The sequence below is a fragment of the Schistocerca nitens genome, chromosome 5, assembly GCF_023898315.1.
Source record: "Schistocerca nitens isolate TAMUIC-IGC-003100 chromosome 5, iqSchNite1.1, whole genome shotgun sequence".
NCBI classification, from domain to species: domain Eukaryota; kingdom Metazoa; phylum Arthropoda; class Insecta; order Orthoptera; family Acrididae; genus Schistocerca; species Schistocerca nitens.
In genome coordinates this window covers 630021733-630165911 of record NC_064618.1, presented here as the reverse complement: position 1 = coordinate 630165911, position 144179 = coordinate 630021733, and the positions used below count along the sequence as shown (strand labels likewise).

The following is a 144179-nucleotide window of genomic DNA, read 5'->3' as shown; positions in this document are numbered from 1 at the left end:
CTTATTTATTTTGAGCCACAATGAGCTATTCAGGATCTCATGATATTCTTATGTGGCTCTGGTTTGATGATAAACGTAGAAGAGAAGAAAGAAAAGGTGTTTTGGATCAAAAACTGAACCTATACAGGCTGTGTTTGAAATGTTTGTAGATGCACGCATTTTGTCTTACACTGGGATGAAAAAAGTCATAGGATACTTCCTAATATAATGTTGGATCTCCTTCTGCTTGGGTAGTGCAGCAACTCGACACAGTATGGACTAAACAAGTTGTAGGAAGTCCGCTGCAGAAATATTGAGTCATGTTACCTCTATAGCCATCAATAATTGCAAAAGTGTTTGTGGACAAGATTTTTGGGCATGAACTGACCTGCCAGTTATGTGCCATAAACGTTTGATGGGTGGCCAAATAATTTGCTTTTCACCAGAATGTTCTTCAAACAAATCATGAATAATTGTGGCCTGTGATATGCACATTGTCATCCATAAAAATTTCTGGAACTCACACCCAAATGCTGTCATCAGCTCTTACCAACTGAAATCAGGATTCATCTGACCAGACCACAGTTTTACAGTTGTCTAACATCCAAGAGATATGATCATGAGAGCAGGAGATCTGCTGCAGCCGATGTCATGTTGTTAGCAAAGACACTCGTATTGGTGTTTGCTGCCATAGCCCATTGACACCAAATTTTGTCACAATGTACTAGCAGATACGTTCATCATATGCCCCACTTTCATTTCTGCAGTTATTTGACACAGTATTGCTTGTCTGTTAGCACTGACAATTCTATGCCAACGCCATTGCTCTCGGTCATTAAGTAAAGGGGTCGGCAACTTTGTTGCCTATGGGGAGAGGCAATACCAGAAATGTGGTATTCTTGGTACTCCCTTGATACTGTGGATCTCAGAATATTAAATTCCCTATTGATTTCCAAAACTGAATTCCCATGTGTCAAACTCCACCTATTGTTCCACATCAAAGTCTTAATTCCTGTAGTGTGGCCATATTCATGGCAGAAATCTTTTCATGTGGATCACATGGGTACAGATGACAGCTCTGGCAATGCACTGCCTTTCATACCTAATTACATCATACTACCGCCATCTGCATATGTGCATATTTCTATCCCATGACTTCTGTCATCTCAGAGTATATCCCTGGGGCTTATATTACAGCTGATGAGCATCAGTGTACTTTCAGAGAATGGTGACCATTCAAGGTGTACATTCCTGAAAAACCTGAAAGTACAGTGTAGAAGTGTGGGCTGCTGTGGACTGTGAGACCAATTATCTCTAAATGCACAACTGTATACAGGGAATTAAATCAAGGGAGACATCTGATACACAATTTAGTTGATGACCTGAGGGGAAGTGGTAGGAACATTACCACTGATAATTTTTTGACAAGTCATGGTTTGCGACAGGAACTTCTTGCTAACAAATTAATCTTGTGGGAACTATTCAGAGTAACTGAAAAGACACACACAAAAAAGTTGCCATCAAAACAAAGGGGTTCCCTCATTGACCACTTTTGGGTACACAGAGAATACAGCTTAGCTTCTTATGTGACTACACAAAACATATCATTTATTTTGTTGTCTGCTCAACACCAAATATTTGACATAAGTGCGCATGAACAAAAAAATCCTGAAATAACTATCTTCTACAGCTCAAAAAATTCAGGAGTTGCTAAGGCTGATAAGATGGCTAGACATTTACCAATTACCAATGCTTATGTCCTGCACTGCAATTTTTTCATGACACGAGAGGTAAAAATGCAAGAAAAGAATTTGTCTCAGGACTGGGAAAAGAACTAGTCAAACCTCACATTGAAAGATGGTTTGACAGGTTTGTTTGACTCTGGGAGAGCATCATGGAAATGCTGAAAAATCTAGAGCGACACAAGTTAAATGACAACTGCCTCACAGAAGACTACTTACTTCATGTTTTTACCATGTACCTTTTCTTTCTTCCAAATATGCTTTGCAACAGATGACTCAGTGTATTCCTTGTTTATGTGGTTGTCATTTTCAAGAACCAGAAACAAAACTATCAGTTTCCAGGCAAAATGAACACAGTAATTAACAGGATAGCTGGCCAAAAGACACAATGATTTGTGTATTTCCTTGAGTTCTTCTCCACGCTCTAGCAGGACTTTGTGTTACTTGTAGTATTTTGAAAAGAAAATAATATTTCTTTGGCTACCTTTATGTTCAGTCACTACATTTCACTGAGTCACTAAAGAGTGCTGTTCTCTGTAGCTATTTCTACCTGAGAGACACTGGGCAGCAGGTAACCTAGTCCAAGGGCACCTAATGGTACACATACCCTACTACAGAACAGCAATGAATGCAGTGCCTGTCTGTCATCTGTCTTAAGCTAGTGGTATGTGGGCCACCAGACGGCTGAGGGTGTTCTATGTTACACAGGAACATGTGTAATTTGTTTAGTGAACATTCATCTAACCGTGAATAGTAAGTGTTTCACCAACACCTTTCATCATTCATTACAGTCTGAAGGGGTGCCAACCATTATGCAGTCCTTGTAAATTCTTGGTCCTCTGCACCACATGAAGTTTAACATTTCCATCTATGGATGCAAACATTACATCACTAATTTTTTTTAAAAAATGTAATTCTGCTCTTTGTCATTGACAGAGGATATATGGTCACTATGTAAATAGATCACAATAAAAGACACCATTGTTTCGGTACGTAGGTTGAGCAATTATGTTTACAGAGATGCTAAGTACTCTATGTAATGTGCCCTGGCAGACATAGCACTGGCATCAAATCATACCAGTGGTAAACTATAATTGTTTGCCATGATCGATCTCATATTTTGAACTCTTATCAGGAGAGTTAGTTTTGACTGGAATGTCTGGTTATGTTGAATGCTGACTCACATATTCGAGAAGTGTGATTACACTAGACATGGCTCCCATCTGAATAGAAAAAGGGAAGGGAAAAGTGGCTGGACTAAAAGCAAAAACTTAAGATGGAAAGGAACTGTTATGAGTGATAAAATACCAGTGGTTACATGTGTCTGAGCAACACCATTTTTATGATATGGAAGGAAGAAGAATTATAGTTCTTTGGCTGCTTAGGATTGAAACAAAGATTCAGTTTTAAAAAGTACTGCTTTTATGGGAAACACAGTACGCTGAAAATTTTCCTCACCCAGTTATTATTATGTCAACATAAAATGTCAGTTTTCAAAACTGCATCAGAATACCAGAGATCTGAAGAGGCAAATAAAGAAATACTTATTTGAACTGATGAGTAATTCATCAAACTCAGCAGACATAATTTGCCTCTCTGAACATCATTTGACCACTGGTACAGATATTTGTTAAGAGGATTTATGTTAGTCTTGGTGGTGTGGACAAGATCCGGGGAAAAGAGAAGTTGCCACATTCATCAGGTTTGGCATACATTTATGAAAATGACGTTAATAAATTTTGCTTTGAGCAGTATTTGGAAGTAGGTGCAATCCAAGTAGAGTTCTTAAGCAATCATTTTTAATGGTAACAGTATAATCAAGCACCTACAGAAAAATTTAATCCAGTCATAAATCTCCTTGAACACCTACTGGCCTACTTCAAAGAAATAAAAAGGGAAATAGTTTCATAACTTTTTGTAGTATGGGTATGCTGCATATAGGGTTGTTAAGGACGCAGTTTTCAGTTTATGGCTGTAGAAGATTCTAATCTACTTCCACAGCTGTTAAGTGGAAAAGAAATAGTTGTTGCTGGTGATTTTACTGTACATTTTCTCAAAAAATCTTCTAGAAAAAAGTCACTGTAGTCAGTAATACTAGCATTTAATTTAATCCCTACTTTATAGTTTCCGACTAGGGTAGCTACCTGCTTCAAAACAGCAACTGATAATATTTTCATATACAAGTCTAATGAACACCTTCTGATTACATAGCCTCCGGAGCAAAAGTATTTTCAAAATTGTTAAGGCTTTCGTGGCCACTTGTTGACAAACTGCCTATTGGCTTCTGTCTCGGGTTCTTCGGCCGACGTTCATCTAATGATTTTTCTGACGTTTCGCCAGCACGAGTGGCTGGCATTGTCAAAGCTTCACCCTCCATTGCCGGTGGTGAACTGGAGGCGAGCTCGCGGCCGCAGACTATATGTACCTGGCGCGCCAACGTCCGAGGGCTTCTCCGCGGTCATTTCCGGTGCGGTTCTCCTCTTGCTACCTGCGACGGTCGTTCGCTGCAGTACGGGAAGCCAGGATCCGTTGACCTTAAGGCTTTCCTCTTTCTTGTTCAAACTGTTCGCGTGTTTTTGTATTTCTACAGCTTCTCTGAACAAGCGCGTGTGATAGTGCTTCTCTACAGCCAGAACTTCCGTGTAGGCGAATTTTATTACATGGTCGGTCTCATTCAGTGCGTGCTCTGCCACGGCCGATTTCTCCACCTGCCCCAACCTGCAATGTCGCTTATGCTCTTTGATCCTGGTGTTAATGGATCGTCCAGTCATTCCGACATAAACTTTTCCGCATGTGCATGGAATGCGGTATATTCCCGACATTGCAAGTGGGTCTCTTTTCTCCTTCGCCGATCTAAGACACTCTTTGATCTTCCTTGTCGGTTTGAAAATCGTCTTTACGCCATGTTTGCGCAATATACGGCCGATTCTGTCCGTCACTCTGGGAATGTATGGCAGAAAGGCCGTACCCGACAATTCTTTTTCCGGTTCCTTACTTCGCCGAGGTTTGGGCTCTGTTACACTTCTAATATAATTGGCGCGCCAGGTACATATAGTCTGCGGCCGCGAGCTCGCCTCCAGTTCACCACCGGCAATGGAGGGTGAAGCTTTGACAATGCCAGCCACTCGTGCTGGCGAAACGTCAGAAAAATCATTAGATGAACGTCGGCCGAAGAACCCGAGACAGAAGCCAATAGGCAGTTTGTCAACAAGTGGCCACGAAAGCCTTAACAATTTTGTATTACGCCTCTACGGGGAGGAGATTTGCAGATTGTACCGACGCCTTGACCAACGACGGAAGAAGAAAGCGCGACTGATGTCCTCTCTCGCCTTTCTGTCACGTTGCCGAGATGAATGTGCTACACCAAAGTTCTTGAGATGTAAGCGCCTATTCACCACCGCCCAAGCACATCGTATCTACGACAGAATGGAACGAGCTTTTCTTCGTGAGCGAATACATACAACACGGAGAGACTTGACAAGAACGGATCAGGAACTTCTGGACATTTTCTATCAACTAAGTAGCAGAATGCATCGAGACGACTGGGACAAGATCGACAGCATCACTCACAGGAGCATGCAGAACGAACTCGAGCGCTGCACCGAGCGACAGAAGAAAAAGTTTGAAAGATGCCGGAAGCACACCGACAAGGCGACTCCCGACATGTCACACACAGTGGTCAACCTCACTGAACGACAGTTGACCGAAGAGGAAGTGTCTGTTCTTCAAAAAGGAGGGAATTTCGCTATCATCCCGAGAACTATACCTATGGAGGACATCATTGCCAACACCGAAGCAGCCATTCGTACCCTTCCTTGTGAAAGGGCAGAGGAAATACGCACGGAAACAGCCAGGATACTGCGCCGAGCAAAACCACCAGCTTGCAACCTGAAGAAAGAAGAGGTACAAGCCATTAAGAATCTCAACGCCGACAAGAGTATATTGGTACTGCCTGCCGATAAGGGGAATGCGACCGTCGTAATGAAGACCGAAGATTATGAGCAAAAGATCCGAGACCTATTAGATCCGACGACGTACCGAAAACTAAGCGCAGATCCGACGCAACGTATCACACGGAATACGAATCGATTAATCAAGGCGTCTTCTCTGCCGGCGGACATACAGAGAAACCTGCGCAACACAGAAGCCCTACCACCTCGGCTGTATGGATTACCCAAGATCCATAAGAACAACGTTCCACTGAGACCGATCGTTAGCGCTCCTGGATCACCGACATATAAACTGGCAAAACACTTGGCCTCTCTGCTCCAGCCACACGTGGGGAAGACCGACACATACATTAAGGACTCAGGACATTTCATTGAGAAGCTGAAGAAACTGAAACTTGCACCAAACGACATCCTGGTCAGCTTTGATGTTGTTTCGTTATTTACGAAAGTGCCACTCAGTGACGCTCTGGAGCACATCGGTTCCATTTTTCCGCTAGACATCAGAAAGCTCTTCCATGCATGTCTCACCACGAGCTATTTCACGTGGAATGGCGATTTCTACGAACAGCTGGAAGGCGTCGCCATGGGTAGTCCTCTCAGTCCAGTGGTGGCCAACTTCTTCATGGAACAATTCGAAGCACAGGCACTGGACTCGGCGACTTGCAAACCTAAGGTGTGGTACAGGTACGTCGATGATACTTTCGTGGTGTGGAGCCATGGTGAAGAACAACTCAGTGACTTCCTAAGACACTTGAACAGCCTCCATGCCAACATAACATTTACCATGGAAGTAGAAAAGGACAAGAAACTGCCATTTCTAGATGTTCTGGTCACAAGGGACGGCGAAGATCTGGGACACAGCGTGTATCGAAAACCGACTCACACGGACCGATACCTGCACAAACTGTCAAACCACCACCCGAGCCAGAAAAGAGGCATGATTAGTACGCTCGTAACGAGAGCAGGACGAAGATGTGAGCCGCAACACCTCAAACGAGAAATGCAACACCTGGAAACTGTCCTGAGGAGCAATGGTTACTCCACAAATTATATTAGAAGTGTAACAGAGCCCAAACCTCGGCGAAGTAAGGAACCGGAAAAAGAATTGTCGGGTACGGCCTTTCTGCCATACATTCCCAGAGTGACGGACAGAATCGGCCGTATATTGCGCAAACATGGCGTAAAGACGATTTTCAAACCGACAAGGAAGATCAAAGAGTGTCTTAGATCGGCGAAGGAGAAAAGAGACCCACTTGCAATGTCGGGAATATACCGCATTCCATGCACATGCGGAAAAGTTTATGTCGGAATGACTGGACGATCCATTAACACCAGGATCAAAGAGCATAAGCGACATTGCAGGTTGGGGCAGGTGGAGAAATCGGCCGTGGCAGAGCACGCACTGAATGAGACCGACCATGTAATAAAATTCGCCGACACGGAAGTTCTGGCTGTAGAGAAGCACTATCACACGCGCTTGTTCAGAGAAGCTGTAGAAATACAAAAACACGCGAACAGTTTGAACAAGAAAGAGGAAAGCCTTAAGGTCAACGGATCCTGGCTTCCCGTACTGCAGCGAACGACCGTCGCAGGTAGCAAGAGGAGAGCCGCACCGGAAATGACCGCGGAGAAGCCCTCGGACGTTGGCACGCCAGGTACATATAGTCTGCGGCCGCGAGCTCGCCTCCAGTTCACCACCGGCAATGGAGGGTGAAGCTTTGACAATGCCAGCCACTCGTGCTGGCGAAACGTCAGAAAAATCATTAGATGAACGTCGGCCGAAGAACCCGAGACAGAAGCCAATAGGCAGTTTGTCAAAAGTATTTTGTAGGACAAAGAAAGAAACTATATTTGCCAGTCAAGAGAAGGTCTGATGTTGATACTGTAATACATTACATGCAATACTGAGCAATACTAATGAAAGTAATCCAGAAACTAAAGCAAATACATTATGAAAAGAGGATAGTCCCATCAGGTAATGATTTTTATAAAATCTTTACACTATAATGGCTTTATGTGCCTCATACTATATGACTATGTGTTTGACTTTGCCAACAATGCACAATTACATATATATTCAACTCTACTAATAAGGGGACACCCAACAGGTTTTGATCATGGGCTCACTATTCTTCTTGGTTTATATTACTGATCTACCATTTTATTTGAATCAGGAGGCAAAATTAGTGCCACTGGCAAATGAACAAGCATTGTTGTGAAGCCAAGCAAAGAAACATCAACAGAGAAATTAGCATATGGTGTTTTTGTGAAAGATACTTGAGTAGGCTAGCTTAAAAAAAAGGAAAAAGTCACAGCTTGTCCAGTTCCATACTGCAAAGAAAATCCCACCTCCTGTTAACTTGGTATATGAAGAAAAAATAATAAACAGCATACAAAAGTCCGAAAACTTCAGATGTGCATACTGATGAAAATAAACTGAGAAACTATACAGTAGATGGCTAACTATTCCAATTACAGTTATGTGTTTATCAGCAGCACAAAGTCCTCTCCTGCAGTATGTTCCTGTGTATGGCATTTCCTCTTGCTTTGGTACTTATGCCTTTCTAAGATGATCCACAAAGTGTTTTGGCATAAACAGCACACATATTGTGTGCCACAGTGGTTTGTTTAGAATGTGTTTCTGTTTGCACTGCAACACTTTATGCATTGTCCTAAAAAGGCATCAGCACCAAAGGAAGACGAAATGCCGTTCACTGGAACACACCATAGCAGTGGACAACACGCTGCACATGAATATATTACTGTAAATGAAAATATTAGCCTTCTGAAGATGGGCATGGTAGCCCAAAATCACTAATAGCATTCAAATAACGCTTTTTAAAAATAATTGTGACTGGTTGCATTCTTTAGCAACAACCCTTAATGGCTGCGGATTTCAAAAAGACCCAGGATGGATAAAATAAAATTAGAATAATTGTAAACTTTGGGAATATACACAAACCAAAAAAAGTTTTGCACCTTGGTTCTGGGAGTTCTGGAACCTGTACAGAAAATTTTAATAGAGATCAACATAAACAACATTTCTGCCCTTTTTATTGCTCATGAAAACCACACATTGTATGTTGCACCACCATACAGCGAGATCTTCAGAGGTACACACCAGTACCTCTAATACCCAGTAGCATGTCCTCTTGCGCTGATGCATGCCTGTATTCGTCGTGGCATATTATCCACAAGTTCATCAAGGCTCTGTTGGTCCAGATTGTCCCACTGGTCAACAGTAATTCAGCATAAATCCCTCAGAGTGGTTGGTGGGTTACATCGCCCATAAACAGCCCTTATCAATCCATCCCAGGCATGTTCTATAGGCTTCATGTCTGTCATGGCAACAGTTTGGCAGTGGCCGTTCATCCTGGTGGACAGCTGTTTGGTAGTCATACCAATATAAAAAGCTGTGCAATGATTGCAACAGAGCAGGTAAATGACATGGCTGCTTTCACAGGTGGCCTCGCCCCTGATGTCGTCAGGTAAACCTGTGACAGGAATGCAATAGGAAGTGCTGGGTGGGTGGATGGGGCAGGTTTTGTACCTGCGTCTTCCACAGGGTTATGGTCATTGTGGCAAGGGGTTGCAATTGAGAGTGGCATAGGGACGGACTAGGATGTTGTGGAGGTTGAATGGGTTATGGAACACCACTTTAGGAGGGGTGGGAAGTATCTCGGGTAGGATGTAGTTCAGTTGTTCCAGTCAGGGGTGGTACTATGTGATGAAGGGGACACTCTTTTGTGGCTGGTTCTTGGGGGTGGTGGGAGGATTCGGGGTGTGAGGGGAAATGGCACAGAACATCTGTTTGCAGACTAGGCCTGGGGGACAGTGCCTGTCTGTGAAGGTCTTGGGACTCAAGGGAGTTGTTATCACTGCAGATATAGCACTCCGAGGTGGCTAGGCTATTTGGGAGGGATTTTTGGTGTGAAAGGGATGACAGCTGTCAAAATGAAGGCACTGTTGGTGGTTGGTGGCTTTAATATGGGCAGAGGTGCAAATAGAGCCATAAGAGGAGGAGGTCAACGTCTAGGAAGGTGGTATGCTGGGTTGAGAAGGATCATGTGTAGCGGATGTGAGAGGATGTGTTGAGATTGCGAAGAAACTATGATAGGGTGTCTTGGTCCTGAGTCCAGATCATGAAGTTATTATCAATGAATCTGACCCAGACCATGGCTCTGATGTTTTGGGAAGCTTGGAAGGTCACCTCTAGATGGCCCACAAAAAGGTTGGCATAGAAGGGTGCCATGTGGATGCCCAAGGCAGTGTTTATATACCTTCCCTTCAAATGAGAAGTAATTGTGGTTTGGGATAAAGTTAGTAAGGTGGATGAGGAATGAGGTAGTGGGTTTGGAGTTTGAAGGATGTTGGGAAAGGTAGTGTTCCATAGTGGTAAGTTCATGGGCGTGGCCATCCTTCCTCAGGTCCCTCAATCAGAACACCGACCTTTCAGTAGAAAAAAGAACAGCCACACACAATCTCAAAACAAATCCTAGCCTCGTCAAGTTCCACCACTGTTGTGAAATGCAGTGACTACATAGCACAAGGCCTCCACCAGTTATCTGACTCCTCCACCTGTAAACTCTGCCAGAGTGGTCCCATCCCAGAAGTCCAACACAAACTCCATTCCCTGCTTAAAGCAGGGTCCTTCCCACAGCATCTCCCCTGAATCCATTTCCCTCCTCACCCCTATGACGCCCTGCACACTTACCTTCTACATGCTCCCCAAAATCCACAAACCCAACAATCCTGGACACCCCATGGGACTGGTTATTGTATCCCCACTGAAAGAATTTCAGCCCTCATTGACCAAAACCTCCAAACAATTGCCCATAATCTAGCCTCCTACATCAAAGACACCAACCACTTCCTTCACCAACTCTCCACCATCCCCACCCCTTTATCTCCTGGCTCCTTACTTGTCACTGTTGATGCCACCTCCCTATACACCAACATCCGTCATGTCCATGCTATTACTGCTATTGAGCATTACCTTTCCCAACACCCTACAGACTTCAAACCTACCATCCCATTCCTCATACACCTTACTAACTTTATCCTAACCCACAATTACTTCTCATTTGAAGGGGAGGTATATAAACAAATCCACAGCACAGCCATGTGCTCCTGCACGGCATCCTCCCATGCCAATCTCTTTAAGGGCCATCTAGAGGAGACCTTCCTGGCCTCCCAAAACACCAAACCCGTGGTCTTCATGATCTGGACTCAGGGCCAAGGCACCTTATCTTCATTCCTTCACAACTTCAACACATTCTCTCTCATCTGTTTCATGTGGTACTCCTCCAACCCAGTGTGCCACCTTCCTAGATGTTGACCTCCTCCTCTTATGGCTCCATCTGCACCATTGTCCACATTAGACCCACCAACCACCAACAGTACCTGCAATTTGACAGCAGTCATCCCTTTCACATAAAAAAAAAAACATCCCAAATAGCCTGGCTACCTACAGGCAGTGTATCTGCAGTGATAAAAACTCCCTTGCTCAGTATGCTGTGGGTCTCACCAAGCCTTCACAGACAGGCCCTATTCCCCAGACCCAGTCTGCAAATGGATCTCCCGTGCCATTTCCCCTCACATCCCCAATTCTCCCACCACCCCCAAGAACCAGCCACAATGGATTCTCACTCTCATTACCCAGTAGCACCCCTGACAGGAACAACTGAACCACATCCATCGCCAGGGCTTTGATTACTTATCATCGTGCCCTGAAAAAGGGGGCATCCTACTCGAGATACTTCCCACCCCTCTTAAAGTGGTGTTCCATTGCTCACCCAACCTCCACAACATCCTAGTCCATCCTTATGCCACTCTAAATCCCAACCCTTGCCACAATGATCCATGTGGAAGACCTAGGCACCAAACCTGCTCAATCCACACACCCAGCACTTCCCATTCCAGTCCTGTCATATGTTTACCCTACTCCATCAGGGGCCAGGCCACCTGTGAAAGCAGCCATGTCATTTACCAGCTCTGTTGCAATCATTGCACAGCTTTTTATATTGGTATGACTACCAAACAGCTGTGCCTTCCTCACTCCCTCCCTCCAGACTGCTGCTTGCATCCCACATGATGCTGTATTCCAGCCCAAGATGATGGAGTTGGCAGTCCTCTGTGTGTGTCTATATATATATATATATATATATATATATATATATATATATATATATATATATATATATATATATATATACTCCTGGAAATTGAAATAAGAACACCGTGAATTCATTGTCCCAGGAAGGGGAAACTTTATTGACACATTCCTGGGGTCAGATACATCACATGATCACACTGACAGAACCACAGGCACATAGACACAGGCAACAGAGCATGCACAATGTCGGCACTAGTACAGTGTATATCCACCTTTCGCAGCAATGCAGGCTGCTATTCTCCCATGGAGACGATCGTAGAGATGCTGGATGTAGTCCTGTGGAACGGCTTGCCATGCCATTTCCACCTGGCGCCTCAGTTGGACCAGCGTTCGTGCTGGACGTGCAGACCGCGTGAGACGACGCTTCATCCAGTCCCAAACATGCTCAATGGGGGACAGATCCGGAGATCTTGCTGGCCAGGGTAGTTGACTTACACCTTCTAGAGCACGTTGGGTGGCACGGGATACATGCGGACGTGCATTGTCCTGTTGGAACAGCAAGTTCCCTAGCCGGTCTAGGAATGGTAGAACGATGGGTTCGATGACGGTTTGGATGTACCGTGCACTATTCAGTGTCCCCTCGACGATCACCAGTGGTGTACGGCCAGTGTAGGAGATCGCTCCCCACACCATGATGCCGGGTGTTGGCCCTGTGTGCCTCGGTCGTATGCAGTCCTGATTGTGGCGCTCACCTGCACGGCGCCAAACACGCATACGACCATCATTGGCACCAAGGCAGAAGCGACTCTCATCGCTGAAAACGACACGTCTCCATTCGTCCCTCCATTCACGCCTGTCGCGACACCACTGGAGGCGGGCTGCACGATGTTGGGGCGTGAGCGGAAGACGGCCTAACGGTGTGCGGGACAGTAGCCCAGCTTCATGGAGACAGTTGCGAATGGTCCTCGCCGATACCCCAGGAGCAACAGTGTCCCTAATTTGCTGGGAAGTGGCGGTGCGGTCCCCTACGGCACTGCGTAGGATCCTACGGTCTTGGCGTGCATCCGTGCGTCGCTGCGGTCCGGTCCCAGGTCGACGGGCACGTGCACCTTCCGCCGACCACTGGCGACAACATCGATGTACTGTGGAGACCTCACGCCCCACGTGTTGAGCAATTCGGCGGTACGTCCACCCGGCCTCCCGCATGCCCACTATACGCCCTCGCTCAAAGTCCGTCAACTGCACATACGGTTCACGTCCACGCTGTCGCGGCATGCTACCAGTGTTAAAGACTGCGATGGAGCTCCGTATGCCACGGCAAACTGGCTGACACTGACGGCGGCGGTGCACAAATGCTGCGCAGCTAGCGCCATTCGACGGCCAACACCGCGGTTCCTGGTGTGTCCGCTGTGCCGTGCGTGTGATCATTGCTTGTACAGCCCTCTCGCAGTGTCCAGAGCAAGTATGGTGGGTCTGACACACCGGTGTCAATGTGTTCTTTTTTCCATTTCCAGGAGTGTATATATATATATATATATATATATATATATATATGGAGGCTGTGGCTGAAACATATATGCGAGTGTCTACAACTTGAAGCATCTTAGATTAGATTAGATTCAGTTTTCATTCTGTAGACCCAAAACATGGGATGATTCTCGTGGGTGTGGAACATGTCAGAAAGTATAATATAAAAACATAAAACATTTGAATATAATACTTACTACCCTGATCATTTATCATTTGTCAGGAGATAGTCGAAATACTTTAATACAATGCAGTAAACTGGAACAACTAATATTTGCAGAATTAACACACCATCAGAATGAAACAGTAATAAATTTATCATACACAAAATACCTAATCTTGACTGTTGAGACCAAGTGTTGTCAAAACTGAAATCTAACAGATATTTTTACTTAAGCTGGCTTAACAGTCTCTGTTAAGATATTCATCTATGGAGTAGAGGGAGCTTTCTATCAAAAAGTCTTTCACACACTGTTCAAACTGTGCTTTGTCTGAAATGAAGTTTTTAATGGTTGCTGGCAATTTATTAAAAATTGTGTTCCTAAATATTGGACCGCTTTTTGGACCAAGGTAAGTGATTTTAGGTCTTTATGTTGATTCTTCTTATCCCTAGTATTGATACTATGTATTGAGCTATTGGTTGGAAATAGATATGTATTACTTGCAACAAATTTCATTAAGGAATAAATATACTGAGAAGCAGTGGTTAGAACACAAAGTTCCTTGAACAAGTTTCTACAAGATGTTCTTGAATTTACACCACAAATGATTTTTGTCACGTGCTTTTGCATCTCAAAAACTTTTTTTCGGTTTGATGAGTTGTCGAAGATTTATGATCCCATATGACATAAAAGAAAGAAAGCAAGCAAAGTATATAAGTTTTTTATACTTATATCTCCTATTTCTGAGATCATTCTCATGGCAAATACAGACTTGTTTAGGCACTTAAGCAATTCTGTGGTATGCCCTTCCCAACTGAATTTATTATTGAGTTGGAATCCCAGAAATTTAACACTGTCAACCTCTTTGATCTGCATGTCTTCATATGTTATACTCATGCTGGAAGGAAATCTCTTACAGGTTCTGAACAGCATATAGTGGGTCTTCTCAAAGTTTAATGACAGTGAATTAGCTTTAAACTACTTATAAATGTCAGTGCAAATTTGATTAGCAGCTATTTCTAAATTTGTACTTGACTTGTGATTCTTCAGTTTCTCCCAGCGTATTTGATGCTCAAACAGTCCACGGGTATACTGCCGGTTCGTAGGGTCCAACAGGCACAATATTTCAGCGATCAGACATGTCGCCATCGTCAGTTGCGCTGACGAACTGAGCTCCTGAGGGTGGGTGGCCGATTTAAATCCCCTCCCTCTGCGGGCCACTCTCTTCGTCATCCGCACTTGCGTGCCGGCGGTCGTGAAGACGTGGGTGTCGGAATCTGTCGTAACATCGATGTGCTTGCTAAATCCGCCCTGGTCGCCAGTTCGTACTTCTTGCTGAGAGTCTTCTTAATTATATTCAATGCCAGGTCCCAAGCCTTGCTGAGATTGTAGCCACAATCTCAGTTGATAAGACCTTCCCTGGTGCGAATTTCGATAGCCTCCCTTACAACGGTCCCAATATTTAGATGTCTGAGCCAGGATCTTGGTATGCTCATAATCCATCTCATGTTTCTCGGACAAACAGTACTCTGCTACCGCTGACTTATTTGGAAATTTCAGTCGAGTGTGCCTTTGATGTTCTCGGCAACGATCTTCGATGGTGCGTACTGTTTGTCTGATATAAGTCTTCCCACACTCACAAGGAATTTGGTCTACGCCGGCCTTCCTCAAACCGAAGTCATCTTTCGCAATTCCCAGTAATGCCCGTGTTTTATTGGTCAGGCAAAAGACGGTTTTAACTCGGTGTTTCTTTAATATATGGCTGATTTTCCCTGATAGTGCGTCATTGTACGGAATAAAGGCAGTGGCTACCTCTTCTTCCGTGACTTCATCCATCTCCACAGGTTGTGCTGTGGTGGTGGGACAGAGAGCACGTCTCATCTGCCTTTCCGAGTACCCGTTTTTTCGGAACACAGTCTTGAGGTGTTCCAATTCCTGGGGCAGATTCTCTGCGTCTGCGATGCTGTGTGCCCTGTGTACTAGTGTTTTTAGTACTCCATTCCTCTGAGAAAGGTGGTGGCAGCTGTCTGCATGCAGGTACAGGTCAGTGTGCATTTCTTCCTGTGCACACCGTGGCTCAGGGTAGCATCAGCTCTTCTCTTGACCATGACGTCCAGGAATGGTAATCTTCCTTCTGCTTCAGTCTCCATAATGAATTTGATGTTTGCATGTATGGCGTTTAGGTGTGTAAGGAAATCCAGGAGCTTGTCCCTACCATGGAGCCAGATGACGAACGTGTCATCGACATAACGGAAGAAACAAGTAGGTTTCCAATTGGATGATGCCAAGGCTTCCTCCTCGAAGTACTCCATGTACAAATTCACGACCACCGGCGAGAGTGGGCTGCCCATTGCGACTCCATCCGTTTGCTCATAGTATTCCCCATTAAACAGAAAATACGTTGAAGTCAAGACATGCCTAAAGAGTTCGGTGGGCTTCTCGTCAAATTTCTGCCCAATAAGCTCGACTGACTCTTGTAGAGGCACCCTGGTGAATAGTGAAACCACATCGAAGCTCATTAGGATATCAATGTCTTTCAGTCTGAAGTTGTCGAGATGTTTCACGAAATCCATGGAATTACGGATGTGGTTAAGGCATTTACCTACATAGGGGCTAAGTAATTCAGCCAGATATTTTGCCAGCAAGTAAGTAGGTGCCCTAATGTTGCTGACAATCGGACGCATAGGTACCCCCTCTTTCTGGACCTTAGGGAGTCCATAAAGTCTTGGTGGTACAGGTCCTTGAGGTGACAATATCGGGCAAACAGTACGCACCATCGAAGATCGTTGCCGAGAACATCAAAGGCACACTCGACTGAAATATCCAAATAAGTCGGCAGTAGCAGAGTACTGTTTGTCTGAGAAACATGAGATGGATTATGAGCGTACCAAGATCCTGGCTCCGACCTCTAAATATTGGGACAGCGTTATAAGGGAGGCTATCGAAATTCGCACCAGGGAAGATCTTATCAACCGAGATTGCGGCTACAATCTCAGCAAGGCTTGGGACCCGGCATTGAATGTAATTAAGAAGACTCTCAGCACGAAGTACGAACTGGCGACCAGGATGGACGTAGCAAGCACATCAACGCTACGACAGATTCCGACGCCCACGTCTTCGCGACCGCTGGCATGCGGGTGCGGATGGCGAAGAGAGCGGCCCGTGGGGGGAGGGGATTTAAATCGGCCGCCCACCCTCAGGAGCTCAGTTCGTCAGTGTACCTGACGATGGCGACATGTCTGATCGCCAAAATATTGTGCCCGTTGGACACTATGAACCAGCAGTATACCTGTGGACTGTTTGTGTACTTGACTTGCTACTTATTGCAATGTTTGTATCATCTGCAAATAAAACAAACTTAGCATCTGGAAATGTAACAGATGAGAGGTCATTAATGTACGCAAGAGAAAGCAATGGACCCAAGATGGAACCATGAGGAACACCATATGTAATTAACTTCCAGTCAGATGAATACTGACTGCTTAGTGCACAGGTATTTCGCAACAACACCCTTTGTTACCTTTTAGATAGGTAAGACTCAAACCATTTTGCAGCACTGCCAGTAACACCTAATATTCTAATTTACTTAAGACAATGCTGTGTTTCATACAGTCAAAGGCTTTTGACAGGTCACAGAAAATGCCAGTAGCCTCTAAATTATTGTCTAATGAATTAAGTACATTCTCACTGTAAGTGTAAATAGCTTTCTCTATATCAGAAGCCTTCAGAAATCCAAACTGTGACTTGGACATTATATTATTTGCAGTCACATGCTTACAGAGACACTTAACACAACCTTTTCGACACAACCTTCTTGTAAAGAGGCTTAACTTCAGCATATTTTAGCCAGTCTGGGAATGTTCCACTGATAACAGATTGATTACACAAATAACTTAAGATAGAACTCAACTTCCATGAGCACTCTTTGATTAACTTTGTTGATATAATACTTAGATTTTAAGGATTTTATGATGGATGCTTCTTCTGTGGGAGACATGTCATTTCCATTTTACTGAAATTATTTTTAAAGACTGGTCTCAGATATTCCATTGCACAGTTCACCGAACCTTATAACCTCAAGCTGTCAGTAACAGAAATGAAGTACTTGTTTAAGAGGTTTGCAACACTACATGTACTTGTTACCAAAGTCTCATTTATTTTTAGAGTTATTTGTTCCTCTTCCTTTTTAACCCACCTATCTCTGTCTTCACAATATACCACACACTTTTTATTTTGTTACCTGAGGTAATTATCTTTTTCCCCATAATAAAGCTGCTTTGATTTCTTGATTACTTGCTTCAATATTTTGCAGTATTCTTTGTAATACATTACAATTCTAACACCAGAGCTGTTTCCTATATTGTTGATATTCCTACCTGGAGTTTCCATTTATAAGTTCAAATTAAAAGTGGTTTAAAGTGAAATTTATGCAACAAAGCATGCTGTCTTTCATGCAGTCAAATTGCTTTTAGATTTTTATGTTTATTATTGTACATGATATGATATGAATGTATTTCTATGTAACATCAGTACCAAAAAATATTTGTTGCAATGAGTGTAAATTTTTACTGCATCTATCTGAAAAGCAATCAGTTGCAAAGTAATAAGTAAAGAATGATAAACAGTCTGTGTCTCATTTAGGCTTGTTGATGACATTATCAAGCATTACATGACACAGTACAGTTTCCATTAAGTGTTTCTAACCATTCCTTATTATTGGTGATCTTTAAGGTAACTAACATAATTGCATTCCAAATTAACATCTTTTATGACCATAGTACATGTCTTTTACATGTAAGCTAGTGTGCGTGTGCATTTTGTCAAGTTAGTGCTTTATTTTTGCTACACAATATTCACGTGATTACTAAGTCATTAAAGTTGTTTATTAAATTAACTTTCGCTCATTTCTGGAGCTGCCAACTGTCTTATTCTGCAGTCTAAATTCATTTAAACTAAGTTCTGACATTCAAAATTACAGCTATCTATGGTGAAATTTTCATTTACCATCATTTATTTACATTTTTGGTATCTTTGTACACAGTAACACTCACTAGTGATGGCGGTCAGGTCATAACTATCTATATTCCTTCAGTAAGCACTGGTCTTCGGATTCAATGCCTTGTTTCCACTAACAGTGGAACATTAGATACATGTGTCATGATAAACCTTACATGCACTGTAGAGTATAGGTATATCATAAGCTGACATATTCCACATAATAATAGTTATCATGAATATGGTATATGGAAAATATAACTAACTAATTAACTACCTATAAAAACAAAACAAAAACCTAGTGGTTATGATAAAAGTAGTGTTGTCTCAACATCAGCTCCTATGAAATACTTTATTATTTTCGATTCTTACTAACTGATATGCATGTTTTACAATTTACTATCTGCATGGAGATGTGATCTCACTGTATGCAACTCTTAAGTATTACTTATGTAAGGAATGAAAACAGCCCCAAACTTAGTGGATATTGTTTGGGCAGGATAAATAATTTATTTTTTCCTCTGTGTAAATAAATGTGTAATACGATATGAAACTCTATGTAAGCGAAAGGTTTAATTATCTTGGAAAAAACATTTTGTCTATGGAGTGCATGATTGATTCTCTTGTAAATTATTTTTATGTTTATTGTTTGACAACGCATGAACCTGTGTTCAGTGTATGCCACCTTTAGCATCTGAAGATGGTCACTGTATGGCCGAAACCGGTTATGACTGTGTCATAAACATGTGATTGCGTTTAACTATCTGGTAATGGTTCATCTTTGAAAAGCAATGATCTCTTCTTAGCTGTCATAGCAGATGTATTTTGTGTTGTCACTCATGTTTTTGTATTTTAATTGAATAACTATGGTGGATTTATGTTAAGCAGCCATGTCATTATTTTGATTCCTCTTCTTAGTACACCCTTGTCATAATGGATTTTTAATATGTGTTTTTTAAAGTAATGTTTCAGGCCTCATTGGAGAGAAATTGCAGGAGCATTGTTGAGTGGCCATGACCGAACTTTGATAGTGTTCATTCATTGCTTATTCCATCATTTCAAATTCACACATCCCCGAGATCATTTTTCTGATCTTTTCTGTTTGCGATCTTGGCTATGTGTACTCGCAAAGGGTGTATTGTTTCAGATCAGTCATTAGCTGTCTACCAATGTCACCGTGAAACAGTCTCGTTGATCTGATGCAGTGATACAGCTGGAGTGCAGGGATAGTTACAGTTATATAAGGGATTAAAGCAATTACAAAATTTATCTGTTTCATGTTTTGTTCTGCAGGAATAGAACCTCCAGTGAAGCATTACATTACATTATGGTGTTTCACATTCAACCAGTTCAAATTCATACTAATATTTTCAATATATTCAATATTTTTGTTGTTATAATATTTTCAAAAGATATAAATTATATTAAAACCATAGAAAAGAAACAATGTAACTCCTTCAACATGAACTTTACATAAAGGCATTATGTACATTGAGAAGTCTGGTAATTGATGTATACACAAAGATACTATAACTGAAAACCTTTTTCTGCATAACGATAATTAGTAAAAATGAAAACTGCTGACTTTGGTATGACACAACTTTTGACAAATGTCTGCAAGCTGTGGGGCATCAACTACTAAAAAATGTTATGACTAAACAAAATCAATTAAATAGTATTTCTACATATTCAGTAACATCTTTAGTTATTTACATATAAATTATTTTTATGAGCATTCCTGACTAACTTAATGTGAAGTTCAGCCACTGTATAAGAGAGGGAATTCAGAAATACTGTCAACCTTCAGATAAGTTTCACTTTTATTAATATTCTTAAAAATTTTAGAGAAAGTTATATACAAAGGACTTGTTGATCACGACTATAAATCACTTTTTGTAAAAGTAATAGCTTGGACTTCTGAAGTGTTCCGATATGTTCCTATATAGAGAGCACTGTTTACACACACAGTGTGAATGCACTTCATTCATTAGGTAATAAATTACAGTCTACCAATATGTTATGAAGTCTATCACAGGCAATTAATTGCACAGATCTTGATACACTTAGCTAAATTAATAAATGTCACAAGCAATTCTGTGCAGTAGTTCAAGTCATATTTCCCCAGCAGGAAACAAAGCATCAATTTGAATGTCAACTAATTAAACGTCAATTCCCACAAGATTCCTCACTTATATTAATGACAGTACAATAATAACATTATGAGATGTTAAGTTTATTTTATTTGCTGATACAAACATTGTGACAACTGACAAATCAAATGTAACTTTGAAGTGTGCTATTAATGAATTTTTTATGGACATTAATAAATGGATTTGAGTCAACTCACTGTCAGGAAAAAACCTGACTACATGAAGTTCAGAATCTGCAATGAGTTTTCACGCAACATATGTAAAAAGTAACAAAATTAAAGAAAAGTGTCAGCGTTAAATTTTGTGATCAAAACATGACAAATTCAGCTGGGTGGATCACAGAATAGAAACACTGAAATTCCTGAATAAATCTTTGTAATGTTCACCTTATCAGACATCAGTGACTGAAGAGAAAAAAAATGTGGCGCATTTAGTTTACTTGCATTCCATGATGTCATACTGAATCATGTTACAGGATAACTCACTGCGCCAAACTGAAGCTAATAGAATTCAAGAGTATGCAGTACAAATTATTGTGGCGTAAATCCAAGTACCTTAAGTTAGTCATGTAAAACATCAGCATGTTGCTACATTTTTCACTGTGGTAAAGTAAAGTTGTAAAAGTGATTCATTACACATAATACTTTGGAGTCACAATATTTTGATCCATGGAATGTGCAAGCAAACAAACAAAAAATTCTCGCAGACGCCCATATGTACAATTGAGTATTTCAATACCCAGGAGCATACTTATCCAAATCTTTGTCAGAAACCATAAAAAGGTTATCTACTGACAAAGAAGAGTATAAGAGAAACTGGAAAAATTTTTGTGGTCATCTCCTGCAACACTGCTGATGAATTTCTTAGTACAACTCACTGTTTTTGTTGATAATATAACGTAGATCAACACCTTCAACCCATTACATGCAGTCTCCCATCCTTCATCAAAGACACCAACCACTTTCTCGAACGCCTGGAATCCTTACCCAATCTGTTACCCCCAGAGACCATCCTTGTAACCATTGATGCCACTTTCTTATACACAAATATTCCGCACGTCCAGGGCCTCGCTGCGATGGAGCACTTCCTTTCACGCCGATCACCTGCCACCCTACCTAAAACCTCTTTCCTCATTACCTTAGCCAGCTTCATCCTGACCCACAACTTCTTCACTTTTGAAGGCCAGACATACCAACAATTAAAGGGAACAGCCACGGGTACCAGGATGGCCCCCTCGTACGCCAACCTATTCATGGGTCGCTTAGAGGAAGCCTTCTTGGTTACCCAGGCCTGCAAACCCAAAGTTTGGTACAGATTTATTGATGACATCTTCATGATCTGGACTCACAGTGAAGAAGAACTCCAGAATTTCCTCTCCAACCTCAACTCCTTTGGTTCCATCAGATTCACCTAGTCCTACTCCAAATCCCATGCCACTTTCCTTGACGTTGACCTCCATCTGACCAATGGCCAGCTTCACACGTCCGTCCACATCAAACCCACCAACAAGCAACAGTACCTCCATTATGACAGCTGCCACCCATTCCACATCAAACGGTCCCTTCCCTACAGCCTAGGTCTTCGTGGCAAACGAATCTGCTCCAGTCCTGAATCCCTGAACCATTACACCAACAACCTGAAAACAGCTTTCGCATCCCGCAACTACCCTCCCGACCTGGTACAGAAGCAAATAACCAGAGCCACTTCCTCATCCCCTCAAACCCAGAACCTCCCACAGAAGAACCACAAAAGTGCCCCACTTGTGACAGGATACTTTCCGGGACTAGACCCAGACTCTGAATGTGGCTCTCCAGCAGGGATACGACTTCCTCAAATCCTGCCCTGAAATGAGATCCATCCTTCATGAAATCCTCCCCACTCCACCAAGAGTGTCTTTCCTCCGTCCACCTAACCTTCGTAAGCTCTTAGTTCATCCTTACGAAATCCCCAAACCACCTTCCCTACCCTCTGGCTCCTACCCTTGTAACCGCCCCCGGTGTAAAACCTGTCCCATGCACCCTCCCACCACCACCTACTCCAGTCCTGTAACCCGGAAGGTGTACATGATCAAAGGCAGAGCCACGTGTGAAAGCACCCACGTGATTTACCAACTGACCTGCCTACACTGTGAAGCTTTCTATGTGGGAATGACCAGCAACAAACTGTCCATTCGCATGAATGGACACAGGCAGACAGTGTTTGTTGGTAATGAGGATCACCCTGTGGCTAAACATGCCTTGGTGCACGGCCAGCACATCTTGGCACAGTGTTACACCATACGGGTTATCTGGATACTTCCCACTAACACCAACCTGTCAGAACTCCGGAGATGGGAACTTGCCCTTCAGTATATCCTCTCCTCTCGTTATCCGCCAGGCCTCAACCTCCGCTAATTTCAAGTTGCCGCCGCTCATACCTCACCTGTCTTTCAACAACATCTTTGCCTCTGTACTTCTGCCTCGACTGACATCTCTGCCTGAACTCTTTGCCTTTACAAATGTCTGCTTGTGTCTGTGTATGTGCGGATGGATATGTGTGTGTGCGCGAGTGTATACCTGTCCCTTTTTCCCCCAAGGTAAGTCTTTCCGCTCCCGGGATTGGAATGACTCCTTACCCTCTCCCTTAAAACCCACATCCTTTCATCTTTCCCTCTCCTTCCCTCTTTCCTGATGAAGAACCGTTGGTTGCGAAAGCTAGAATTTCGTGTGTATGTTTGTGTTTGTTTGTGTGTGTATCGACCTGCCAGCACTTTCATTTGGTAAGTTACATCATCTTTGTTTTTAGATATATAATGTAAATGAATAGATTAAAAAAATCTACTCACCAAGCAGCAGCAGGGGGACACACATACAAAAGGATTTAACGTTTACAAGATTTCGGAGCCAGTGGCTCCTAAGTCACCTACAACCCTGGGTCAGGGGAGAGTTACTGGATGGGATGAGAAAGAAAGACTGATTGTTGGGGACTACACCGGATGAGATTTGAAAACCTGAGAGCTTACAGGTGGAAGCCAGGGTAATATGCCAGACAGAGATTACTACTAAAACATTGTTCACGAGTTAATAAGAGTGAAAATCTAAGTGCATTGATGTAAGAGAAGTGGGAGGGGGTCGGCAAAAAATAGACAAGTCAGAAAATGAAAGATGTAGAAAACTAAACTGGAATCTAAAATGGAGTAATGAAAAGAGTAGTTACTGTTTTTGTTATTAGCTGACCTACAATCACCTTAGCATAATCTCATAAAACTACAGAGAGAGACAATAACTTTCCAGTATTTCAGAGGCAAAATTCCAGTACTGCAGACAGACACATTACAAATGAGAAAACTGTTCCCAGATTTTGGAACCATTAGTTCCTTCCTCAAGGACAAAACAGGAATAGGTTGGGGAAGGGTATAAGAGAGAAAACAAATCACTTGGAGTCCACGATCAGAGAAACCCTCTCATTACGGTGACCCCTCCTTTCTAATCTTCTCCAGGCTAGTCCTCCTACCATCTCAATGAAGGAATTTACAGTCTTGAAAGGTACAGATAGGTTTTTCACTTTTAAATGTGTACCAGCAGTTCTGGGATATCATCTCCTTAAGGTGAATATTGGACAGCCACTCTGTCTCTTGTAATTTTATTGTGTTCTCAAGAGAATCTTCCTTTTCATGTGATTATAATTATATTACTTATTATATTGTCTTATATTATTTACAATATAATTGTCTTATATTCATGAAGTTGTAGGTGGTAGTAGTCCTTATTTAGTTCCTCTGCAAGCTTTGTTTATACATACTCGTAGTCGCAAGAAGGTAGATGATGATGAGGCTGTATATTTTTGGTGTAAAGGGCATGGTGGTTGTGAAGATCTGTCACTTGCTGGTGACTTAACTCTGTATTATCATAAATAATGCGTTGACCTTGAATAAAAAGACTACATGTTGATCTTGCCAAAAGCCGAGAAGCGGTTCTTCTTTGTGTTATAGCTCTCTAGGGTACTCTAGGATGCTCTCTGGGTCATCTACAATGCCCCTGCGTCTTTGTGAATGCATGTGTCTCTGTGAGCTGTTACTGGTCATCACAGTTAAAGACTTGTTTGGTTAAGTGGCACAACTGCTTAAAGAAGCTATTAAGGTAGACAGGGCTTGGCACAGGCCCTTGTACTACTAGACCCGTGATGGAGAAAAATTCATTTCCGGTTGCGCAACTGGTGGGAAATGCATTTAAATGATAGTGGTAAGCTTTTTAATTAATATGTATATGGAAAAAATGTATATTATTTTTACATGTTTTCATATCCAAGAGGACATGCTCACTCAGGTCTATGAAAGGAACATAAGCATATTAGTTTTTTTGTAAATATGTGCTGTGTATTTACCTTTCCTGGCATGTTTCACATCCTTGAATATCTCTTCACAAAGGAATGAATAGTGCATCCAATTTAAAACTATACCACCAATTTACAAATGTAAGAACAAACACTTATTGTGCAAGAAATGAAAAGTCAGCAGGTGGTCCAAATATCCTCTCCCATCAGGTCTGGTTCCTTATGGTTATCACTTTCTGGCTTCACGAATAATTAGGAAGAGTGAACATTATTGCAGCAAACATATGGAGGTACTTCAAATTTACTGTATGACCCACGCTGCTCCATCACAAAAATATTTTTAATATCTCAGAAGTATGCACTGAACATAACTTAAGTTCTGCTGAAGATTAATAAGCTATATACTTCCAGCGTGAGAAGCCTTGTACTTCTGTGATTTAACTTATCTTGCAAGCAATAAAATGCTCACTACAATATTCAATAAAAGCTTCTAAGATATAATTTTTGAATTTATCTTTGGAATATTAATGAAAACATTAGAAACAGAGTCACTTTAGATATCTCTTTCAGCCTTTCTCAGTCAGTTCCCTTTTCCTGATAAACTGAATGGCAGGTATTAAATCTTGTTTCCCAATGCAAGTACTACCCCTCATGAATGGCTGCAAAGGCTCTGGAACGATGACAGTCCCATCACGTTGTTGATGCGTTTCAATTATAGCTATAAGCATCCGAGGTACAGCACACGCAGTTCCATTCACAGTATGTGCATGGATGGTACAATCTGGCACACCTGTTGGCTTGTATCTGTAAAAACAATAATCACTGTAAGTCAAAGTAGAGATGGTGCTCTCATTATACAGTAAAATCATTTTTCAACAAATCTCGACATTCAAAATATGAACCAGAACCTATTAGGTCATCTGAATACTCTTTAATTGCAAACCAACCACATGTCAAGTCATTGAGTTTAATGTTAAGCTCATGTTTGAAATGATTAATCATCATCACACTAATTTTTATATTTTCCCTAACCACAATTACACAAACTATCATAGGTAAACAATTTGAAGGTTCAATAAATAACACAATACTTTACTGTATTTGCATATTTGGACTTTATGGAACCTATGATATTGCCATGAGGCATGCATGCTGCATGCTGTGTGGCATAGCAGATACAACTGATGGCTGGTGTACTGCAGGTTGCCAGTTCAAACCTGACCACTCGCAATTATTTGTTATTTATGTTTAATAGTTGTGTAGGATCTCAAAATTTGTATGTTTGTAATGTTTGTGTATTCTGGAAACTTAGATGCTTGTATAAACAGCTATGCTCTCCATCCAGGAGTTCACTACTGTTTTGGCTGTACGTTGGTGTTTGTAATAAACATACTTTCTGTGCTGAGTGTTGTACTTCATTGACGATCCTTGCTTTCAAATTTGGACTTCATTGTGGTTATGATGCACTATTGCTATGTAACATCTAAATCACTGTGTCTCCAATTAGGCGACATAAAAGACATTGCCTTCGTGGGCAGGAATCTGAATACAAGGAGTACATTGTTCCCGTGGTCTGTATGTTCAGGAAACCAATGGATTCCAAGACAGCAGTATGTCAGGTAGATTGGTTGGTTGGTTGGTTGGTTGGAGAAGGGACCAAACTATGCAGTCATCAGTCCCTCCGACCTCAGATTAACTAAAACCAATAAAATCTCACTTTAGGAGAGGGAACTACAATGTCCATGAAATGATAAACTAATGACAGGGAAGGAAGGAAAAGGGAGAAGAAGAGGTAAGGGGAAGAAAGTGACTAATGACAAGGGCAGGAAGGAAGAAGCACAGGAGACAAGAGAGACGCTCAAGACATAACAGACCCCATAAGGAAAGGAGTGGGAAGGCAGAGGTCCAGGGTGAACCACCAAGCCCAGTTGAAGCCAATCCAGTCGGGGCGAAGGGGAGAGCAAGAGGGCCTGCCATCCCCTCCACTCACCGATAAGGTGGAAGGCCCCTCCCTTTTAAAGTGATAAAACCCCCATCACGAATGAAACTTAAAACGAGATCTTCCGCTGAGGCACTGTCAGCCAACACCAGGGGCAGCGAGTCTGGAAAGCTAAGAGCCCATTGTAGGGTGGCTAAGTTGGGGCAGTCCAATAAGATGAGAGCCACAGTCAACATCGATCTACAATGACAGAGAGGGGGGTCCTCAAGTTGGAGGAGATAAATGTGAGTCAAAAAAGTATGGCCAATGTGGAGCCAGCATAGGACGACAGAGGCCTTACGAGAAGCCCATAAGGAGGACAGCCATGGAGTTGTAGAGCCCTTAATTGCCCTGAGCTTGTTTGACGAAGAAAGAGTGATCCATTCTGCATCACAAAGGCCCAAAACCCTGACGAAGTAATGCCGAGCGAAGGTCTATTTCCAGAATACCAATAGCAAGAGATGGCCTGGTAGTAGCTGATTTAGCCAGTTGATCAGCAAGTTCATTGCCAGGAATCCCAACATGGCCTGGGGTCCAAATGAAAACCACTGAGCATCCATGTTGAGCGAGGAGAGAAAGAGAGTCCTGGACAGCGATGGCCAATGGGTGGTGAGGGAAGCACTGGCCGATAGCATGCAAACCGCTCAATGAGTCACTACAGATAGTGAAGGATAGCCCTGAGCAGGGGCGTATATGGTCTAGTGCACGCAAGATGGCTACCAATTCTGCAGTAAAAACACTACAGCCATCTGGCAAGGAACAAAGTTCTGTGCATCGCACATAGGTGTAAGCAAAACCAGTGCGGCCAGCAACCATGGAGCCATCAGTATAGATCACTTCTGAACCCTGAAAAGAACTGAGGAGACAGGAGAACTGGTGGCAAAGAGCCATCGGAGGGACAGAATCCTTTGAATCGATTGAGAGATCAAGACAGAGCCGCAGCCAAGAGATGCACCACGGAGGGGTACGTGCGTGAGCAGAGAAGAGAGGTGGTAAAGGCAATTGCTGGAGCTCAGAAAAGAGTGACTGAATGCGGACAGCCATGGTAAGCCCACATTGTGGCCACCGCTGTGGCAGGGTGATCTCCATGTCTGGATAAAGGAGAGCATAATTAGGGTGCTTTGGAGTGCAGCGAATGTGGATATCAGCTGTTGCTGGTGCAAAACTCGCAGTGGTGGAATCCCTACCTCTGCGAGAAGGCTAAGTACGGGGCTAGTCCGGAAGGCACCAGTCGCAAGTCAGACCTCACAGTGGTGGATGGGGTCTAGCATCTGCAGTGTCGAAGGTGATGCAGAACCATAGACAGTACTTCCATAGTCTAAACGAGACTGGACCAACACTTGATACAATCACAGGAGAAGGAACGTGGGTGGATACTGAGCCAATGCCGAAGCTTGAGCAAAATGTTGAGCAAAATTTTCTGCTAAAAAGTCCAGGAGGTATTGCACAGACAAGTAAGAACATTGAGATGGGACCAGCATGTCCTCTTCAGGTGGAAAATATGAGGGAGCCATGTCAACTGGGCATCGAAGACCAGACCCAAGAAGCGATGGATGTCCACCACCTTGCCCTCCTGGCCATCAAGGAACAGTTCCAGATGGGGATGGACTGGATGGCAACAGCAGAAATGCACGACACACATCTTGGCCGCCGAAAACTGAAAGCCATGGGAGAGAGCCCATGAGTGTGCCCGACAGACTGCCCCCTGTAGACAGCATTCTGCAGCACCCATTACGGAGGAGGCGAGGTAGATACAAAAATTGTCAACAAACAAAGACGAGGTCAGGTCGCTGTTGGCCCAACAGCTGTCAGCAGACCATTAATGGCTATGAGAAAGAGAGGGACACTCAGCACGGAAACCTGTGGAACTCCATTTTCTTGCCGATGTGGAGAGCTGTAGGAGGAGCCAACTTGGACCCGAAAAGAGCAACAAGAAAGGAAATTACGGATAAAACGGGCAGGGTGCCACGAAGGCCCCATTCATGAAGAGTGGTGAGGATGTGGTGGTGCCAGGTGGTGTCATAGGCTTTATGCAGATCAAAGAAGACTGCAAGGAGGTGTTGCCGATTGGCAAAAGCCGACCGGATAGCAGACTCCAGGTTGTAAAGGTCCGCCTAGTCGTTGATATCTCTAGTTGCTGTAATCGCACTATTTCACTCCCATTTACGGAGCTTGTTAGCACTTGATGTTAGGTTGGCGCCATTACAATGCATTGTAGTAATCGCTGCTGCTTGCTGGATCGCTGCTGTGTCTCGATGCTGATGCTGGCTCTAAATCTGGTTGTCTAGGGTTAAAAACATGAGGTCCCGTGTTTTTCATGTGCTTTTGATGATAAAGAACAAACGAAACCAACACATATGTAAACATCAAATATTTATTACTTTGGTGGCCATCTTAATTCCACTGTCCACCAAAGACCATAACACAACACAAAGTAGTACTTCCTTTACATGTTCTTTGCATTGTTTTTCCATCCCAAACAATAACACAGAAACACACTTCACCAAAGTGACATTCCGACTGCCCCTGACTGCCTCCGACTGCCTGTATTTATAACATTGTCAAAGAACTACTAAAAAGAGATATAGTTTATAAGTCACATGTACATCTGTTATCATAATTTGTGCAGAAAAGTTATTAATTTGCATCGAGTGACATAATTTAACATGTTATTAAAATGACAGACAGATTTGTTGACTTGACAGAATAATTCTTTGTTACAAAAAGGTCATTTTTTAGAAGTTTGTCAATTGACTTCTCTAATTTGCATAAATAAGTAAGTAACATGAATTATTAAGAATTACATTGGTTTTCGTCTAAAATAGGATTGATTACGTGAATACTGAGTGAAAACGCTCCTAGTGAACAAATAGGTTTCACTGGGTGATTTTTATTTAAGGAGATCCAAAATACCTATGTTGGCCACTATTTTTCGTACTTCATATTAATTATTTAAGATGAACTTAGTGTTTTTACATGATGACATTTGCTGTATCAGTGATCAAGTGATATTAACTTTTGTGTGGGTCAGTTATTCAGTATAATTTAATGGGTTGACTGTTTATGGAGACATGTTATGCAATCATTGTTAACATACACAATAACTTTTCTATAATCATAAATACTCGTTAAACTGGTTGAATTTGGAAGGGATCGCATACTTCATTAAAGTAAAGCCTTTAATATGTTCCGTTACAAGGTGGACCAAGGTATCCACCGTAGAGCAGCCACAGCGAAAACCACTTTGAGTCGATGACAAAAGGTCACAGGATTCAAGGATCCAAAACAGCCGCCAACTCACCATGTGTTCAAGGAGCTTGCAGAGGGTTTTAGTAAGGCTAGCTGGACAGTAGCTATCCAACCGAAGAGGCAATTTCCCTGGCTTCAACACCGGAACAATGCTTTCCTGCCACTGGGTAAGAAAGACTCCCTCAATCCAAAGACGGTTGAAGAGGGTCAGTATACGACGGTGGCCAGCCACTGATAAGTGTTGGAGCATTTGGTTATGTATCTGATCCGGTCCAGGAGTCACGTCAGGACAAAGGGCGAGGACACTGGAAAATTCCCACTTGCTGAATGGGGCATTATATGGCTCCAAGCAGTGAGAAACAAAAGACAAAGGCAGTCATTCTGAACGCTCTTTCAGGAGAAGGAACGTGGGTGTGTGCTGCTTGAAGTGTTGAAGAATACGGCGGCGGTTTTTTATGACTGCAGCAATTTCTGGAGTCGACCAAGGGACCATCTTCCGGCGGGGGGAACCTGAAGAAGAAGGGATTGCTGAAACAGCTGCTGAAAGGATGGCGGCAGTCAAATTCTGAGTAGATTCATCGACAATGTTGTGTGGCAACACAGGGGGGATGGAAGCAGAGGAGAAGGCACCCCAATCAGCCTCAGATATGGCCCACCTAGGAGGGTGACGGAGCGAGAGACACTGAAGGTAGGTCAAAACAATCGGGTAATGGTCGCTGTCACATAAGCCATCATGGATGCCCCACTGAATGGAGGGAAGAAGGCCGGGACTGCAGATGGAGAGGTCAGTGGTTGAGAAAGTGCCATGAGCCACACTAAAGTGTGTGGAAGCGCATGTGTTTAGTAAACTGAGGTCAAGCCCTGCCAGAACAGCTTCAACTGCCCTGCCCAGGGCAGTAGTCGTATGACTACCCCAAAGAGGTTTGTGGGCTTTAAAGACCCCTAATAACAGGAAGGGAGAAGGGAGTTGTTGAAGAAGGGTGGCGAGGGCATGGGATGTGGGTAGGTGGGAGGTAGAGATTACATATTGTCATGGGTGGCCAGATGGACCCTAACAGCAATGGCTTCCAGAGTGGTATGGAGGGGAACACATTTACTAACAATGTCCTTGCGAACCAAGGTGCTGTAATATCTCTTTATATACGATGAATTATTCAGATACAATTCTACCCTTGAATGACGTTTACTAATTTTCTATCTTCATACTCGCAGAATCCATGCGAAACGTAGTTTCATACAATAGCTATGCCATGAGCGCATAAGTATTCTTTGTAGTACTCTCTCTGGTGGTTGTTAGGAAAAAAAAGAGAGGGAGCTTCCGAGATTGTCTTTGTGCCGACTAGCCTGAGCTTGGTTTGGAAGAACTGTAATCTGATTATTGAGATTTATGACAGAAGATAACTGATACGAAATTGTACGATTAAAAAGTGAAATATATATATATGGCTCCTTCATGAAAAAGGTCTGTATCTGACATTTGAGAATTAATGATATTCATCGATATATTGCGTAGTTGTTAATCAGAAGGGAACTTCCGAAAGACTGGATACGAACCTGCATTTAATAATCCAAGAGCTCCATTATTTCTTCGGAAGGTTAAACTTCATCAAAGCCAAATATCCGCTTGATTTGAGGTTTCCCGACTGATTATACAACGCTCCCAAAAATACGAGGCATTTTATTTGTACAGATTAGTGGACTGCCGCAAAGCACGAGCCTGCAGAGAAGAAGAATCATCGCCTGATTTCATTTTAACAAGTAAAATTTCAGAATCATTTTGAGTGACTGAGCTATGACTGTGTTTCCTATCATGAATGATTGATTGATCGAACGAATTGAGAGCTACATAATTACGTAGATAGGGGAAAAAATCACAATGGCGCCAGTGTGACAGGACTCTCTTGGATTGTTATATAATATATGTATTTTTTGTTTCATGAAAACCAACGAGAATGAGAAGTAATGAACATGAAGTGAGATACGGCGCCCATAGTAAAAGATTGCTGATACCAAGAAACGATTTCAACTATTGGACAACACCGAGACTACAGAAAAAGGCCAGAGAAATCTAATTTTTTTATCCTGTAGTTAAAATAGTTTGAAATCAATTTAGAAAGAACTTTTTTTCCAGATAGTAGTTAAGATTGTAGAACTGTATATTGTGTGATTTTCGTATCTGGACATTGAACTTTATACCATCTGTGAAGTAATTTGAAAGTTAAGTGTGTCTACGACAGTAAATTTGAAACTGTATTTTGTGATTAGAACCTGATATTGATAGTTATTTATTGTTATTGACTAGAGCGGCATTTAAAATGTCATTGAATCAGCAACGAGACGTGCAACAGCCTTCAGCTGTTTGCGCAGAAGCAGAGGCCACGGATAGCAATTCTGAGACTGTTGTGGCTAGCGGTAGCAATATAAATAATCCCGCTGGTTCAGAAAACATTCATACAACAGCTGATCAGACTGTTGTTGACACGTTAGTTGTTATTATGCAACAGTTGTCTCTATTAGCCGAAGGCCAAGCGGAGGTAAAACGAGACTTATCCGTTATACAAAATGAACTCCAAAATCAATTAGCCGAAAATCAAACAGAATTACAAAATCAGTTAAGAGCAACCTTTACCGAATTAGATCAGAGATTAAATACCCAGACACAGGAAATAAAAGAACAGGCAGAAAGGACCGAACAGAATCTTATTGCTCAGATTGAGCAGGTCCGCCAACAATGCCAAGAAAACAATAGTAAATTAAAAGCGGAACTAACCGAATATGTATCCGTCAAAATTGACACGATACAAAAACAAGTAGAACTGTTTCCTCAAGTAATACAAGCTCAAGAGGACATACAGTGTACCGTAGCTATGATACCAGAAATTATAGAATCCCAAGATAATGTAAAGAAGCAATTTGACGAAGTGAAGGAAAAACAGGAGACAGTGGAACATAGAATGAATGTACTTGCGAGAAAGTTTTCAGAAATGACATTGCAGCGGCAAAATTTTCCTTCGGAAACCATAGAAGAAACTGTGAAAGTAGCTTTACAGTCAATTTCAGAGAGTTCGGAAGAGAATTTTTTCAACAAAGGGTTAAAGAAAGTTCGAGAACAACTTGGCGAAGAATTCTCGCATTGGAAAGAAAATATCGAAAGATCACTAAATCTCTCGCAGGAGGATTTAGAAACAGCGAGAAGTAGGAAACAAAATTCTCAATCTGCGCGTGACATCCCGTCCACGTCAAGATCCGATGTAAACAGAACTGAAACGTCACAAGTTAGATTCGATATAACGGATAGCCACAGGGAAACGTACGAACAGGATGATTTTTGGAATCGTAGTACCGTTGAGGAGAAGATGATTAAACAAAGACAATTTCAAATCTTTAACCCTGACAAAAAGAATGTCCATCCTGTAGTCTTCATTCGAAGTTTCAGAGGTCTATTTCCACGATCTTGGACAGAATGGCAAAAGATTAGTTTTGTATCAGGATATATACAAGGATCAGGAGCATTGTGGGCATCCGAACAAACATCTTCTTGTAAATGTTACAAAGAATTTGAGCAGGCTTTTCTAGCAAAATATTGGTCTGCTGGAGTACAAGAAAGACTTAGGCAGGAAGTATTATATCCTGAGCCTTTCTCATTTTCTAGAGGATCTCTAAAGAGATATTTTGAGAAATACATTAATAAATCTTTGTATTGGGATGTACCGATTCCTTTGCCGGATATACTTAGAATACTCAAGTCCAGACTACCCACCAGTATAAGGAATCAGCTGTTATATATAAATGATAAGGATATAGACTCATTTATGAATACGCTTGATCGTATTGATATAATTGAGGAGGACAATAAAAGGGCAAGAGAAATGTCATATCAAAGAAGAGCAATAGAAGCGAATCTGAGCTGCAACTCGAGTGGGAATGGCAGTAATGGTAGCAGTAACAATAATCATAACCAACTTCACTCTCCGAGGAGACTTAGCAATGGACAAAATGCAAACAATAATTATTACCATAATGGAAACTTTAGTAATGGTGCAGCGAGGGGCTATTTTAGGAACAGTGGGAATTTTAATCGATATAATCCAATGTATGACAACACAAGACAGTTCTACCAACACCAGCAGAACAACAACAATAATTATACAAATCAAGCAAGACAATATAGACCGAATTCACCACAACAACCGATAATCACTGAAGTAGCTGAAGAGACAAATACCAATCGGACCAACAGTCAGTCAAACTAAACGTGACTGCATCGTGCCCCGGAGGAGCGGTCAGGGGATCTGTTAGGGGCGAAACAGTAAAATTACAATTGTTAAGATATAATGATGGTGAGCTGTTGACGGAAGAGTTAACAAAGGATTTAATAACGTGTCATAATGACAGATCGAGTGTTCCGGTATCAGAAGTATTTGTTGAAATAGAGGAAGTTCCAAATATTGGACACCGCCGCTTCCGCCAATGTCATCTCAGGCGCTCTTTTTCGGAGAATTATTAGGAAGAAGAAGGTACCAATTTTGCCAGTACAGAACTGCAAAATCATCGGAGCTGTTGGAGCACGCTCTCCCAATGTCAAAATACAAACACAATTAGAGATGAAAATGGGAAATGTAGCAATAAAATGCACGTTCCTTGTAGTGGAGAAGTTATTAGTGGACTGTATTCTGGGTATTGGGGGTATGCAGGAGTACGATTGTCAGATTGATTTTTTGGAAGGAATAGTTAAATTTAGATTAAATGGAGAAGAGATAGCACTGGATTAATAGATAGCACTGGATTAATAGAAAGGAAACGGTGCATGAGAAATATTGTCGCGGTGCCATAATTCAATTAATTGACACTACAAACGGTCGTTGGAAGGAGCTTTCAAAGGATTTGATACAACAGGAGGACTTTAACCAAACAACAATGATAAAAGCTAATGAATCAAATCAGCTTACCGGAGAACAAAGGCAGCAGCTTCATCATTTGTTAGAGGCATATGAAGAGATTTTTGATGAGAAACCAGGAATTATTAAAGGGTATATTTGTCACCTACAAGTGAAGCCACATCAGACTTACTGTTACACGCACTATCCGATCCCCTGGCGTTTAAAACAATCCGTTCAAAGGGAGATAAATAGAATGTTAGAATGGAACTTGATTGAGCCATCAACTAGTCCATATTGTTCTCCGCTCTTAGTCGTTCCAAAACCTGGAGGCAACGGAAGAAAAGTATGAAGACCAGAATTTAAAATTGTAGGAAAAGATTCGACTCGCACTTTTCAATTTAACTAAAAAGGCAATACAACGGAAATTGACATATGACAAACGGATTCACCGGATTCAGACGTTTCATCTTGGAGAAAAGGTTTTATTGAGACGACACATCCATTCCTCGAAACTGATGAAGAACATAAAGAAATGGAATCTTATTTATACCGGACCATATGTTATTGTAAATATACCAAATCCTGGATCATACTTGTTGGCATATCCCGAATCGAAAAGAATAAAGGGATTATTCCCACATAATGATATTAAGAAATTTTTTGAAGGATCGTAGATCTGTGATACCAAATATGGAGAAGAATTTAGAGTGGAATTTGACTATGAGTCGAATGTGTATATAAATATCAAGAAGTTTATGTTCTCTAGAGGTTAAGAGACAGTGAGATTACTCCTGTGATAGTTAAGCAGAAAATTTTTTAGATAGGTAGAAGAATTTGTTAATTACTAGTGTTTCTAAGTGTGGACTATGAGCAGAAGCCACAGTGATATACAATGAAAGTGCATCTACATTTCCTCAAGACACGGCACTTATGTGAGAATTGCGTGTGAAACTTGAACAGTGTGGGATATGTAGGTAAATACGCTGTGAGTATGATGTGCGCTGTTCGCGCAAGAAAACAAATGAACTGAGAAATGAAGCAACAGTCGATAATGTCACTGTTGCAAACAATTGAAGAAACTCTCTGGTTGCGCGAGAGAAAATTATTATAATTTTTAGATTTTTCATTATGCCTTCTTTACCAGGAGAATTAATTTAAGAATTTTAATTGACTTTTTAAGAATAGCAATTTGTGTGTTTCATCTTATGGACATAATTGTTGAAATATATTTCCATAAATGTTCATGAGAGGATGAAGAAGATTCTGCGATTGGATGATTTGTTAAATGAACATACGTCATCATTAATGATATTTATTTGCAAGTGGATCTATAAATCAATTAATTATAAGAATAACGAAAAATTTTCAAATTATTCCTTTTGTGGAGTCAGTGTCATATGCCTATGTTTAAAATTTTTCATCAGGTGTAAACTTAAATTTTATCCATAATTTCGTAATTGAAAGCAGACCTTGGACAGATTCAATGCTCTACTTCCACCTGCACTATAACAAAACAAAGATTAGATTAAAAAATTTTTTTGAGAGGAATACATTCAATATGAGCTACAACAAAATTTAAATGCCCACAGTCTATTTGGCAATGTTTTGGACAATCAGCAGTTGTAATGCAAAACAACTTTGGTATTGAGGACTACAAAAAAAAATTCGTGATTGTCAGGACTGATGGATATTCCAGTCTAGTACAGATGGAAGAATATAAGAATCCACTCCGATTTTGAGTTCAACGATGAAATAGGGACTTCGTTGCCTTAATCCACTCTCTTCCAGGGATTTATTCAGTCAGAACCTTTTCTTATTCCACTTTAAACCTGTTTCATGTTCACGTCCCTGACCATCTGTTCCTGAGATCATCTTCCTGTTTCTACGGCACGTTACCAGCTTCTATCCTGTACCATAAGCCATCGCCTGTCCTTCGTGCCGCGTCCACCAAACGCTGTACGTCACCTACCCGGTGTCCGTACCCAGTGTTCCTGTTTCATCGACTTCACAACGAGATCGCCGGCTACATCGTCGAAAGAAGAATTTTGAAAATATTTTTTTTGAGCAATATTGTAAAATTTTTTTTTTGGCTATGAGGCACTTTTCCTTCGATCTAATCTATGGAGCTTCTATATATTTCAAAATTACTGGATTTAGGCTTTCCTATCTTCTTTAATACCTGAGCTGGGGTCTATTCTTCCGGGTTTTCCAGGGTTTCCCTGTGAAGGCCAGTTCCCAAATGGGTAGACCTTTTCCGTAATTACACCAATCTACATCTTCCCTGGTTATGTACTCGGGATGCGGATATACCCCGGTACATGTAAAAGCTACAGCTTAGGTATTCTCGTAACTTATTGTCTTAACATGTTACCCATACTCTCTATAGTAAAATTCTACGAATTCAAAATATTTCTCTTTTGAATAAACAACCCAACAAATTTTTTTCTGTTGGCTCGCAAAGTGTATTATCATTAACTTGGCTCGCTGCGAGGGGCAATTGTAATATCTCTTTATATACGATGAATTATTCAGATACAATTCTACCCTTGAATGACGTTTACTAATTTTCTATCTTCATACTCGCAGAATCCATGCGAAAAGTAGTTTCATACAATAGCTATGCCATGAGCGCATAAGTATTCTTTGTAGTACTCTCTCTGGTGGTTGTTAGGAAAAAAAAGAGAGGGAGCTTCCGAGATTGTCTTTGTGCCGACTAGCCTGAGCTTGGTTTGGAAGAACTGTAATCTGATTATTGAGATTTATGACAGAAGATAACTGATACGAAATTGTACGATTAAAAAGTGAAATATATATATATGGCTCCTTCATGAAAAAGGTCTGTATCTGACATTTGAGAATTAATGATATTCATCGATATATTGCGTAGTTGTTAATCAGAAGGGAACTTCCGAAAGACTGGATACGAACCTGCATTTAATAATCCAAGAGCTCCATTATTTCTTCGGAAGGTTAAACTTCATCAAAGCCAAATATCCGCTTGATCTGAGGTTTCCCGACTGATTATACAACGCTCCCAAAAATACGAGGCATTTTATTTGTACAGATTAGTGGACTGCCGCAAAGCACGAGCCTGCAGAGAAGAAGAATCATCGCCTGATTTCATTTTAACAAGTAAAATTTCAGAATCATTTTGAGTGACTGAGCTATGACTGTGTTTCCTATCATGAATGATTGATTGATCGAACGAATTGAGAGCTACATAATTACGTAGATAGGGGAAAAAATCACAGTGCACACACCACCAGAAGCCCACAAGGGGCCAATTCGGTTCCGACAGAAAGCATGGAACCCACGAAGGGCAGGGGAGTAAGAACTGAGCGCAATACAAGTGACAGAGTAGAAGGAAAGAAGGGGCTGAAACTCTGGAAGGCGACACAAATATCAATTACAGTTCCTCTGGAGGCTTCTCAAGCTGGAGTCCAAAGTGTAAGCAAATGGATTGGAGTTGGTCACGCCACCAAGTAGCTATCCATCACTGATAAGGGTGGGGTAATATCCATATAGGTGGGTCAGACTCTGTGGGTTCATTGACTGTAGGAGGGGAAGGCTGCACCTCAGGGGGTACCAGAGGGGCCTTGCCTTTGTTCCTGCGTTTCTGCTGCTTCTCTTGGGAAGGAAGAGAAGGGTAGACTTCAACAAGGGCAATCTTGGCACCCACAGGTCGTGGATCACACTGCCGATGTGGATCAGTAGATCACCTTTCAGGAGGGTGCTGGGAAGAGGAGTCCCGGGAAGTACCAGCAGCCGCCGAAGGAGGGGAGCACTTCTCCGGCAGGGGAGAAGGAGCAGCACCCGAAGGGGTGGGTATGGGTACTGAGGGGGAGGGGGAGTGAGGGGGAGTGAGAGAGAGGGGGAGGAGGAGGAGGCTGAAGGCATGGGGTGAAGGGGACAGGGCTGGGAAGAGGCGGGGGTAGGAGAGGGAATGGATATAATTGAAGCAAAGTAGAAGTCATAGACACGGGATGGAGCTGTCTGGTCTTATGTTAAATCAGTAAGTGGCTCGAAACAGCATATCCAGACACTCCGGGATGTTGATGGCATTGAAACAGAGGATGACACGCGTAAAGCTGAAATACTAAACACCTTGTTCCAAAGCTGTTTCACAGAGGAAGACCACACTGCAGTTCCTTCTCTAAATCCTCACACAAATGAGGCTGACATCGAAATAAGTGTCCAAGGAATAGAAAAGCAACTGGAATCACTCAACAGAGGAAAGTCCACTGGACCTGACGGGATACCAATTCGATTCTACACAGAGTACGCGAAAGAACTTGCCCCCCTTCTAACAGACGTGTACCGCAAGTCTCTAGAGGAACGGAAGGTTCCAAATGATTGGAAAAGAGCACAGGTAGTCCCAGTCTTCAAGAAGGGTCATCGAGCAGATGCACAAAACTATAGACCTATATCTCTGACGTCGATCTGTTGTAGAATTTTAGAACACGTTTTTTGCTCGCATATCATGTCATTTCTGGAAACCCAGAATCTACTCTGTAGGAATCAACATGGATTCCAGAAACAGCGATCGTGTGAGACCCAACTCGTTTTATTTTTTCATGAGACCCAGAAAATATTAGATACAGGCTCCCAGGTAGATGCTATTTTCCTTGACTTCAGGAAGGTGTTCGATACAGTTCCACACTGTCGCCTGATAAACAAAGTAAGAGCCTACGGAATATCAGACCAGCTGTGCGGCTGGATTGAAGAGTTTTTAGTAAACAGAACACAGCATGTTGTTATCAATGGAGAGACGTCTACAGACGTTAAAGTAACCTCTGGCGTGTCACAGCGGAGTGTTATGGGACCATTGCTTTTCACAATATATATAAATGACCAAGTAGGTAGTGTCGGAAGTTCCATGCGGCTTTTCGCGGATGATGCTGTAGTATACAGAGAATTTGCAGCATTAGAAAATTGTAGCAAAATGCAGGAAGATCTTCAGCAGATAGGCACTTGGTGCAGGGGGTGGCAACTGACCCTTAACATAGACAAATGTAATGTATTGCGAATACATAGAAAGAAGGATCCTTTATTGTATGATTATATGATAGCGGAACAAACACTGGTAGCAGTTACTTCTGTAAAATATCTGGGAGTATGCGTACGGAACGATTTGATGTGGAATGATCATATAAAATTAATTGTTGGTAAGGCGGGTACCAGGTTGAGATTCATTGGGAGAGTCCTTAGAAAATGTAGTCCATCAACAAAGGAGGTGGCTTACAAAACACTCGTTCGACCTATACTTGAGTATTGCTCAACAGTGTGGGATCTGTACCAGATCAGGTTGACGGAAAAGATAGAGAAGATCCAAAGAAGAGCGTCGCGTTTCATCACAGGATTATTTGGTAACCGTGATAGCGTTATGGAGATGTTTAGCAAACTCAAGTGGCAGACTCTGCAAGAGAGGCGCTCTGCATCACAGTGTAGCTTGCTCGCCAGGTTTCGAGAGGGTGCGTTTCTGGATGAGGTATCGAGTATGTTGTGGATTGGCAGGAGAGCCAACCCACGGAGTTTGGAGGAAGCTGAAAGGCACGCGTTTTAGCTCACGCAGGCTGGCGTGAGGTCTGGAACAGGACAAGGAAGATAGACTAGAAAAAAAGGATGTAGCTGGTGGAATACTTAACTTTAATCCATTAATGTTGAACGTAGCTCTTGTCAGTACGTTCTTTACAATATCAATAGCAACTGATAATGGCGCCTTGCTAGGTCATAGCAAATGACATAGCTGAAGGCTATGCTAACTATCGTCTCGGCAAATGAGAGCGTATTTTGTCAGTGAACCATCGCTAGCAAAGTTGGTTGTACAACTGGGGCGAGTGCTAGGAAATCTCTCTAGACATGCCGTGTGGCGGCGCTCGGTCTGCAATCACTGATAGTGGCGACACACGGGTCCGACTTATACTAACGGATCGCGGCCGATTTAAAGGCTACCACCTAGCATGTGTGGTGTCTGGCGGTGACATCACAGAATATATTGCTTCCCCCTACTTATACCTCCCGAGGAGATCACGAATGTAAAAATAGAGAGATTCGAGCACGCACGGAGGCTTTCCGACAGTCATTCTTCCTGCGAACCATACGCGACTGGAACAGAAAAGGGAGGTAATGACAGTGGCACGTGAAGTGCCCTCCGCCACACACCGTTGGGTGGCTTGCGGAGTATATGTGTAGATGTAGATGTAGATTTAGGTGAGCTGATCTAAGGTTTTATACTCTCGAATCCTCCTTTCTTTCACAAACACCAGGCATGTAGGCAAGCATGGAGAATGCTGTTCATTCCAATTTACACACATTGGCGAGTGGGGGAGGGGGGGGGGAGGGGGGCGCATAGGCACTCCCCTCATGGACGGGGTGCCCACAGTCACCACAGAGGGGATCAGTGGTGCAGCGGGAAGACATGCGCCTAAACCGTAAGCATTTAAAAGCACCTCATCGGTGGTGGAATATAAGGTTTTACATCCCCCTCGAAGGCCAGGATAAAGGAGCCCATAGCGATGCGACTGTTTGGAGGGCCTCGCTGCACACGGCGGATAAAATGAACCCCTCACCACTCGTGGTTAGCACGGAGCTCCTCGTCAATTTGCAGAAGGTCTCAGTGGAAAATAATGCCCTGTACTGAGTTCAAAGATTGGTGGGGCGTGACGGAGACTGGGATATCATCGATCAGTCACAAGCATGCAGGGCACCAGATTGGGCAGCAGAAGATGTCTTGATGAGCAAAGCACTGGACTGCATTTTACTCATCTATTCAACTTTGCCATACTTATCTTCAATTGTCTCCATGAAAAACAAGGTCTTGGTCATGGCAAAACTACCACCATCCGTCCGGGTACAAACCAGGTATCAAGGGAAAGGTTTCAACCCAAGCCTGCAAGCTTGACCCTCCTCCCAGGGGGCGGCCAGGGAGGGGAAAGACAAAGGATCAGGAGAAGGAGTGTCACGCCTACTACCACTCTTAGAGACGGCCACAGAATGGACAGAATGGTGAAACTTTTGCCACTTCATGTGCAAGGCGTCCACCCTAGTACCATCCACTCCAATCAGGGGCTCGCACCATGGGTGCCACCCAGCCACAGCAAGGGCCGTCTGGCACGGCGGCCATTGCCGGGAGTTCTGGTGCCCCAAAACGATGAGCATCGACTCCTGGGCATACACGAGGCATTAACAATCTCCACCACCAGCTGAACATGCCATGAAGAATGTAGTTGGCCAATTGAGACTTACGCGACAGTTGTGAAACAACGACCCAGCATCTGGCTACCGCAGATACAATTAACTTCTCTTCCAGGTACAACTACCCAGAGAAGAACAGACTTCTGGAGGACAGAGGACTACATGCTGGTATGCTACTAATGTGGATGCCCTAGGCGCATTGAGCACTACTACAGAAAAAGAAGATTACTTTTTGATGACTACTACAGCATCAGATATCAACCATCACAACAATTATATTCAAGGTAGTCGACTGCGAACAATTATAGTTGACCTGTGGGATGAAGATTTATTTATTTATTTGTTTGCTATTTTCTTTTAGTATGTTACCTAGATACATGAACAGATCAAATGTTGCACATGAGTTAGTACATATGAAAATAACAAAATATTTTAATGTGATTTCATATGAGTAAGCACAGGGAGACACACGGGAGACGGATGGTTTTCAACTGCATAGTACAGAGGGCACGGTGGTGGGAGGTGATCGTGGTGGGGATAGTTCTGATCCACACAAGACGCCATTTCATTTACTCAGTCACTATGGAGCAGTGGGACTTGCAACGTTGAGTGTTTGTCTATGACAGTTTCATGAAAAGTGGTGAGTCTATTATTGCTATGCAGCGATTGTTTCATGCGTGGTTTAATGTCGGTCGACACGGAGCTATTCCGGGCCGTAACACAATCCTCAGATGGGTGGAAAACTTCGGATCAACTGAAAACATACTGGATAAGAAGCATCCTGGCCCAAGATGAAGAGTAACGACACCAAAAAATGTTGAAAGGGTAAGGCAAGCGGCAGTCAGAAGCCCAGGACGGTCAGCTAGATGTCATGCTAGTGAGTTACGAATCAATCGTGAATCGGTTAGACGAATTTTGCATAAAGAATTAAAATTCCATCCCTATAAAATGGTCATTGTCCAACAAACTGATTTTGCTGTACGAGAAGACTTCGCTTACAGAATGCAAGTGATTTTGGGACCAAATTAAAATGAAATTTTATTGATGAGCGATGAAGCTCATTTTCATTTAAACGGGACCGTGAATAAGCAAAACCTACGTTACTGGGCTCCAGAGCATCCACACCTTATCTACCAGCGTCCTCTACACTCAGAAAAAGTAACAGTCTGGTGTGCTCTTGGCTCTGTTGGCATTATTGGACCTTATTTTTTTGAAGAGAATGGGGCCACAGTTACTGTTAATTCGGTTCGTTACATTCATATGCTTGAAACATTTTTGAAACCAGAACTAAGAAGATGACGAAGCCCTTTAAAATGCGTTTGGTTCCAGCAGGATGGGGCAACATCGCACACCACAAATACTTCAATGACAGTTCTTAGACGCATGATTCTTGGCCGGATTATCTCACGCTTTGGCAATGTTCCTTGGCGTCCCAGGTCTCCAGACTTGTCAGTGTGGGAGTACCTTAAGAACTGTGTCTATAACCACAAACCACGAAATTTGGACGAGCTGAAGAATGCAATCATTCAAGAAATTGCTGCCATCCCTGCAGAGATTTTAGTCCGTGTGATGGAGGATTTTGAGAAGAGACTTGAGTCCTGCATTCAAAATGATGGACATCACCTTGACGACATTATTTTTCACAAATAACTTTGTTAACTAAAATGGCAAATAATGAGCTTTGATTTTGTGTAAATAAACATGCATTAATTTTAAAGTTGGCTGAGTATTATTTCATTAAAAACCGTGTGTCACCCTTTATAAATAAGCATTATGGTGTTAACATGAAATACATAATTTTCACAATCTGTGTACTACCCTTTGGCCATCTAGTGTACAGATAAACTAATTAATCTGGAATACAGAAGGTACATACTGCTACATTGCTAGTTACAAATTTTGTAATTTATAATTCTAGACTAAATTGTACAACACTACACCACATTTCACTGCTGTACTTGGTAACAGAACAAACCTGGATCTCCTCATTTCTCTGTACAGTTGGCTCCTGGGTTGCTCAGGCACAATTCAGAATGCCTTGTGGCTGTGTTTCCAGGCCATCCAGGGTAAAGAGATTGAAAGATTGCTATCAGGATCTTAGGACACTGTTCCTGGTTATCCCCAAGGCTCATCTCCTGCCTGGCTCTGGAAAGTTGTTGTGGATGGATGTTCTGCCCTTCTCGGTTGTCTCTCAGCCACACAGGGTTGCAGTTTGGCTGTCACCATGTTCAGATTATGCCAAAGTTCCTCATTCCTTACTATGTTATAGACTGATGAATTGCCAAAAATGTCCCTATTTTGATCTGTGAAGTCTTACCTAGTACCACACTCCCAGATGATATGGTCCAGGGGCTGATTGCTATACATTCACAAGCAGCCGTGGGTGTCCTGACAGATAGTGCATAGCTTCCTTGGTAGAAAGGAAGTACGGCAGTCTTGATCTTTCTTTTATGTTTGGAAGTTCTCTTTCCTGTTTCAGCTCTGTCCTAGATTTCTCGCCATGTCCATCAATGTATGCCTTTATTTCCTTATTTGATGTGGCTCCTGTTGCTAGTATCTGCTTTACCTTGTCATATTCACCCTTCTTGAGTCAGTATTGTTAATGTCTCTTCCTTACTGCTAGGAGTGGTAGTAATCCTAGTACACTAGCAGTGCCTCAGTTGGTCATGACCTACACACACCGGTCATGTACAGGAGTACACTTCAATTTGCTCACTGAAGAGCCTACGCTGTCTTTACCTTTCTGGCTCTAAGAGCTCATACACCCAAATCATAGCCCACAACAGTGATTAAGGCTGCATTGTCATATGTTCTTATTGTACTTATAGGCAACTTTGGTCAATTGTTGCAATTTTGTTCAGGGTTTTAACACCTCTCTTACAAACAATTTCTAAATGTGCATGAAAGTTTTGATTTTTGTTGATATTTATACCAAGGTACATACACACTTTCTTTCTCTTAATAGACTGGTCCTTCATTCTGACTGTGGGGTTTCTTGATCTTGGTAATGTTCTTTTTAGTAACATGTAAACTGTTTTGTATGCTGTTATCATTAATTTATTTTCTACACATCAATTGATAAGTGTTTCAAGAACTTCACTACTTATTTTCCCCCAATTTAGCCCTTGGGGTGGCAGATATTTTAAGTAGCAGATCATCTGCATAGGCAATGCAATGCCTAGTGTTTGCTGCATTCTTATGTAGCTGATTCAGTAATAGCTCTATGCCAAAATCTCATAACATTGGACTACAAACAGAGCCTTGGGGGCCACTTTGGTGATGGTTTTCGTATTTTCTTTCAGCGGTATTGTAGTTTCACATACCTGTCTGTGCAGCAGTCCCCCTGTTGCAGAGACAACTGGAGCAGTTTGTCTGCCTGATTCTTTTAAACAGAGGAGGCCACTACAAATTATAAAATGCCCCAACTATGTCAATCAATATGCCTATACCATACTGATCATCTGAGGAGTTCACAATACATATTGTGTGATTTACCACACTGCTGATGTATTTCCCTTTTCTGAAATCATACTGCAGGGAGGCCATGCCAATTACCTGTCTATGATCCCTCATGCTCTGGCACAGAAGCTTTCCCTGTACTTTGTAGAGCATTCACCAAACAAATTAGTCTGCAAGATTTCAATTTCTTCCTTTTTTTGGGTCTTTATCATCGCTCTTTTTTAGTGTAATGATGTTCAATTTTTTTCCAAATTCTGGGTACCTGCCCCTGCAAAAGACAATCATTAAGTAACACTGTTGAGTATGGAAAAATTTGCTCTTCTAGGTGATGCAACACTTTCACCATAACTCTGTCTGGCACAGGTGATTTCTTCTCTTTTAACTTCAGCATTGCTACTTCACTTCTTCCTGGGCAAATGGAATCACAATTCTATTATTCACATGCTTCTCTAGTAATTCAGAATGGAGATACTGGTGGTGCTCTGTCTTTTGTATCATATCATCCAGCAACAGTGTTCTCAGTAGGTATTGCACCGGCGTCTCCCAGTTTGGCACCATACCATCGGATTGAAATGCTGATAATTACAGTGGGTGATCAAACCTTGTCTGTTGTAAGTTTGTATGGTAAGTCCCATACATCTGTTGCCATTTGGTGCTTGACATAAACCCCCCCTTTTTTATTCTTGTAACAGAAAACAGATCTTTGTATTGTTGTGTGACTGCTCTACAGAACTCGCCCCCTTCTGTCATTCTGTCTTCCTTAAGCATCTCTGGTATAATCTTCTGTCCTGCCTTGCTTTGCATCTTGAAGACAGTGTGATGCAACTCCAGGAAATCTTAAGCCCTTTTGACTTCCTAACAAATGTTGGATCACCTCATTTGCATCATCTGCAATGCTAGCACCAATTTGCCTGACAACAAATCCACTTATTTGCAGTAGCTATATCCTGAATTCTATGTTCCCAATTCAATTTCATAGATTGTATATTTTCTTGGACTAGGTGTTTGAGTCTAAATCATTGTCTATGTCTGTAGTTTAGAAATAAATGAGATTAAGGTCACTTGTAAGTCCATCACAGAACTTCCAGTTTGCAGTGTGGTCACTGACTTTCCAATTTGCAGGGGTGATAATATTTGTTGCTGCCATTGCATAATTTTAGAAACTAGGTCGGTTGTGAGGGACCAAGACCACTGCCATTTCCTGGATGATGTTACTCCCAAATGTGGCACAGCTGTTCCCATCGTCATACAGAGGTATGAGCAGCTCGCCTAGCCGCCAAATAACAAGGCTACCGTCTGTGTGGATTAGGCTGCCACTTATGAAAATCCTCCATGCACAACAGTCACCAAGGTATCAGCAAATGTCATTAATGTCATTATCCACTGCCAACCGTTCAGGCACCTGTCAACTAAGGTGCTTTTCTGCCAGTAATGTCGAATTCTTATCATTGCCAGCAAAGAAGAATATCTTCCACAATATGAAAGTGACTACGCTGAAAGACACAAATGGGAAACACATCCAGTCAACAGAAACATGTATCACAACAGTAGCCACCAATGACAGAACACAGCCCTTCGAATTTGTTGTTTTATTGGGATGCAATCATAATGTTATTCTCAGATGGGACTCCTTGGAGGCATCAAAGGCAGCCAGACTGTGGAAGATCAAAGCTCCAGAATGACAAAGCTATTTCAACAAGCACACATAACAAAGATTCCCCTGGGTGGTGGTTTGTTGTTGAAAATGAGGCTATCTCACCATCATCAACCAAACGAGTCCCAGCCATCAATCTAGATGCTCAGCTACAGTACAAAGTTGTTGTCAATTTTAAAAAACTACTCAGGCTCATAAAAGAAATCTAGATGCCAATGGCAGTTGTAAACATTGTAGATGGTCAAAGAAAACTAGCTGTTGCGAGCAGCTACAACTCACTCCTAAAGGCACATGTGTTGGAGCACCCGAAACAGTCCAGTGAGGATGGCTCAATGCCATTGACAGGGAAGCGTGATCCCCTACTACTACAGACAGCATAAGAGAAGAGGCCAATAGGATTGGCCCAATGGACAATGGTAAAACATTATATCAACACTGGGGTCATTCACCAATTAGCAGTGCCTGTACAGGCTGTTGCTGGCCGAATGACACACAATCCAGGAGGAACTGGAGAAGATATTGTGAGATGACGTCATTGAATCTTCAGAGAGTTCTTGGTCGACTCCAGCAATCCTTGTGAAGCAGGACGAATGACACATGGTGCCTCTGCATCGACTGCCAATGACTGAACAAAAAAAAGTGTAATCATTGCCTCACATTGACACCCTAGGCTATTTGAGAGAAGCTTACATAACTCCTGATGGCCTCTGAGTTTAAAGTTATGCCATTTGGACTGTCTAATGCTCAAGCCACCTAAAGCATATTATGGACAACCTGCTTTGACACTTAAGACAAAACTTCACACAGATGCAAGCTGTTATGGGATAGGTGCAGATTTAGTGCAAATTCAGGGAGATGCTGAAAAAGTAATAGTTCATGTTTCCAGAGAGAACTCCCCAAATCTCCTCTACAAGTGAGAAAGGATGCCTTGCAGTTGTTTGGGTGATCAACAAGTCCCGGCATAATTACTTGGCAAACCATTCACTGTTGTGATGGACCACCATTCTCTATGCTGGCTGAGTAGCCTGAAGGATCCATCAACATTTGAAATGGGCACCGACACTTCACGAATATGATGTCACAGAGGTACACAAAAATGTACGCTTAACACAAGGAAGTTGACCGACTGGAAGAGCCTCAATTGCTGAAAACGCTGAAGTTTTTCCGTAACGATCCAACATCTGATCACCTGGCATTTGTGATGACTCTAGACAACAGAAGCAGCCTCAGGTATCACTGGCCATATCTCTACCGATCCAATAAGACACTCCTGAGCCACTGTACGAAATGCCAGCAACAGAGCACATGTTGCAATTACCCATCCAGAGCATCTGGTACCAGATACTCAGGATGACTACATCAAACACTAATCACCATTATCGAAAAAGGAGCTATGCTCACATATGGAGCCTGGATACCTAGGAAAAAGACCAAGAGTGCTTTAACACCAAACACCAACCAGTGAAATAGAGCCAATGGACTGGTATGTATTTTTACACCTATGAGGAAACTGGAATTATTGGAAAAGTTACTAAAGCACTACATTTGGCCATATCGTATCTGACGTTGCTTGTCAGATCACACATCTGTAGTGATGAGCCACCCCTCTCCAAATATTCTAAGGGTTTCACTGAGGCCTTTACAGACAAAGTTACCCTCCAAACCTTGTCCAAAAACAGGTTTCCCGAGCCTTGTTTCAGTCACTTACCATCCTCCACATACCTCTGCCCATCCACAAAGGAGCACTCATCTTATGACTCGGAACCACCAATGACTGAAACAACTGAATCACATTCTCTGCCATGGACCTGATTACTTATTTTCATGCCCAGAAATGAGAAATATCCTCCCCACCATTCCCTCAATGGTATTCCACCACTCACCCAGCCTTTGCAATATCTTTGTCCGCTTCTACTCCAACCCTGCATGGAACCCTTTGCCTTGCAATAGATCTAGATGAAAGATCTGTCCCATACATCGTCCAACTAGCATCTGCTTCATTCCTGTCACTAGCATCTCCTAACCCATCGAATACAGGGCCACCTGTGAAAGCAGCCATGTGATCTATCAAATTAGCTGCAACCCCCGTGTCGCGTTCTATGTAGGCACAGGAACTAACAAGTTATGATGTATACAAGCAGACTGAAATGGAAATTTGTACCAAAGCTGGGATTTGACCCTAGTATCCTGCTCACTAGGCATATGCATTAATCACAATGCCAGCCTGGCACAATGGCTTTGCACAACTGTGTGGATTACCCTATGCCTGAAACCAAGCCATAGGTGGTTTAATCAAAAGTACCTATATGGTTCCACAGACCTTTCTGCCGTCCACCTAACCTTCGTAACCTCTTGGTTCATCCCTATGAAATCCCCAAACCACCTTCCCTACCCTCTGGCTCCTACCCTTGTAACCGCCCCCAGTGTAAAACCTGTCCCATGCACCCTCCCACCACCAACTACTCCAGTCCTGTAACCCGGAAGGTGTACACGATCAAAGGCAGAGCCACGTGTGAAAGCACCCACGTGATTTACCAACTGACCTGCCTACACTGTGAAGCTTTCTATGTGGGAATGACCAGCAACAAACTGTCCATTCACATGAATGGACACAGGCAGACAGTGTTTGTTGGTAATGAGGATCACCCTGTGACTAAACATGCCTTGGTGCACGGCCAGCACATCTTGGCACAGTGTTACACCATACGGGTTATCTGGATACCTCCCACTAACACCAACCCGTCAGAACTCCGGAGATGGGAACTTGCACTTCAGTATATCCTCTCTTCCCGTTACCCACCAGGCCTCAACCTCCCGCTAATTTCAAGTTGCCGCCGCTCATACCTCACCTGTCATTCAACAACATCTTTGCCTCTGTACTTCTGCCTCGACTGACATCTCTGCCCAAACTCTTTGCCTTTACAAATGTCTGCTTTTGTCTGTATATGTGCGGATGGATATGTGTGTGTGTGTGTGTGTGTGTGCGCGAGTGTATACCTGTCCTTTTTTCCCCCTAAGGTAAGTCTTTCCGCTCCCGGGATTGGAATGACTCCTTACCCTCTCCATTAAAACCCACATCCTTTTGTCTTTCCCTCTCCTTCCCTCTTTCCTGATGAAGCAACCGTTGGTTGCGAAAGCTTGAATTTTGTGTGTGTGTGTGTGTGTGTGTGTGTGTGTCTATCAACATGCCAACGCTTTTGTTTGGTACGTTACATCATCTTTGTTTTTAGATATATTTTTCCCACGTGGAATGTTTCCTTCTATTATATATATACATTACAGATGTTTGAGACTTGAAATGGTCTCTGGAACCATATAGTTTCGTTTAACTAAAAATCTGTCTGTCGAGATGAATCGCCACCACCAAACTCTGTAGCCAAGAGGCAGCTGGACCACTCAGGTAACAGGATGTGCTTCACTTTAGTGACTGTTTCACAGCCTGTGCCATCTAGATTCCTCCCATCAACACAGCATATTCTCTCTCTCTCTCTCTCTCTCTCTCTCTCTCTCTCTCTCTCTCTCTCTTCTTTTTTTTTTTTTTTGCACACGTGGAAACTCTCCCTACAACATATCCTTGATTCCCGTAACCCCCCCCCCCCCCCACACACACACACACACTCACCCAATTCAATCTTCACCAGTCCAGCACAGCCTCACAATGCTGCACCTAGCACCCCTACCCTGTCCTTATCACATCCCTGCAAATTCCAACGGGCAGCAATAGCATTTTCCCCCACCCCTGACTGACAATGCTTTCCCCCATTCCCATCCCACACCTCTTACCACACCGCTCCCACACCTCCCCACCATCTACCATTAGCAAGATTGCTGTTCATGTCAGAAATGGCTGTAGTTGGGCCTTGGTGCCTGGAGACAGTGGTCATGTGTGTGTTTTCTACTTCTGATGAAGGATTATGCCCGAAAGCTGGACTATTTCCAGCTCCCCCCGTCTGCAACTCAGTACCTCCTGTATGTGGTCAATATGGACATCCTTTTCATATTGTTAGAACTTTATCACAAGAAATTTTTTGCAATCTTTGCTTTTCTCAATATGCCACCTGAACTCTACAAATAAAGAGAGGTATTTAAAACCCTATCTCCAATATGTCAGTGAACTAGGAGTATAAGACTTCATATCCTGATTTTTATGAAAATGTAACCTGTTTCAGTTCAGTTGGCAAATGCCTCTCAGAGTTCTAAATAGGGGACTAATTTGGAATCTTTCTCCAATTGAAAGGTGCATGAACTTTTTTAATACACTGGCCACATTTCCTGTGGATACACAGTGCCTTTAAATGAGTGATTTCGATTGCCTTCCACATCCTCATGCCACTGATCATTCTTAATTCGTCCTCCACTAGCGGCAGTTTCCTACCCAAAGGGCGAAAGGCTGCCCTCAACCTCTATTTGTTTCTGTCTTCTTTGAAGAGCGCTTTAGCAAAGTGACTATAACTCCTTATACCAGGTGCCTTCAGCCATCACAGCTGAACATTTTTATTAAGAATCTATACAATGGCTAGGAATGAATTTGAGACTTACAATCTATGGATCTGTATTGTACTGTATTCATTGGTCCTGTTGTCTCCAAAAGCATCTTTCCATAAGGCATTGGACAAGGCAAGTTATAAGTTCATTTTTGAAAGTGATTTCTAGGCACATTTATTTAAGGTTACAATAATACATTTTATACATTAAGTATTTATGTAACACACTTCATAAATTTAAATATTCTTCAATGGAGTAAACGCAATCAAAGATGCCATGATACCATGGTTCAATAGTGTTATCTTCTTCACATTTGGAGAGAGTGGTTCATTACACATATTCACCGATTCTAAACTAAATCTCTCTCTCTCTCTCTCTCTCTCTCTCTCTCTCTCTCTGTGTGTGTGTGTGTGTGTGTGTGTGTGTGTTTGTGTGTGTGTTTTTTTTTTTTTTTTTGGGACAGGGGTACAATTCTCATTACACCAACTGAGTTACTGTGCTATTTTAAATCTGAAAGTATGTTTTGTTTTGATGGAGTGTCTTCTAGGGGCTTTACTACAAATGATTACTTGAACTGTGGCAACATCATGTTAAACACCAGAGTAAAGCTATTATACATTTGTAACTTCCTGTAAATTCTCTGAAAGAAGCTTTTAGTTTATAAATTAGATCTGCATATAACAGATAAGCAGCGATGAAATACTTTCAGATGCTTATGAGATGTACATACTGTTTTTTACACAGCAGCAATAGAATAATTGTTAAAAATTAATTTCTCGAAAAATCAATCTCAATTTTAATGAAATTCATGTCTCACTAACCTAATATTCAGGCGCCGTGTTTGGTAGTCAGTGCAGTTGCTGCAGCTTGAAATCTCACCCCAGGCATTGCGACCAGGCATCCAAGCTTCAATGTCATGCTTACGATATGCAGCAGCTCCCAGCTCATGCGGAGGCATGTCAAGCGTACGAGTATGCAGTCCCAGTGATGAGAAGAGGTGTTCTTGTAAGTGACAAAATTCTGACATAAGCTCAGCTGAGCTCGTTTGATTTGTCACAGCAAACATTTCCACTTTGGTAAACTGGTGCACTCTAAACAAAAAAATATTACATTTGCTTAAAAGCAATTACTTACTGCAGTTAGTAATCATTTACTTCAATTAGTACAATCACATTATGAAACAAAACCTACTTAATGAATGTCAGCAGACACACACACACAAAATCAACAGATGGTAAAAATGCTATTAAATTCACAGATTACTTCATCAGTAAAGAAAACAGTAACAGGATGGAAAATTATAGTATCAATAATGAAGCAACTCTTGAGATCTGAAAGCCTTAAAAAAGTTACTAGAGGAAGGCAGAGAAGTTCGGCTGGAGATAAAGAAGACTACAGCACAACTAGAAGTATAAATGAGAAAGACGATGCAGAAAAAGAAAAAAAGAAAAAAAATGAAAATAAAATAAAAAAGAAAAAAAAAAAGAAAAAAATATCAGAACTGACACGAAAGCAAATGAAAGAAAAGGCAACTTGAGAAATCATGAAAACAAGAGAAGCAAAAAGCAATGAATAAAATAGCATACATGATGGAGATCATAAAAATACAAACATACCAGAAGTAAATGAGGAACTAGTGTTACCTGGATTTTGGGAAGGAAGGAATGATAGTTATTTAATTCTACATGTATGATCGACGAGCCATCTTATGGTGTATGGCAAAAGGTAATTCTGGTTCCTTTATCATTTCTCCTTTTCCTGTTCCATTCACAAACATTACCAAGCCTGTGTTTAAATTATACCTCTGACTTTTCTATTGTACTCATTTTGCAAGTTTTACATAGGAGGACCTAACACGCTGCTCATCTCGTCTTGGAACATACATTCTCAAAACTTTTAAGAGAAACTAAACTGTGATGCACAGTGCCCATCTTGTAGCACCTGCTACAGAAGTTTGGTAAATGTCTCCTCAACACAATTGCACTTACTGAACAAACCAGTGACAAAATGTGCCACTTTTCGTTAACCTTCTCTATCTCCTCTGCTATTCTTATCTGGTATGGGTCACAGGATGATACACAATATTTAAGAATCGGTTGAACAATAGTTTTGTAAGCCATTTCTTTCATATCCACAGAAATCTTTTAATGAATCTCAGCCTGGCATCTGCTTTTCCTACACTAGTTTCAAGTGGTTATTCCATTTCAGGTTTCTATGGATGGATACTCCTAGATAGTTTATGTTGTTTCCACTGATAGTGCAATCAAACAGTAATGGATCTCTTCATCTATTTATGTGCAATATCTATTTATGTTAGGAGTCAACTGAAAAATCCTGCACCTGTTGTCAGTTCTCTACAGACATTCCTGCATTGTGCTACAAACTTCTGGCATTGCTATCTTCCTAAAGACAACCTCATAGAGCTATACATATTATTCTCTACATCACTTATTTACTCTGCAAATTAAAAAACTCTCTTCAGCCACTCCCAAAATTACTTTTATATTTGTTGATTTTTATGAGATGGAGGATTTCAAGCAAGTACCTCTATGTAACACCTGGATCTGGATCTTGATCTTTCAGGGAGCCATTATGATCCCAATGGCTGCACTGAAAGTTTCATCTCTTCCACATGCAGTCTTAATTTATTAATGTTCTTCTGGAGTAAGCGGACCATTTACTGGCATGTTATTACACTGTCTTACACTTTACCTGTCTGTTGATGTGAACAGACTGAAATACTTGATCTACTGATTAAAGGATTTGCAGTTGCCTCAAGCAAACAGCTTTTATATCCTTTCTGGATGCAACACCTTCTAAACCTTCTAACTTGTCAGATAGGAGCAATGGTGCACAGTATGATGGCTTTTCTGATGTTTCTGTTTTTGTAAGTTGGATTACACTTCTACCTTTTATCCTTTCTGCCTATTTGGGACAGTTCATGACTATGATGTGCTTTAGACACTTCAGACTATTGGCTATACAAATAGTTCACCAATGCAAATTATGAAAATATTGAGTGTTTCACTATATTTATCATCATTATATGAAGCATTTGGATCGAATATGAAATACAATTTTCTGGTAAGCATACTTGTTAAGGAAATGTGTGTTAACTGTCAGTAAAAGAAACTAACAATTATTAAAAACTTTTAAAATCTTCAACATGGCTGCAATTCAGCAACTATCTAAATTTGAAGAGGATGAAAAAACCCAGACAATTAGTTGCAAACCAAAGGTTTATGCAGCCCTTGATCTACATTTTGATATTTATAAAAATATTTTCTTTGGAAGGTTACAAACTATTTTTACATATATAACAAAATAGTAACAATAGAAAAATATTTGAGAGGTAAGCATACTCACCTGTTACATCACATGGTGGTAAATTATGTTAGCTGAAGCCGAGTGACTCTTGTCATATATAAAATGATATAAAAACCAGAAACATCATCACATGCCATGGCTTAAGCAGCAGCCAGATTATGCTCAATGTATGTCAGAATAAATGAGCAAATGTATTCAACCACTAGTTAAGTCACTTGTCTACATAAAGTATAACAGGAATCCAAAGAATAAAATGTTTGCATAATATAAGTATTCACCATGCCAGAGACAAAGGCCAACTGTTTGAAGGTACAAGTGCAAGCAATAAGGAAAAATCAGGATGTACAGGGCACTAAATACATGCGTGTAAGAACTATGCCTCGCTTGTGTTAAGTAACAGCATTTTACATTAAAGTAAGAATGAAAATTTCTTCTACAAGACTACTAATAATGCAGTAAATTCACAGGTATACATTACATATAAAATCTCTAATATGTTTGCTGACAGAGTAATACTGTACATATAATTCAGTGTGTAGAAGCTAGAGTTCTATTTCCAAAGCACCACTGTTACAAATTCATGGAGAAGGAAGAGCAAATACAAGCTACCACAATGTCACTAAAACAGACACTTCCACTTAACAGTACAGAAGCTTAAGTGATAAAGAAAAATTGGAATGCAGTGGTTGCTATATACAAGCATGTAAGCACTGCGTCTTGCTGGTGTTATGGAATGTAATTTTACACTAAAGCAAAATGACAATCTCTTATTGAGAGCCAGTAATAAATGCAATAAGTTTAGAGGTATACATTAAATATGTAATTATTTGTAAAACATTTATGTGGCAGAGCGATACTGCAAGTAAATTTAGCATCCTGAAGAATACAATTCTATGACAAAAATTAGTTATATTACAAAGAGATGGAGGGAAGAGTAAAATATATAACGTTACATCACAACCTAAGAATAAAAGAAAAATGAGAACCTTCTGCTTAACTGCATGGAGGCTTAGGCAGAAAAAATGTAAGCCACATCACAAAATACAATTTTTTTGAATACCAACTGTTGGAACATTTGCTAGAAAAGTCTTGAAAAATGAAACCTCGTCATATGACACGTAAGTAGCTCAACAGTAGAGAGGAAGAATTTTGAGAAAAATGGCACATTCGCCAACATCAGCAGAGACTGGTACACACTTATTATGTGACCAAGAGCAGCGGCTTAAAGCCATCAAGGAAGCCTCCCATTTTAAGAAGCCAGTTTAAGCTTCACAAGAACTAGCATCCAATTTGCCTGATCATAAATAATATACGGAGTGCTCACCACAAGCTAGTTAGACACCTACAAAGTGAACTCAAGAAATCTTTTACTTTTGACAGTAATTTTTCTGTTAAAAATAGGGAAGATCCAATTAATAATATGAAAAACTCAAATTCTCATACTAGGTTGTTATCCTTTGATATTACATCTACATCTACATCTACATTTATACTCCGCAAGCCACCCAACGGTGTGTGGCAGAGGGCACTTTACGTGCCACTGTCATTACCTCCCTTTCCTGTTCCAGTCGTGTATGGTTCACGGGAAGAACGACTGCCGGAAAGCCTCCGTGCGCGCTCTAATCTCTCTAATTTTACATTCTTGATCTCCTCAGGAGGTATAAGTAGGGGGAAGTAATATATTCGATACCTCATCCAGAAACGCACCCTCTCGAAACCTGGACAGCAAGCTACACTGCGATGCGGAGCGCCTCTCTTGCAGAGTCTGCCACTTGAGTTTGCTAAACATCTCCGTAATGCTATCATGCTTACCAAACAACCCTGTGACGAAACGTGCCGCTCTTCTTTGGATCTTCTCTATCTCCTCTGTCAACCCGACCTGGTACAGATCCCACACTGATGAGCAATACTCAAGTATAGGTCGAACTAGTGTTTTGTAAGCCACCTCCTTTGTTGATGGACTACATTTTCTAAGGACTCTCCCAATGAATCTTAACCTGGCACCTGCCTTACCAACAATTAATTTTATGTGACCATTCCACTTCAAATCATTCCGCACACATACTCCCCGATTTTTACAGAAGTAACTGCTACCAGTGTTTGTTCCGCTATCATATAATCATACAATAAAGGATCCTTCTTTCTATGTATTCGCAATACATTACATTTGTCTATGTTAAGGGTCAGTTGCCACTCCCTGCACCAAGTGCCTATCCGCTGCAGATCTTCCTGAATTTTGCTGCAATTTTCTAATGCTACAGCTTCTCTGTATACTACAGCATCATCCACGAAAAGCCGCATGGAACTTCCGACACTATCTACTAGGTCATTTATATATATTGTGAAAAGCAATGGTCCCATAACACTCCCCTGTGGCACACCAGAGGTTACTATAAGATCTGTAGACGTCTCTCCATTGAGAACCACATGCTGTGTTCTGTTTGCTAAAAACTCTTCAATCCAGTCACATAGCTGGTGTGATAGTCCGTAGGCTCTTACTTTGTTTATCAGGCGACAGTGCGGAACTGTATCGAACGCCTTCCGGAAGTCAAGGAAAATGGCATCTACCTGGGAGCCTGTATCTAATATTTTCTGGGTCTCATGAAAAAATAAAGTGAGTTGGGTCTCACACGATCGCTGTTTCCGGAATCCATGTTGATTCCTACAGAGTAGATTCTGGGTTTCCAGAAATGACATGATATGCGAGCAAATAATATGTTCTAAAATTCTACAACAGATCTATTTCAGAGATATAGGTCTATAGTTTTGTGCATCTGCTCGACGACACTTCTTGAAGACTGGGACTACCTGTGCTCTTTTCCAATCATTTGGAACCTTCTGTTCCTCTATAGACTGGTAAACACTTATTATGTGACCACGATGAGCGGCTTAAAGCCATCAAGGAAGCCTCCCATTTTAAGAAGCCAGTTTAAGCTTCACAAGAACTAGCATCCAATTTGTCTGATCATAAATAATATACGGAGTGCGCACCACAATGTTCCTTTTCACATGACACTTGAAATCATAGAAAAGAACCTATTAATGCATAAGAAGTTAACCGAATTGCAAATTAACAGAACTGATGAGGTTGTTAAAGGTAGTGCTCAAATATAATTATTTTACTTTTAACAGTCAATTGTATGTTGAATCCGTTGGCCATGCGATGGGTAATCCCTTAGCTGCCATCCTGGCTGATATTTTCATTAACTCCCTTGAAGATGGCTTCTTCAATGCTACATCAGAATTAGTGACTAAAACAGGTTTTTTATGTGTTATATAGATGACTTAATTTTTGCACTGATGGAAGGAAACTGACCAATGATTAGATTTATTATTTAACAGCATTAACAGCTTCCACAAGAAAATTAAATTTAAAACAGAAATTAAAAAAGAGAATGGTGACCTAAATTTCCTCGATTTGAAATTACGTGAACAGAATGGCAGTATCACTTTTGAAACTTCCTGGCAGATTAAAACTGTGTGCCAGACCGAGACTCGAACTCGGGACCTTTGCCTTTCGCGGGCAAGTGCTCTACCAACTGAGCTACCCAAGTACGACTCACGCCCCGTCCTCACAGCTTCACTTCTGCCAATACCTCGTCTCCTACCTTCCAAACTTTACAGAAGCTCTCCTGCAAACCTTGCAGAACTAGCACTCCTGAAAGAAAGGATATTGCGGAGACATGGCTTAGCCACAACCTAAGGGATGTTTCCAGAATGAGAGTTTCACTCTGCAGCGGAGTGTGCGCTGATATGAAACTTCCTGGCAGATTAAAACTGTGTGCCGGACCGAGAGTTGAACTTGGGACCTTTGCCTTTTGCGGGCAAGTGCTCTACCCACTGAGCTACCCAAGCACGACTCACGCCCCATCCTCACAGCTTGCAAGGTTTGCAGGAGAGCTTCTGTAAAGTTTGGAAGGTAGAAGACGAGGTACTGGCAGAAGTGAAGCTGTGAGGACGGGGCGTGAGTCATGCTTGGGTAGCTCAGTTGGTAGAGCACTTGCCCGCAAAAGGCAAAGGTCCCGAGTTCGAGTCTCGGTCCGGCACACAGTTTTAATCTGCCAGGAAGTTTCATATCAGCGCACACTCCGCTGCAGAGTGAAAATCTCATTCTGGCTAGTATCACTTTTGATACTCATTGTAAGACAACCTACTCTGATAATATTATTCCATCATATTATTCCCACCCAAAGGCTCGTAAGTTGCTTTTTTCCATTCAGCAGTACATCATGCTTTAACAATGCCTCTTTCCCCACACCATTTTCAGAAAGAAGTTAATTTGATTAAGACTATTGCTAGTAATGATGGTTTTAGACGAGACTGTCAATCACATACTTAATAACAAAAGGGAAAATAAAAATATTCAACACTAGGTGACAATACACGGAAGAGTAAAGAAGATGTAAATGGCAAGTTCATTTTGATACCATTTTTAGGTAATATGTCCTACAGGACTGACCGTTTTCTGACTAGAAAATACACTTTTACAGTTACCTCTTTTGCTAACAATAGTTTAAAGAAAAATTTAATACATACATTGCAAAAAGAACAAGATCCTTTCACAAATTCAGATGTCTATAAAATCATCTGTAAAGATTTCCCTGCCTATTATATAGGGCAGACTGGCTATTAAAGTCAGATATAAGGAGAACTTGTTGGGTTAAGAATGGGGGAAATGTTCACAATTCTTATTTTGCTAAAAATTTGCTATTTCAGACCATTCTCCAGAGGGATTAGAAGACACCATAATTTCACATAAAGAAATATAAGGCCAGAAATTGGACTTGCTAGAAGAATTAGAAATTTACTAATATCTTGTTAAGAGAGACAGTAATATTTTAATGATCACTTCTTTGATGGCTTTAACAGCTGCTCATGGTCACATAACACATGTTTACCGATCTCCGCTTACATCAGCAAATGTGCCATTTTTCTCAAAATACTTCCTCTCTACATATCATATCCATGGGGTTTCATATTTTGAGGTCTTTCTAGCACACGTTCCTACAGTTGGGATTTAAAAAAATTGTACTTTGTAATATGGTTTACATTTTTTCTGCATAAGCCGCCATATAGTTAAGCAGAAGGTTCTCATTTTCTATTATTCTTATGTTGTGATGTGACTTTATCCATTTCACTCTTTCCTCAATCTTTTTTTAATACATGTAATTTTTTGTAAGAATTGTTATCTGGTTTACTTGCAGTATCACTATTGTTTAATCTTCCGAACTGTTAAGCAGAAGTTTCTTTTCGAGTGACACTGTTTTAGCTCACATTTACTCTTTCTTCCCCATATATTGTAACAGTGGTGCTTTGGAAACAGAACTCTAGCTTCTGCATACTGAATTATACATACTGAATTACTCAGTCAGCAAAAGGATCAGAGATTTTATATGTAATGTACTCCTGTAAATTTATTGCATTATTAGTAGCCTTGTAGAAGAAATTTTCAGTCTTACTTTAATGTAAAATTGTTGTGGATTGGCAGGAGGGCCAACCCACTAATGTAAGAGGAAGCCAAAAGGCACGCGTTTTAGCTCACGCAGGCTGGCGTGAGGTCTGGAACAGGACAAGGAATTTAGACTAGAAAAAAAGGATGTAGCTGGTGGAATACTTAACTTTAATCCATTAATGTTGAACGTAGCTCTAGTCTGTACATTATTTACAATATCAATAGTAACTGAACACGGCGCCTTGCTAGGTCGTAGAAATGACGTAGCTGAAGGCTATGCTAACTATCGTCTCGGCAAATGAGAGCGTATTTTGTCAGTGAACCATCACTAGCAAAGTCGGTTGTACAACTGGGGCGAGTGCTAGGAAGTCTCTCTAGACCTGCCGTGTGGCGGCGCTCAGTCTGCAATCACTGATAGTGGCGACACGCGGGTCCAACGTATACTAACGGACCTCGGCCGATTTAAAGGCTACCACCTAGCAAGTGTGGTGTCTGGCGGTGACACCACAAAAATGCTGTTACTTAACACAAGGAGGGCATAGTTCTTATGCGAACGTATATCCTGAGTTTTCCGTATTGTTTGCACTTGTACCTTTGAACAGTTGGCCTTGGTTTTTGGCATGGTGAATACTTGCATTATGCAAACATTTTATTCTTTGGACACCTGTTATAATTTTATGTAGACAAAAGCCTTTACTAGTGGGTGAATACATTTGTGAATTTATTCTAACATACGTTAAGGGGCGCAGGGATTTTGCTAAAAGCAAAGCAATTTTGTAACCCACTCTGAGAGCTGCCTCAGTTGATTTTTCTTCGTCGTCCAGATCTGGGTGCCATCTTAAGCCATGGCATGTGATGTTTATGGTTTTTACATCAGTTTTATGTATATGACAAGAGCCACTTGGCTTCAGCTAGCATAATTTACCACCATGTGATGTAACAAGTGAGTACGTTTACCTCACAAATATTTTTCTATTGTTAATATTTTGTTATATATGTAAAAATAGTTTGCAAACATTTATATACATTTTAGGGCCCATTCCTTCTGAAGAAAACTTTTATTGGATGATGTGAGAGATTTTGGGTGACATCCCAAACCCGAGAGGTGAAACTGCTACTGGGTCTAGCACAGGGCTCCACAACATACGTGCTCGCGGAGCAAGCTGTGAGCAGCCAGGCGCGAGCACGGAGCAGCGCGAGCACGCTACCCCCACTACAGGACCAGGGCGGAGAGTGGGGAGAGTCGCGTGGGGCACACAATAGATGCCACCAATCAATGTAAATCCGCGGCCACCTGCAGGGATATCACTCACGAATTATTACTGCGACAAATGAAACAAATAAAGGAGAATGTACACGTGTCACATAATTTTATTAGCTTAGTGTATGCCTCTACCATCTGTAGACAGAAACTAAAGAATTCCACGACAATCCTATATCTTCAACACTTTCTTCAACACTACTTAAAATATCACCTCCAGTTGTAGTGTTCTACATGGCTACTACATCAAGGAGCTCCTTCCTCACCTGAAGATCTCTATTAACACCTCTAATAAATATGGCAAGCTGCGCTGTTCCAGTGATATCAACACTTTCGTCCAGAGCTAGAGAATACGCCATAAAATCTTTACAGATATTTGCAAGCTGGCTCTGGACGTCGTCTGCCATGTCCTGTATGCGACGCATAATGGTCATGTTAGATAATGGCACAATCCGAAACTGTTCAACTTGAGATGGACACAGATGTTCCGCTGCAACTACCAAACATTCTTTTATTAAATCGCCATCAGTTAAGGGGCGCAGGGATTTTGCTAAAAGCAAAGCAATTTTGTAACCCACTCTGAGAGCTGCCTCAGTTGATTTTTCTTCATCGTCCAGATCTTCTTCGGATAGCTTCCTTTTAAGTTTAAAAACTTCCTGTGCACGATCTGGTCAATCACATTTTCCACGTCTGTAGTCTTTCGCGTGGTACGACATATAATGTCGCTGCAAATTAAATTTCGTAAAAGAATTCAGCGTTTTGTGACATACTAAACATTTTGCAACACCATCTTTTTCAGTAAACAGATACAATTCCTCCCAATGGGGGTTGAACTGCGAAAGCATGGTTGGGGTTACACAACGGCGACTTCACAAGATTCTTAACCAGCGATGTGACTGTTAAGAGCTGATCGTAGTACTTTAAACGTTACACAGTCGGCGCGAATTCAATAGGCACGCTGCGGCCCTATTCAAACGTGCGCGCGCATTTCCCCTCCCTCCCCTCCCTCCGTACTCCGCGACCTTGCAGCTGCTCGCGAGCACGTGCCTGAGCAGATGCGAGTACTCGCGCTCAAAACCGGCCAGTTGTTAAGCCCTGGTCTAGCACGATAACACATTCCTCAAAAGATCAGCACGGGGAACTGGTGGACAGGTTATACATTGAGCCACAGAATGTCCATAGTATTTGTCCATGTCTATTGAAAAACTGGATTTCACCATTATAGCTATGTATGTGGTATCACTGTACAATGGTAACTGACTTTCACTGCAATTATTAAATATCATGGTTGCTTGAATTGGCTTGGTCTGAAGAGAGAGAGATTACTGAGTGGTAATGTATGAACGCACTGTACTCGCTTCTGTCCCAAACAAAGTAAATGTAAACCACTAAATTACATTGTTGCACAAAACTAGATAGCAGTAGGGAAAAGTACTCAGAAGTAATGTCCAAATAGTGGGAGATATTTGTTTATGGGAGGAAAGTTATAGTACCAAATTGGGATTCCTTCTGTTGTGTTCTTTTACTAGTAAGTTTCCTACATGCAGTACACAATACATTTTGGATATACAGTACATCTGTTTTTCAGTCTGGTGCATACATAAATAAATCAAAAGGTTTTCCAATGTGTTTGCAGGCTACATGGAACTGACTATGTGAGACACATGGATTTACCAAATTTAATCCATACACTCACAGCAATTGGATACACAACACTTTTTTTTTCAGGCTGAAAAAATATCATTTAAAGATTTTCAAATGTGTTTGCAGGCCACATACAACTGACCATGTGAGACACACAGATTTGTCTTATTTAATCCATGCACTCATAACAATTGTCACAATGCTTTATTAATGATCATTGCAAGTGCGAGATGCACTGGAAATTGCAAATGTTTGAATTCAAATGGCATATCTCTCAGTATCATTGGGATGTATGCCAACTGCACTACTACTCCTGAAAATTTTCCATTTAATATTGTAGTTTTGATGATGATGTTCATAATCCTTTACACTGAAAACCTTGTACCATTGCAAAATCATGGTGGATTTATGTTCTGAAAAAGAATCAAACATAGGCCAATTTTCAACGTTATAATGTGTGCCAGCGCACCTGGCAAATCAAGTGAATTCAACAATTCGATTGGATAATTGACAACTTTACTAAGTAATTATGGTATCGATGGACTGATATGTTGTTGCTTTGCCTGATATTTCATTTGAATGCTGAAACTGAAGGCATTTACATCTTTGTTTGTGGCTGCTAATATCACACTTGCACTGAGCCACTGATGATTTTTGTAATTGTATGTAATATTTGGGAAAACTTACTTAATCAATTCATCCATGGTTCTGTGATTTTATGGAAGTTTGTTCGCAATGTGATACACTGAGTGGATTCAGTGACTGCTATTTTCCCACTGCGAATAAAAAAAAATTGCTTTGCAAAACGTTCAGTGGATGTACCATGTTGAGCTGTACACGCATCTTGGTTGTCAAAATCAATGTTTGTGTGTATTACCAGAAAATTGATGATTTGCACCATGCTTTCAGTTCATCAGCAGCTGTTGAAGGTACTGTTTGCGAAAATCACCAGACAATACAATGAGGGCTCCACCGAACAAATTCCAATTCCTCTGAAATCTCTGAGTGTACAATGAAGTGCTTTAAGTGCTTTTTTGTGTACCATTGTACATTCGCCCCATATAATTATATGGGGCGAATGTACAATGGTACATTATAATGAGTTAACATGATTTGGTACTTTATCCACCCCAGAATGTTTGTTGATTTTGTGTATTAGTGTTTCGGTGATTTGCATATCCAATGGTAATTTTAGAGCTGATTGTGCTGTTTGGCCATCATTCTACACAATGATAAATTTTCCCTTGCACCTTGAACGTTGTCATGTAGTTCTCACTCACGATATTTGTTCACCACTGTCATTTGGAAACATGAATTCAACTTTCCAAGAAATGTTTCAATTGGCTTACTTCATCTGATACCATTGTTGACAATGGTTCAAGTGGTGAGTGTAATTCTGCCAATTTCACTTTTGCACCCGCACAGTGTTTTCCTGCTGTTTCATTCTTAAATTTGAAAGCACTGCAATACAAACATAATTTACCCGTTTTTCCAATAACCACACTTGGATGAAGACTGTAATCACAATTAGAACCATAATGGTATGCACTAAGATGTAAATCCGCATGCAGTTATCATCTTGATCGAGCAATGCATACTCGAATGGTACCCAGTCTTGTTTCCTGTTGCTTGTCTGTTGCAGACAAATGGACTTGGACTTGAGTAGTGCATATTCTAATGGTTTCCAGTCTTGACACACTGTTTCTGAAGCTCGTGATGCCTTTTTCTTTTGTGCTTGAAGTGTAGACTGACCTATCACTTGTCATTTGGGTGGCACAACCAATTTGACATTGAAAGTAATGCTTTTTAATGACTATCATAAATGCACTTGGACAGAGAAAAGAAAATGCATGTGATATCTATTTTCTGATGTCAATTTGCAATTGGAATTTCACAATCAAAACTACTTGTTATGTCACACACGGAGTGAAATGTCACTTGCATATGATTCAATCCAATTATGTCATGTGTGCACAGACACACACTGAAAACACACAAACTGCCGGCAAACTATATGAGATACATACATTTGCTGAAACAACTCACATTCCACCTACTGTAAAATGAATGTACTAATCTGGAAACTTTCACAGGCAACTGCATATCAAGTCATGTTTCATTATTGAAATGGCCTGCATGCTACCTATTGTAAAATATTGTACTATTTCAGAAAACTTTGCAGGCAAGTGCACAACAGCTTACCAAAGTTTCACTGCAATCAGATGAATGGTATAGAAATGAAGATGGCATAAAGAAAGACACATTCATGTTTATAGCTATTGATTGATGTGGGTTTAGGTTCAGAGAGCATAGGCCAGATGCAGGGGCATGTCAAATAACCATCTCATCACTTATTTCAGAAACAATTACAGTCAAAATGCCAGAACAATACACACAACAGCGACAGCACAGCTCAGTGACAATGCAATCAACAGTGGCGAACAGCATGCTGTGAAGTTGCCAATGAACATACCCAAACCATTACAGCGCGAAGTCTCCAGATCACTGCTGAGTTCTATCAATAAGAACTAGGAAGCCAATGGGCCAAGTTATAGTTCTCACTTAGTAACATGTCTGTGAAAAATGAGTGCAGCTAATGCTAGGTAAATATATCACGTGGAAAGAAGTTTTTTGTTAAACTCATAAATAAAGGTGTATATGTTTGATGTGTAATGTTTCTTTAGCTATACCTAAAATGCGAAATAGTGAACGTCATTTCAGAATAGTTCATCAAGACTTTGAATCTGAAGCAGCTGTTGGTAGTGAATTAAGCCGAAAGAAACTTTCTTATCCTAAAAGTAAAATACAATCACAGCAGTCTTTTTTGTAAAGCCTGTATAAAAAAAGTCTTTCATCAAACACAGCATCCTTTCGTGTATCAGAAGTACTGATGAAACAATCAGAACCACTTGATGATGACAAACTTGTTACGGAGTGCTTTCTCACAGCTAGCGAGTCTTTGTTTCCACATTTAAAATAAGTCAGAGATAATATTAGTCATCAGAGACATGCCTCTATCAACACCTATTATAACAGAAAAGTGGCAAAAAATGTAAAAGGTCAACTGGTAACAGATTTAGAATCCTGCTTGTGATTCTCATTGCATTTAGGTGAGTCAATAGATATAGTCAATTCAGCTCATGTTATGATTTTTGTAAGAGTGATATTTTTGAATCTCACTGTAAAAGAAAACTTGCTTACAGTTCTGACCTTGAAAGATACCACATGAGGAGAATTCAATTCGCCCACAATCACAACAGACAAGAAAGTTTAAAGTGCCATAAGAAGAATCGGATTGCCAATATGGAGACCCGCAACTGCACATCAAAGTTCGATGCCTGTGTAGAGGTATGCTTCCATACAGATTTAGAGAACTTCTGCCAATGATAAAATCTTTTGTGACTGAAAGAGAGGATGATAACTCACAACTGTATGATTTAAGATAGTTGTTGGATCTCACATTTGTAACTGATATGCCAGTTGAACTACACAATTTAAACAAAGAACTTCAAAGAAGTATTTCATGCAAAAACTTGACCTTAGTTACAGATATTAAATGTGAAATGTTTTCCTCAAATACAGTCAGAACTGTGATATACTGATGACATAGTGACTTGTACACTGTTATGCTTATGGCTATTTGGAGCCATCAAGGGCACTCCAAGGTAGGAAATCAGAGACACAATGCAGAGAGCAGATAAAAGTGTAATCATTTAGGCCCCCGGAGATAAATAGTGACACTACAGCCGTGCAAATTGCAGATGCTCTTGGCAGCTGTTCCTGGGGAGAAGTTTCACTTCAGAGAATTAACTGGTAACTCCATCCACTGCCTGGATGCTGCCGTAAGGCATCATTGTAGATGATGGCCACGAAAAGGCACGCCTTAGAAGAGGCAGCAAACCTGGACTTGCTGCTGAGAGCTGCAATTTCGGTGGGTTTACACAGGTTAGAGTGCTACTACACCAGTCCCCACTCACAGAAGGATGGAGGGCGGGGTCAGGTGACATAAAACACTGTTGTTGTTGGCCATAATAGGAGTGGTAGTGACGTTCAGCTGTCAGCTAAAAGCTGTTGATAACAAACTTGGAGTTTGTTAATGTAAAATCCAGAAGCATCCCTAACTACCAAGTAGCAGTAGGGGAGGAATCTAAATCTGGTTCGCCATAGGCACTCTGGAGGTGCTGAATGGCTCGCCAGATTGACCGGAGCCCGTTAAGTGCTGGTGGACTGGTTGGTCGACTATAAGAAGGGAGAAACTGTGCACCACCACAATTCTTTAAAAAACCCATGCTTTTGCATTCAGAGGGAGTTCTCAGTCAGATCACTAGGGCGCCAACTCCACGTTCCTTGTGACCAGCCTTCATAAGCTGGAGCGCTGCTCTCAAGTTTGTACTTAACATGCTGCTAGCATTTGCTACTTGCATTAGTACCTGCCCCTGTGGCTTCAGACACTGACTTCCATTCCCAACCCATTGATGTCTTTACTTTTTTTAATGTTTAGAATTATCCTGCAGTATAGAAGTTAGTCTGATCACAAATAAATAGCGTTAATGAGACCCCTGAATTCCATGAGTCTCCTGCTCCAAACAACCTGTCGAGTCCCAAAATCCACATCTCTCATAGATGCCCTGTAACAGTGTTTGGCACTGATGCAAGTCATCAACTTGCTTCGCTGGAAATGTGTCTTTCTGCATTTGCTCCTCACTGCTCAGAAACTGCAGACTGATCACAAACCCCTAATTTCCCTCTATCATGTGTCAGAACATGACACAGGTAAATATTTCTGGTGTCAGGTGTGGGCTATTGAGACAGATATGGGCCTTTCATATACTCAGCCCGATTTCATGCTTTGAGACTGAAAAGCAGCAATTGCACTCCAGTGAGAAAAGAGGGAACACGACGAGCAGAAGTACACTTAGGTCTGGAGATCGACACTTGATGAGGAAAGATGTGGCCAGGGCAGCCTCCTCTACACATCATCACGACAACATGGGGCTCACGGGAACAGCTGAGCAACAATGAGATGGAGCTGTGGGGAGCAGTCCAGAGAGATCTGCCAGGGCAACAACACAAGGTGACAGCACAACCAAGAAGTGAAAGATGCTTGGCACCTTCAAAAGTTTCAGCAGCAGCAACAGCCAGTGAGCAGACAGTAGGTGGCAGCAGCAGCCAGAGAGCAGACAGCAGATGGCAGCACAGCTGAGGGTGACATGACGCCGCAGGCATCATGCAGTCATGTCCTGTTCAGCTCAGCTCAGCTCAGCTCACCCCAGCACAGTGCTCCACTTTCAACAACGATGCTGTCTTGTGTCACCTCTCCACAACACATCCATAGATAAAAGTAAGTCAAAGCTTTGTTTAACAATGCAGTTGCCGATGGTGGAGCAGAAGTATCTAACATTAGTATCAGTGATGCACTTAAATGAATTCCCCAGTCTTTCAATAGTACAAAATTGCCATTAAATGAATTTATTAATAATGTGGATATAGCTTTTCAATTAGTATGTGAAACTGACCGTCCAACATTGTTAAAATTTGTAAAAACCCATATTCAGGGTCCTGCATAAAGTAAACTGCTCATGCATGAATTATCTTCCACATGGGAAGAAGTAAGAAATATTCTGTCAGAATTACACGTGTAAGAATACTTTAGATTTTTATGCTTGTAATATGTTCTGCAGTTGTCAATCGAAGGGGGATCAATTGCAGATTGGGCCAGTAAAGTGGATACACTCCGACATCAGTTTAACGAAACAGTCTATTGTGCAATGCCAGCATCGGAACTGGTGAGATCTTTGCCATAAGTAGGAAAATTAAGCAGAGCAGTATTCATTCAAGGCATCTATGATGACCGCAACAGACAATTATGCCTGCAAGGGGCGGAAACATCACCCTCACTGAAGTTGTTGTGATAGTTTTGACTGAAGAGTCAGCAGTTATGTTCACCAAGCAAAAAGGATTTGGTGCCAAAATTCATCAGTGTGAGATGGGGAAAGTAACCCTTACATGTTTCTCACATGGATATGTAGGGCACATGTCTAAGGATTGCAGAAGTAATATTAGGTGTAAAACCTGTGGAAAATCAGGGCATTTAATACGAGACAGCTGACTTGAGAAAAGAATTCACAAAGTAGAACAGCTCAAGCATGACAAGAGTCAGAGCATCCAAGGAGTCACATGTGAAAGTTACAATTTAATGGGACAGGGAGGTCCCTGTAAGAAAGCACACCAATTACGTGTTTCACATGTCATAGTCCAGGGTACATGGCTAGAGAATGTGCTGAGAATGCAGAGAATTCTGTGAAAAATGGGAAGCAGGGAAACAAAAGCCTTATGCTGAATTGGGAAAGGTATTCAAAGCTGACTGGGAAAATAAAAGTGAGTTTGTAGGACCAAATTGCCCAAAGAATAAAGAAAGTCCACTAAAATTGCTTCTAGATAATGGATTACAAATTAGTTTGTTGAATATGAAGTATCTGCAAAGCCAGGTCAGGTATAGAACTGAAGGAAGTATAAAGATTAAAGGTATCGTAAGTCCAAGAATATATACACACATACGGGACAGCAATTTCAAATCTTGGAATAAATCGGGAATTAAGACTGAAACATAAGTTTCATCTGGTAGGAGAGGAATTGGATATTCCCTAGGCTGGTTTAACTGGTACAGACTTCTTTACAAAGCATGGTGTAGTAATTTATTGCGACAAAGGAACCCTGTGGATTGCGGGTGGGCCCGTCAAACTGTGCACAGAGATGGAAGCGCAATGTGCAAATACACAGTGGCAGGATATTAGAAAGCCACAAACAGATTCTGAATCTGCAAGGTGCAAATGCAGTGGAGTTCAAGGTTCTCTGAGCTGTTCACAGGGGACAGTAAACAACAGTACGCAGCTGAAGAAATGGCGAAGTAAACAGGGTACCAATAGACAGACGTGTTACCTATGTGAAATGGTAACTCAGTTGCTATCAAGTCTTCGAATGAAGCACTAGTGTAATGATTGAATTCACAACATCAGAGATTTATGGCTTTATATGACATTTTTGTTTATTTGAAGACATGCGTATGGGGCCTGAAGATGGTGTGTTGAAATGCTGAAAGTAACAGACTTCAAAATAAAATAAAATAAAATAAAATAACATCTTAAGTTACACAGCTGTTGGTGAATTTCATTGACTTTGACAATTACTTAACCGGCTGATATCCTCTGTCCATGATGGACCAACAGAGATAAACCATTGCAGTGGGTCGGAAATATTATCAATCCATCTTCACACTTAATGAAGTTCAGATTGAAAAGGAGCAATGTGATCATGAAATTGTATACGAAAAAGGTATTGTGAAGGATAAGGAAAGTAGAGTCAGCTGGTACAGAAACAGGGGCAAATGAAAGCAAGGAAGTGCTGGTAGTCGAGGAAGACCAACAACAGGAGATAACCACTGAAGAAAACCCAGAAATTATGCAGGAATTCCATTACTCACCCACAGGTGGCCATCAAGGGATCATAACAAATTAGGAAATACCGAATGTGGGCCAGTACGGAAAAGGACATTGAGGACTACATCAGAAAATGAACTAACTGTAAACAAAAAATTATGCACAATAACACAAAAATGCAATTGGTTATAACACCAACACCAGAAGGAGAGTTTGATAGCTGCGATATTGACGAAATAAATCTCAGGTGAATAGCCTGGTATGAGTGTGCATAGGACACAATATTTCGGCAATTGACCACGTTGCCATCATCATGAGCACTGATGTACTGAGCGGCAGTGGCCTGGCGCCATGTATATATAGGACAATCCCCTTCCCGCTCCTCCCTCACGCGCTTCCAATGAGTCGGTACGCTCCGTGCCCCACGCGCAGTCCAGGTACAGCATCAGTTCTCCCGCCGTCCGGGCACTGCATCCTAGCTCTTCTCGTTCAGGAGGGTCTGCCGGCACTGCTCTCGTAATTCTTCCCTCCTCCCCCAAAGTCGGTACACTCTGGGAAATAGCATTTTCCTTCTTAATCCGGGTAATCACGGGTTCCCACGCCTTGCTAAGGATGTAACCACTGTCACAATTTAGTTGTGGCTCCCTTACTCTGATCTCTATGGCTTCTTTGATGACACAGTCCCAGTAGTAGGAAGTCTGTGTCAGGACTTTGGTTTGGTCATAATCCATGCTGTGGAGTTCCGACAGGCAGTGCTCAGCGATTGCCGACTTACTGGGCTGTTGCAGTCTGGTGTGACATTGATGTTCTCGACATTAGTCCTCAGTGGTACGAATGGTCTGCCCTATGTATACACTACCGCATTGGCAAGGTATCTGATAAACCCCTGATTTACACAGACCTAGGTTGTCCTTGACACTACCAAGAAGACTCTTGGTTTTGCTTGGAGGACAGAAGGTTGTTTTCACTTGGTGTTTACATAAAATGCATCCAATTTTTCTGGCTAAGGCCCCACAAAAGGGAATAATAGCCAAGGCCGCCTCCTCCTGAGGTTCATCCTCAGTTTCCGCTGGTGCTGCAGGTGTGGGATGTAGAGCCTTCCAAATTTGCCCTTCCTTGTAACCGTTCCTCCAAAACACGGTCTTCAGATGGTCCAATTCTTGTTGGAGACTGTTCCTGTTGGAGATGGTGTGAGCTCTGTGTACAAGAGTTTTGAGCATTCCATTCTTTTGTGCCAGGTGGTGGCAGCTATCTGCATGTAGGTACAAATTGATGTGCGTCTTCTTCCTATATACGCTGTGGCCCAAAGTGCCATCAGCTCGTCTTCTAATCAAAACAACTAGGAAAGCGAGCATCCCATCTGTTTCGATCTCCATGGTGAACTTAATATTCTCATGTCTGGAGCTGAGATGTGTGAGGAAGTCTGCCAGTTTATCTCTTCCATGTGGCCAGAAAACAAAGGTATCATCCACATATCTAAACAAACAGGTGGATTTTAAATGTGCTGATTCAAGAGCTTCCTCCTCGAAATGTTCCATGTACATATTTGCGACAACGGGTGAGAGTGGGCTCCCCATGGCTACTCCGTCTGCCTGCTCGTAGTATTCACCGTCAAATAATAATTAAGTTGATGTCAGAACATGTCTGAAAAGGTTGGTGGTCTCTTTGTCAAATTTCTGGCTGATGAGTTCCAAGGATTCTTGTAACGGAACTTTAGTGAATAGAGATACCTCGTTGAAGCTCACCAGTATGTCACATTCCTTAAGTGCAAGGTTGTTGATGAGTCCCAGGAAATCCACGGAGTTACGGATGTGGTGTGTACATTTCCCAACGTAAGGGCTAAGCAGTTGTTTGAGGTGCTTGTTGAGAAGGTACGTTGGGGCACCAATATTGTTGACAATGGGACACAACGGAATCGATTCCTTGTGCACCTTTGGCAGTCCGTAAAGTCTAGGAGGAACAGCAGCCCTCGGACATAGCTTCTTCGTAATCTCATCAAGGAAGCCAGAATCCTTGAAAAGTGCCAGAGTATTCCTCTCGACCCTCTTGGTAGGATCGGTGTCAATCTTGCGGTATGCACTGTCACCAAGTAGGCCCCACATCTTCTCAGCATAATCCTGTCGGGATAGGATCACTGTTGCGTTGCCCTTGTCTGCAGGCAATATTAATATGTCTGGATCTTCTCTTAGCTCCCGTACTGTTGATACCAAACTTGGAGTTTGTTAATGTAAAATCCACAAGCATCCCTAACTACCGAGTAGCAATAGGGCACAAATCTAAATGTGGTTGGTGAGAGGCGCCCTGGAGGTGCTGAATGATTTGCCAGATTGGCCAAATCTTGTTAAGTGCCGGAGGATTGTCGGGTCAACTACAGAAGGGAGAAATGGTGCGCTGCCATGATTATTTAAAAACCCATGTTTTTGTATTCACAGGGAGTCCTCAGTCACAACACTGTGGCAGCATCTCCAGGTCGCTCGTGGTCAGCCTCGATAAGTTCTGACATGTCTGTTTTCCTCACTGGAAGTGCTGCCCTCAAGTTTGTACTTAGTGTGCTGCTAGTGTTCGCTACTTTTGTTAGCATCTGCCCCTGTGGCTACAGACACTGACTTCTGTTGGTAAATAGTTGCCACCTTTATTTTTTCTAATGTTTAGAATTAGTCTTCAGCGTAGGAAGTATTTTGTCTGATCACAAATAAATATTGTTAATCAGATCCCTGAATTCCATGAGTCTTCTGCTGTAAGCATCCTGTCACGTCCCAAAATCCGCATCTCTCATAGATGCCCTGTGACAGGCGCTGATCCACATCATCAACCTGCCTTCACTGGAAATTTGTCTTTCTGAATTTGCTCCTCACTCCTTGGAAACTGCAGACTGACCACAAACCCCTAATTTCCCTCTGCCTGGTGTCAGGACATGACAACATGTCGTTAGACCAAGAAGCTACAAAGAAGTATATACCCCACCTGATACCACCGAAGATTGAGTCTAAAACCCAATTTTCAGATTTCAAGGCAACAAAACCTGTTCTACCTTTCATAGCTCGGCCTTTCCAAAAACTGGATGTGGAAGATATTTCAACTGAAATTAGTACTCTTTTCTCTCGTAGTGGGACTGAATTTGAAGAGGAAATAATTCAACTTCAAAATGGCATTTCCCTTGACATCAGAATATAATGATCATAACTTTTGGAAATTAGTGAGTGTAAAAAAAAAAAGTATCTTAATATTAATTTTTGAGAACATTTTAAAACTGAATTAAAAACTGCCTTGACCATAATAAAATATTTATTGGCAACAGTAACTGGTTATGGTCAAAATGTTACCATTTTCAGACCATATTATCCTAAAACTGTAAAAGTGGCATCATATGTTTTACCGTTTTCTGGATCAGTTTTATCCATGTGAAGCAGCATTTTCAATGCCAAACAGAATGAAATCTAAGTGTAGAAATAAACTGATTGATCCTCATCTTCTGGACCGAGTAAGGTTGGCTCGGCAAATCATTTGCCAGATTATAATAAACTTGCCAATGATATGCAAAGCCAAGTATCTCATTAAACTTTTTTTGACATTTATCATGGTGTATATTTTAATTTTCTTTTAGCAAGTGTAATATCTCGAAAACTGAGTAGTAGATTTACAACTTTTTTATGGAGAGAAAATTACTATTTACATATTTTGTGTAATTAAAACAGTATATTTTGGCTACAGCGTTGTTTTGAGATCTCTAAATGAACTAAATTGCATGTAGTACATCTCAGGCCAAAGAGAGATTGAGCATCCCTGCCCTAAAATTCTAGTTTTTTTCCTTCCATTGGCTAATCGCAAACAAAGACCCACCAGAGGGAATAGTTGCAGGTTGTAATACCTGGGATCCTAACCTATGTTACTATACAGAGGGTTTCAAAAAGTCACTCCCACTCCTGGTGGCCTCTGCTTGTTAACTGCCAAGTACTGTGGTCCAGTGTCATTGGTGAGTATTCATACCACGACAAGACAAATCAATCTCACTATGTAGTTTATTACAGAATGTCACTGACCAATAAATATGAATTGGCTATTCATTCAGATTCATGACAGTGATGAATACTTGAAGGAGGGAAAGGAGAAAGCGGGGGGAGGAGGGAGGAGAGAGAGACTATTAGACTACTGACCAACCTCAAAGCTGTCCACATCAATCTGTCAGCAGCAAAGATGACTAAATTACACATAACCCACTATCAGCTTTTATTCCCATTCAATCAACACTCAACATTTCCATTGTAAGTAAATGCACTTAGGTTATTTGCATAACATTATGTAATCATCTGATTGCAAATTCATCATACACTAAATAAAACTGATTTTTTAAAGTTTTTTTATCATTATAACCCTTGGAGTATATAAACAAATGCAATTAACAGACAAATACTTTCAGACATCTTATTTAGTCACTGCATTACTAAATATTATACGAAACAATGCAAACTCCAGTTACGTATATCAAAAATGTAGGAAAAGATAGATTGCTACTTACTGTATAGAGGACACATTAAGTTGCAGACAGGCATAATTAAAAGACACTTGCAGACGGCCTTCAGCCACAGGCTTCATCAGCAAAAGAGAAATACACACTGTTCATACACGCAAGCAAGCACACACCATACATACATACATACATACATACACACATGACCCACATGTACGTTTGATGTGTGTTCGGTTGCGTGTATGAATAGTGTGTTTTTCTTTTGCTGATGAAGGCTGTGGCCAAAAGCTTTGTGCAAGTGTCTTTTAATTATGCCTGTCTGCAATTTGATGTGTCCTCTTTATGGTAAGTAGCTATATTTTTTTTCCTACATTGTATATATTACTGATTTTAGGGCATGTCCATGTGGCATGGTATAAATGATTTGTGAATATAGGCTTTCCCGGCATGTACACTGCTGCTGAAATCATCTTGGTCATCCTTGTGGCTGCGCTGAAAGTCCCTGCAACATTTCAATGAGTGTCACTCTCAACATCATCTGGCGAAGTGACACTCACCGTAACATCATGCAATTTCAGCACAGCCATCTGGGCATTTCATTAGCTGAAATAAATGAAATTAAGTTTTTCAGACATGTTTCACCTCAATTTGTTGAAATGACATCTGTGGTAGTATGTTGCTTTAGATGTGTACTTGCTGTTCTGCTGGTGAAGCTAATTTTCTGCTGACACTGTGGTGGAATGGTGTGTCTCCAGTTTTTTACAGTGGTAACAAGAATGCACAGAATTGTAGACATGAATAGCTACAGACTAGTATATTTGTTAGCATAAAACATGACTTCTGACTTATCTCGCAATGCAACTTAAAGAGTTCTGTCACTAAAATAATATCATTACATTTCAGAACATTCCACACAACTGGAGTAGTCAATGTAATTTATTTTTAAATGCGGGTGATGTAATGAGGAGTAACTAAATGTTTAGGCAATAGTTTGACAATTAAAATGTCATAATACCATACATTAGCTGTCAACTCCAATATTAAACATGGAAGTGGACTCATCACATTATCACAATGATGGGTGAATTATTTTAAATAGACAGAAACCATGTTGTATGGAGTAACAACTAGAGTCAAATCATAGTGTTCTTCCACTACAGATAAACATGACAATTTCAAACAGAATTAGTACATATTCCACATGTGGAGAATGTAAATAAATTACCTATAAATTCCCCTTTCTTCTGCAATGCTTGATGTTTCAGCTCTATAGCACCTGCTCACCGCTGCAAGCTTCTCAGGTAATGCAGACTCTTCAAATACTGCATTTGCCAGGTAGCCAGCAAGGGCCATCTCTGATGTTCCAGATAAACACAGATCTTCACCATGTAGCTGTGCATCCAATGAGAATACCTGCCCACAAAGTTTCAACTATTTTTTAAAAAAATTTCAGCAACCAAACTCTCTACTACATATGGACTGATACATACTGGAGTATTAATCAGTCTGGTTACATGACTGTTATCACACTTAAGTTCTATTTACACTGATTGTACCTATGTTAAATTTACATGTAGTTATTCTAGAATGTGGCTCAGAAATACTGTGAAGGAGTTGCCTGTGTGCAACATAATGTTACTTTTAACAAATATCCCCTGTGAATAAGATATGATTTAAATATATAAACACAAAAACCACCTCATATTTTAAACACAATTGGAGGATTTTATTATTTCTAACTGTGAACATATAAGTAACATGATTCTAAAAGTTCAGAATTGAAATAACACTGGAATAGGATTAGATGTTACTGCCAAAATTCACAGGTTTGGTTCTACGGTGGAAAGTAAGGAATAATTGGAGAAAATAGGCTGCGCACGAAATTTTTGTGAATCACAAGGAAACTATATGGTAAAGGCAATGAAGAAAGAGCATTTTAAGTATCAATAAGATAAGGTAAGATAAATTCAGCTACATATGATATCAAAAATGTTCAAATGTGTGTGAAATCTTATGGGACTTAACTGCTAAGGTCATCAGTCCCTAAGCTTACACACTACTTAACCTAAATTATCCTAAGGTAAAACACACACACCCGCACCCAAGGGAGGACTCGAACCTCTGCCGGGACCAGCTGCATGCTCCATGATTGCAGTGCCTTAGACCGCTCAGCATAAGGTATCAAACTACACTAGTTGTCTGAGGCAAATAAAACAAGCTTAAGTTTCTGAAAATGGATGTTCTATGCAGAGAGCCGCGTGGACATAAAATGACAATAGCAGGAAACAGGGAAGCAACCAGAACAAGTTCGAAATGAAGAGGTAGTGGACAGAAGAGTTGAGCTAAGAAATATCTAGAACACTCTTACCAAGGCTGAAGGCACAGAGGTTTAATATACAGGACTACTATAAATGATTCATTCATTTTCAGAGCACTATATTTTCCAAAGTGTTACATGTACAAATAATCATCAAGTTTGCATCTTGCACTCTACAAATGTCCTATGAATGACTCTCGTCTCATAACACACACCCAAGTGGTAGTCAGGTTCGTACCATACCTTACGTAGCAACAACCTGTCAACAGTCAACAGCAGTGTTGAAGTGCTTTCTGAGCTGTTCCAGCATTCTTGGCAGTGGGGATACATAAACATTCATTAATGTACCACCAAAGGAAAAATGTTGCGCTGCATTAGGTCAGGCAACCTTGGGGGGAGGGGAGGAGGGGGGAGGGCAAGTCAACAGAGTCGCATCATCTTCACCATCACACCCAATCCAGTGATGTAGAAGTTCACCATTTAGGTACAGATGGACATCAATGCTACAAAAATGGTGGTGTCCCATCTTGTGAGAAGATGAAATTATCATAATCAGAAGTCAGATGTGTGAACAACCACAAATGCAGCATATCAGGGTAAGAGATATCTGTCACAGTCTTCTCACAGAAGAAAAATGGTACACACAGCTTCATCTGTAATGTAGCACAGAAAATATTAACCTCTGGCAAATCTCATTCATGTGCTACAATGTATTGAGAATATTCAATGCTCCACACTCTCACATTATGGTGATTCACATTTCCATACTAATTAAAGATTGCTTCATTACTGAAACTCAGACTGGAAGCGAAATGTTCATCCTCAAGTGCTTCCTGCATTGTGATGCTAAACTGAAGACATTGCCCGTAATCTCCCGGTTTTCTTTGCTGCACAAGCAGCAGGCAGTATGGTTTGAAATGTAAGCTCTGTCACATTACCTACCACATAGTTTTTTGCGGCATTCCAATTTTGTGGCTTGTGTCGACCATTTATTTTTATTTTTATTTTTGGACTGCATATGAAACGTTCCTTCATCTTCTCCACATCTGCATCTGGCACCCTCGGTACTTTTCTGTTTACAAAGACAACCTGTGACCCTTTGTTGATATCAATATGTAATGCTTTGTTTACAAAATATCATGCATATTCGAACACACAAGAAATCTTCTCTTGCTTTGTTGCCACTCTATCAAGGTACTGCACTCGTAACACCAACTGGAGGACACAATGCAAACACTGTGAGTTTATGGTTCTTTTCATGTATCAATCGTCTTTGTACGTGTAATACTTTGAAAAATACACAACTCTGAAAAAGAATTAATCATTTACAGTAGCCGTATATTACATCCACCAACACTAATATGTTGACTGAGGTGACAGAAGCAGCAGAGCATGGGAGCTGAAGTGGAAGGGAGGCAGGGTGAGGGAGGAGAAGGCACATACTGGAATATGCAGTGGGCATTAGCGAGAACAGTGGGAATGTGAGGAATGGTGAGATCACTGGCATTTTGTTGTGGGAAAAAAGGGAAGGAATGGCATCAGATGCAAGACATCACTGGATAAGAGAAAGTGAGGAAATGACTGGGCCACCAACAGAATCTAAAATGATGAATTATGCAGTCTCGGGAAGAATGGGAAAGAACAGTAGAAACCCAACAGAAGAGATGTAAAAGAGAAAGCAATAAGAATTGAAGAAAAAAAATAGAGAGGGGCATACAGAGAAAAGGGAAATTAAAAGGAGATATTAATTGTGGATAAGACTTCCTGGTTTATTGTTGGACAGGAAAATGGCAGATGTAACTTACCAATAGATGCTATACCAATAATAAGGAAAAGTTTTAATGACCCTGCAGCTGCGTGTTGGGCTATGTACAGATTGTAGGGCAATTGGTTCCACAGATGTTGTAACTGAAATGGAGATAGAGATGACAGAAGTTCAGAATTATGTGTAAGTACAGGGGGTGGATAAAAACATGGAAACACCAAAAACACAACACATTACCATGTCTAACACGGAGTAGGTAGGAAGCCCCAGGAAATCCGACAGTATTCAAAACAGCTTCCAGTTGTCTTGGAATGAATAAACATGTAGTCTGCATGGTTTTCAAGGGAATCTTATACCATTCCTCCTACAAAATAGTGGCAACTTCAGGTAATGGTGATGGACATGGATAGTGATCAAGCAACCTTCTCTCCAAAGTCGATCACAAAGGCTCAATAATATTGAGACCTGGTGACTGTGATGGCCAGGAGTGATGCAAAAATTCATCCTCATTCACACAAAACCAATCCTGGATCATGTGAGCTGTGTGAACAAGGACCCTGTCATCTTGAAACACAGATCACCAATGGGAAGCAAACCTTGTACCACAAGATGGACCTGATCAGCCAAAATGGCTGCACAATCCTTGGCAGTAATGTAACTTTGCAGATTAACCAAGGAGCCTATGCAACACCACAATATGGCTGGCTAAATCATCACCGAACCAGCCCCACACTTCCCTCTTCAGACATAATTGTGGCCAACATGTGGCAACAGTGTGAAACAAGACTTATCTGACCAAATGACATTCTACCATTGCTCCACAGTCCAGGTTTCATGGCTATGGCAATATGTTTTCCTATTATGGGGATCTGCATCACTGATGAGTGGTTTTGGGCTTCCAGCTCACCCGGCAATTCCCCATTTATGAAGCTCCTTTCATGTTGTTTTGGTGCCAACAGGCTTCTTAAGTGTGACATTCAGTTCTGCAGTGACTTTTGCAGTTGTCATCCTCTTATTTTCACCACAATCCTCTTCAGTGACATTCTTCACATCCACTCAACATATGCTTTCATCTGCAATGTGACTTAGTGGTTTGTGTTATTCCACTTTCACAGTATGCGGTGTAAATCTTTGATATGGTGCTTCTTGAAACATCAAATGATGTTGGCTATCTTTGTTATTTCCTCAGGTTCAAATTCACTTAGCTCTGACATAACACACTCACAACTACACAGAATATTTGCCAAGTATAGAGAATATTGTGTAGGTGCCATTCATTGTCAAATAAAACAGCGCAATGTAGATGCTGGGCATAAAACATTTTTTGTTACATTTATCTGATATGTGTTGAGAAAAAGTGAAGAGGCCAGTGGCAACCAATGTATTAAAGCGATGCCATATATTTATTTGCACCCACCTGAACTAAGCACAGAGATGAATAGCATTATCATCAATCAACCAAATGTTACATGCATACTTTACACAATCGTCCATGACAAGGTTGAATAATCTGATTTTTTTCTTTTTTTTCAATTTGTGCTTAATTACAGCATGATATTCAACATCTGGAAGAACTAATGATTCACTATGTCCTCCACAGAAAAATCTATCTTGGATGGTGAGGTTTCCCACTGTTTTTTGATACAGTAACAGGATACCACTGAAGAGTATGAGAGGAAGTGATTCAGAGATGTGTTCACATATCAACTTTTGATGTGATATAAGGACCAACTGTAACTTCTTATGTTCAAAGTGAAACCCAGATGAAGTGCCAATCTCAATACTGTACAAATGTCTGTTGCATGAGCAGACTGAAATGACATTTCAGTCACTGGCATTTGGATGCAACTGGAATTCATTAGCATGAAAGTGACAGTTACAAGTGGTACAATCATCATCATTAATGTAAAAGGAGAAAATCAATCAATGAAAACCTGAAATTGAGGAATGATTAGATCCAAACTCTTTTGTAACAGTTTCTCCATTCAACAGACAACTAAGTGATAGTTGTTTCTCAGCTAGCTGCCACACACTAACAGTGCATCATTGCAAAAATCAACTGTTGTATTTTCAAAAGTAAGTTATCTAAGTCAGCTGTACCAAGCATCAGAAAGTTAAAACAATCACTTTGCATCTCTCTATAGCTTGTCTACGATTATTAGTCACTGGTTAATGCCGTTATCGTGTCACAGTGTTTTTACAATGGCCTGATTGATATCCTGATGGATGTTACACTCTATCAATGCACAAGAAACATTGTGTTCCAAAGTTTTTGATACCTTAGGTAATATAGTGATTAGCTTGTAATTACTTTTGGGTTTTAATTTCAGCAATACCTTTGATTACTTATACATTACATACTAAATAAAATGAATTCTCATTATGACTAGTACTGTTTTTACTGAAATAGATTCCAAAGAAAACAGCTCTGTCATTGAAGTGTATAATGATGATGTTTAGGATAAAATTTAGTAGGTCTCAATTTTGTGGTAATTAAACCCTTGATCCTCCTTTGGCATACAAAGATATAGGTAAAAAGCCTTTGCTTTTGCCTCTCTCTTTGTTTAATAGTAATAAAACTATCATGTTTTTGTACTACATACATGAATGAGTAACTAGCTTACTACAGGTTCAATTGACAAAATATGGAAACTAACATCATTACATAAAAGTTGAAATGGCTACTTAATTAATATATAGTTAATGGCTACTTAATTAATATACAGTTAGTATCTTAGGTTAAGAGACACAAACAAGAGATATTTTGTTGTCCACGACAGGTTCATGTGTGACAAACAGATTCAGTGGCATGTAACAGTTGGGTCATTCCATGTCAGTTCAACCAGGGGCTCCAGCTCATAATCTCAGATCTGACTGAAATTCAGTACACTAATTCGACCATGTGCGGAACACCCGTGTACAAAGTATTAGTTTCCCCTGCCAATTAGTTCCAGAATTATGACTTGTGAAAGAAGGTGGCATGAGCTAGAAATTGCAACCCACATCTGGCAGTCTACCTTCAGACCCAACTTCAGGTCCTAATAACTTTGGAACTATTCCACACAGTCCAGTGAAATTTTTACAACCCAGTAACATCCATTTAGAGCACACACTCCATGAATCAAAACACCAACAACATATTTCTGAGGGAAAATAAAAAATTCCAAAATGTGATTTAAAAAATGTAATACGTTAAAATGTACATATCGTAGGTGCCCTCTATGCCAAATACAATTCACTCAAAAAGGGTATAAATTTTTTGTGATAAGCTTAATGTGGCCTAAACACACACAGAACTCATCATGCCCATATCAGTCACAAAAACTGAGTTACATGCACACGAAAATACAAAAATTTGAAAAATTACCTGAAAAACATGGATTTTCGAAGTGTGGTAGCACAAAAGGGACAAGTGGGAACCAAGCCAAATTTCACACACTGCATAAGTAGACGATAATGATGTATATCTCAAAATTTCAGCATGTTATTGCAAGACATTTGTGAACAATGGAAGATGACAGCTGTATTTGGTGATGTGGCCATTGTTCCACAACACAATTTTGTAAAAACATACATATTGTAAACTGTTCTGCCTCTTCTTATCCTCTCCCACAACTGTTTAATCACTAAGCAACAATATACAGACATGAAACTTCCTGACAGATTAAAACTGTGTGCTGGACCGAGACTCAAACTCGGGACCATTGCCTTTCGCGGGCAAGTGCTCTACCAACTGAGCTACCCAAGCACGACTCACGCCCCGTCCTCACAGCTTTACTTCCACCAGTACCTCATCTCCTACCTTCCAAACTTTACAGAGTCGTGCTTGGGTAGCTCAGTTGGTAGACCACTTGCCCGCGAAAGACAAAGGTCCCGACTTCGAGTCTCGGTCCAGCACACAGTTTTGATCTGCCAGGAAGTTTCATATCAGCGCACACTCCGCTGCAGAGTGAAAATCTCATTCTGGGAACATATAGACGATTAACACAACCTATCATTAATGTTTACTGCACCTTAACTTCTAAAAACAAGTCGACTGTGCTTTGAACAGAAGTTCTCCCACACTTAAGCTACTTTACTCTGTACATTGAGTGGCAAATTGTACTGTCTTCCTGACACTGTGGTAGGAACTGGAACTGTCATAAGAATATGTTCAAAAGGAATCCAACACCTGTCTGCCAAACGTGGCCAATAAAATGATCTTGCTGGTCCTGCTGTTGCCATGCAGTTCACAAATACATCACCTTCTGCTTCACAGCACTCTGCAACACATCCTAAGTACCATTTGTCTTCATAAACAGTAATAACATAGCAACCTGGTTGTATGTTGCTGCTTTTGCTTCTGAATCCTGAGTCAGACACACTGTGAAAACACATGTTGTGCATGAACCTATAGTTATAACTGGATAGTATGCTCATGCGCACATTTTCAGAGTCTTCTGGAGAGAAGTGATGATGGCTCCTTGTGCCTGCAACAGTTTTAACGTGTTCTAGTGTGCTTTTTAGCAACTCTTCAACTGGTTTCATCTCATCTTTCGAAACATAGAATGACTGTATGCCAGAGATATTTTTCTGTACCCAGGTAAATAATTGCAGAGGTTTTAGAATGTGACCTTCTGTAGGGTGCTGCAGACTCGCTCATGATGCCATGTGCTTAATAGTAGCACCAATACCATCACATACATTTTTACCATGACTTGTTGTGAAAAAATTCCATTCTGCATGAATCTGAAAATCATGGAAATGCATGCATAATTTTTTGAGATTTTTACAGTTTTTGTACTGACTAGCTGCCCCATCACTGAAGTATTTCACAAAATGTACGTGAGGCAGCTTGTTTTTCACATATGCCATGACAGTGCGAATGTGGGCATGAACTGCAATGGCATCATAAATTAAACAGTCACTAAAAATGCACAGGTTCATGACAGACACATCACCTGATTCACCTCTGTAGTAAATTGCAAATGGCTGGAGAGTTGCTTGACTGTTGTCCCAATATATCCTTGGATGGCATCTTGAACTATAAATGCATAATTTTCAGATAAGACTAGTATTACTATAATTTCATCTTGTTTCAAATTATCCTTACAAAACTAGAGATAAGCCGACTGTGCTGTTGCTGTGAAGCTGTGTGTGGTCAGTTTGTCCGTTTTTTGACAACACATTTCAACAAAATCTTCCAATGTACTTTGCTTTGTTTCAAGACTTGTGCGAACCATGTGTGTCCATTGTTTATAAGAAACAAGTTAATCGTCACCCATAAGGAGTTCACCATACAGTTTGTTATTCATGTGTTCTGCAAGATTTGCCTTATCAGTACACTTTTCACTCCTGTGTATCATGCACTGGTAGGAACTGATGTCACACACTAGCAGCTTCATTGCACCTTTGTAATCCAGATCAGAATCCTTTATAGCAGTAAACATCAGCTTAGTATTTTGATGGGTCTCACATACACAAACATTGTGTGTGCCCCTTGCACTTGCAGGCACAATCCATTTTGGCCAAAGATTGAAAAAATATGTTGAAACTACTTTGGTATTGGGATACTTTTCCTTGAATTCTACATATAGTTGTGATATGTTGCATAGCAACAGTCTTTTTTTTTTTTGCATCTGTACACGTACATTTCCCATTTTCACCGTTCTCTCTCTCTCTCTCTCTTTTTTTTTTTTTTTTTTTTTTTCAGGCATTATTCGGATGTAGTCATTATTTTCATAAAACTCCGACGCCAGCACCTTTATTTCTGAACTCAATTGCTTACCCTGAGCCTGCTGAAGTTGTGGAAGCACTCCTTGGGTTGCTTTTATTTTCCTAGCTTGCTTTACCATATATGTAGAAACTTTGAATTCCTTTGCAGTGTAGTCAGTAGACCAGCTGGAAGGTGCAAGGATAGGAATAGCTACTTTTTTTCTGGTGTGTGGATATGGCACATTTTTCTTTCAAATCACGCACAATTTTGTCCAAATCAGAGCATTTCTGGCATGATTTCTGTTCCTTTAGAGCAGGTAGTTCTTCCTCTTCCACCATTAGTGTGTCAGCTATTTTGTGTTTTAATTCCATTTGAGCTTCTTGTAGTTGTCTTCTACCATAGCTGGGCCTGTCTCTTTTCCCAGCTTTGTGTGTTTTCATGGGAGACAAACCAAGAGCAGTCACTGAAGTATTTAATTGCTCATCCGCTGTGGTTGTAGGTGACTGATACTCTTCGCCACTGTCATGTAAATTATCGGAATATTCTTCATTTTTTTGCAGTGTAACACACTTGGAACATAAATTTGTCCTGGTTTCATGTTAAGTCCCATGCACTGATTCACTTTCAATACTGATTTTATATCAGTTTCTCTGAGGCTACACTTCACTGTCTTCTTATGAATCCGAAATGGATCAAAACAATTTCTTTGTAGGAAAGAATACTTATCCAGAAACACTTTCATATGATGATAACAAACACCAAAGTTACCTGGAACTGTACTTATTGTGCCCACAGGGTGTATCCCGGATCTCCAAAGCAACAAATCTTGGTCCGATTCATCCAGATCATACAGTACAAAGCGAATGGCACATTTGGTTCCATATGTTGTTTTATGACATTCAGATGCTTGTGCTCTACCAATACTGCAACTTGTTTGAACAAAAGCACCACTAGTACACTCTTCTGCCTCCATACTGACTTTTCACAACAGTACTGACCAGTCTGAACTAGACTTGGCCACTGTTTCTATGTTTCAATACAGTGTATCAATACGTGGAACTGTTTCAGTGTTTCGGAACAGCTGTGGTTCACTGTTTCGAAACAGTGGTGTTTCATTCCGCCCCTGTCTCGGATAACCGGACCAGATTCGACCTCGAGCCAGACACAGAAACTGTATCATTGTTTCAAAATAAGGCTGTTTCAGTCCACCTGTGCTTGGAACGGACTAATTGTATCGAAACAGTGATGTTTCATTCTGCTCTGTGTCAGACGAGATTCGGGCTCAGCACAGGTACTGAAACACAACATACCACTTCATGAAACACTTTCAAGAGTGTCGAAATCTTTTTGACAGGCAATAGCAAGAAGCTTAAGATATCCGAAAATAAAACTTCATTTCTAGCTGACTGTCCTATTCCGAAATGGCGTAACATCTGCTTTATAAACACTAACCAAACAATAAAACAATGCATACTATTTACATTCAAAATAATAAATATGTGAAAATTATTCAGTTAAATTACACTTTTTTTATAACATATGCTTCTCTGTTCATGTACAGTAATCATATTAAGAAACGCAAGTAAGACAACAACATTTTGAATAAAAAAAGGCATAGAGTGACAGTTATTAGACATATACATAAATTTGATGTAGGTATAATTGCAAGCAATCTGTTTGACATATCACTTATAGTGTAATGGTGAACGGGAAGGGCTGGGGAGCATGGTGTATTTATAGTAATGGTTTGAAACACCTTGAAAGACAAAAATTTTTTCTGTTATATTTTGTTATTTACTCGAATTATTTGGCGTTATTTGTGAGTCTATAGTCGTTGTGCCTATTATCCACAATGATTCCCTTTGTGTGCATGGAAATTAGCAGGATGGGTATATTACCCATACAAACGGAATGTGGAAATCCCAGTAGCATATCTGTAGTTTCTGCAGTTTGCTCCCACCTCCAGTTCCGTTCGTGGTGGTTCTTCTGAATTCAGCTATGGCTGTCCTCAGCCAATTGAAAAGTATGAAAGTCACACGACACGAAAGCAGTGCATTTGTTGCAGGAAATACGAAACTGCCAATACGCCTAAGTGATAGTTTCATACTTTCTGCGATATGATTAGCGCTCTCACACCTCATTTGTGTTTATATGTACATACTTATACAGTACACATTCAAGATGATAAAATGTGTAGGTTTATTAGATTACAAAACACAAACTGTTTCACTGTATCGAAACAGTGTATCAAAACATTACATTATACTGTTTCATTTGTTTTGAAACAGTTACGTGTTTCAGTTTGCCCATCTCTAGTCTGAACTAGAATCTTGAAAACATGAGTAACCTGTAATTGTTGTTTGTTTCCTTTGTTGTACCTGCCTAACAATGACTCATTCTGTCCCTGAAAACTACCATTGTTTAACTTTCTGTAGCATAATGGTTCCCAACAATAGCTGCAGCTTTATCTGAAACAAGCTGTCTGCATCATCACTATTAGTTGCTAAATTGTGTTAAAAGAAACATAACCAAATACATCTCTGTCATCTTTTATTGTGCACAAATGCCTTGCAATAACAAGTTGAAATTTTGCCATATATTATATTATGGTCTACTTATGCAGTGTTTGAAATTTGGCTTGGATATCATCCATGTTTTTCAGGTAATTTTTCAAATTTTTGTAATTTCGTATGCATGTAACTATGTTTTTGTGACTGATATGGGCAAGATGAGTTCTGTGTATGTTTAGGCCACATTAAGCTTACCACAAAAAAATTTATACCCTTTTTGAGTGAATCATATCTGGCATGAGGGCACCTACAATATGTACCTTTTAACGTATTACATTTTTTAAAATCACATTTTGGAATTTTTTATTTTCCCTCAGAAATATGTTGTTGGTGTTTTGATTCATAGAGTGTGTTCTCTAAGTGGATGTTACTGGGTTGTAAAATTTTCACTGGACTGTGCGGAATAGTTCCAAAGTTATTAAGACCTGAAGTTGGGTCTGAAGATAGATTGCCAGATGCGGGTTGCAATTTCCGGGTCACGCCACCTTCTTTCACAAGCCATAATTCTGGAACTAATTGGCAGGGGAACTTAAAATTTTGTACATGAGTGTTCCACACTTGGTAGCATTGGTGTGATAAATTTCAGCCAAATCTGAGACTATCAGCTGGAACATTTTCTCAAATTGGTTGAATTGGCATGGAATGACCCAATATTCAAATGTATCCATCTAGGTGAAAATAGAAAAACTCATTTTATGAAAAACTATCTATTGCATTCATAGACTTTTGAAAAGTGCTCCTCAATTATGAAATGCATTTACTCTTGTGTATAATGACCATTTTGGACACTAAACAAGGAAAAACTTTCAGTGGTACCCCAGTACAAATTTAAGATTTTTTACTTAGCTGAAACTGCACTTTTTAAAAAGTTTTGTTTCCTTGCATGTGATTCTAGGTTCGAGATGGCCTTTTGCCTAGGGCCACAGCCTTGTACCTAGAGCCACTATGCAATTTTTACTTTCATTATTATTACATATATAGGTAAAGGTATTTTATAAAATGTAACAATGTTACTTTCCAAATAATCTTTATTTCTAGCCAGAAAGTTGCAAGAAAACTTGTTTGTACAGATTCTGAAAGTTTGCTTAAAACTATTGCAGCACACAGCAGGAAAAGATTGGAGATACCTCATTAGTTCTATGTTGTGCCTTTTATCTATAAATTTTCAATGTGCAACCAACTGCTGTAGCAAAATTGATTTAATAAAATATCAATATAATCTATTTTAAATTAAAATTTGAGAAACTTACACCATATGTTAAGCACAAACCCCAATGAACAGAGCCTCCAATTATAATAGACTGGGGGAATTCTGAGATCAGTTCATGTATATCCTCTTTAGCAAACAAGAACTTATTAGCTTATGTAGGTGTCTCCTTCAAGTACTTCAAATAATGTGTGTGCCTGTCATCATCAGTTATTTCTATCACATAATGATAAAATTCACTTTCTCCAGTCAGTTTTGTTAGGAAAAGGTCCCCAGTTTCAATGCGTTATCTATTTCTCCTGTTCATTTGATGATAGGAAACAGGTCCCTTCCATCTATGTAGCCTGAATCAGTTTCTGTGCTGTCATCAGAAGCTGAAGAACTACATTTTAATTTCAAATTGTACGGGTTTTCTTCCGGAAGCTGATGAACTCTCTATAGATGAACAAGATGCCAAATCTTCGTGTTCATTAGAAGTTGTCACACAGCCCCTTCTGCTGAAGTTATGTTCTTTACTACGATCACTTACTAGTCCATTAGCAGTATCTGGCCTGTCAGTGACATTCTTCAGTGAGCTTTTTCCAGCTGCAGCAATGTCAGAGATTTGATGTTTTACTGGATTTCTGATATTCACAGTACACTCGTGAAATTGTCATACAGGAAAATCCCCACTTCATCAAACCTTGGAGATGCTGTGTCCCATTGCTCATGTGCCGACTATAACACAATGTTCAAACTCACTTAAATCTTGATAACCTGCCATTGTAGCAGCAGTAACAAATCTAACAACTGCACCAAACACTTTTTGTCTTCTATAGGCATTGTAACCACAGCACCACATTCTGCCTGTTTACATATCTCTGTATTTGAAAATGCATGCCTAGACTGGTTTCTTTGGTGCTTCAGTGCATTAACTAGTGTAAAAGCCTTAGGATATGCTTTGCTGAAGTTCTCTCCAGTATCATAAAAAGAGAATGGCATGCCAGCATGCAACTGAAGCCACTCATTGCAGGCACTGCTGTAATATTTTTTTCAAGAGACCATACACTGTGTAACGTAACGGTTGAAGCTTGTAGCTAGCAAGCGTTGGGAATATGTATAATATGAAACCATTTCTTTTAGCCAAATCCATTGTGTCTATTGTAGTATGTCTCTCATGACTGTCAACTGTCACCAAGAGCTTTCCCTCGAGGTTGAGGTTGATGTGCCAAATAAAATGGTTACTTAAATCAAACTTTTCAGCTGTGGACCACATAGAGACATTTGCCAGGCTTAAAATGAACACTTGGAAAAATCATCATGGGGTGGGAGGACAGAATTCCCAACTGCATTAACACTATGAATGAAAGCTGTATAATATTTTCATATTTAGTCCCCCTCCCCCCTCCAGAAGTTGTGTATCCTACTTGTTTGGCTCCTTTTCCAGTAACTATTTCCACTGAAATATGAGCTGTTGTTATGCCCCATTCATTAATGCTGTAGATGCATTCAGGAGGAAACTTATATTTCTCCCTAACTTTACAATATTTGTCAAAAATACTTAACATTAAATCTGTTAAAAGCAGTAGCTCTTGCAAAGCTTGTTGATCATAGTTTTCTTAAACTATGACCACATTCGTGCTGATTAATAAAGTCTGTTTACCAGGGTTCACAAGCTTCAGCATTTATTTCCCAGGAAGTAGCGTAAGTTTTCCATTTGATTTGGCACATTCAAAAGCAAGTTTCCTACTTCTTTACATGGTAGCCCATTATGTGTTTTGCTAGGCTGTAAGGGATATCATTTATACTGAAATTTCTCTTTTTTTGTGAAAATTGTCCATCTCTCAAAGTAATTCCCAGATGCCTGCTTTCCATTAGTTCTCCGATATGACAAGTACCTCTGCAGAGTAGTGCCATAAACTAGATACATTTTGCAACCTTCTCTGATAAATAAGCAATCTGTCTGCACTCTTTTGGTCACTTCAATCAGTGTAGCTGTATAAGGTTTGGACCTCTTCTTATCTTCCTTGATTCATGGCATCTGATGATGAAAAAATGTTGTAAGTCATCAGTTGGTGTATGCCTGTATTTACAGGTGAGAGAAACTAAAGACTGTCTTTTTGATCTATGCCTGCATAGATCTGTTAGTCTTACACTGTAAACTTAAAGAATTCTGACAGCTATGAAACAACGATAAAAGTAAATACCATTAATTTGTTCAGTCAGTGCATTGCCTAAAGTTTTATGGCAGCCTTATACCTAGGTCCATTGTGTTAGCTAAAATGTTAAGAAGGTGCCCTAGGTACACATGTTTACAGTAATATGCACATGTGATCATAATATCCTCACATTCTAGGCAAATGTAAAAACACAACATATGACTAAATAACACATTACATTCTCAGTTATTTGATATACATTGTAAAAATTGATAGCACTTGCCTCAGGAGGAAAAAATGCACAAGTAAAGAAAGAACAATTTACTTTATTAGTGTGAAAATATGAAAAGTCCTCCATCTGTCTTAATGGCAGCCAAATTCTCTCTGAATGTGGACTACAGGGAGCTGCCAACAAGTACAAAAAACTAAATACCCCAACTTTTTTCATAATAATGTATGTGGCTCAGGGTACAAGGTGGCCCTGGGCACACTAATCTCCTGGTAGCACTCGCGTAAGCAGTATTGTACCCACAAAACAACTGTCAGTGATAACTCAGTTATTGACTGTTTGTTATGGTTTATTGCAGAAAGAGTGTTTCCCATTTTTAAAACTTAATTTTAATTTGTGTCATGTTTGGTGTAGGAAAATGGGTATTGGTTAGTGGAAGGCCAAGAGGGAGGGTGGGAATCTGTTTATATGAATTTTTTTGTAGTGTGTAGTAAGTGGTGTTTTAATTATTTTTTTTTCCTTGTAAGAGTTTTCTAAAAGGTAAGATGTGTTTATGCGATTTTTGCATTTTATTGTGCATGTATTAGTGTGTGTTTGGTGTATCATTGATTTCACTTTAGCTAGGCCTATATACAAAAATTAAAGTTAATGTGTGATCACTATTTTGTGTTGTTTGGTTTCTGTGTGAATCCCCCCCCCCCCCTCAAGGTTAGTACATATTGTGGCATTCATTTGACCCACTTAGCTTAAGTGTGGATAATGAAACAGGTCTTACATCATAACTTGCCTGTTATTTGCAGATACCTTCCTTTTGTTTTTAGCTGGTATTTTGAAGTTCATATCAGCTATATAGGTTAAATGTCATAAATGACTTGTTATGTTTGGGATATTAACACTAGCAATTCCTGCCTCCCCATCATCCCCAGTAAATATCGCTGTTTCATGGTTACTCAAGGCTCAACCCTTGGACCCATTTTATTCCTATTCTATGCAAAAGACTTGCCTCTCAATATAAATACTCATTTAACTTTGTTTGCAGATGATACTTCTGCCCTAATTGAAAATGAAAATTCTGACAATATACCACAGTGTGTCATGAATATGTTAAGTAACCTGGAAACATGGTTCAGTCTAAATGGCTTAAGGCTAAACATTTCAAAAACCCACATGACAAGTTTTAAAACCAAACAGTCAAAAACTGAAGAAATCTGTATCACTCACAACAATAAAAAAAATGGAAGAACTCGACAGTCAGGTTCCTGGGAATAAACTCAGACAGAACTTTGAGTTGGAATTCTCAAATAGAATATCTAGCAAATAAATTTGCAATGGAAATTTTAGCCTGTGCCACTGATATGGCCACTAGGAAAATAGAATATTATAGCTACTTTGAATCAGTTATTCGGTATGGCATAATTTTTTGGGGAAACTCGGGAAACATTACACGAATTTTAAAGTTGCAAAAACGAATCATTTGCAACATGTGCTCTGCACGGCCGAGGGCATCATGTTGATCATTATTTAAATACCTAAAAATATTAACTGACCCCTCTTTATACATCTTTGAGGTGGCTCTTTTCCTATGCAGTAGAGCTGATGTGTTAAACAAAAAAAAAATCATTTTGAACACTCATACGACACAAGCCATACAGAAAACTTTATGCTCACCTCTCATCGCATAAAACTGCATGCTCAGACTCTTCGGTATATAGCCATGAAAATTCACAACACAATACAAGGGTGTGACATAATGAATATGAAGGTAAATATTTTAAAAAGAAAGTTACATGATTTTCTAATTAAACAATGCGACTGCTCTGTGGAAGATTTCATGAAGGATGAAGTGAGTGATACATTGAGCTGGATCCCTAAAATGGAATAAAAATTTATGATAGTTATAGTAGATGTAAATACTGTAAGTATAACAAATTTTAAGTACATAAATTCTCCACAAAGTATTATTGTAAGTGCGACAAAATTTTAAATAAACAAATAGTAACCTTGACGTGTCTCCTGTAGATCAGACACATGTTCTGAAATTATGTACATTATGAGATGAATAAAACACATTTCACATTTCATTACACGTCTTGAAGTTCGGGTTAGCTATATGGCTTAATTTAACATAACAATACCAAATTTGCCATGGTGGTTTCTTTCTTTTTTTAGGATTTGTGTAGTAAGTGGTTAACAAACAAAAAAACTCAAATTCCCAAAGAAATGCTCTGGTTTTCAAATTATTTCAAGTACATATTTTTAAGACATAATTTTTTGATGTGTGTTTTTTGTGTGCTTATTACAGTCGCATGATAGATGTCATGGTAGTGATACTGGATTTAAACAATCACTTAATAACTGCTATTTTGATAACATATGGGTCAAACCCGATGCTCAATATCACAGGCTTCAGTATTTCCTCCAAGACTGACAGCTGGGAATAATGTAAAGCATGTAACCTGATGGAAAGATACTACATTATTTGACTGCATCATCAGCAACAAGTCAGTCTGTTAGGGATTACTATTCCGCATAATTGAAGTTTGGATGACCATATAGATATATGTTGTCAGGAAATAAGCTGACATGCTGAAGTTCAGTAGAAGAAGACAGTTTTACCTTGTTTACAAGGATGGCCCCATAAAAATTTCAATTCTGAATCATAATTGTACTGTTCCTTATCTTTCGAAGGCCAATGGCCTTGCTGTAGTGGTAACACCGGTTCCTGTCAGATCACTGAAGTTAAGCGCTGTTGGGCTGGGCTAGAATTTGGATGGGTGACCATTTAGTCTGCCAAGCACTGTTGGCAAGCGGAGTGCACTCAGCCCTTGTGAGGCACAACTGAGGAGCTACTTGATCAGAATAGTTGCTCCGATCCCGTAAACTGACATACAGGTGGGAGAGCAATGTGCTGACCACATGACCCTCCGTATTTACATACAGTGAAGCCAGCAGGCCGAGGATGACATGGTGGCTGGTCGGTACCGTTGGGCCTTCATGGCCTGTTCGGGTGGAGTTAAGTTTATTTTTTCCTTAGCAGAAACTAGCTTTAAAAATATCTGCATCAGTGAGAAAGCTCAGTTAAGAAAGCTGCTAAAAACAAGGAGACAGAACAGTTTACCAGTAGGCATACTTACTTCCAGGACACAAAATTCCTGGTACTGAGGAAAACAGCAACAATTAAAATTAGAAAACTAATTTTCCTGAATTTTGGAATGTTTATGTTACTTCCTCATGCAGATGAGAGGGACTGGTTATGGAAGGTTTTAAAGGAGTGACAGGTGTGGTGTCACAAGGCTTAGGCCTGTCCCACCCCTCATTAAATCAACCAAGACTTATACGAAAAATTGTAAGAATAGTTAGTATTATTATGTTCTTTAAGTTTATTTTTTGGGTTTTCAGAAATACTGTGGGAAAAAAGTTTATTTATGATGCAGATAACGTGGAAGACGCTGCTCAACGATCACCATGAAAGTTTGACGTAGCGGCAAGTGGGCAAGGAATAAAACAAATGCTGCAAACTACCGCGAGCCGTGGAAGAGCCTGCACCGCGAGGGAGTCGAGCTTCCTAGGTCGTTGTTGGACAACGTCAAAGGAAGACATATTCTGCTTTCTCTTTGTAAACAGATCAATCGAGTCTTGAAAGGTTCATGTAAAACGTGTAGGCGGGTGACACATTAGGTGGGAACCGATGCCTGTAATACTTCCACAGTTATTAAAAAGGTGTTAAAACGGCAAAACCAATAGTTCATCATTTATATAGATAAAAAGTAGTAAAGATATAGGAAAGGAAGAGTTGTGGCGTCAGAACGAAAAGTGATACATCGCTCAGCAATGAAGAAGGACGTAAACCGCGGGCGTTACGTGGTGAAAACAAATAAGGATGAAACAGTAAGTCTGTAATTAATCATAAAGCCATGTAACACTGCACAGGTCACTCATGCCTATCTAGTTTAATCTTACCACATATTATTTTTAGTTGCACATCACTTGTCCAGGCAGTCCACCTGGAGGATTTGTCAAACAGCAGAAATTATGCAAAATTAATTTTGTATGTACAAATTCAATAGCTTTTAAACCCAACATACATACACAAATGTTGAAAAATTTTAGTAGGAAGATACTTTCATGGCTGGTGAATATCACACAGAAGATCGTTTGCAATGCCACAAATTTTCACACTTGAATCTATTACATTTTAAGAGTTGAGGTTATCTAAAGAGTTTTATATTTGGAAAACAATAATGGAAACACACTTTCTCCATGAAAAATGACTAACAGCTATACAGATTAGATTAGATTAATTTTTCATTCCATAGACCCATAAAAGAGGGAATCCTCCTGGGTGTGGAACATGTCAGATAAACACATTAGAAAAATGTAATTAGAAAAACTTGAGTTTCATTAATTTTAATGATCCTCAGTCAGTAAACAGTAAAATTATGTACATGAATTAAATTTAAACTTCTAATACAGGTTTAACACTTACATCTGCTTTCATTTAATCCACCTTTCAGACATTTGCTACTTTCTTGGCTATTACAACCAAGTATTGTCAAAAATTAAAGTAAATTATTCCTTTTAGTGATCCTCAGTTAAGAACAGTCAGATTATGTACAAGATTTAAAATTAAACTTCCACTATTTACAGACTTAAGACTTACATCTGCTTTCCATACATCCATCATTCACACAGTAGGTAGTTACTTGGCTGTTACAACCAAGTATTGTCAAAAATTAAAGTATAATAAATTGTCATTAAAATGGTCTACTGCACTTGTTGAGAAACTCATGGACAGAATAGGAGTTGGCCACCAAAAATTCTTCTAAATTATGTTTAAATTGTGCCTTGTCTGAAGCTAAACTCTTAATGGCTGCTGGTAACTTATTGAAAATATGCGGTGCTTAATACTGGACACTTTTTCTGGGCAAGAGTAAGTGATTTTAAATCTTTATGTATATTGTTCTTATTCCTAGTATTGATACTGTGTACTAAGCAGTTAGTTGGAAAAAGAGATGTATTATTTACAACAAACTTCATTAAGGAATAAATATACTGAGAAGCTGTGGTTAATATGCCCAATTCTTTGAATAGGTTTTGACATGATGTTCTTGGATTTACACTACTCATTACTCTTATTATACGATTCTGTACTCTAAAAATTTTTTCTCTGTTTGTGGAGTTACTCCAAAATATGATACCATATGACATAAGGGAGTGAAAATAACCAAAATATGCCAGTTTTTTATATTTATATCTCCTATGTCTGACATCATTCGCATTGCAAACACAGACTTGTTTAGGCACTTAAGCAGTTCGTTAGTTTGTTGCTCCCAAATGAATTTATTATCAAGTTGTAATCCCAAGAATTTTACACTCTCAACTTATCCTATTTCCATGTCGTCATATTTTATACACACACCAGAAGGAAATCTCTTGGAAGTTCTGAACTGCATATAGTGGGTCTTTTCAAAGTTTAATGACAGTGAATTGGCTATGAACCACTTATTAATGTCAGTAAAAATTTGATTAACTGCCCTTTCTAAATTTATATTTGATTTACTATTTATTGCAATGTTTGTATCATCTGCAAATAAGACAAACTTGGCATCTGGTAATGTAACAGATGACAAGTCATTAATATACACAAGAAACAGTAGTGTGCCTAGTATGGAACCTTGGGTAACACCACATGTAATTTCTTCCCAGTCAGATGATGTCTGATTGCCTACTGCTGAAGTGTTACGTAATAACACCCTTTGTTTCCTATTAGTAAGGTATGACTGAAACCACTTTGCAGCAGTACCAGTGACACCATAATATTTCAACTTACTTAAAAGAATGCTGCGATTCACACAGTCAAATGCCTTTGACAGGTAACAGAACATGCCAGTTGCCTCTAATTTGTTGTCCAATGAATTAAGGACATTTTTGCTGTAAGTGTAAATAGCTTTCTCAATATCAGAACCCTTAAGAAACCCAAACTGTGACTTTGACAGTATGTTATTTTCACTAAGGTGCTTAAGTAGATGCTTGAACATAACCTTTTCAAAGATTTTTGAAAAAGTTGGCAAAAGTGAGATCGGTCGGTAATTTGACAGCATTTCTTTGTCCCCTTTCTTGTGGAGAGGTATAACTTCAGCATATTTCAGCCAGTCCAGGAATGGGGAAACAATTTTCAAATAAGGTGCTAACTTTATTAATGAATGTTTTGTATTTTCCGTTTGTGTCTTGGATGCTGTAAACATCCCTCCAATTAGACACACACCAGTGGCATTACAACTTATTGGAATAAAATCCTGTTTATTCCATGCAATCTACTGAAGCTCATTTCAAGCATTTGCTGATACTGTTGCTGTATAATTAACACTCACTTGTACTCAATTATGCCATAACACACTGTATGCAAATGTCAGTAAGTTGGAAATTCATATCTGTTTAAGTACAAACTCAGTTGAAAGGTAACAGTCTAATTCTTTTCTTTGCTCATTAGTAACAAAAACATTTGGTGTCTCACACTATGTTAATAAAATTCCCTTTCTGATAGCAGTTAAAATGTGACATATCAGGCAAAATGTTAATGAAAAATATCTTTCTTATTCTTAGTTGCTTAGGAAAAAGGTTAACTAATGGAGATTTATCAGAGGTTTGTGGGAGGGGACAAAGTATTTGTAAGACACAAACATGTTCATGAGAAATACAAGCTGTTATTTGCGAAACTGGGTCTTCTTCAAATATGTGTAGAAAAATTACGTAGTTTGCTTGCAGTACCAGCAGGAACACTGCATCGGCAGCCAGGTAAGGCATCTAATATGCAACCAAGTTAAAAATTGTGTTCTGTACTTATCGGTTTCTAAATATTTACCTGCGTACGTTCTCCTCTCGTGTTCATTCCACAGCCTTCAATTACTTCTCTTGGCAAGATGTCTGGGACTGAAATTAACTTAAAATTTCTCGACAACAGTTCCCTCACGGTGTATCGAACAAGAGCTTGTTCAAGTTCTGCAAGTTGTCCACTAAAGCAGTAGCCTCTGTGTCCAGTAAATACAGCCAAATTTTCCGTTCGCAAAGTCCGATTCTGTATGGTGATTTCACTGAATTCTTTCGCCTTGAATGGGAAACTAGGTTTCACTCCCTGAAGATTAAGAACTTTCGGCTCTTCGCCGTATTGCGACAAGGAAGGGAAGGACTTGTTAGGTATGAGCAAGGCTTCTTCTTCAAATTCTTTTCTCAGTTCTTGCAGTTCATCTTCTCTGCCAGGCGACAGTGAATTAATTTGTTTATGCAACTCAAGAACGCGGTTAATATTACCAACACCTTTTCGGTTCCTTATATTATTTTCAATTTCTGTTTTGTTATCCGCATTACACAGATAGTCTACATCCAACTCAGGCTTAATCAATGTCTCCAATCTCGCACTAGATGGTGTCGAATACTGTTTGAGAAATTTACCAACATGTATTGGTTTACAATAGCATAACCTCCTTACACTGGCCAGCTGCTTGCATCGTAAGACAGCACCAGGCATTTTTATTAGGATACGCTTCTTGACACACAGCAACACAAACCTCCTACTTGCGTTTCATGTCACTGGCATTTAAATACGCACACTCCTTCCCGCTACAGTGTTTACAAACGTCCACTAAAGTACTTGTATCGACCGTTCTTTATCGACGGCCGACAAATATCGAAAATCGATATTTACCAGCATATAATGTTTGTGATCAAATAAATAGCCACATATAGATTGCGTGTGACGTCATTACACTGAAACCAACAACAAAGTCACGTCACTTGGGGAAGACGTTGATTTTCTGTTATTACGCACTGCGTAGGATTGAAAGTTACAGATTTTTCTCATTAAGAGCTGAAATCAAGCACTGATTTTAACAAGAAAAAATTGTCCTTGCTCCTATTACACATATAGTGGTGCAGTTAACTTGATTTGTCCGAAATTCCTAACAGTAATGCGATGATTACCGTTTTACATGTGGCCAGATGAAACGTAATGACAGTTCAACAGTTCTTCAGTGAATAGTTGTTGCACTGTGAGTCTTTTAGTTCACCATTTCCACAGGAGAGGAATACAAACTATCAGTTTGGTAGGCAACATTACCTTTCTGACGATTCCTTAACAATACGTGTGAAATGTTTTGTTATGCTTTTATAGGAAATGAAATCCATTTATAAATCACAAGGACCTGGTTTTGACGCAAAACAATCTTTATATTTTATGACTTCTGCCGCTTGGTGATGCTGGTTTGTGAACCAGTAAAAGATTGACAGTTCACGTTAAAAGAAACTCCTTAGGGAACTGGAACTGTTTTCTAATGCTGCGGTAAGTCGTGTAGGAGTAGAATATCAATCCAGCAGTCTGAAGCTATTTCCAATACATTGTTCATATTGGTACATCTACTAGTGATAATTGCTCTACCTTTGTAATAAATAACGAATATTATTATATAGCGCATCCAGTTTCTTACACTTCATATTTGGCCGGGAAACTGAACAAAAAGGTAGAGTGCCACATTTGGCAAATTTCACCATGTTCTAAAATTACTAGTATTGGTATCTTGAACAGAAAAAAAAACAGAGACAGCTTATCTATTATATCCAATGATAATGTTTATCTGTGAAAGATGAACCAGAAACTATTAGACAAATGTCATTTTTCAATATGAAAAACCCTTTTAAGAAATTAGTTATCTCAGTTTTCCAGGACATAAGGTATGAAGTTTTCCTTCAGCTGAATAAACATGCTTGAAACAGTCCTGCCCTTGATAATCACATTTATTAACTGAAACAAGCAGTACTCACTGAGTATTGTAAAATAAGGCTACATGATGAAGTGAGACTCCACACGAGAAGCTACACCATCCTCGTATTAGAAGTGTCCATACAAAAATAGTTTTGTTTAATAATAAGTGAATTTGGGATCGTTTTGAAAATAGAATTACATACACATGGGATGGCACCTAGAGCAGCAGAAGTTAAGTCACCTACTTCTGAATTCTAGTTTTTGTGTTTCTTTAAGTGAAATAAATTAATGAATCTGAATCCCATTCTGTAAACCTCCTCTGTGTTTTTTTAAACTCCATTGCTATGTGAGAAATTAATGTTTATATTTGTTTCAATGTGTTATTCAGAATATCAGGTTCCAAATTTTTACACCTTAAAAATGTGTTATCTGAATTTTTAAGATGACTGGACTATTTTTTTCCTTCTTCTCCCTTATACAGAGTACCGGCAGCAGCAATAATGGGATTAAATGAAGCTGATTCTAAAAAATCTATGTTAAATGATTCTGTAATAAATTTCCACAGTATAAGGATGTAAGTTTTTCATAACTGCTGTTTTCCTGTGATCAATTAAGTCCTTGTATTACTACCATCAGTACTTATATTTTTTGTGTTAATTACTGATTTCAGAATTCTTTTCAACTTTTTGGCACCAGGACAGGAAGTGAAACTGTTGTCATCAGAAATGTACTCCCCCCATGACACTTTACCAAAAAACGCCGCAACCTGAACACGCAGATCCTAACAATTTTATGAAACTGATAATGATCCTTTTAAATAAAGGCTGTTTACCTTACTCTTCTGAGAAAGCTGTTCATCTATAAGAAATATACAATAATATTAAAATAAACATGGTGGTATCAAGAATGAAATGCTCACTCTACAGCGGAGTGGGACCTTTGCCTTTTGTGGGCAAGTGCTCCACCAACTGAGATAGCCAAGCACGACTCACGCCCTGTCCTCACAGCTTTGGAAGGTAGGAGACGAGGTGCTGGCGGACTTAAAGCTGTGAGGATGGGACGTGAGTCGTGCTTGGGTAGCTCTGTTGGTAGAGCACTTGCACGCGAAAGGCAAAGGTCTCGAGTTCGAATCTCGCTCCGGCACACAGTTTCAATCTGACAGGAAGTTTCATGGTGGTATCAAGCTTGATTAATGTCTGTATAAAGTGTTTAGAGTGTACATTGCTGTCCATTTAAATGATTTTTATTTTTTGTTGGGGTGATGGGGAGCTGGGTGTTGGGCATTGGTGTTGGCATATTTCCACTCTGCTATAAATGAATCCTCTGACGCAGGGTTCTTCAAGTAAAGAAAGTGTTTGGACATGTGTAGTATATAGTGTCTCTTCACCAAAAGTGAGCAGTAAGACAATTGTGTAAACCAGATAACCACACAATGTGCTCTTTTTAAGGCTCTTGGAATTATTACTCCCTGAGACCTGTATTCCTTAATCGTTTTTTTACTGACAACAAAAACAAGTTTCAGCTGAATTGTGATGTTTTTAATACAATACAACGCAACCAAAATCATTTTCATGTGCACTTTGCATTCCTGCCCTATGTTGCGAGATGAGTAAAGGAGTCTGCTGCTTAGGTGTGGTATTCAGCAAGCTCCCATCTAACATAAAGCAGGGAATTTCTGCTAATTCAAAAGAAAACTATACTTAAATTAGAGAGTGTTTTTGTTACTTGAATATCTAGATTCAACAATAAGAAACTTCTATTGGTTAATTGGTAGGTATGAATATGTGTTGTAAGGCTATACATTACATAGTAATGCAGTGCAAGCAAGATACAGATTATGCAGATTCGAGTAACTATTTCGTTTGAAAAATTCAAGTGTAATCAAGTTAGTATTAAACTACCACTGGGAGTCAAAAAGTAAATATTTAGGGCATTCTGTTACCAAAAAGGTGAATGGCCTTTCAGATCATGATGCACAAATTTTAACTCTAAAAGATTTTTGTGCTGCAACTCATGTTAAATATAGTTATCAACTGTTTAGGAAAGCTGATCCAGTTGCTGTAGAGACCTTTGTAAACCTTATCAAGGAACAAGAGTGGCAAGATGTTTATAGTGCTGGTACGGTCGACAATATATATAATGCTTTCCTCAAGACTTTTCTCGTCCTCTTTGAAAGTTGCTTTCCGTTAGAATGTTCAAAACAGGGTACTAGCACAAACAGGCAGCGTGGGTGGCTGACTAGAGGGATAAGAATATCTTGTAGAACAAAGTGGCAATTATATCAAAACGTTAGAAACAGTCAAAATCTAAATACAGCAGCCCATTACAAACAGTATTGTAAGGTGCTTGAAAACGTTATTAGAAAGGTAAAAAGTATGTGGTATGCAGGTAGAATAGCTAAGTCTCAGAATAAAATTAAAGCCATATGGCCTGCAGAGAAAGGTAGAGGATATAGAATCAGTGCATAGTGGGAATTTCCGTGTTACTGATAAGTCGCATATATGTACAGTATTTAATAATCACTTTCTGAATATAGCAAGTGAACTAAATAGAAACCTAGTCCCAACAGGGAATCATATAGCGCTTTTAGATAAAAGTGTTCCGGGACTTTTACCTGAAATGCTCCTCCATGATACTGACAAGAGGGAGACTGAATTAATAATTAAATCACTAAATATGACGGGGTATCTAGCGGAGTACTGAAGTATTGTTCTATGTATGTTATCCCAGTACTTAGCAATATCTGTAACTTTTCCTTTAGGAGTGGTCAGTTTCCTGACCGATTAAAGTACTCGGTAGTGAAGCCACTTTATAAAAAGGGAGACAGGCATAATGTTGACAAGTTTAGACCTATTTCTATGCCATCGGTGTTTGCTAAAGTTATCGAGAAGATTGTATATACAAGGTTACTGGAGCATTTAAATTCACATAATTTGCTGTCAAATATACAGTTTGGTTTTAGAAATGGTTTAACAACTGAAAATGCTATATTCTCTTTTCTCTGTGAGGTTTTGGACGGATTAAATAAAAGGTTGCGAACGCTAGGTGTTTTCTTTGATTTAACGAAGGCTTTTGACTGTGTTGACCACAAAATATTACTGCAGAAGTTGGACCATTATGGAGTAAGGGGAGTAGCTTACAATTGGTTCTCTTCTTACTTTAAGAACAGAAAGCGGAAGGTAATTCTCCGCAATATTGAGAGTGGTAGTGATGTTCAGTCCCAATGGGGCACTGTTAAGTGGGGCGTTCCCCAAGGGTCGGTGCTGGGGCCACTGCTCTTTCTTATTTATATAAATGATATGCCTTCTAGTAATACAGGTGATTCAAAAATATTTCTGTTTACTGATGACACCAGCTTGGTAGTGAAGGATATTGTGTGTAATATTGAAACAGTATCAAATAATGTAGTTCATGAAATAATTTCGTGGCTTGTGGAAAATAATTTGATGTTAAATCACAGTAAGACGCAGTTTTTACAGTTTCTAACTCACAAATCAATAAGAACCGATATTTTGATCAGACACAATGGGCATATTATAAGCGAGAAGGAACAGTTCAAGTTCCTAGACGTTCAGATAGATAGTAAGCTGTTGTGGAAAGCCCATGTTCAGGATCTTGTTGAAAAACTAAATGCTGCTTTATTTACCATTAGAACAGTATCTGAAATAAGTGACAGTTCAACACGAAAAGTAGTCTACTTCTCATATTTTCATACGCTTATGTCGTATGGTATTATTTTTTGGGGTAATTCTTCTGATTCAAAAATGGTATTTTTGGCTCAAAAACCTGCTTTTCGAATTAAATGTGGATTAAGTTCGAGAACCTCTTGACGACCTCTGTTCAATAGTCTGGGAATACTGACATTGCCCTCACAGTATATATTTTCTTTAATGTTGTTTGTTGTTAGCAATATTAGCTTCTTCTCAGGAGTTAACAGCTTTCACTCAGTTAATACTAGGCAGAAACCAAATCTGCATGTGGAATGCACGTCCTTGACTCTTGTGCAGAAAGGAATGCAGTATTCTGCTGCATCCAATTTCAACAAGCTACCACGAGAACCAAAAACTCTTAGCAGTAGCCCAAACACTTTTAAGTCTAAACTGAAGAGTTTCCTCATGGCTCACTCCTTCTATTCTTTTGAGGAGTTCCTGGGAGAGCTGAAAAATTAAGCAAATTCCAGTGTTACATTGTTGATTTTCTTTATTTAAACGTACGACTTGTCGCCTGAATATGTTTCTTATATTTCATTTTATCTGTTTCTACTATCGTGTTATAATTTCATGTATTGACTCGTTCCATGACCATGGAGACTTCTCCTTAATTTGGTCCCACGGAACAATAAATAAATAAAATACATAATGTAACAGTGAATGCAACAGCTTTCTTCAACATAGCAACTTTCTTTTTAGTTCATTTAATTAGCTGTTGTAGGAATGAATATTGCTATGCAGTATAGAGATATGTACATTACTGTTAATAAAGATTGTCTACATTTTCTTTGTTGTTACTGAAGATCTTGTCTCATTCCACGTCGCTGAGGGTTCTGCATCTACAGTGTAATTTCGTTACAGATCAAATTTTATGCTTTGTATTAGCAGTATAATTAGTGACCTTTGTATATGCCCAGAGAAGTGTTCTTTGGACCCCACACACTTAACGAAGGATGAAAATTTTTCTTGTCAAAACGAAGTATTTCAGAATCCTTGCAGACATATTTCCAAGAGTTGAAAATTGGTCATTACTCTATGACAACTGCAACAAAACGCTTGTACTTCGAAATAATGCCATCAGGGAGTAGCGGTGCTAGGAAAGTGGCATAAGAAAATACACCCAAGTTGAACTTTTTGTGGTGTGACAAAAGCTGCGTCTCGTAAGTTGCTCCACTAAAACCTGGGAGTTCACACACGCAACTCCATTGCAACTGCAATACGGCATTAGCTGTGGTGACACTTCTGTTGCATGTGTGAACCCAACTTAAGCCGTCGACTGCATACCAACTAGCGCAGCGCCACAAAATGGCATCAAGAAAGCGCTGACCAGCGCGCCAATGGGAAGAGTGTTCAATGTCAGACCTCCAGGAAGATGGAGTTCAGCGTCCCCTGTTAACGCTGACTTAACCAGCTGTACTCCATTCGGTCTCTTGGAATTTATGAGGATGCCTTTTGGCTGTGCAACATTATAACATCAACACCCAAGGAATACGGCAACCACAGGAGAAAGAATAAGACATAATCAATTTCCCACAGCCTGAGACAGTTCGTGAGGTGCGATGATTTCTCGGCATAACCAATTTCTAACACTGTTTCGTGCACAGCTACACATTCTTGGTGGCTACACTGAATGAACGCTTCCAAGATTCACAAAACCGAATGACAAACTGCTGTGAACAAATGAAGCTGAGATGGCCTTTATCAAATTGAAGAACACTATCTCTTAAGTTGCACTGTTAGCACATACTGTTCTGCAAGCTCCTCTCACTTTTATGATTGATGCATCTGCAACTGGATTAGGTGCTGCGGTTCAGCAACAAGTATACCAACATCAGCAGCCCTTGGTGTTCTTCAACCAGAAAGTGTCTCCATCACAGCAAAGCTGGTCAACAAATGATCATGAGCTGTATGCGGTGTATGCTTCCATCAAGAAATTCCGTCATATGCTCGAAGGTCAACAGTTTATGCTGGGCACTGAGCACAAGCCACTGATAAGCCAAAACATTATGACAGCTGCCCACAGCGATTGGATGCCGCCTGGTGGCCCTTTGTCAAAGTTGAGGTGAACAGTGTCTTGAAACATGTTGCACACCACAGATGCGGGATGGTGGTACCAGTATGTTGCTATGGGAGACATTCTCCTGCGCTTGCATGGGACCTGTGGTAGTAAACGAAGACATGCTGACAACTGTGAACCACCTGCATCCCTTCATGCTCGAGGTTTTCCCCAATGGCAATGCCATCTTTCGCTAGTGAAATTGTCTTTTTCTCGGAGCCAGAACCATGCTACATTGGCTTGAGGAGCATTACAGTGTACACATGTCATCTAGGGGGCCAAATTTGCCTGATTTAATTCCTATGGAACGCATATGGGTCGCTATCAGGCGCAATCTCTCCGTGCGCAAATCAGCGGCCGTTATTACATGAATTACATTAGCTCTTTGTAGAGATGTAATACTACATACCTCCATAATCCTATCAACAAACTGTCTGATCCCTGATACTCAGAATCATTGATATATTCCATAACAAAGAAGGACAAAGAAACTGTTAAGCACGTGGTCATAATGTTTTAGCTCATCAGTGCAAGCTTTCCATGAGAGACCAGGCAAAGTATCACCATGTTAGCTGCGCCACTTGGACACTATATGGCAATTCACGGCTCATATAGTCCACATTGCAGTTGAACGGAATGGACAGTATCTTGAAAGGAGGGTATAAGATGAACATCAACAAAAGCAAAACGAGGATAATAGAATGTAGTCGAATTAAGTCGTGTGATGCTGAGGGAATTAGATTAGGAAATGAGACACTTAAAATAGTAAAGGAGTTTTGCTATTTGGGGAGCAAAATAACTGATGATGGTCGAAGTAGAGAGGATATAAAATGTAGACTGGCAATGGCAAGGAAAGCGTTTCTGAAGAAGAGAAATTTGTTAACATCGAGTATAGATTTAAGTGTCAGGAAGTCGTTTCTGAAAGTATTCGTATGGAGTATAGCCATGTATGGAAGTGAAACATGGACGATAAATAGTTTAGATAAGAAGAGAATAGAAGCTTTCGAAATGTGGTGCCACAGAAGAATGCTGAAGATTAGATGGGTAGATCACATAACTAATGAGGAGGTATTGAATAGACTTGGGGAGAAGAGGAGTTTGTGGCACAAATTGACTAGAAGAATGGATAGGTTGGTAGGACATGTTCTGAGGCATCAAGGGATCACCAATTTAGTACTGGAGGGCAGCGTGGAGGGTAAAAATAGTAGAGGGAGACCAAGAGATGAATACACTAAGCAGATTCAGAAGGATGTAGGTTGCAGTAGGTACTGGGAGATGAAGAAGCTTGCACGGGATAGAGTAGCATGGAGAGCTGCATCAAACCAGTCTCAGGACTGAAGATCACAACAACAACAACATAGTCCACATTAAGGGAAACTGAATATGCCACCAGACGCCTTCTCCCATGTGGTAGCCAATTACAGGTGCAGATTACTATGAAACACTCACATTGACACAGAAATTAGACAACAATCTGATAGATTTACTTTCACTACCATGTGGTATACAGCTTGGTCATGTCCAGATACTGCCATCAAACGTATTGTTGATTATGACATTACTACATCAAAGGCACGACAGTTTATGGCTACTAAATTTCGTGAGCAGGAAATCACGTTGTTACATGATTTGCTTCACCCTGGAGTCTATAGTATGACAAGCCTGGAAAGTGGGTTTTTGTGTGGCTGAATATAGGCAAAGAATGCAAGGTATTTGTGCACTAGTGTGTGTGGTCTGTCAAAAAAATAAGATCACCTCTCATATCACTGCACGCATTGGCAGAATTTTCTTTTCAGGCCGATGATTCGACAATGTATACTTAGACATCCTCACACCTTTCCCACGATCTGAAGGGTACACTTACTGTCTGACTGCCGTCGGCCACTTCACTCATTGGCCTCAAGTTTTCCCCATGGTTGACAGCACCAGTGAAACAGTTGCTACAACTTTATTTTGCAGATTGCTCATTTTGAATTACCCCTTTGTGTTTCCTTGGACTAAGGCAGGTAATTTTACTCTTACCTATTTAAAGCATTTGTCATCTTGATAAGGATGAAGCACTTCCGAACTGCAGTGTATCACCCAGCAGCAAACGGTTAGTGCAACATCTGAACCGACAATTAGAAGTTTTCCTTCAGTGCCACGGATCACAATGTTGGACAGAAACGTTGCCAATTATTGAGACATCTGACTTTGTCCACAAACTGCACTCACAAATCAGCTGCATCCTGTTGCACCGAGAGATCAACAGATTCACCACCCTTCTATCTTCACTGATATTTGGAAATGTGACCAAGCTTTTGTTTTACATGAAACTGTGCACAAGCCTCTGCAGCCATTGTAAGACAGATCATATCCAGCTCTTAGCAGGGATGAGAAAATGTTTAAGGTTGAAGTTATGGTTACCCCCAACTACCATCTCCATTGACTGCCTTAAAACCGCTTTCTGCACTTCCTACACTGGTAGGAACATATCGCCTGACAGACCTACCATGGACGTGACTGAATCGCCAGCCATTCCACCACTCATCATGGACAAGCTGCAACAGACATAGGGCAAAACCTGGCTTTGCACGATCTGGACGTCACATATACTTCAACAAAAGATAGTATTAGCATTTAGGGGAGAAAATGATGAAGTGACTGATCATCACACTGGCAAACATGACAAAGATACAAAGAGCTCATGCTCCACAACACGACCACCAAAACATGTTTATTCTTTGTTTCATGTAATTATTCCTTCGATTTGTCTTTTTGACGTTTCCTTGGGTTGTTGTGTGTCCTTGTACGTTATATTATTAAATACTGACAGTAAAGTGAACACATTTAGAACGCAAGTATGAATTACCAAAGTACAAAGGACAACTATACCAAGTAGAAAGCTTTAAAAGGCCAGTTCACACTGGCCATCATTTCACGTCATGTGAAAGCATTGCATTTAAAAAGGCAGTATTCACACTGGCGGTCAATGGACCGTCACGTCACGTCAATATTTCTCGGGAAAAATGTTTTGATGGCGTCATCGTCTGCTAATATCGGATCATAACCTATTTTCGCAGCGCGTTGTCGTGTTTTAGTAGTCGATTTCGTGGTTTTGTGTCTCCTCATTCTGAATTTTGTTATTGTGCTTTGTTTTCATAGAAAACCGCAGAAGTTCCATTGTGACTTTGGTATTTTTTCCATTGAATGTTCTTCCACAAAAGATATCAGATATCTCAAAGCGAAAAATTGTTTTACAGTAGCATAACAGAGCTAACACCCACACTGTATACAAGAAATTTTCATTACATATAATTTTGAGTGAAATGACTTAGATAGACAGTAGAAAATACCAACCCAGCGCTATTTTGGTATTTAATGCTTGTAAAATTTGGTGAGTTAACATGCAAATGGCATTTTAGTAGAATAACTCTTCTGCAACCCAAACTGTGAATTGCTGAAGATGTTATTATTGCTCAGGTGAGAGATACTATTCTAGAATACATCATATTATCAATAATGTTGGAAAATGTTGTCAGTAGTGAAACAGTTTGGTAATTCCTGACAGTTCTCTCATTATCTTTCTTAAAGAGAGGTTTGACAAAAGTACATTAAGTCTGTCTGAAAAAATTCCTTGAATTAATGATGCATTATGTATTTCAAATAGCACAGTGATCATTATATGGAAGCAAACCTTTAGTACTCTATTGGAAACATCATCAAATAAAGATGAGTTTTTATTTCTGAGAGCATATATAATTATCTTAACACACAAATTTAAGTTGGTTATTACACATGAATGAATTTTTTGAGAATTCCTTTTTCAACATACTGCTATGATTTTTCTCTGCACTGTTACTCCTAGATTTTCTACTGTATTTAAAAAATGATTATTGAATATATTTTCTACATGTGACTTATCATTTGTAGCCCTTCCATTCAGTTAAATAGTGATGTTATCCCATTCTGTGTCTGGTTGTCCTATCTACCATTTCATTACATTCCTATAGCCTTATGTCTGTTGTTGGAATTATTCGTTTCCAAAATTGTATGCATGTTCCTTGATTTTTTGATAACTTTTCTTAGTAATTTTGAGCAGTTTTTGTAATGTGCAGCTATTGCAGGTTCTCTATTTGTTCTTGCCAACAGATAAATTTCCCTTTCCGTTTCGCAAAGTACTTTAATCCCGGTAGTTATCCACGGTTTTTTATAACATTGTTTAAGTCATTTATGATTAGCATTTGCAGAAAGCTCTTTTCAAATAATGATATGAGTTAGCATGGAATAAATTTTGTATTAGCATTTGGTCCATTATAAATCTTGTCCCAAATCATCTTCTGTAAGTTATTCTTAAAAACGACTTTGCAGTGCCTATGTTGTTAAAAAGTACGATGAATTGTTCCTTCAGATGTACAGCTGGTGGTTATTTGTATTCGCAACTGTGAATGCATTTCATGTATTTCATAATGACTGTAGCTGCCGCAAGGCCTGTTCCTTTGGACGTGTGTCCATGTTTGAAGGAACATTGCATTGTTATTCCTAACAACACAGGCACTGTATTATCATAGTTATCTGATGATACCAGGCACCACTTTCAATTAAAATGTACTTCACTGTATGGGAGTCACATAATGTGTACGTGAGTACAGGTAGTATAGCGAAAGTGGTTAAGGCAGCTGCTCATGTAATACGAGAAATCCAGGTTTGAGTCCTGGTTTGGCACAAATTTTCATTGTCGTCATTCCCTTATACAGATGATGGTTGTCCATATTAGCAATAGTGAATGCATTTCATGTACTCTTAAATATTTGCCCTGGAGTCATTAATTTTTATAACAGATTTCCATTGAGGAGTATCAATATTGTAAGGCACTATCTTATTTATCCTAAATAACTGTGCAGTATGATTAGAGAGAGCATTTGTTACTCGGTAAACAGTTATTTTCTTGCTTTCACCTACACCAAAGAAAACATAATCAATTAGGTTGCTAATATCTTTATCCACCTGTGTTGGAAAGTTAATTATTGACATCAAATTCTATGTTCCAAATAAAGTTTCCAGGTCGTTTTTCCCGTCAGTATCCCTTAGAAAAACTGCATTGAAGTTATCACAGATTACTAAGTGCTTGCTTGTGGCTGACAGCATAGTATGAAATGCAGATTCCTCATAAACAGTTCAAAATTCCCAATGGGGAACCATATATTGTTAAAATTAAAAGTTAATTATTTTTCAGTACACATGCACTCACTTGTTTGTGCTGATCACTACAAAATCTACCTGTCTTGAAGTTTTTGAATTTATAATCTGTTGTAACATAGGCACCAACTCCTCCCTTCCCCGCATCAGTCCTGCAAGAGTAAGATACTAGAGTGTAATCTTTTATATATAACTTGTCTAAATCTGTAGTTATGTGGTGCTCAGGCAGACACCAAGTGACCATCTTTCCAGAGTCCTTTAAGTTTTACAGACAGACAATAAGCTCTTCTACTTTATTACTCAGTCCTTTAATATTTTCATGAAATAAGCTAACCTTAGACTCCTAAACTGCCTGATACTGGTTGTAACCGAGAAAAAATATGTCTCCGAAAGCAGTAGCTGAGATATCTTGCTTTATGTTTATGGACTATGTCAGGAATAGGTATACAAGGAGCAGGTTAACTATAGTATAACTTGGAATGCACTTCGTTAGACGCCATTTTATGTCGCATTTCCTGTATGCTGTTCCCATCCAGTTGGGTTAGCAATGCAAATCGAACTTGTGGATTATTTTTGTGCATGAAAATTATGATGTTTATTTGATTTCGCCATCAGTTATAAACATGAATGGCAAACACTCAAAAGTCATTATTATACTTTTGAGGACTCTGGGACTAGTAGACATCATTATGGGTCTCAAGAACTTAATGGAAACTGAGAGAGCTGATATAATCACGTATAATGAAAATAGTGGCAATGACCTTGCCGCAGTGGATACACCGGTTCCTGTGAGATCACCAATGTTAAGCGCTGTTGGGTGTGGCTGGCACTTGGATGTGTGACCATCCAGCCGCCATGCGCTGTTGCCATTTTTTGGGGTGCACTCAGCCTCGTGATGCCCCAATTGAGGAGCTAATCGACCGAATAGTACCGGTTTCGGTCAAGAATACCATCATAACAACTGGGAGAGTGGTGTGCTGACTCCACACCCCTTCTTTCCACATCCTTTTCAGAGGATGACACGGCGGTCGGATGGTCCCAGTAGGCCACTCGTGGCCTGAAGACAGAGTGCTTATAATGAAAATAATAATGAAAAAATTACCAAACTTGAAAACAATGTGCACATATAACACAATATTATCATCTTACAGTCAGGCATATGTTGTTTGGCCAGTAAAATGCAAGCGTTTCGAAAAAATTGTGAGTAAAAGAATGTCTGATTTTCAGTTCCCAAATGTTTTCATGCAGACTGTTGAAACAATTCAACCAGAAGTACAATGGCTTACAAACAAGGAAATTTTATACCGAGCGAAAGAAATAGAGGTTTCACTAGACGTATTCCAAAAGTGAAGTCCAGAGGCTAATATTTAGCTGATGGTAGGCCTGAAAGAAGTTTCTCACATGCAGCGTTGTCTACCGACTCCCTAGGAAACTATTGCAGTGTTGGCTTGATACAGAAGTCATTTGCCAGTCGGTGAGAGCAGATTGCAATGGTGGAGACAATTGTACATCCCTCTAGTTGTGAAGTGCGCGGTGTGAATAAATTTTCGTTGGCAAAAGAATATTCAGTTGCTGAAATCCATCATGAGTTATGCCTGTTGTACGGGCCTGAAATAATGAATGACAAACAGGTTCGAAAATGATGTCCAGAATTTCGAAATGGGGGCACAAATGCTCATGATGAACACCGGAGTGACAGGCACAGTATTCGGACCGACGACGTTGTTGATCAAGTGAACCAAAAACTGCGAAGTGATGGGCGACTGACGATTAGAAGTCTGGCTAAATAATCCCAACATGTTGCTGGAACCTCAATTTACGGGATTATCATCAGCCGCTAGGATATCATAAACTGTGTGATAGACAGGTTCCAAGAATGCGCACTGGTCAGCACAAAGGGCAAAGTAAGCATAATGCACTACAGTTTTTTTGAGTGCTGTAGACAACATGAAGATTATTTGTATTTCCACATTGTTACAGGTGACGAGACATGGATATCGACGCTGCGGGACACTGTCGCTTGCCATAAGCCTTCTTCACGACAATACACGTGCTCACACAGCTGCTGAAACACACTTTTTGATCACCCTCCATGTAATCCCGACCTTGCTTCAAGCGACTATTTTCACCTTTTGCATTTGAAAAGTGGCTAGATGGATAGCGATTTGAAAACGACAATGAACTCAACGCTGGCGTTACCAGCTGGTTCAATTCCCAGGTGGCGGACTTGTACATGGAGGGGTTACAGAAACTGGTGCATCGTTACAGAAAGTGTATAGATGTGAATGACGGTTATGTGGAAAAGTAGAGCCGATATGTAATAGAATATTGCTGTTAATACAAATCTTTCCTCATGAACTTATTTTCTTATGACTAGACAGACCTTATTTTTGGACTACACCCCTCAAACTGGTGGTTTTCGATATATATAGAGTATATATCTCATATAATGTGCACTACAGTATATGAGATAGTAACTTTGAAATGGTCACTGTCTCACTGAAACTGTTAGTGATCTGGTTGGTGCAAATTTCAATCTTCACTCTCAGATACCTTCAACCGATGGTTTTGTGCAGCCTGTTTTCCGCCATTCATGCTGCGAGCAAGGTCGTTGTATTGCTGCATACGATACAACAGCTTGCCCTGTTGTTCAAAATGCTGAAACTTTCATTTGCCACTTACAGCGTGTGTGATGATGCTCAAAGATTACTACTGTTGCCAGATATTATTCATGTCTTCCCTGATGTGTAACAATATCAACACATCAAGGACAATGTGTTTCAACTTATATGTCAATCACAGGACTTACACATACAATAGATCCCAAATAGTGAGGTTATTGATTATGGCAAGTCGAAAAAGAGAGGAAGAGAGAGGCTGACATATATGTGTGTGTAATAAACTCCTTCCCTCTAAAATTTCCCTCCTTCATATCTCCTCTGGGTTACCATAGATGACATGACACTGTCCGCAGCTCGTGGTCGTGCGGTAGCTCGCTTCCTAAAAGCAGAAATTTTGGAGTTAGTAGCAGCTGTAAGACATGCGTTGGCCAGAGTTTTGCTATCCTGAGCCAGTGGCAAAACGCCTCTGTCTTACAAAACACTTACGTCTTACCTTCAATTGAAGGGGATAAATGCAAAGCAGAGTTACTGTGACCCACAAAAAGCCTCTGGAGTGTTTTGTAGTGTTAATATTTCAAGCGTGTTTACATCGCCGATGCTGGGCACAAAAGTTGATCGCTTGGATGAGTTATCGACGATCGTTGCATGTCAGTGAATAGCAGTGTCAGCACCAGAAACTTGTGACGAACTGCGAATTTTCATTCTGCGAATGTTCGTAGATAGGTGTTTCCTCTCAGAGTATCTGGTTGCGTCCACTCAGTCGCTGTTGTCGTTTGGGTAACTGCAAGGAGAAATGAAGTGCTTCGCCTGCCTTTTCGTTTAGCTGTTGTTTATTATTTTACTGATTATTAGCACCTTTGAAATAATGTAATGGTAGTCTGCTATTGAGAGATGCTTTTACATAAAATGCAAGTAAAAGACTCTTTAGTTTTTCAAATATTAATAACAGAAAAATGTCAATTTGGCGTGCAACTTCCGAGCGCAGCAACCAACTGCAGAGAAGGACCACAATTTAGGTGGTCTTTCTCTAAGAAGAGCAGTTGAGAAGGCAGCAGCGGCAAGATGACGTAATGTGGTGTGAGGTACCAATGACAGATGATTTGTTCAGTACGGGTATCGTGAGAAAGACTGCCTAAATTGTGGTTCTCCGCGATTTGTTGCTGCGTTCAGAGGCTGCGCGCCAAAATGCTAATCTTCCGTTATTAATATTAGAAAAACTAAACAGTGCATTTACTTCCATTTCACGTAAAAGCATCTCTCACTAGCGAGCTATCGTTCTATTACTTAAAAAGTGTTAATTAGTACAGAATAGTGAACAGCTGTATAACGAAAAGGCACACAAAGCACTTCGGAGACTTTCGGATCGCGCCCAACTTGATGGCAGGCGAAGTGGTTCGATCTTAAGATCAGAACTGATTCGGCAGTCTCGGTGAACAGACATATTGTCTGCTGGTGTTGGTATCAGTTAAGACTTAATTAGCAATGTCTAGTTTGTAAATCAGAGCTAATTTAGCAGTCTCGGAAGAAAGGCATGTTGTCTGCCACAGTCGGCATCAGTTAAGACTTGATAAACAATGTCTAATTTGTAAGTCAAAGCTGGTTCAGCAGTCTCAGTAGACAGACTTGTTGTCGGCCCTAGTCTGTATCGGTTAAGGACCTTATCAGCAATTTCTGGTTATCTGCAAGTGTAATTGAGAACAATTTGATAGTAATTACACAAATATCCAGTTTGTGGTTTTGTTTTTTTATGAAATTGTGAGGATTGGAAATTATTTGTGATTCATAAAGTGGAATGTAATTATGCAGTTTCTAGTAATCTGTTCATGAAAAGCGCGTGGGATTCCTTATAAACAGATGAATTTAAAATTTAATTACACATGGACCATCAGTTCCTATCTAAGAGTTTATTACAACCTCAAGATAACGGGATTCACAACCTATGTGCTGTTTTCCGCACAGGGGACTATAATTATAGAAAGCTGCAGGTTGGTGAACATTAATTAGAGCTTATTCATTCCGCTCAGGATGGTGGAAGCAAATATGCACCCTGCATGTACTGCAATCTTAGTACAAGTGAGATCAGTGATGTGTCATCTGTGGTAACACAGAGGAGGTGGAGGTATGAAGAAGAGAAATTTTCGAGGGAAGGGGTTTATCACACATGTATAATCACCCTCTCTCTGTTTTTCAACTTGCCGTACATGACATCCCTGGTGGGAATAAATCTTTGAAGTCGAAGTGCTTTGGAATTATGAGGCTATATTTTATTCGCGAGAACTTTGAACTGTAATTGATCAGCGAGCTGTATAAGGACTGTGGTTCGTGTGTACTGTGAGCGACCAGAAAACTGCATAAGAACTGTGGTAATTAGGCTTGGAATTGTGTTTGAACTGGTTTTTAACTTCAGTTGAACTATAATAACTGGTGCTGCAAAACCAAATTTTTTTTGCTGTAAAGGTAGTGACAGTGTAACTCAGGAATGACATGTGCTGAAGTGCTACGACAATAAAAGTTAACATTGTGTGTGTGGTCTGTGGGATTACGTCACAAATCATCACTTCAATATTCTTGATGCTATGAGACACCACAGCATGCAAAGCATGCGTGAGGCAGCCATGGACAACTTGTGTGGCGGCAGCAAGCAGCGGCCGGTGCAGTTAGCAGTACAGGGCGCGTTTGAAATGCCAGCTTCAGCACAACATAACAGCAGAGTTGCTGTCAATAGAGCAGCCCACAGCTAAGGAGAATCAGCGGCAGTATGCCATGGGTGAAAAGTAGTGTAAATGTTCCGTTTGAAATTAGTGGTCTTAGATTTGTAATTGAAACATTAATATTAGTAAAATGTCTGGGGAAAAGGAAGTAAGGTACGCTCTCAGAAGTAGAGAAGGAGTTCAATCTCACATTACTAGTGACATTCTGGTGGGTCAGCTACACATAAATCGTAGTGAAGTCAGAAATGGGTTTACAGACATGTAAAATTTAGTCACAAGCAACCCAAGTGAAAAGTAATTTCAAACAATGGTGTGAATCAGAAATAGAAAATTCAATAACCAATAATCTCATTGAGAATTCTGAAGTAGCCATGAACGATTTCAATGGAAATTTAGAGTTAAATAATAATGAAGACAATGAAAAATGTAGATTTAGTGGCAAACAATGATAATGTAAACCCAGTATGTGTAGTACCTAATCATAATAAAATGACTGATTGGAGTGACAATGCCAGAGCAAATGGCTCTGATGTCGACATTACTAACGAGCTAACAGATGAGTTACGTATATTAAGTCATGGTACAGCCTCAGCTAACACTTCACCAACTCAGGATGATCATCAGGAACTGAGGTCTATGCTAAAATCAATTTTACAAAAACAAAAAGTAACAAAAAAATTATAAAAGAAAATAGATACAGTGTTAAAAGATGTTAATGTTGGAATAGAGAAACTTAACGCTAAGTTAGATACTTTGGAACAAAAGTTACCAATCTTGAAGCTAAAACTGAAGGATGTAGAAAGGAAATAGATAATAAAAGAAAAGAATGGAGTAAAAAATTAGACGTCTGTAAGACAGAAATGAATCAAAAGATTGACCATGAAATCAGAAAATTAAATAAGGATTTGCAGGATCAAACCAGGGTAACACAAACAACTATTAATGAGATTAGGAATGTAAGACAAGAGCGAAGGAAAGCTATGAGAGCATTTAGTAATAAAGATCAGATACAGTGGAGTAATTTACACAGTATCAAAAGTGACCATGAAATACTAGTTTCACATCAGTTTCGCTTTTCGTAAAAAACCCTTTTTTCTATTATTTTGTTTTATTATTGCTCGCGTAATAACGCATATACGAAAAGAGCCGCGAAATACCTTTTAGTAATGCTGTGCCTTGAATTTCTTTATAATCATTAATTTTCAACAAAACAGAATATATTGGGTTCTTATTGTTCTGTATCTGGCTTTCTATTAAAGGAACATTTTTCGTCACTGTAACTCACTATAAAAGTCAACATATCTTCTCTACTTTATCGTTATTGAAAATGAAAATTTACTTTGTTATGAATACTGATGTTACAGTTCACGAAGATTGTTCACATCAAAATTTTGCAGTGGATTTTTGTTAAGAGTAAAACACCAATAATTACCACGACTAGCACAAGAACATGAGACTATTGTCGGAGAAAAATACGTTTTCACTATAAGATTTGCCAGACCAGAACTAAGCACAGCAAGATTCCTATTATGTTACGAAGGTAAATTATCTCTTTTGTACTGTTAGCAATATATTATCAGCAGCCCGCGTCAACCTGCAAAACACATCATAAAATCTGCTGCTCTGCTCTGCAAGACCGGAAGCTGAAAGAGATGATTTTATTTCACTATTACCTTCCCGCTTCTTTGCGGTATGTTAGATTTCTTTTAATGCAGTTTGAATGCGCTGCGGCAGCGGCTCGTTCGTTCGTAGCGCAGCTCTGCACCACAGATAATATTTAAATAACTGAAAATGTCTCAAAAGGATGGGATAATATTCCAAGCAAGCTACTACAAATAATAATGCAAGGTTTCATTAAATAACTCTATTCAAAACATTCAAATATGTTAACTAATACACACCTTTTACAATGAGTACGTAATGGCGTACATCTATCGACCATGACAAAAAAAGACTACGTTAGCATTTACTGCAACGTCACAGGCTATCTTACTCGTACAACTCCAAGAAGAAGACAGAGAAATTAATGTTCGTTCTGTATTATTTATACTAGTGGTATATTCACATCTTTGCTGATATTTATCGTCTGTGCGGTTTCAGTACTCGCCGAAACAGATATTATCTAAAATAAATAATGATAAAAAAATACATAATTCCATACAATAACAGAATATGACGCACAATGTTCTCTCTTTACTACAAAATATGTCTTTTGCTAAGGGACGTTACAATGCCCCCTGGCAGCAATTGACTAACGTTAGGAATGTTCGGCAATATGCTGCCACTAACGTCCGTTTTGTCATTGTCTATCACCTTGTTTAGAATATTCACTGTTCACTTCTTTGCTCTTTTACATTATAGTTTTAATTACACTCTTTGTAGTTCTTTCACACTTTGCGAGGTGACCGTAAACCTAGTCCCAGGGTCATTACAGCTTTCTGACTCCCCCATTTGGGCTACGTGCGGTCAGAAAACCTGGGAAATCTGCGCCGGAGCCATGGTCATCTCGCCTGGTTTGTCTTAACACACGGTTTGATTGTTCATCAAAAAAGGGTGGACTTTATCCAATGTTCACAGATAACGAAGGTTATTTCTGACAAAATATTAAACTTTTAGTCTCCTTGTTAAAAATGTACCTTCTACACTCTTTCACATTTGTGTTCTGTGTCACTATGAAAGTCAATCATTCAACAGTTTTACAGTAATGTAATGGATTGCCTCTACACTTACTCACGACAAATGTTCTATCAAGGTATGTCATTCATGTCAGTTTGCTTCACTAATATGACGAAAACATATCACATATATCATCGAACAAGTAAATGTTTTGAGTTTATACATAGTAAACTAAAGAAAGAAAAAAGAAAAAAAAATGTTTGTCACGTAATTTCGTGTCCAATAAATCATTTTCATATTAGTACATTAACAACGTAGTTGGTAATGTTCGGTTGAATGTCAACAATGTCGTACGGAGCGGGCAGCGCGAAGTAATTGTTGCGTAGCGTCGTCTGGAACGCCGCGTGCTAACGTCCGCTGAGGTCGACGACCTGCTCGCAGTAACAGCGACGGCGTGCTAAGGTGGCGCCCGAGCAGCCGCGAACCGCGCCGAACCATTCACCAATGTCGGCGTGTGGTAGTGGTTTCTCGCGACCGGCTGGCTGGCGGTACGGCACCCGTCTCTGCTTCTCCGCATGGCTCCCCGTCGTAACGCATGAAACAAATATTCCACAACGGTGTACTGTCTTTAAGGATACAAATTATTAGCTGTGGAAGAAAATGCACTTTGGTTAAAAGCGTTTATTGTTCATTACGCCGTCGCTTCGCTGGTATGCACAGGCTGTTTTGGCGTGATAACGGGTTTCTTGTGACACTGGTATTTAGGGTTCGTCACACACACATTGTACTACACACTTTCATTTGTTCTCACGGTCGATTCGCTGTCAGAGCGTTTCTTAACACGCGAAAATGTTTTTCGGTTCACACACACTCTAAATGTTTCCGTCGAGCGATGTTTGTTTGTATCGACTCCTAATGGATCACTAACTACCGTTTTTACTCACAGTGTATTGTTTGTTGAGCACTGCACTATGACAGTTAGTCACTCAACACTTAACTTATATCGACGTATATATTGGTGCAGATACAACAGTCATTTTCTGTCCCTACTACACACAATATTCCGTCCTTTCCTAGATTGTTTATGCACACAGTTTATTTTTAATGCATAACAACTGTTCTTAGCATAATCACTCACATCTACATTGAGTCCATTGTGTTTACCTTGTCATTACACATTTTTACTACTATTACTAGGCATATATAGCTTTTTTTGTAATTATTTAAACGTGTGTGATTTTTGGTACATAGCTTTCTTTTCCTTTTTTAGTGTAGCTTGCCAGGTTATCACCCATCTAGCAAACAGATTTTACCATGTGCATGACAGCTTGACTTGGGCATATTGCTCAATAAATACTTCATTTAGTACTAGTATTATTTTTAACGGTCTGTCCTACAGGACTACAGTGTAGTTTCCGCGTAACTTGATTCGCGTACCGCGTAATTAATATTCAAGGACGTGCACCAAGTACACAGGCTTCAATTGAAGCATCGATACATACAAAGCGTAGGTTACACGGAACGGGTTTGTTTTTGATTAAATTCTGCTCCAGTGTTGTTCTCAGATCACTATTGGCAGTAAACATTACATCACATAATTATTTCGTTTTACAAAGTCAATTTTTGGCTAGTAGAGACTCTCTCTCAGTGTTCCTTAATTCTAACACAATTACATTTGTTACATTACTGTATGAGATTGCATTGTACTTACTTACTACAAATGAAAAATGATTCAAGAAATTAATCATTATTTTATCAACAAAAAGATTATCCATTGCTCGAAGAGCATATAGTATTTTAATGACACTAACTGTCTGTCAACAAAGTCTTCCATTTGCATGCTATTGCTCAGTTTACTGATTCTACTTCCTCAAAGTTTAATTACACACAAATTCTTTCTTAAAACTAACATACTTATACTCTAAAACACAATTGAAATCTTCTTACTACTACTATTTACATCAGACACGTCACTGAATAAATAATTTTACTATTCCATTCCAACATCCTTCAACTCTCTCTAGCCACTACCTCCCTCCTCGACCAAGGGATGGAGTAAGATGCGCGACAGTATGTTTTGTGGGGCATCACCTCTATGTGATAGTGGTACCCTTTGACTATTCCTGGTCGGTCGGTAAATACCATGTTATATTCTGATAGCAGCTGAGTCAACTGTTGCTTTTGTTTGTTTAAACTTTCAGATTCCTGTACTTTGGTTTGAAATTCATCAACATTTGGTTCAAAATTTCTATCTTCTATATTCGGATAATAGAGATCCGTCACAGGTGAATAATCATTGAGGTGTAGTACCCAGGGGTTCCTACATTTGATATTAATTCGATTGCAACATGGCACAAGTACCTCCTTCGATTTCATCATAGACAACTCAATCCTTCTACCTTTATTAACTATGCTTAGTTTTCCCGAGGAGAGGTCGATCACTGCGTCCCTCTCACGGAGAAAATCTACTCCCAGAATGCAGGCCACCTTTAACCCTTTAACAATGAGGAACGAGCTCACTATGGCTTCGCCCTCCTTACAAATCTCCACCTGCACCTGGTACTTAAGTAACAGGCTCTGTGCACATATAGCTCCAGACACCTTGCAATTATTAACCGGGAAAGTCGGTATGCTACTTCCCTTCCCTAGCGCTTTAAACAACTCTGTACTCGTTACACTCACTGAGGCACCTGTGTCAATGATTATATTCACTGCAACATCATTGATTTTCGCTTCTATTATGGCTTGCACATTTTCGTTGCTATCTTTCTTACATTCATGCGGTTCGGTCAGTAGATTTTTATCCACACTGATACCGTCGTTGTATCGCAGCATATGTATTCCAGGGATATTATTGTCATTCGTATTGCTCTCACTCCACCCCTCGGCCAGCGATGGAGAGCATATCGAGGCCGATTCTAGTTTGTTGGATGGCTTGCTTGCGAGTTACTTGGACGGCTATTGTCCGCGACCTCTACTATATTTACGTTTTGATTTGTAGGCCGCCACGACTGCGCAATACGTGCGTTTTGCAGTGGTGGTCTGTTGTTATCGTACCGGTCATTACCCTGCCGCCCTGGGCTTGGTCGCTGATTCTGATTCCAATTTCGATTACCGTCGTTGTAATTGCTATGCCACTGACCTCGCGCATTTTTCCAGCGGTTGGCCCCTGGCAGTCCGGAATCGTACCGGTCGTCAAATCGACGCTTTTTATTATGGGACGGTTGACCATACCCGTTCTGACTTCTACCGTTATTACAATTTTGCGAATGCTCTTGCCGCTTGTTACCACCCCCACCATTTCCATGGTTGTGGTTTTGTGCACTATTATTTCTGTCATGTTTACACCCTGATCCATTATTCCGCGAGTGATCACACGCTGCTTTTGCGTCTTCCTGGATTAAGTCTATTGAATCTAGAACAGACAGGAAATGTTCCATGTCACTTTCTGGTACGTGTATTAATTTCTCTTTGATATGAAGGGGTAAATGTGATTTTAGGAGTCTTATTATGTCTCTTGGTGAGATAGGCTCGTCCCAGTAGCGCGTTTTGTTTATGTACTTCTCGAAATACCGTCTCAGATTCCCAAGACGGGGTGAGTACGGTTCGGGATTGTATACTTCTTTTCTTAGCCGCTCTTGTATACAAGGCGACCAGTATTTCGACAAAAATGCCCTCTCGAACTGTTCGTACGTCATGCAGCTGTCTGCTACTTCCGTAGCCCACAATGCTGCATCACCCTGAATGTATGACATTACGTATTGAATTTTCTGTGCTTCGTTCCACACACTAGGCAAGATATTTTTAAAGCTTTTTATGAATACTACTGGGTGTACTGACTTCCGTTCAGTAGTAAACGTTTGAAATTGCCTATTTTTTATCAAACTTTCTTCAACTAATATTTTTGGGCTATATTGGTTTGTTCCTGGGACACTGGCTGTGTGCTCCGAACAGAAGCTACAGCTCTTCGCATTATCGCCTAAAGATTCACAATTGTTGCGTCGCGTATAAGTTTGTGCGTTGCCAAAAACATTGGCTGTTGGCGACATAGTTTCATGTTCAAGATGTTTGCTGCTTTGTGCTAAACCCTTTTCCAAGTCGGATATCCGTTTGTTAATATTCACTTGCCACTGCGGAATATCCTCACTGAGTATTTGTTTGATGGTTTGCACGTCGTTCTGTACCTGACTATTTATTGCGGTACTGAACGGTTCGGAATCTCTATCTGCTATGGCTGCTTGTACCTTAGAATTAATATTTTTGTCGATCTCACTCTCCTTCACTTCTAGCCATGAATTGAATTCGGTTTCAATTTTAGTCGCTTGTTCGTTCCACTTCTGCTCTACAAGCTGTGTGGAATCTACTTCTAGCTTTTCTAATCGGTTGGCTAAGACACCTATCTCGTCTACCCTGTTAGTGTTTGCTACTTGCAGGTTGTTGACCTGTACAGTCAACTCCTGCACGGCCTTAGGTATCGGCTGTTCCTCAGTATCCATATTGCTCGGACGTTGACTACGCAATTTAACCATATTCATAAATTACCTACTCGAACACAAGACCTGACAGTTTTTCACTTGCACACAAAATATGTTAATTTATCTACAGTACACCACACACTAAAAATTACTATCTACAATCAACTTTGTCCTGTCATAAACACTAACATCAAACTACACACCACTAGCGATATGAGATCACTTCACTGGAGTTAAGCTTCTACAAACAGGACAACTACACTGTAGTCTTACCTTTAATTTATCTGATCTCGGGGTTCGGCTGCCCCCGGATTATGTAGACGTTACAGTTTCTCAGTACTATCAGGATCGTTTCCTCTGATTCGCTTGCAGTGGTGCGTTTTTTCATGAAAAATTTTTGTACATTCATTAATACATGGCATTAATCATGATACACATACATACATTTATCACTAAATACATACATATATATATAACAATAGACACTGAAAGAAATTACATAAACATTTATTTTCGTGGCCACTGCAAATTCGGGCCCCGCGTTTTGGGCGCCAGTTTCACGTCAGTTTCGCTTTTCGTAAAAAAACTCTTTTTTTCTATTATTTTGTTTTATTATTGCTCGCGTAATAACGCATATACGAAAAGAGCCGCGAAATACCTTTTAGTAATGCTGTGCCTTGAATTTCTTTATAATCATTAATTTTCAACAAAACAGAATATATTGGGTTCTTATTGTTCTGTATCTGGCTTTCTATTAAAGGAACATTTTTCGTCACTGTAACTCACTATAAAAGTCAACATATCTTCTCTACTTTATCGTTATTGAAAATGAAAATTTACTTTGTTCTGGCTTCTCTGTTTGTGCCGACTGATAATTCGTCCGTGTTGTTTCACAGTGACTGGATTTAGTTCAAAAATGGCTCTGAGCACTATGCGACTTAACTTCTGAGGTCATCAGTCGCCTAGAACTTAGAACTAATTAAACCTAACTAACCTAAGGACATCACACACATCCATGCCCGAGGCAGGATTCGAACCTGCGACCGTAGCGGTCACGCGGTTCCAGACTGAAGCGCCTTTAACCGCACGGCCACACCGGCCGGCCTGGATTTAGTATTGTGAGTTGTTGGTGGAATAGTTTTCCCGGGTCCGTGTGTATCTTGTGGTTTTGAATGAGCAGTTATTTTAATCCTGTCTGCGTACTGGACTTGGTGTGGGTTGTCAACGGACATCAGTGCGGTTTAGTATGGAGCAGCGAGGAGGTGCGTAGCGCAAGGGCAGGCCGGGACCACTGGCGGCGTGCAGGCACTGTCGGACCGAGGGCTGTAGCCGACAACCGAACCCAGGACGTTTGAAGTTGAGTGAACAGTACCGAAACCTCCACTGTTTGAGATCTCGCTATTGTTGGCGTGTTGCTGCTCCCAGGGTCGATGAGGCCAACTGCAACAAGTGGAGTCTCTCAGGTTGTTGGAAGCTATTAGCCGCCTTCTTCTCCTTGATGTTAGTTTAGATTTATAATTATTCTTATAAGTGAAGTGCAACAAGCGGTGTTTTCTGCCTTGTGGCCGCTAACGCCCCAGTTATCTGACCTGGAGGTTAGCGTACTTTTCTGTCAGTGCGCCTTTCCTCGTCGTGTTCATGCTGTCCGACACGGCGTGTAGTTAGACAACCTCTTGAATTGTACTGTGAATATGTTTTTGGGAGGTCTACCTTGGTTCTAGTGTTTCCTTCGGACTTGGGTGTTTTTCTGAAGACGTAGTGCCGTCCGTCTCTTCGCCCTTGCCTAAAAATATTCCATCGTTGTACCCGTGATCGGACGTTAGGCGGATTGGTTAGTCGGTCAGTTTGCGCTTAAGCTACCCCTTGTGTGAGTTGCCATCCTGATTACGTGAGTGCAGCTCTTGGCAGCCTGTCTCACTGCTTACACAACTGTAGTCACATTCCTTTGTTTAAGATTCACCCTAATGTTTTAACATGTTATTGCCTTCACCACTTGTAATTCCGGCCTTCAGCCGTTAATTGTGTGTAACACTGCTTGTGGCCTTCAGCCAACAAATTATTTTCGATTTTCTCTTAATAAGGCCTTCAGCCGTTACTGTAGCTTGTCACAAATTATTAAGATTATTAGAAAGGGTTTTAGTATTTTTAAGGTGTAGTTGTCCACCTTATTTGTAATTCAGCCCTTCAGCCCTTGTGTATTCTGAAATTGCTTGTGGCCTTCAGCCCACGAATAATTTTCAACCTTCTTAATCAGGCCTTCAGACTTTGACAGTGTGTGACATTGCTTGTGGCCTTTAGCCGACAATAACTTGCAATTCTTCTAATAAGACTTTCAGCCGCCAATGTAGTAAAATCTTTTAAAAATGATTGTTGAGAGTTTTGTTTTTTTAAAAGTAAACTGTATGTGTTTTCTGTGCAACCAACGGTAACTGATTAGGCCCCAACCACACCTTTCCTGCTTTCCCTAAGCCCCATGTCTCAACGACGTCTCCTCATAAATCACGGACGCCAGCAGACTCTGAGATGAAGTCCAAACATGAGTCTGTCCAGGCTTCACGTAGAGAGAGCGGTTACAAAGAAGTGTTGTGTAGCTGCTCTCACAACAGCTTCGGAATGCAGAAAAGCATCACAAGAATGTGAAATCGTGAGAAAGATGCCGATTCCCGAGGCACACACAAGCTCACGCAAGATAAAGTATTGGAACCCTCCACTGTGTGAGGCATGGCCATGAAACGGCGGTCTACCATTGGCCTGCTATCCACATTGCGTCCGCAAATGACAGCGCTGCGAGAGGAGAAAATTTCGAGGAAGAGTTAAGCAGGAAAATGAATGAGGAGAGAAGAGTCAGTCGGGGAGATGGCACGGAAACGAGATGACACGAGGTCTTACAGCTACTTGAGAAATGGAGAGAGGGGGAGAGGGTGTCGATATGTACGTACTTATGATAAACCCCTTCCCTCGAAAGTTTATCTCCTTCACACTTCATCTGTGTTACCACAGATGCCGTGTCACTGATCTCATTTGTACTAAGGCTGCAGTACAAGCGAGGTGCTTGCTTGCTTCCACCGCCCTGAGTGGAATGCATACGTTCCAATCAACGTTCACCAACCTGCAGTCTTCTATAGTTGTTGTGAGTCTTCAGATTTTCGCGGCGCAATGACTGCTCCATTAGGTTTCGGGAATGCAGCCGCATGTATTCTGCTTCTTCTTCTAATATTTCGGCTGTATACCTTTCAGCCATCTTCAGAGAGAGCCGTACGGCTCTCTCTGAAGATGGCTGAAAGGTATACAGCCGAAATATTAGAAGAAGAAGCAGAATACATGCGGCTGCATTCCCGAAACCTAATGGAGCTTCTATAGTTGTTGTCCCCTGTGCAGAAAACAGCACGTATATCGTGAATCCGTTATCTTGAGGCTGTAATAAACTCTTTGAGAGGAACTGATATTTTATAAATAATTAATTTTCAATTTGTTTGTTTATACAGGATACGACTCGCTTTTTATTAGCAGAGCAGGAGCAACTGCACGATTACATTCCACTTAAGAGTTACAAATAATTTCCATTACTCAACAAAATAATGAATTGCGTATTTCTGTAATTACTATCACAGTGGTCTCAACTACATGTCTAAATAACAAAAGTTTGCTAATAAAGTCTTAACTGCGGCAGGCAGCATGTCTGCCCTCCTAGACTGCCCAATCAGCTCTCTTTTACAAACTAGACATTGCTGGTAAAGTCTTTAAATGATACCAAGCACTGCAGACAACATGTCTGTCCTCCAAGACTGCCGAACCAGCTATAATCTTACAGCCAAAACACGTCGCCCGCCATTCTAGTTGGGCGCGATCCGAACATCTCCGAAGTGCTTCCCCTGCCGTTTCCTTTAGCTGTTGTTTACTATTCTGCTGGTAATAAATCCTTGTGAAGCAATGAAATGATAGCACGCTATAGAGAGATGCTTTAATTTGAAATTCAAGTGAATACGCTGTTTAGATGGTCTAATATTAATTACAGAAGATTATCATTTTGGCGCGCAACTTTCGAACGCAGCTGCCAATCGCGGAGAAGGACCACAATTTAGACCGTCTTTCTCACGATGTTGTTGTTGTTGTGGTCTTCAGTCCTGAGACTGGTTTGATGCACCTCTCCATGCTACCCTATCCTGTGCAAGCTTCTTCATCTCCCAGTACTTACTGCAACCTACATCCTTCTGAATCTGCTTAGTGTATTCGTCTCTTGGTCTCCCTCTACAATTTTTACCCTCCACGCTGCCCTCCAATGCTAAATTTGTGATCCCTTGATGCCTCAGAACATGTCCTACTAACCGGTCCCTTCTTTTTGTCAAGTTGTACCACAAACTTCTCTTCTCCCCAATTCTATTCAGTACTCCATCATTAGTTATGTGATCTACCCATCTAATCTTCAGTATTCTTCTGTAGCACCACATTTCGAAAGCTTCTATTCCCTTCTTGTCCAAACTGTTTATCGTCCATGTTTCACTTCCATACATGGCTACACTGCATACAAATACTTTCAGAAACGACTTCCTGACACTTAAATCTATACTCGATGTTAACAAATTTCTCTTCTTCAGAATCGCTTTCCTTGCCATTGCCAGTCTACATTTCATATCTTCTCTACTTCGACCATCATCAGTTATTTTGCTTCCCAAATAGCAAAACTCCTTTACTACTTTAAGTGTCTCATTTCCTAATCTAATTCCCTCAGCGTCACCCGACTTAATTCGACTACATTCCATTATCCTCGTTTTGCTTTTGTTGATGTTCATCTTATATCCTCCTTTCAAGACACTGTCCATTCCGTTCAACTGCTCTTCCAAGTCCTTTGATGTCTCTGGTAGAATTACAATGTCATCGGCGAACCTCAAGGTTTTTATTTCTTCTCCATGGATTTTAATACCTACTCCAAATTTTTCTTTTTTTTCCTTTACTGCTTGCTCAATATACAGATTGAATAACATTTGGGAGAGGCTACAACACTGTCTCACTCCCTTCCCAACCACTGCTTCTCTTTCATGCCCCTCGACTCTTATAACTGCCATCTTGTTTCTGTACAAATTGTAAATAGCCTTTCGCTCCCTGTATTTTACCCCTGCCACCTTTAGAATTTGAAAGAGAGTATTCCAGCCAACATTGTCAAAAGCTTTCTCTAAGTCTACAAATGCTAGAAACATAGGTTTGCCTTTCCTTAATCTTTCTTCTAAGGTAAGTCGTAAGGTCAGTATTGCTTCACATGTTCCAATATTTCTACGGAATCTACTCGTACCAAAAAAACCATCTGTCATAGGTACGTCTAATCATATTACGTCATCTTGCGTCTGTTGCCTTCTCAACTGCTCTAAGAAGAGCTTCTTGTACCTGAATATGATGGCTGCGAAGCCAGAAATATTACTGGCTCTTCCATGAGTCGCCTACATACGCCTTCCGACACCGTGATATCACAGCTTTGACCACGCAACCGACAACGGGCAGACAACACGGAGGTCGTCCCTGGGTCTCGCCCGAAAGGCACGGATGCTGGTGAGGGCAGCCGATGCGCGCCGCACAGCTCCGAGGCGACGCGCCGTACCTATGCAGCGCCTGCAGCCGACAGCACTACGCGACAAATGATGACGAATAATGGTGAGACGATTCATCTCCCCGTCCCCACCCTTTTCTTTCTATGACTGAGTCATATGCACACCCACTCAATTCGGCTCTTAGATTTGTAATTTAATTTCAGTTTGTGTAAACAACACTTAAATAAATACACTGAAGCGCCAAAGAAACTTGTGTAGGCATGCGTATTCAAATACAGAGATACGCAAACAGGCAGAATACGGCGCTGCGGTGCAGGTGTTAGATCGGTTACTGCTGCTAACACCACATTACATCATCTTGCCACTGTTGCCTTCTCAACTGCTCTAAGAAGAGCTTCTTGTAGCCAAATATGATGACTGTAAAACCAGAAATGTTACACATCTCCTTCCTTCTGAGATTTCCAAAAATTTGGAGGTTCTGGCAGACAACAATCAGTTTGGGAAATAAGGGAATTTTTACTAAAATTTTTAAAATTTTTTTTGAGCTATCATCTCTCAAGAGCCATTCCATTATAATTTTGATTCATTATTGTTTTTCGGAACTTGTATCTGCTTTGTATTTTTCATTCTCAAATTATAAATTAAATTATAAAGTCATAGTCTTCATTATTTTACGATTAGAAAAAAGTAATTGTTACCCTCAATAAATTCATGTACAACCTTATATCCCCATAATCATTCATCTTTGGTTACATTTTTTTACTAGTTACATTATTCTTTAAGTGGTAAAGATTTACAAATTAGTATTATTCTGCACCTTTGTGTTGTTGACGGTCTTTTCTTTTAATTTACAAACTATCATTTCTGCTGGAATACTTTATATCTGTCCGCTACCTCCCAACCAAGTTTCAGTCAATCAGAAATTTTATACTGCTGTTAAGCTACTATCAGCCTGTTGCCATCCACTAATTTCAACAAAATATTTCTCGTGAAGGATTTACGTTGTTGTCCACTTTGTCACATTGCTGTTCTTGTAAATTGACCAATTATTTGTCATAAGAAGTTACACTGCTATACGTCTACTATCAGCGCATTGCTGTTCTTTCAATTCAATGAACCATTCTTACTCTTTACACGTTTCGCTACCTTGTCATTCTGCACTTAATTATATCTGAATGCGTCATAAAGATGTCCCTTTCACATGATTACAAATAAAACAAACACAAAATTTCAGTAGCTTTCACAAGTATGAGGAGACGGAAGATCATTACATTCTCACCTTTTACCAGAACATACGCAAGCAGCCCACAACAGTAACCCATACTGATGATTCAGTTGTCCATGATGTGGTCTTGCATTGTGAAACTCCAAACTTTCCCAAATGGTGTCGAGTTCAACAACTGTCAGTCCATTCTCCCATCTCCAACGTCCACATACAGCTCCAGTACAATTCCACAAAACAATACAAAATGCCTAAAATTAGTTTCCTAATAATAGTAACAATTTTTTAAATAAACATGTTTTCATACACTGCTACAATATAAATACCTAATACGTAATATTTGTTTTTATTTAGGGTGTTTATAAACAATTCCACTGTTTACATCGTACTACGACAGTGGTTCATCAATGTTTTTGTTTTGGTCACAGTTGTAACTACATACAGCTGGGGTATTGCCTTTGCAGAGCTCTGTGCTTGCTCGCACCATCTGTTACTACAGACCCACTTTGGTAACGACTCACGCCACAAGCTGGCGTCACCTGCTATGCTCTTTGAATCTTACTTACGAAGGCTTACAATTGCGATTCACAGATACATCGAGAGAACCTTTAGAATCTTGCTTCAAACATAATACACAAACACTCATTTATCAAATCATTGTTTCATTCCACAATATAAGGTATCATTCCTTTTACATTTGAGTGTTAGTATTGCTACAAAAAGTACTAGTGGATGTAATGACTGTATTTTCTACTGACTTTCATATATGACCATTATATGACTTTGTAATATGTAGGGGCTAATTACCTTATTCTTATATAGACTTTTATTCTACCTTCCTTTCATATTAAAAACCAGTACATGTTTGTACTCTCTGTACATCATACTACGTGGCGTTCTATTTAAACCTTATTTACTACGTTTATGTCTCTTATGAAATTTCCACATAAGTGATGTGTCTTACGCAGACAATATGTACCTCAAAAAATTGTTGGCGGTTACCACTTCGTGGTCTAAGGCACTGCACTCATGGACTGTGCGGCTTGTCCCGGCGGAGGTTCGAGTCCTCCCTCGGGTATGAGTGTGTGTGTTTGTCCTTAGGATAATTTAGGTTCCGTAGTGTGTAAGCTTAGGGACTGATGACCTTAGCAGTTAAGTCCCATTAGATTTCTCACACATTTGAACATTTTGATACCGCTTCCCCCATACATACTATTTACTGGACAAGTTACACGTCGCCTTTTGCCTTTCCTCCCTCACTCTTCATTAATGATTGGCCAACTTTCCTGTCACCTAGAAACCATACTTCTCCTTTGTAAATATTTGGCCGATTTTTCTGTCACCTAATCTATAGTTCTCTATTTACCTCTTTTCTGTCTTCATAAATAATTGTCCGACTTCTCTGTCGCCTAATAACCATAACTTTCCATTTATGGTAAACCTCGTTGGCAGAACTGTTCCTAGCCAGTACGTGTATCATAATTCATTACAGGGGAAACCACTTCGCCGTTTCAGTTCACACTGAAGAGTAACGATATGTCTATGTTGACACAATCTGTACATCATCTTAAGCCAATATTTAGTTATTTCCATTATTTTTGCCACCAGAATTTCTGCTATTGTGCATTGTCATATTCACTTACCTGGTTTAGCATCATCCTCTTATTCTGCAGTCTTCAGATTATTTATATGCATTATTTCACCTGTGTTATACATAACAGCCCTCATCTTGCTTTCTTATTCTTAAAACATTTTCAAACATAAAGAAATATGTATTGTTGTTGTAAATATTTAAAAACTGTTCCACTACATATTTTATAACGTATTGTAACGTCCCTTAGCAAAAGACATATTTTGTAGTAAAGAGAGAACATTGTGCGTCATATTCTGTTATTGTATGGAATTATGTATTTTTTTATCATTATTTATTTTAGATAATATCAGTGTCGGCGAGTACTGAAACCGCACAGACGATAAATATCAGCAAAGATGTGAATATACCACTAGTATAAATAATACAGAACGAACATTAATTTCTCTGTCTTCTTCTTGGAGTTGTACGAGTAAGATAGTCTGTGACGTTGCAGTAAATGCTAACGTAGTCTTTTTTTGTCATGGTCGATAGATGTACGCCATAACGTACTCATTGTAAAAGGTGTGTATTAGTTAACATATTTGAATGTTTTGAATAGAGTTATTTAATGAAACCTTGCATTATTATTTGTAGTAGCTTGCTTGGAATATTATCCCATCCTTTTGAGACATTTTCAGTTATTTAAATATTATCCGAGGTGCAGAGCTGCGCTACGAACGAACGAGCCGCTGCCGCGGCGCATTCAAACTGCATTAAAAGAAATCTAACATACCGCAAAGAAGCGGGAAGGTAATAGTGAAATAAAATCATCTCTTTCAGCTTCCGGTCTTGCAGAGCAGAACAGCAGATTTTATGATGTGTTTTGCAGGTTGACGCGGGCTGCTGATAATATATTGCTAACAGTACAAAAGAGATAATTTACCTTCGTAACATAATAGGAATCTTGCTGTGCTTGGTTCTGGTCTGGCAAACCTTATAGTGAAAATGTATGTATTTTTCTCCGACAATAGTCTCATGTTCTTGTGCTAGTCGTGGTAATTATTGGTGTTTTACTCTTAACAAAAATCCACTGCAAAATTTTGATGTGAACAATCTTCGTGAACTGTAACATCAGTTCTGGCTTCAAAGTCGGCACAAACAGAGAAGCCAGAAGCGGCCGGAAGACCAAATGCACGTTGTCCGCTGCAACGACCGACCGAACGACCAACCAACAGTCGTCCCCACTCAAGTCAGGCACGGGAAAGATCCCAGTATACATAGTCGACCGACAACTTATTGCCATGAGATCACTTCGACGAGAGTACACACACACAAGTGAAAGTTGCACTACTCGAATATCATGGTCCATTCAACTAAAACTAGCTGAATCCGGTCCTTGACGTGGTCGAGCACTCTCGCGACTACATCCTTCCGTCGGTCGTGCATGTATGTTGCCAGCGGTTGGGCGAATACTGGCTGTCCGGACCTCACTGCTGTTCCACCCCAACCCAACTTGCTCGACACACGACGACCCGGAAATGCTAGAGGCCGCTCCAAAGATGGTACCACAAAATGCGCTATCGATAAGCGCTGGTGCTACTACTCACGGACAGACAAGGCGAGCGTACGTAGTGGCGCCAGTGAATAAATTAAGAAAACGAGACGCCACTATCGCTATTACAAGATGCCAAGCTATGAACGGCATCAACGCGAGCCGCACACGGCTCAGTCCTTACTACCGAGAAAAACATCTTAAGAACGTTGACTTCTTTCACACGCCTCTCTGCTCGAATTCTCCACGCTTTGTGTACGCTCCTCCCTGTGCCCGTGTGGTGCTGGAATTGCAGGCAAAAAAATGGTTCAAATGGCTCTGAGCACTATGGGACTCAACTGCTGAGGTCATTAGTCCCCTAGAACTTAGAACTAGTTAAACCTAACTAAACTAAGAACATCACACACATCCATGCCCGAGGCAGGATTCGAACCTGCGACCGTAGCCGTCTCGCGGTTCTAGACTGCAGCGCCAGAACCGCGCGGCCACTTCGGCCGGCCAATTGCAGGCGCATTCCTGTTTCCTAAAGCAGTTTGCTACCAGGCCAGAAGAACTCACATGCTTTCACGCATACGTTCTTGATGTTCTGTCATAATGGCTGCAGGTGTTCATCAGTTCTCATTGTCAGCCAGGCTCTTCGCAACCGGTCCCTTCTTGAGCGAGGCGAGAACGTCCGCCCAGCTTCCTACTGTGTTCTTGCAGAATGGCTGCAGTGTCCTCTTCTTGGATAGGGTGACCGGCTCCCTCCTCCTACTCTGCCACTGGCTCTGCGAGTTGGTGAAAGTGGCCGCGGATGGAGGTATCACAATGCAGTGACATAATAAACAAGTTATCATTCGTAAGGTAGGAAAAACTGATCATTATTGTAGAAAATGAAGCGTTACTTTCCAAATTATGTACGGCATGTAGGGAATTAGAGGCTTCTCAGGCCAAACTCCACAGCTTGCAGGAAGATTTTTATCCACCTCAGTTCGCATCAAATGTCTGAGTGAGTGAGGCCACCACTGTTAATGAACAACCTCTGCCTATTAATGCAACTGTGCACAATACACGACATGACATTCAGGCTATGCCCAGTCCCCCTTTACCTGCAAAACTCATAGGCTAGATCGAATAAGTATGCAACAGCCAAGAAAGAGTGCAATGATGTATTAAATGCGGGAGTGATCTGCCAATCTAATAGTCCTTGGGTGTCACCTAAAAAAGAAAGACAGCTGTTGGAGATCATGTGTGGACTACCGAATACTGAGCTAGTGCATCATCCTGGACCACAGGCGGGGAATGGGCGGCCTGTGGGCCACAACAAACCTACAGTTTTGAGTCCGGCCCATGAAAGAAATTCGTGGTGAACAAAGAATCAATTTACTCTGAAAAACACGTGTTTTGAGCCATAATTTGTTGGTGTGGCTTGTCGGGAAAGAGGTGCCATTCATATCGGTGTGCTACCCTATAAATATTAAAGTCTTGGATACTTTTAATTTTGACCTTCTGTGCTAGGAGCATTGCTGTCATGATGTGATGGGGTGGGCCGTGAGCATAAGTAAATAAGTGCATCAGGCCTGTGGGTCAACAAAGATTGTTCAAAATTGTTCAGATGTGTGTGAAATGTTATGGGACTTAACTGCTAATGTCATCAGTCCCTATGCTTACACACTACTTATCTTAAATTATCCTAAGGACAAACACACACACCCATGCCCGAGGGAGGACTCGAACCTCCGCCGGGACCAGCCGCACAGTCTGTGACTGCAGCGCCTTACACCGCTCGGCTAATCCCGCGCGGCACCAAAGGTTGCTCATGCCTGCTTCACTAGCGCATTAGCGGGAACAACAGTGTTCAGTTTAGTTGAATTTAAGGAATCACACCATTAGATTCCAGTGGAACTCATGGATATTTCTAAAACTGATGTTGTCACTCCCTTTGAACTGTTTGGATACTTATGTATCCTGTTTGGCCTCAAGAATACCTTTCAAAATACGGCAGCACTTTGTGGATGAGGCACTACATGGTCTGCCTGTCTGTTTTGTGTATTTATATGATTTGTTAGTATTTTCCAAGGAGTTAGTGGAACACGAAAAATATTTACTGTTAGTTTTTGACAGACTCTCCAACTATCAGTTGCTGTTTAATGTTAAGTGCATCTCCAACAATGGGAAGTGTGATTCCTGGAACATTTTGTCGCTTCTGCTGTGATCACTCCACTGTGAGATATGGCTGATGTAAGATGGCTAGTGCTGCAGCCGGAGGATTTCCAATAGCTTCACCGTTTGCTGGGAATGGGTAATTTTTATAGACACCATCTACTACAAGCAGCAGTCACACAAGCACCTCTCACCATTGTTTTATCAGGACCCAACTCCAGTGGAGGACGCTCCCTGGACCACTGAGATGCTACCGGCTTTTGACAAAGTAAAGTCCAGTTTGAGTAATGCTGTTCTCTTGTCGCACCTTGTGCATTCCACGTCTCTAGCTATCGTAGTGAGCACCAACCACTTAGCGACAATAGCGATCCTTCGCCAACAAATCCGTAGTTAATGGCAGCTACTCGCATTTTTTCCCTGGAAGTTGGCATGGTCACAGATAATGGGGAGTGCTTAAGACAGGGAGCTGTTAGCTATGTATGAGGCTGTTAGGCACTTTACACCATATGTGGAGACGTGAAACTTCGTCATGTTTACTGACGATAAACGCATTTCATTTGCATTTACAAACTTGAATGAATCCTTTTCACCTACGCAGTTCTGCCAACTGGAAGTTATCAGTCAATCTACGACAAACATTCGTCACGTAAAAGGGGCAAACAGTGCAGTGGTAGATTTTTTTTCTAGAATCTGTGGAATATCTAATGACATCAGCTACAAACTATTGATAGAGGCACAAGTCACAGATTCCCAATTACGAGAATTTATAAGCAGCCAGTGAACTAGATTGGAACTATGACGGCTTCCTGGAGAGGGCTCTAAGACCTTGTTTCAGTGTGACGTTTCTAAAAACTGGCCTCGCATGTTTGTGCATCCTGCTTTTCAGAGACAGGTGTTTGACTCGACGAAAGACCTCGTTTACTTTGGAGCGAATTGTACAATTTGTATGGCCACTGACAGATTTGTGGGGCTGTACAGTAAGTGTAACTGTTGTGCGTGGGGCATAAATCGGTGGGTACAGCCAGTCAACCCAAACAATGTTTCGCACGTGTACATTTAGATTTTGTGGCACCACTACCTCTGGCAAAGAATTTCAGTTATACACACTCTAAGTCAAGAATCTTCACGAAAGAATTATCCGAATGGGATGGAGATCTGTAGATGTGATTCACATGTACAGACAAACGAACAATTACAGTTACAGAAAAATGGAATGATTTATTCAACAGGGACAGCTTCACAAACTGAGCATGTCAGTAACGCGTTGGCCCACTTCTGGTCCTCAGGCAAGCAGTTATTCGGCTTGGCATTGAATGATAGAGTTGTTGGACGTCCTCTTGACGGATATCGTGCCAAATTCCATCGAATTGGCGCGTAAAAATCCCGAGCTGGTTGGAGGATCCTGCCTATAAGGCTCCAAACGTTCTCAACTGGGAAAGACCCAGCAGCCTTGCGGGCAAAGGTAGGGTTTGGCAAGGACCAAGACAAGCAGTAGAAATTCTCGTCGTATGTGGACGGGGATTATCTTGTTGAAATGTATGCCTAGGATAGCTCACCATGAAGATGAACAAAACGGGGTGTAGAATGTCGTCGACGTACCGCTGTGCTGTAAGGGTGCCGCGAATAACAACCAAAGGGCCTTACTACGAAAAGAATTGGAACAACAGTTCATCACTCCTCTTCGTCCGGCCACATGGCGGGCGACAGTCAGGTCGGTGTCCCACCACTGTCTTCCCTGGTCATTAGTTCGAAGCGGGACTCATCACTGAAGACAATTCTAGTCCAGTCAATGAGATTCCAGGCTGAAGAAGTGTGTGGAGACGCGCTGGACAGCGGTGGGTTGTCTCCAGCATACTGCTTGACAACTAGGAGTGATCGTCTGGTGTACTATTTCTTTTCATAGCAAGACCGCTTCAGTTGCTATCTACGGCACCCCTATTGCACAGTGGTACATCGACGATATTCTACGCCCTGTTTTCTTTCCCTTCATGGTAAACCATTCTTGGATTATATTTCAGCAAGATAATGCCAGCCCGTACACGGCGAGAGTTTCTACTACTTATCTTCGTGCTTGGCGAACCCTCCCTTTGCCAGAAGGGTCGCCGCATCTCTCCCCTGTTGAGATGTTTGGAGCATTACGGGCAGGAGTCTCCAACCATCTCGGGAATTTTACGACCTAAGGCACCAACTGGACAGAATTTGGCACGAGATCCATCAGGAGGACATCCTACCACTCTATCAATCAACGCCAAGCCGAATAACTGCTTGCATTACGGCCAGAGGTGGACTAGTGCGTTATTGACTTGCTTAATTTGTGAAGCTTTGTCTTTTAAATAAATCACCCAATTTTTCTGAAATTGGAATTATTTATTTGTCCGCATAGGCACATCACATCTACCGATTTCCGACCAATTCGGGGAATTCATTCGTAGGCCACTTTTTTATGTTTTACAATGTATTAGCGGCAATCAGCCGACATGCATGCTGAGCAGAAGCCATGCTTATTGCCGACATCTGAGTGGAAACAGTGACGCAAACGTTTCTGACGTCATGGATACCCTGTTTCGTGTGTCCAACCGAAGTCATTACTGATCAAGGAAGACGATTTGAATCCGTATTTATCCAGGAATTCTACAACCTCTGTAGTTTCAGACACTATTACGCAACCAGCTACCATCTAGCCAATAATGGAATGGTGGAACGATGGCGTCGTACTCTGATATTTTCTTTGACGTTTCACAGTACTTTGTGGGTTATAGCTCTGTGTCTGGTTCTGTTGGGAGTATGCATGGGCATTAAAGTAGACATTAGGGCCTCTGCTGCAAAATTCGTTTATGGTGAAACCATATGACTTCCACCAGCATTCCTCATGTAAGCGAAGATCGTCCTCTACATGAGCCATCATTCCTCCTTCAACAAATTAAGCTTTGCGTCTACGAATTCTGTGCACCACCTGCACCTTGTCACATGGATATGAATATTTTTGTGCACGAAGATGTGTGTTCATATTCTCACATGATGCTGTAGATAGGGCACCTATTCAGGTCATGTCTAGTCTTGGGATGCGATGAACACGCTTTGAAGGTTTTACAAAATAGTAGTCCCACTACTGTATCTTTGGAGTAGGTTAAGCCTGCCTACCTGTTACCAGGTGACGTTAAAGTGGATCAATGTTACAACTGTTACGTGACGCCTACACCAGAAACTACTAGCGATGCAGGAACAGTGTCATCAGTGAAGCAGTCATCGCCAAAATTAGACACAGCACTGGTGCCACAAGAGAAGTCGTCAGTTCGTTCCTGGGCTTTTAAGGTGGTACATTACAAATACTCCTTTATACCCAGACCTCCACTCTACTGGGAGAAGGGAGGGGTTGTGTGCAACACAATTAATCAGAACTATAAGGAGCGATCAAACAGTTCCCGTTCGAAGGCATCGTTATGCCAATAAGGCAAAATCGCTGTGAGCATGATGCAATCATCCCACCGATGCACCAGATTAAAGATACCCATTTGGTAAAACACAGAGTCCTTCTGCATCAAAGAGTTCGTGACTGCCTGTTGCACATCTTCATGCGACAGGAATCGTCGATCGTTCAAGGGCATTTTTAAAGAACTGATGTCATGGGTGCTCGAGTATCTCTCACTTGAGATGGCGTAACTTCTGCGTTACGACATTTGCGATTTGGGATGTGCGTTATCATGAAGCATCAGCACCCTTTGTCGCGGTTTCCCGGACGTTTCGCGTTAATTGCACGCCGTAATTTCTCCAACGTTGTGGAGAACCATTCCCCCAATGATGGAGACATCAGGTTCGTTGAAAGAAATAAGTGTAACTAGGTTTTCTCTTTTGATGCTAGACAGTTGTCTGGATGAGCATTACTGCAAAAAGCATTTGATTCTAAAGCATTATGTCAGGGTGAAAAACACTAAATAAATTACTTTTCCTCTCTTAACAACATGTGGATAGGGTGGGTTCTTCCTTGGCTCGGGTATGAGGTAGAATGAAACATCATTTTTACATAAGATAACTTTTATTGAAAGTTTTGTACAATAGTTTCCTTACTGGATTGTTCTGGCTGGGAGAGCGGCAGCTGTGTCATTTGCGAAGCTTTCTGCTGCGGCAGCGGCGGCGTCTGATTACACCTGGCGGTGTGTATCTCGTGTCGCCGTCTCGCCCAGTTGACTGGAGACATGCATCGTGAAGCGGCCCGTTTAATTATTGAGAATGAAGTTGTGAATCGGATGGTGATACCTTGGATGTGGCATCCCAGTGTTTCTCTTCTCCATGCGGCTGCGTATGTCAGTGTCGTGCGTCGGCCAGCGGAGCGGCACGGCGGGGGAAGGCCAGTGTCCCGGACTCGAACAACTGACTCCAGCTTGCCAGTCTTTGGCTGTCAGATCTTCATCACCAGCTCACAGGTGACTGCTGATGTGAGGCTGTCTCATTCCTGTTCTCACGAGTCACCCGGGTACGTACAAATCAGTCTTCAAATACCTTCTAACTTCTGTCTTCTGGCGGCGAGGCTGCTGCTTGCTATTCCACTACAGCGGCGGACTTGGTGCTTCTGTGTACGATGTAGTCTCTTCCTGCATGACGGTCTTCAGCACCGAAACTGAACTGAAAATTACTGTCGGGCCCACTGCGTATCGCGTATTTATTTACTTCAGTTCACTGGAGGTGAACGACTTCACGGTCATCGCCTCTTCTGTCACGTTGAAAAGCTTCTTAACATCGGTCATTGGCTCTTGGAATGTAGGCGAGGGCCTTTGATCACATGTGACAATTGAGAAACAAGTGAACTGGTCGGGCGATGCCCTGACAGCTGAATCGACAGCTTCCGCTTATGTGGGGAGGGCGATGGCTTCTCCTGAACGTGCTGACTTGCAAGTGCCAGCAGTTGCCACTGCTGCTCTGCCCGCTGTTTGCCAGCGTGTAATTCTTCTAAACTAAACTAAGTTTTTCATTTATTTTCTAATTTCTACTTCACTTCACATTGATTTCACTAATTTATTTACCTATCTTAAGTACCACTCAACATAAGCAATGGGTCCCGGTAATCAAATAACAGGGTGAGCATCACCTTTCCAGCAGATGGCTGGCTCTTGAACTTTTGGGATTAGGAGACGACGGGCGCCACCACTTCATCGTCGATGCTTTAGACTTCAGTTCCCAGTGGTGGCGCCAGCTTTTGTCGCCTGCAGCAATGCACTGAAGAAATGTGTTGTCATCAACACTGAAATGCATCACTTGCTTCAGACAAACAACCGTCCAATTTGCATTTTGTTCAGCATTCAACGTCTGGGAATGCACTGGCTGTAGATCTAACGGTAATCTAACCCCTGCCACGTAATGTGTTGGACGCTACAGAAGCTGATGTCTAGTGCACGAATGGTTATGTGCCGGTCTGCCGTAATCGCATCATCAGTCACCTGCTTATTGTTGTGTGATGCATGAGATTGGCCTCCCAAATCTACTGGCGTCTTGTGTCGAATCGCGACCAGCACGGAAATTGCTGCACCATCCCAAAATGATGGTTTCCGAAATGTATGCTGCCCCATACACATTCTTCATTCTCTTATGGATGTCTACAGGTATTTGTCCTTTGGCAGTCAAGAAAATAACAGCACTCTGCTCCTGTTTGGACGCATTTAATAAGAACGTTGCCGTAGCTCACGTTTCGACATTTGCCACACACACATTGGACAGACACGAATACCACACTAATCTGTTGCCTACATGTCAGTGCTTATGCACTTGCATCAGAGTTGCGCTACGTTGCATAAACACTGCAGCAACGCACTCAAATGGAAAATGTTTGATTGCTTCTTATAAAAACAATCGCTGAGCGAGATTAGAGTGTGATACCTCTGTGTCTGTTCTTCTTTGGACAAATGCTCTTTGTTTCCTTCCATGCAGGATTAGAACAAAGAGAGATGACGCTGCAGACCCCAGCCGTACTATCATGGAGGTGTTTCCTTCCATGGGTTGGTCACAATCAAAGAGGTTAAAATAGGGGAAGATGCCTCTACCTATGCCAAGCACAGAGTTCGAAGAAGCCAGGGCATAGCACTGCAGAGCCCGGGAAGTGAGTGTCTTGGTTAAAGCATTGTGTGACGCTTGCCTTCTTAGCTTTCATAAGACTAATTCACAGACATTTCTGAAAATGTATTTTGATATAATATACTTTCATGGTGGAATACCCACTTTCCAGACAGCTGAACCGTAATTTCTTAATAAAAAATATTAATTGTTAAGAATGGCTTACATCGTGGGATAATAGCCGAATGTTTTACTCTCGCTTTGATTGAAGTGAAATTGTCAGCTGCAGTAGTTCACAATAAACACAGAACGAGATTTTTCCAATTATGACTCTACCAAGCTGTACGATTTTTCGAGGTTCGGAAGTTAGGCACTGAAAAGACGCTTTTACGCGGAATGCGACAGTATTGGATGGAAATTAATTTTCTGTTTGATTAAGTGTTACTGCTCATTCACGACACTCTTCCCACAGTCCATGTTTCACTGCCATACAATGATGTGCTCCAAACATACATTCTCAGAAATTTATTCCTCAAATTAAGGCCTATGTTTGATACTGGTAAACTCTTCTTGGCCAGGCATGGCCTTTTTGCCAGTGCTGTTCTGCTTCTTATGTCCTTGCTCCAGCCGACAGGAGTTATTTTGCTGCGTAGGTAGCACAGTTTCTTAACTTCGTCTACCTCGTGTCCAATCCTGCTATTAAGTTTCTCGCCCTTCTCATTTCTACTTCTTCTCATCACTTTCGTCTTTCTTCGATTTACTCTCTGTCCCTATCCTGTACTCATTAGGCTGTTCATTCCATTTAGCGAAGCCTATAATTCTTCTTCACTTTCACTGAGAACAGCAATGTCATCAGCGAATCATATCATTGATATTCTTTCACTTTGAATTATAATTCCACTCTTGAACCTTTCTTTTATTTTTGTCATTGCTTCTTCGATGTACAGATTAAATATCCCTGTCTTATACCCTTTTTAAGCCGAGCACTTCGTTCTTGATCTTCCAGTCTCACTGTTCCCTCCTGGTTCTTGTACATATTGTACAGTATATTACCCGTCTTTCCCTATAGCTGACATCTATTTTTCCCGGGATTTCTAACACTTTGCGCTATTTGACATTGTCGAACACTTTTCACAGGTCGACAAATGATATGAACAAATCCTTGATTTTTCTTTAGTTTTCCTTCCATTATCAACCGCTAAGTCAGAACTGCCTTTCTGGTGTCTTTATCTTTCCTAAAGCTAAACTGATTGTCATCTAACACCTCCTTAATTTTCTTTTCCATCCTTCTGTATATTACTCTTGTCAACAACTTGGATGCGTGAGCTGTTAAGCAGATTGTGCTATAGTTCACGTAATTGTCAGCTCTTGCAATCTTCGGAATTGTGTGAATTGTTTTCCGGTCTGATGATATATCGTCAGACTCATACATTCTACACATCAATGTTGATTGTTGCCTCTTTCCCCCAATGTTTTTAGAGATTCTAATGGAATATTATCTATCCTTTCTGTCTTATTCGATCTTAAGTCTCCCAAAGATCTTTTAAATTCTGATTCTAATTCTGGCGCCCCTATGTCTTCTATATCGACTCCTGTTTCTTCTTTTATCACGTCATCAGGCAAGTCTTCCCTCTCATAGAGGCCTTCAGTGTAGTCTTTCCACCTATCCATTCTCTTCTCTGCATTTAATAGTGCAATTCCCACTGCAGTCTTAATGTTACAACCCTTGCTTTTAATTGCACTGAAGGCTGTATGACTTTTCTATATGCTAAGCCAGACTTTCCGAAATCATTTCCTTTTCGATGTCTTCACATTTTTCATGCAGGCATTTCGCCTTAGCTTCCCTGAACTTTCTATTTATTTCATTCCTAATTGACTTGTATTTCTGTATTCCTGAATTTACCTGAACACTTTCGTACTTCCTTCTTTCATCGATCAACTGAAATATTTCTTCTTTTTCCCATGGTTTCTTCGCAGTTACCTTCTTTGCACTTATGTTGCTCTTTCCAGCTTCTGTGACTGCTATTTTTAGAGACGACTATTCTTCTTCAACTGAACTGCCTACTGAGATATCCCTTATCACAGAATCTATGTAGCCTTAGAGAACTTCAAGCGTAACTTTTCATTCCTTAGTACTTCCGTACTCCACTTCTTGGCGCATTAATTAATCCTGACTAGTCTCTTAAACTTCCGCTTCCTCTTCATTATTGCTAAGTTATGATCTGAGTCTATATCCGCTCCTGGGTACACCTAACAATACAGTATCTAATTTGGGAATCTCTGCCTGTCTGTGATGTAATCTAACTGAAATCTTCCCCTATCTCCCGGCCTTTTCCAAGTATACCTCCTATTCTTGCGATTCTTGAACAGAATATTCGCTACTACTAGCTGAAACTTATTGCAGAATTCAATTAGTCTTTCTTCTCTCTCATTCCTAGTACCAAACCCATTTTCTCCCGTAAACCTTTCTTCTACTCTTTCCCCTACAACCGCATTACAATCCCCTATGACTATTGTGAACTGTTGTTGTCGGTGCTGCTTTGCTGTAGATTTTGATGAGAACAGCTCTATCACTGAACTGTTCACAGTAACTCTGCCCTACCTTCACGTTTATAACAAATTCTTCTCCAGTTATACCACTTTCTGCT

The 144179-nt window shown here is 40.5% G+C and overlaps 1 protein-coding gene, 1 non-coding gene and 1 pseudogene across 2 annotated transcripts; 2 read left to right on the top strand and 1 right to left on the bottom strand.

Annotated features, from left to right (window-relative positions):
• Positions 1-25252: 25252 nt before the first annotated feature.
• On the bottom strand, positions 25253-99083 carry LOC126259357 (serine--tRNA ligase, mitochondrial). The gene is made up of 4 exons (XM_049956090.1): positions 98201-99083; positions 76643-76830; positions 52651-52920; positions 25253-25734 (listed from the first exon to the last, which is right to left on the bottom strand). Exons 1-4 carry the CDS (start codon positions 98861-98863, stop codon positions 25497-25499), a joined length of 1359 nt encoding a protein of 452 aa, XP_049812047.1. The 5' UTR covers positions 98864-99083; the 3' UTR covers positions 25253-25496.
• Trnal-caa (transfer RNA leucine (anticodon CAA)) lies at positions 59129-59203 on the top strand. Its single transcript has one exon. It is a non-coding gene; the product is annotated as a tRNA-Leu (tRNA).
• Positions 94027-94144, top strand: LOC126261487 (5S ribosomal RNA; annotated as a pseudogene).
• Positions 99084-144179: the final 45096 nt, after the last annotated feature.

Coding starts and splice junctions, on each gene's coding strand:
- LOC126259357 (XM_049956090.1), bottom strand. CDS start 98,863: ATGCCTGGTGCTGTCTTACGATGCAAGCAGCTGGCCAGTGTAAGGAGG. Junction 76,831..98,200: donor CGAGAGGAGAACGTACGCAG/GTAAATATTTAG, acceptor CTTTGTGGGCAG/GTATTCTCATTGGATGCACA. Junction 52,921..76,642: donor GAAGAAAGGGGAATTTATAG/GTAATTTATTTA, acceptor TTTTTTGTTTAG/AGTGCACCAGTTTACCAAAG.